This window comes from Coregonus clupeaformis, chromosome 23 (assembly GCF_020615455.1).
Source record: "Coregonus clupeaformis isolate EN_2021a chromosome 23, ASM2061545v1, whole genome shotgun sequence".
Lineage (NCBI taxonomy): Eukaryota > Metazoa > Chordata > Actinopteri > Salmoniformes > Salmonidae > Coregonus > Coregonus clupeaformis.
Genome location: NC_059214.1, coordinates 30571092 through 30715270, shown reverse-complemented (window position 1 = coordinate 30715270; position 144179 = coordinate 30571092). Strand labels below are relative to the sequence as shown.

The 144179-nt window shown below is 44.7% G+C and overlaps 2 protein-coding genes and 3 long non-coding RNA genes across 5 annotated transcripts; 4 read left to right on the top strand and 1 right to left on the bottom strand.

Moving 5' to 3' along the window:
* The first annotated feature begins 2305 nt into the window (after positions 1-2305).
* Positions 2306-2793, top strand: LOC123481692. The gene is made up of 2 exons (XR_006657233.1): positions 2306-2641; positions 2720-2793. It is a non-coding gene; the product is annotated as an uncharacterized LOC123481692 (long non-coding RNA).
* A 264-nt stretch (positions 2794-3057) lies between these two features.
* On the bottom strand, positions 3058-4198 carry LOC123481691 (nuclear apoptosis-inducing factor 1-like). Its single transcript, XM_045206423.1, has 2 exons — positions 3531-4198; positions 3058-3338 (listed from the first exon to the last, which is right to left on the bottom strand). The coding sequence occupies exons 1-2, from the start codon at positions 3934-3936 to the stop codon at positions 3205-3207; spliced, it is 540 nt and encodes a 179-aa protein (XP_045062358.1). The 5' UTR covers positions 3937-4198; the 3' UTR covers positions 3058-3204.
* A 30822-nt stretch (positions 4199-35020) lies between these two features.
* Positions 35021-90555, top strand: LOC121536860 (sialidase). Its single transcript, XM_041844464.2, has 11 exons — positions 35021-35627; positions 84172-84465; positions 84880-85134; positions 85489-85593; positions 86019-86081; positions 86225-86287; positions 86377-86535; positions 86689-87573; positions 87717-87779; positions 87869-88003; positions 88152-90555. Exons 1-11 carry the CDS (start codon positions 35573-35575, stop codon positions 89183-89185), a joined length of 3111 nt encoding a protein of 1036 aa, XP_041700398.1. The 5' UTR covers positions 35021-35572; the 3' UTR covers positions 89186-90555.
* Positions 35928-37513, top strand: LOC123481074. The gene is made up of 3 exons (XR_005994911.2): positions 35928-36298; positions 36737-36898; positions 37091-37513. It is a non-coding gene; the product is annotated as an uncharacterized LOC123481074 (long non-coding RNA).
* LOC123481744 lies at positions 37533-38685 on the top strand. The gene is made up of 2 exons (XR_006657253.1): positions 37533-38085; positions 38294-38685. It is a non-coding gene; the product is annotated as an uncharacterized LOC123481744 (long non-coding RNA).
* Positions 90556-144179: the final 53624 nt, after the last annotated feature.

The window sequence follows — 144179 nt, the reverse complement described above, 5'->3', positions numbered from 1 at the left end:
GCAGGAACGGGCCCGACTGGGCTGACGACGCGCACCACTGGCCTGGTGCGGGGAGCAGGAACGGGCCCGACTGGGCTGACGACGCGCACCACTGGCCTGGTGCGGGGAGCAGGAACGGGCCCGACTGGGCTGACGACGCGCACCACTGGCTTGGTGCGGGGAGCAGGAACGGGCCGGACTGGGCTGGGAGCACCCACCACTGGCTTAGTGCGGGAATCAGGAACGGGCCGGACCGGACTGGCGACACGCACCACTTGATTGGTGCGAGGAGCGGGACTGGGTTCCTTCATTAACCCCCGCTCCTTCTGCTGCCTAACCAGCTCCTCTCGCCGTGCCTCTACACCTTCCTTCTGCTCCCTCTGCACCAATGACCCCCTTAATCTGGCGGCCTCCTCTGCTAACCGGCTGAACCGCTCTATTGCGGCCTCCTGCTGCCTCGTCGTCCACGGCGTGAGCCCCCCCCTAAAAATGTTTTGGGCTTGTCTCTCCCCCGTGCTCATGGCCTCCAACCCTCTTGCCAGACTCTCGCTCATCTCCTCCCAAGTCCATCCTCTCTCCTCATCACGCTGCTTGATCCAGGATTGGTGGGATCTTCTGTCACGATCGTTTAATGACGAGAAGGACCAAGGCGCAGCGTGATATGTATTCATATTTATTTCCGTACTGAACACACGACAAAACAACAAACGAAACGTGAAGTCCGAGGTAGACAAAATAACATACCTCACATGGAACAAGATCCCACAACTGACTGGTGCCAAAAGGCTGCCTAAGTATGGTCCCCAATCAGAGACAACGAGCTACAGCTGCCTCTGATTGGGAACCACCCTGGCCAACATAGATCTAAACGATCTAGAAACTAAACATAGAACTAAACACAACACAAAATATACACACCCTGACTCAACAAATAACCGTCCCCTGAGTCAGGGCGTGACAGTTAGGCTATTTGGAGTCTTTATCTGACCAAAAAATTAATATATATATATATATATATATATATATATATATATATATATATATATATATAAATAAAATAAAAAGTTATGTCCCCCCCACTTCTAAAACCAAAGTTGCGCCCCTGATTTAGGCATGTTTTTCTAGATTTAGAACATAAAACAACATGTATAAAGCGTACATTATCCCTCAGGTCTAGCACAGCAAATACTTCAATTGTTTAAGCATATGTTGCAGAACAGTGATGAAAATATTTTTTACGAATATTGCCAAAAAAATCTAAAATATATTTCAGCACTCTGACAGAGTTCGTGTTAGATGGAGATGAAGTGGTAAACACAGTAGCAATTTTGTTTTTTCTCAGTTGCTTTATGACTATAAAACCTAATTAAATGTAACATATTTGAACCAAAATTCATATTCTATCTCACTTTGCTGTGTGTGCCCGTGCTCGTGTGGGCATGTGTGTAGATGATGTGGCACAGCCCACCATAACCTGTGTGGTCAACAACACAACCCCAGAGAACATGGACAGAACCCTGCTGTGCTCAGCTGACCTCCAGCCCCTGACCCAGTTCATCTGGAGGAGTCCTGGGAAGTCAGAGAGTCCTGGACCTGAGCTGTTCATAAGTGGGGGGAGAACCAGGGGCCTCATGTATCAATCTTGCGTACGCACGAAAACACGGCGTACGCCAGCTTTCACGTTCACGGTCAGATGTACTAACAGTGAAATTAACGTAAGAATGTGCGTTCTTCCACGTAAACTTCAGGCCTGGCGTACGTACATTTTTGTGATGTTTGTCCGTTGGCGACTCATAGAGGCAATAAAGTGAAGTGGCAAACATTACACTACGAACTGTTCTATCGCACCTGCCAGATATTGCTTATAATTTGTAATTGATAAATGATTTGCCATATTATTGTCACACGAGTCTTATTAGAATATTCTATTAATTATGCAATTAAGTAAGAACATATATAAAGGATGTGAAAATTGATACAACCCGTCTAGCAATGGCAGCTTTGGCTTTATTAGAAGACATTTTCAATGGACAAATCCGGAGAGAACGAGTTTTTAGGGACCACGGTGATTTTCTGGCCCACGACGATGACTGGCTCATCAGCCGTTTCAGATTTCCAAGGGCTATACTCTTGGAGCTCTGCGCTGAGTTGGGTCCGAATTTGGAAAGAGAGACAGTGAGGAGCCACGCATTACCCGTTCCTTTACAGGTGCTTACTACACTTGGTTTCCTAGCAACCGGTTCTTTCCAAAGAGAACTGGCACACCGCTCAGGAATAAGCCAGTCGTGTTTGAGCCGTGCAATGCCACCTGTATGGGATGGCATCATCCGCTTGTCTACCAGGTATATAACGTTCCCATACGATGCAGGTGACCAGCCAAACATCAAAGCGCAATTTGCAGCGATAGCCGGTTTTCCTAATGTAATCGGAGCGATCGACTGCACACATATTGCTATAAAGGCGCCATCTGAAGACGAATTTGCATATGTGAATCGGAAACATTTCCATTCAATAAATGTGCAGATTATATGTGATGCACAAATGCGCCTAACAAATATTGTGGCAAGGTGGCCTGGGTCAACCCATGATTCATATATCCTTACAAACAGCATGGTTGGGATGAGACTCCAAGCTGGCAGGGTGCGCGATGGGTGGCTACTTGGTAAGTTATGCATTTAAATGTATGGTTCTATCTAAAAGTAAAATGTTTGTGTCTGTAATTATTATTACTGCCCATCAGGAGACAGTGGTTATCCACTAAAGACGTGGCTGTTAACCCCCCTCACCAACCCACAAACTGACCGAGAGCGCAGATACAATGATGCCCATTCCCGCACTCGGTCAGTTGTGGAGCGGGCGATTGGGCAGCTGAAATGTCGGTGGCGCTGTTATACCGCCCTGACAAGGTTTGCCGCATCATACTGGCCTGTGGAGTGCTGCACAATGTCGCGCACAGGCATGGCATACCCCTTGGTGAGGTGGGGGCACCGCCAGATGACCCTGACCCAGGACCAGTATATGTGCAGCACAATCAACAAGCCATTCAGGCCCGTCAACGTGTAATTGCGACAATATAAATGGTACTCAGACACAAAGTTCATTTTTTTACCAATTCTTTTAATGAATGGCTTATTTCTGTGAGTGCGTCAGTGACATTTTTAAGGTGACTGTTCATTTCTTCAATGGCCCTAACAATTTGTTGTTGTGACTCCAGAACAGCATGCGTCAAGACACGGCCAGATGGACGGGCTTCAGCACTGGGGGAACATTAGAGACACGGGAGACGCTGGACTGAATGGGCTCTGGCTGCTCAGGTGGTGCGGACTCTGAGTGCGTGCCAGTGGACGTTCCTGCGGTTCCTAAGTCCAATTAAACACAGGCACATCTTAACAGTAATTTGAGTCTGTTCCTTATTAATGGGTACACGCATTTGCAATAAAAGCAGTGGATACGTGAAATCTCTGGTGTACCTTTTGCTATATTGCATGCATTTTAAAATTAAACGGTGGCTGGCTATGTATATCAAAGTTAAGGAAATAAATCTGAGTCACCTTGCTGGCAGTCCTGTAGTATATCCGAGTCTCCTACATCAGCGGATACGATTCCAGAGATTAACGTGTCTCCTACAATAGAGGCAACTCTCTGATCAAAGGGTGCAAGTTCATCGGTCCCTGTACCACCGCCTGTTCTGCCCACACTTTGTCGGTGCGCAGCAGTTCTCCGCTTAACTTCCACCTTTATGTCTGACCATTTCTTCTTCAGTTCATTTACGGTGCGACTCTCAGATCCCACCGCGTTGACGGCATCAGACAAACTCGCCCACTCTTTTTTCTTTCTTTTGTTATTAATTCCAGAGGACAGATTTCCAAATAAAATATTTTTTCTTGTTTCTACCAATGATAGTAGCACCTCTAATTCGTTTTCAGTGAAATTTCGTTTCTTGCTTGCTTTAGCCATGTTCTTGCAGGTTTCTTTTGCCAAATTGGACTAATTACCATATTTAAATTGATTTAATTGAGGGAGGAGACAGGGTGTGGTGTGGTGCTCGTGCATGTGCGCTCAATTTCGCGTTGATTGGGATGTACAAAGAGAATGTATGTGGAATGCTGCGTACGCAGAGATTCATACATCAGATTTTTTTGGTGCGTACGCACATTTATGGCTTTGTCCGTACGCAATGTTTTAGTATGAATTCAACGCAAGTCTTTGTACATGAGGCCCCAGGAGTCTGAGAACCAGGAGTCTGTCTACACATGTGTGGTGAAAAACCCTGTGAGTGAGAAAACTGCAGAGTTTACCCTGAAAGACTGCTACACTGGTAAGACAACACTGCTATAGTGATGTTACTGTACACTCTACACTCTACACTCACTTTCATCCCAACTCATGTGTTATTAAGTGTGGAAATGCTGCTGATCCAAGTTGTTTTAATGGTGTTTCTGTGCAGAGGAAGGCTCATCCAGTGTCCTGGCTGTGATCCTGTCCATCCTCATCCTCAACCTTCTCATCTTAGTTGCCGTTCTGGTATTATTGTGGTGCTGGAGGAAAGGCAAGAAACGTAAGACCATAGTATGTCCTATGACAAAGAAAGGCCAGAACGTCACCATATAGATGTAGCCTAGTAGAGTCACATTGACTAGATAGCTAACTAACTTAGCTGGTTCATAGTTGCCCATGCGAGGAAGTCAGGCTTGCAAGCATTTTAGCTAGGTAGCCTGTGACAACAAAAACTAAAAGTGTACTGTATTACAGAGCCATAGACCGTTTTGCCAACATGAAGGAGAGGAGGATAGCATTGGCGTTCAACTAGACTATAAGACTTCCGTGCACACACACACACACACACACACACACAGACAGACAGAGAGAAATCACTACCATGGACAGCCACATTAGCAACATTGATTGGACTAAATTGTTTTTGGTATCTTTAAGTTTGTTTTCATCAACCTGGAAATTGCAGAGCGATTCCTGCATAGTGCATCTTTAAGTTCATGGCCCCGCCCGTTTTATAATTATGCAGCTTGAGGAATGAGTGACTAAGACAACTGCCAACTTTCACTTTCACTTTCAACAAGCAGAGAAGGCTGTTCATATGCAATGGCATCTCGCATTTTCTTCACAATTGTTTTTGGGAGTTAATGTTTCCGACATTTTCCGTCCACTAAACAACTATTGATTTAGAACCACAGAGAATTACCGCAAGTCGCAAAGAAAACAGGAGCTGTTGACTCACCCTACTTGTAGAGAAACGCCAATGCCATCCTCCTCCCTTTCATGTTGACGAATCAGTCTATCATACAGCACACGCTTAAATGTTTTGTTGTCCTAGGCTACCTGGCTAAAATGCTTGCTCACTAGCCTAACTTCATTTAATGGGCAACGTTAGCTAGTTAACATTAGCCTTCTCTTGGCAGGTTTGTTGTGGTGCCATATTCTTTCCGTTTTATAATAATGGATTTAATGGTGCTCCGTGGGATGTTCAAAGTTTCGGATATTTTTTTATAACCCAACTCTGATCTGTACTTCTCCACGACTTTGTCCCTGACCTGTTTGGAGAGCTCCTTGGTCTTCATGGTGGTGCCCATTGCTTAGTGGTGTTGCAGACATCTGATCCTCTTAAAATGAGGCATGACAAATAATTAATTTTGGTGTACATTGACACATTATATTATCCAAGAATAGAATCAATGATTAAATATTTGAAATGACCATTATTCCCAGATCCCAGACTGTAGCTTTAAGCTTAAGCTGCTGTCCTGTAGCTACTGTAGGTCTACCCATTAATTCAAGATGGAACTTTGTATCATTCACTGATATTGTTAATAAACTGCAAAATTCACCTGAGCTCTGTAGACTTGTCTTCCCTGGCTGATCCTGCTAAAACATGATGAGCATAGAGTTGTGTACTGACTGCACTAGAGGGCTGCATTACGGGAGCGGGTGGTCAGACAAGACGACTTTGGGATGAAAATATTTTTGTTGTCCCACAGATTATTTGGAAACGGTCCTCTTTCTGCTTTGTATGCGTTAGCCTACCTATTGTATTAAAAACACATATTTTTTGCATTATTCACACACTCAGAATTCGCTGCTTCAACTTCAGCAGCCTACCTCTCCTAGTGAGAGTTCAAGTGCGCCTCGTATGGTTGGTCCCATTGAAAGAAAGTAGGCTGACTACATGGGCAGAGAATCTTGTGTCAGTTAACTTGAATATTAACTTAACTTAAATATGATTAGACTGTAGTTTACTACAGTGTCTGTAAATAAATATTGATAATGGAAAGAAGTGGAGGGCGCTCAGTCAACGTGAGTCGAAGTACAATAAAAAACAAAAATCATAATTGAAAAGGCACAACGCGCACATAGGTTAGGCTACTATGGTGAGCGAGCGTGGCGCCTTTTCATTTTCAAGAAGTATTGATTACCCATTTATTTGTCTCTGCCTGCAAATCGTCCTCCTAAAAGGTAGGCAATATCCTATAGACATATGCAAAATGTAGCAAGTGTCGCTGTCATCATTCTTGCTGCTTCCAGTTCAGTAGCCATACCTGCGAGATCAGGTGCGCGTGTGGTCTCAATTAAATAGAGTAGGCTATAGCCTATGCATGGGCGGAGAAGCACGGGGCAGTTATCTTTCCAAGGAAATGTACTTTCTAAATAGGCCTATGATTAGGCTATAGTTTACTACATTGCCTAGAAATAGGCCTAAATATTGATCACCCAACTCTGCTCTCTCCATGCAGTCCAACTCTGCTCTCTCCAACTACATCTAGCATATTGGCTGATATAGCCCAGTAATACAATATAAGGGCCATGTGAGAATCTCAGGTAATTTAACCTATTTCTGAAGTTCTTTTTGCACATTTGATATTGCCTATAGGTCGCAACATTGCTGGGACCATGGCTGGCAAGTGAGCTGCATCACATACAGTGTATTTGGAAAGTATTCAGACCCCTTGACTCTTTCCACATTTTGTTACGTTACAGCCTTATTCTAAAATGGATTAAATTATTATTTTTATCAATCTACACACAATACCCCATAATGACAAAGCGAAAACAGGTTTTTTATTTACATAAGTATTCTGACCCTTTGCTATGAGACTCAAAATTGAGCTCAGGTGCATCCTAATTTCATTGATCATCCTTGACATGTTTCTACAACTTGGTTGGAGTCTACCTGTGATAAATTCAATTGATTGGACATGATTTGGAAAGGTACACACCTGTCTATATAAGATCCCACAGTTGACAGTGCATGTCAGAGCAAAAACCAAGCCATGAGGTCAAAGGAATTGTCCGGAGAGCTCCGAGACAGAATTGTGTCGAGGCACAGAAGGGTACCAAAATATTTCGGCAGCATTGAAGGTCCCCAAGAACACAGTGGCCTCCATCATTCTTAAATGGAAGAAGTTTGGAACCACCAAGACTCTTCCTAGAGCTGCCCCCCTGGCCAAACTGAGCAATCGGGGGAGAAGGGCCTTGGTCAGGGAGATGACCAAGAACCCAATGGTCACTTTGACAGAGTTCCAGAGTTCCTCTGTGGAGATGGGTGAATCTTCCAGAAGGACAACCATCTCTGCAGCACTCCACCAATCAGGCCTTTATGTTAGAGTGGCCAGACAGAAGCCACTCCTCAGTAAAAGGCATATGACAGCCCGCTTGGAGTTTGCCAAAAAGGCACCTAAAAGACTCTCAGACCATGAGAAACAAGAGTCTCTGGTCTGATGAAACCAAGATTGAACTATTTGGCCTGAATGCCAAGCGTCACATCTGGAGGAAACCTGGCGCCATCCCTACGGTGAACCATGGTGGTGGCAGCATCATCCTGTGGGGATGTTTTTCAGTGGCAGTTACTGGGAGACTAGTCAGGATCGAGGGAAAGATGAACGGAGCAAAGCACAGAGAAATCCTTGATGAAAACCTGCTGCAGTGCGCTCAGGACCTCAGACTGGGGTGAAGGTTCACCTTCCAACAGGACAACGACCCTAAGCACACAGCCAAGACAACGCAGGAGTGGCTTCGGGACAAGTCTCTGAATGTCCTTGAGTGGCCCAGCCAGAGACTGGACTTGAATCCGATCAAACATCTCTAAACAGACCTGAAAATAGCTGTGCAGCGACGCTCCCCATCCAACCTGACAGAGCTTGAGAGGATCTCCCTAAATACAGGTGTGCCAAGCTTGTAGCGTCATGCCCAAGGAAACTCTAGGCTGTAATCGCTGCCAAAGGTGTGTTGTGACGTGACTTACTTTAATGTATGACTGTTATTTATCGAATCACCTATCTATGTTTAATTGTCACTCGATTAAATTAATCATGTAACAATTAACCCATTAGGAATTTGGGGCACCACGGAAGAAGTTGTTTAACGAGTTACCATCTCCTGAATTAAACTCTTAGAAGATATATATGTTATATATCGATAACAGTCACCTCTTATCAGTCTCATTCTGAACGTCGCATAATCCTTGAACCTGCAAGAACCCTAACCTTATTGATGAATCAGCAATATACAAATTGGCTTAATTATTTACTTACTAACTAACTAAATAACACAATACAAACATACAGTGGGGGAAAAAAGTATTTAGTCAGCCACCAATTGTGCAAGTTCTCCAACTTAAAAAGATGAGAGAGGCCTGTAATTTTCATCATAGGTACATGTCAACTATGACAGACAAAATGAGAAAAGAAAATCCAGAAAATCACATTGTAGGATTTTTTATGAATTGATTTGCAAATTATGGTGGAAAATAAGTATTTGGTCAATAACAAAAGTTTCTCAATACTTTGTTATATACCCTTTGTTGGCAATGACACAGGTCAAACGTTTTCTGTAAGTCTTCACAAGGTTTTCACACATTGTTGCTGGTATTTTGGCCCATTCCTCCATGCAGATCTCCTCTAGAGCAGTGATGTTTTGGTGCTGTCGCTGGGCAACACAGACTTTCAACTCCCTCCAAAGTTTTCTATGGGGTTGAGATCTGGAGACTGGCTAGGCCACTCCAGGACCTTGAAATGCTTCTTACGAAGCCACTCCTTCGTTGCCCGGGCGGTGTGTTTGGGATCATTGTCATGCTGAAAGACCCAGCCACGTTTCATCTTCAATGCCCTTGCTGATGGAAGGAGGTTTTCATTCAAAATCTCACGATACATGGCCCCATTCATTCTTTCCTTTACACGGATCAGTCGTCCTGGTCCCTTTGCAGAAAAACAGCCCCAAAGCATGATTGTTACGGATACAGGTACCCTGTGTTTTTTTGTGTTTTTCCTCTCCTTCTGCCCTAATCACAGGTGTCCTGTATGTTCCTGATTGGTGGTCGTTGGGGTGTCTGCTGATTACTGAGGTGGACCAATCAGTGGACATTCCTCTGCATTGCACCACCTGTTTCTGGTTTTTCAATCACACATCCCATTGTTTAAAAGCCGGTCAGTTGTGTTTGTAGAGAGAGACTATTTTCCGTATGTGAGTATGGATACTGTGGTGTCCTGTGTTTTGTGTACTCACTCATTTGCTGGTTACTCTGTTTGGTAACTTTGTTGTGTGTTTCTGGGAAAAGGGGAATTTAAGCAAGTTGCCCTTGCGCATACATTACCCGTAGGAAGAAAACTGTCTAAAAACACTAGTTAGACCTGAGCGGACCACCCACTGTATTTTTGTATGATTAGCAGTAGCTTAGCGGTTCTTGAGGCAGGCAAGATCAGTTTAGGGTTTTTTTACACTATTGTTTCATTTCTTGGGTCCTGCTCAGCCCTTTTTCCCAAACCTTTACAGTGTGTTCAAAAATAAACATTTTATGTTTGACGGTAGTTTATGGTTGTCGTGTAGTTTTTGTTCTCACTGTTCCATGTCACGATTCTAATTTGCATGAATTATGTTACGGGTCTCTTGTCCATCCACCCTAGACGTTTAGAGCCACGGGGTTCGTAACATAATGTGGGGGCTCGTCCGGGATCATTCTCATTGATACCCATGCTACTCATGCAAATTAGTTAGTGTCTGGTTCAGTGTTGAGCTTGGCAGCTGTAACTAACTGGTTTTGTGTTCAGTATTCGTCGGCTCGTGTTGCTAGTTTAGGATGGCTACTTTTGAGTTGGATGCATGTTTGGAAAACCCTACGTGGGAGGTTTTTGAGAATTGCCGTAGAGTGGATCTACAGGCTTTGGCTGACCACTTTTCTGTACCCATATCAAGGGTTTTAGTGAAAGCAGAAGTTAGGAAAACAGTGTTAGAGATATTGTTGAGCGAGTGCTTGAGTTACCGCCGCCTGAGTCTGCTGCTCCTGTAAGCCCGTCGGTGTCTGAGGACGAGGCTAAGGCTCCAGCCACATTGCCCCGTTTTGACCCACTCTCCCCACTGTCCGACAGTGATGCCAGGATGGATGTCCGCTCGACACCGCTCCAAATGGAGGCGGAAGAGCGGGCACAAATCAGGCAAGACAAGCTGGAAATGCGTAAGATGGAACTGGAGACGCGTAGGCTTGATCAAGAACTGGAGACGCGTAAGATGGAACTGGAGATGTGTAAAATGGAACTGGAGGCAGAAACAGCGAGGTTAGTCTCTGCTCATACTATGCCTGCTAGTGAGCCATCCTCACCAGCTGTGTCATCTGCTACTTTTGATATTAGTAGACAGATCACCTTGGTACCTGTGTTTAGGGAGTCAGAGGTTGATTCCTATTTCAGTGTTTTTGAACGTATAGCAGTAGCATTGAAATGGCCCGAAGAGGTATGGTGCCTATTACTTCAGTGTAAATTAACAGGTAAAGCCCAAGAGGTTCTGTCAGCGCTACCTCTTGAAGACAGCTTGAATTATGACGTGGTCAAAGCTACTGTTCTTCGTGCCTATGAGCTTGTTCCTGAGGCATATCGACAGAGATTTAGGTCTCATAAAAATTATTCTACTCAGACTTATGTGGAGTTTGCTAGAGACAAAGGACATCTGGTTGACAAATGGCACAGTGCTAGTAAGGTAACTGATTTAAACTCTCTACGGGAGTTAATGTTGTTAGAAGAGTTTAAAAATTGCTTACCCGAACGCATTGTAGTTTATCTGAACGAACAGAAAGTATCCTCACTGTCGGAAGCGTCTGTATTGGCAGACGAGTTTGTGTTGACGCATAAGAGCGTGTTTTTGGCTCGTACGGAGAGCAGGGCCGCAGAGTTGCTGACTTTTAGTCCTAGTCGACCAGCAGTACATCCAGCACGCCCAAAAGATGTGCGTCACTGTTTCTATTGTCATAAGTTGGGACATATGGTTAATGATTGCTTTCTGCTTAAACGCAAACAGGGGATGCCTCAGCACGCCAGGCCGCCAACGGGTGTTGGGCTGATTCGTACGGTTGTAAGGCCGGAATCAAAGCAGATGCCTCATGGTGAATGTGGTTTGAAAGTCACATTCCCAGATCACAGTTATGAACCGTTCATTTTTGAGGGGTTTGTTTCCATATCAGATGACGAAGCGTCTCAGCGTCCAGTTAGAATCCTCAGAGATACTGGTGTGGCGCAGTCATTCATACTATCTGATGTGTTGCCCTTGTCCAATAATACATATTGTGGTTCCAGTGTGTTAGTACAAGGAATTGAAATGGGATTCGTCCCCGTGCCATTGCACTTTGTGAACGTACACTCTGAGTTAGTCAGTGGATTGTTCAGAGTTGGAGTACGTCCTATGTTGCCAGTAAAAGGTGTGACATTGATAATGGCCAACGATATTGGCGGAGGAAAGGTGATACACGTATTGGATAAAAGTGACCAGTCTCTCTCCGAGGAGCTGGCACAGGGTTATCCAGATGTGTTCCCCGCTTGTGCTGTCACATGTGCTCAAGCACGACAAGTGGGCGACGTGATAGATTTGTCGAACACGATTCTATTCAGAGAGTGTGACGCAGAGGATAGCTTGGTTGCTACCTCTGGTAAGCTGGTGCAGTCTGACCAACAGCCCAGAGAAAGGAAGAAGGAGGTGGAACTTGTTGCTGAGGCAATACAGTTACCAGTCACTCGTGAGCAGCTGATCGCTAACCAGAAGGTTGACATTAGCCTGGCTAAATGTTTTTCTAGTGTTGTCTCAGAGGAGGAGCTAAAGAAGAAAAACATGGCATACTTCATTGATGGTAATCTCCTCATGCGTAAATGGACATCCCATGTTGACGCTGGCGGAGATTGGAATGCTGTTTACCAAATAGTGATTCCTACAGCCTTTCAACAAAATGTTTTATCCCTCGCTCATGATCACCAGTGGTCCGGACATCTGGGAGTCACCGAGACTTATGATCGAGTTTTGCGACATTTCTTTTGGCGTGGTTTAAAACAAGATGTTGCTCAGTTCTGTCGGACTTGCCACACCTGTCAAGTAACTGGGAAACCGAACCAGGTTATTTCCCCCGCGCCTCTTTGTCCCATACCGGCCATAGGTGAACCATTCGAACATGTGATGGTTGATTGTGTTGGACCATTACCAAAGACAAAATCTGGTAACCAGTTTCTGTTGACGATTATGTGTGTGGCCACCAGGTACCCAGAGGCCATTCCTCTGCGAAGGATTACTGCTCCGGTGGTGAGTAAAGCGTTGATCAAATTCTTCTCAACTTTTGGGTTACCTAAGGTGGTACAAACTGATCAGGGTACACATTTCCTTTCTAAGCTTTTCAAACAAGTGTTAAAATCCTTGTCAGTTACACACTGTGTGTCAAGCGCATATCACCCAGAGTCTCAGGGTGCGCTTGAACGTTGGCATCAGACACTGAAGTCTATGCTCCGTAAATATTGCTTGGAATCTGAGAAGGATTGGGATGAGGGAGTTCCTCTAGTTTTGTTTGCTGTCCGTGAGACAGTACAGGAATCCTTAGGGTTCAGCCCAGCTGAACTGGTGTTTGGACACACCATGAGAGGACCTATGAAAGTCCTTAAGGATCAGTTTTTATCACAAGAGTTGTGTGTGAAAGGAAATGTGTTGGACTACGTTAGTCGCTTTCGTGAGCGCCTACATGGTGCCTGTGCTCTAGCAAAGGAAGCGCTGTCTTCCTCACAGAGACGGATGAAACGGCACTATGACACCCAGGCTGTTTCTCGTTCACTGCAGCCAGGTGACCAAGTTCTTGTATTGTTGCCTGTGCCAGGAGCGTCATTGTCAGCACGTTTCTCTGGTCCTTATGTCATTGAAAAGAAACTAAGTGAAACTGACTATGTGATACAGACTCCTGATAGAAAACGCCAATCTCGTGTGTGCCACGTTAACATGTTGAAGACATACCACACCAGACCCGTCACTCAGATAGACAGTCCAGAGAAACTGGCCGAGTCGGCTGTCTCTATTGCTGCTACGGCTGTAGTGGGAGGTCATGTTAATGATGTGGACGGAGATGGTTTGGAGTTGCGCAATACTCAGCAGCAGTGTGCTAGATTGCCCAATTCAGAGATGCTGCTGTCTCTCCCGTCAAGCCTGATTCATTCATTTAACAGACGGACAGTCAGATGATATTTTGAGACTATTACACAGCTTTCCATGTCTTTTTAATGATGTTCCTACATGCACAAATGTGTTAGAACATGACATTAATGTTGGAAACGCTGCACCTATCAAGCAACATGCTTATCGTGTCAACGTCTCTGAAAGAAACATAATGAGGGATGAGGTCGGTTATTTGCTGGAGAATAACCTGGCTATGCCAAGTTCAAGTCCTTGGAGTTCTCCGTGCATTCTGGTTCCTAAACCTGATGGGACATCCAGGTTATGTACGGACTATCGGAAGGTAAATGCTGTCACAGTGCCCGACTCGTTCCCATTACCCAGACTGGATGACTGTATTGATACTGTTGGTGCTGCTACTTATGTAACCAAACTAGATCTTCTAAAAGGTTACTGGCAGGTGCCGTTAACCTCACGTGCCTCCGACATCTCTGCCTTTGTGACCCCAGATCACTTCCTACAATATGCTGTCATGGCATTTGGGATGCGGAACGCACCAGCCACTTTCCAACGCCTGGTTAACACAGTATTGGCTGGAGTTCCTAATTGTAGTGCTTACCTGGATGATCTGGTAATTTATTCGACTGAGTGGTCTGATCATATTAACACTCTAAGGGTAGTGTGTGAACGTCTAGCAGCCGCTTCTCTAACCCTGAACTTAGCAAAGTGCGAGTTTGGGAAGGCCACTGTTACTTATCTCGGTAAACAGGTAGGCCATGGTCAGGTGCGCCCTGTAGATTCCAAGGTCTCAGCTATAAATGCATTTCCCGCACCTACCACCAGAAGAGAGCTACGCCGCTTTTTAGGGATGGTTGGCTACTACCGTAGTTTCTGTAAAAATGTATCTGCGGTAGTTGCTCCATTAACGGATTTGCTCAGTCCGGCGAGAAAAGTTGTATGGTCTGAAGATTGTCGTACTGCTTTCAACACTGCTAAAGCACTATTATGTAGTACTCCTGTTCTTGCTGCGCCAGATTTTGAACGACCGTTTAAACTGGAGGTAGGTGCAAGTGCCAGAGGTGTTGGTGCTGTTCTACTGCAGCCGGACCAGAGTGGAGTGGACCATCCTGTCTGTTATTTTTCACTGAAATTTAACAAATGTCAGACAAACTATTCCACCATTGAACAAGAAGCTCTAGCTTTGTTGTTAGCTCTGCAGTACTTTGAAGTTTATGTTGGTTCCAGTGCATTACCAGTGATAGTGTATACTGACCATAACCCCTTAGTTTTTCTCCACCGGATGTACAACCAGAACCAACGCCTTATGCGTTGGGCACTTGTAGTGCTAAATTATAATTTGGAGATCCGCCACAAAAAGGGGTCGGATAATGTGTTGGCAGATGCTTTGTCTCGTGTGTAAAGAACTAGTTTTTTTTTGTTATCCCGTCAGGATGCTGTTGATCTTTGAATTTTGGGTGCTGTGATGGTACATGTGTCGCAAACCATTGTGGTTTGCTCTTTTAAGGGTGGGAGTGTTACGGATACAGGTATCCTGTGTTTTTTTGTGTTTTTCCTCTCCTTCTGCCCTAATCACAGGTGTCCTGTATGTTCCTGATTGGTGGTCGTTGGGGTGTCTGCTGATTGCTGAGGTGGACCAATCAGTGGACATTCCTCTGCATTGCACCACCTGTTTCTGGTTTTTCAGTCACACATCCCATTGTTTAAAAGCCGGTCAGTTGTGTTTGTAGAGAGAGACTATTTTCCGTATGTGAGTATGGAGACTGTGGTTTTTTGTGTACTCACTCATTTGCTGGTTACTCTGTTTGGTAACTTTGTTGTGTGTTTCTGGGAAAAGCGGAATTTAAGCAAGTTGCCCTTGCACATACATTACCCGTAGGAAGAAAACTGTCTAAAAACACTAGTTAGACCTGAGCGGACCACCCACTGTATTTTTGTATGATTAGCAGTAGCTTAGCGGTTCTTGAGGCAGGCAAGATCAGTTTAGGGTTTTTTTACACTATTGTTTCATTTCTTGGGTCCTGCTCAGCCCTTTTTCCCAAACCTTTACCGTGTGTTCAAAAATAAACATTTTATGTTTGACGGTAGTTTATGGTTGTCGTGTAGTTTTTGTTCTCACTGTTCCATGTCACGATTCTAATTTGCATGAATTATGTTACGGGTCTCTTGTCCATCCACCCTAGACGTTTAAAGCCACGGGGTTCCTAACAATGATGTTTCCACCCCCATGCTTCACAGTAGGTATGGTGTTCTTTGGATGCAACTCAGCATTCTTTGTCCTCCAAACACGACGAGTTGAGTTTTTACCAAAAAGTTATATTTTGGTTTCATCTGACCATATGACATTCTCCCAATCCTCTTCTGGATCATCCAAATGCACTCTAGCAAATTTTAGACGGGCCTGGACATGTACTGACTTAAGCAGGGGGACACGTCTGGCACTGCAGGATTTGAGTCCCTGGCGGCGTAGTGTGTTACTGATGGTAGGCTTTGTTACTTTGGTCCCAGCTCTCTGCAGGTCATTCACTAGGTCCCCCCGTGTGGTTCTGGGATTTTTGCTCACCGTTCTTGTGATCATTTTGACCCCACGGGGTGAGATCTTGCGTGGAGCCCCAGATCGAGGGAGATTATCAGTGGTCTTGTATGTCTTCCATTTCCTAATAATTGCTCCCACAGTTGATTTCTTCAAACCAAGCTGCTTACCTATTGCAGATTCAGTCTTCCCAGCCTGGTGCAGGTCTACAATTTTGTTTCTGGTGTCCTTTGACAGCTCTTTGGTCTTGGCCATAGTGGAGTTTGGAGTGTGACTGTTTGAGGTTGTGGACAGGTGTCTTTTATACTGATAACAAGTTCAAACAGGTGCCATTAATACAGGTAACGAGTGGAGGACAGAGGAGCCTCTTAAAGAAGAAGTTACAGGTCTGTGAGAGCCAGAAATCGTGCTTGTTTGTAGGTGACCAAATACTTATTTTCCACCATAATTTGCAAATACATTCATTAAAATCCTACAATGTGATTTTCTGGATTTTTTTCTTCTCAATTTGTCTGTCATAGTTGACGTGTACCTATGATGAAAATTACAGGCCTCTCTCATCTTTTTAATTGGGAGAACTTGCACAATTGGTGGCTGACTAAATACTTTTTTCCCCCACTGTACATAGGTTATTGATTACTAACGTAATACAATGAAAACAGGTCCCTAGTGGACTGGACTAACATTAGCATGAATGCTTGGGTAGTGGAGGGGTCAGAATGGAAGGGAGAGACAGAGATTCAAACTATCGTAGTTACTTTGGAGACTATGCTCAGAGTAATCATAATACTTATTCACCCTAATAACGCTCATTCGGATTAGAAATGCTTTACCCTGTTAGGCTTTCTTCCAACGGAGCAGTCCACCACAAAAATGGGCAGCGGGTGTCCTGGTTGGGCATCGCCATTCCGGACCCATCGTCCGGTCGTCCAGGCTGGTAGATCTGGGCAGTAACTTAGGCAGATGTCAACAACACACACACAAACACTCACAAAATACATAATTACATTTATTTCCCAAATGAGCGGCGTTGTGGCACTAACTGATGGTTGCATGGGGAAGTTGTTTATGACTCTATCACTTCGTGTCAGAGAAAATGAAACAAAATGAATGAAAGTATAAACAAAAGAGATACAAAATATAGTTACCACACCTTAATCATCTAATTGGACTGTATACACGTTCACAGTCTTGGCTAAATGACTATCATGGCATTGTCTCTAATGTCATGTCTAGGGTTTTCCCAATTAGTGGTGTGTTGCTTAGGCACTATCCTAAGTTGATAACTACATGATAAGTCTACAGTTTGTAAGGCACTAGCTTCGGACAGTCTACAGGGATGACCTATGAACTTCTGGGGAGAAACTGGTGAGTACGGTAGCTGTAGAATCAAAGGCCTCATGGTAAATTTAACTTACCAAGGCTGGTGTTTTGCTCGGACCCTTGAGTGATCCTAGCATGAATCCTAATTTAATGTTCCGTTGTACATGTGTGTTTATGCTTACACAAGTGTGCATGCCAAGGGAAAGAAAACCAAGTATCCTGGTAGGCTGCAACCTGTTCAGAATTAGTCTGACGTAATCAGATCATTTTCATGTCAATGCCTGGAGGTCAGTAAGAATTAGTGTCGAGGGAACCTGTAGTTTTACTACAGGTCACGGTGTCTTACACAATTGTAGTGGTGATACGTATGAAGGAGTCTATTTCATAGCTATGTTATCCCCGGAGGATCTAACCTCACGACGGAAGTACTCCATAAGCCCTTAACCAGTCGTACGCAGTGTGATCATGGTTCATGACTTCTAATAACTTTCCTCCCGAATGGAGGGTTCTATTTATTAGTGGCATGTGTGTTAACCATCAGTAGAGTGTTTTGGGAGATTCCCTTCCACATGTTGCAATCTGAGTGACTACTAACTCCTCTGTCGCTGTTGTCAAGGGCAATTTCACTTGTTTGGTCTCTAAGCTTCTTATTGATTGTCTGGACTGACTGTTGCTGGCATTGTTACTGGTACTCAAGGGGACCAGCTATCCTACCGATTTATTCTGAAATGTTATCCTACCGGAATACATGGTCAGAGCATTTTACTAGTTGCATTGTAGTTGAAACTACACATGGCAAGGAATGATTATTGTTGCCATTTGGAGGTGGAAAGTCCACTGGACTTCTTTTACGACCAGTGTGGTACACCTCAGTGACGTCTCAGATGTGTTCTAAGGTTATCCCCGTCAAGGGGCTTGTCCGCTCCTTTCTGTTCTCATGGCGAAGTTTACAACTAGATTTGTTTCCTGCTCTGGCGGTCTCGTACAGTGTTGCAACACCCCACCGGCTTCGATGAGGCTCATCATGGGACTGGGCTAGTATTCCCCCCCCTTTGTGTCTTGGGACTCCCCCAACAGCGGTGGGTGTTGGTGTCTGAGGCACAAACGAAAAGGTAGGACCCTTTCTACGAGTTGTCAGCAGCAGCATATTTAGTAGATTGGTTGTAACCATTCAACCAAATCTCCTGGTGTTTGTGCTTGAAAACGCTCTGTGGCTGTCGTGGCCTGTCAGTCACCAGTACCTGCGAACTGAGACGAGGATATCGTTCTGCGATATGGCACAGTACTTCACCAGTGAGAATCATCTGGTCAGTTGCAGGACTGATGCCGTTAGTTTCATTGTAAGGGGTTTCAGTCCCCCTCAAAGCGGAAAATGTAACATCGGAAACAGAATACACTCTACGTCAATGGTTTTATTCCTGAGACGGCCGCAGTGCTTGTGGAAGTGTCCCTAGGACAAGAGAAGTTAATCTAACATACAGTATCGCATGACTCCAAGGAGGAGTGAAGTGGCTCATTCACAGAGACTGCTGGCTTGAAATCATGAAAGGACTGGTCAATCAGGTTTGCTGATTGAATGTAACGAGATATCGTAATATCTCCTTGATCAAATGTTTCACAAAGAAGTTTCTATACATCTTTTTCGAAAGGGGTTCTTTTGATAGATGCTCTTTGTGGATGACTGTGTCGCAGTCAGCGGTAGGAGACGACAGTGGTCTGTGGAGACGGCACGGTTGCCTGTGACCACACTTGGTTGGTCTTCCAATCCATCAGTGGGATCAACAATCCATCAAGTCTACTCCGAGTAGCAGGGGTTCACTTTCGAGGCTGGTAACACACACAGGGTGAACAAGCGATACGTCTTGGAAGTGTAGTTTCAGCATTAGTCGCATTGTGAGAGGCGAGGTAGTCTGGGTGAAATCTTGAAGTGAAGTATCGCATCGTTCCGTTTTCAATAAACGTTTAGCAGGGTTCAAAGCCCTTTTGAGATCATTGAACAACGTTTGAGAGATGAGCGATATTGTTGAGCCCAAATCAATTAGTGCATGACAGGTTAAGCAGTCCTCCAGGACTGTTTCCAGGTATGGGCTGTTTGAGTCGCGTTTTGTGGTCATATTCCCCACAAAGTGGAGTGGTCGTTCGTAACGACGTAATGTGTCATTTCTGTTCATGGTGAAAACAGATTGACTTATTGGGTTTTGAGTGGAATTGGCTCTTGGGATGTGTTTGACCATTTTCTTCGCAACATTTGTATCAGAGACTATAGACAAAGCTTGTAGGCGTGTGTCTTGATCGAGTGGGCCCTGGAAAGGCTCTCGAGTGAGAGCGGGAGTAATTTGACTGTTAACGCCCTTGCTAAGGGTGTTAATTCTGGCGGACCTGTTGTCTGGCAATTCCATGTCTAGTCATAGTAACTTGTCTTTTTCCTGTTTTATCAAATTCTTTCTGGTTCTTTATTTCTCTTAGCAGAGCTTTTAGCGAGTATTGGCGTATGCTTAAGTCGTCATTGAACCCTTTTTCACCTTTGTTACCCTTGTGCTCTGACACTTTGGGTGGATTGGGTGCAGGAATGTTGCGATCCGGTCGATTGTAGCGGTACTCGTTTCGCTGGCGACGCTTCACGTCTGCTGGTCTAGTGAATTTTGTCACGAGGCTGTTTATGCACTCGGGGTAAAAGGGGCGTTCCATCATGTTTGTGCTCATCTGGGAGTGGCCACTGACTGAGAACAAATCAATATGGAAAAAAATCATCTCATCTAGAATGCTAAAATCACATTTATCTTGACAAAAGTATTATTATACTTAATCATTCGTTTCATACAACAATTAGATTCAAACCTCATAACTGGGAAGTGTACCTCCCCAGAGATACAGTTATGTTGTTCCACCGTCTTTAATGACATCACAACATAGTAACGAATTTGACATGATTGTTCTTTAAGTCCCCACCAACCATTTCCCACATTATTTTAAGTAGGAATATTGTTTCATTATCGACTTTTGTATATTGGAGTCTTGGCGGGAAGACTTCCTTTGTTAACAAAGGGGTCCTTTCTCCCAATACTTCATGGCAAGGAAGAGAAAGTCTGCATGGTATTTACGACCGGTCATAAAACTGGCCCCCAGGAAAGGGGGTGTTCAAACCTTTGCCTGGCCGGTATATTTCATCCTCAGCTCATGAGGGGCTGTTTTTGCTTTGTCATTATAAATTTTAGAATAAGGCAGTTATGTAACAAAATGTGGAAAAAGTCATATGGAGTTGGTCCCACCTTTGCTGCTATAGCAGCCTTCCACTCTTCTGAGAAGGCTTTTCATTACATGTTGTAACATTGCTGCGGGGACTTTCTTCCAATCAGCCACAAGAGCATTAGTGAGGTCGGGCACTGATGTTGGGCGATTAGGCCTGACTCGCTGTCGGCGTTCAATTCATCCCAAAGGTGTTCAATGGGGTTGAAGTCAGGGCTATGTGCAGGCCAGTCAAGTTCTTCCACGACGATCTCGACAAACCATTTCTGTATGGACCTCGCTGTGTGCACGGGGGCATTGTCATGCTGAAACAGGAAAGGGCCTTCCCCAAACTGTTGCCACAAAGTTGGAAGCACAGAATCATCTAGAAAGTCATTGTATGCTGTAGCGTTAACATTTCCCTTCACTGGAACTAAGGGGCCTAGCCCGAACAATGAAAAACAGCCCCAGACCATTATTCCACCTTCACCAAACTTTACAGTTCGCATTATGCATTGGGGCAGGTAGCGTTCTCCTGACATCAGCCAAACCCATATTCGTCCATCAGACTGCCAGATGGTGAAGCGTGATTCATCACACCAGAGAACGTGTTTCCACTGCTCAAGAGTCCAATGGTGGCGAGCTTTACACCACTCCAGCTGACACTTGGCATTGCGCATGGTGATCTTAGGCTTGTATGCGGCTGCTCGGCCATGGAAACCCATTTCATGAAGCTCCCGATGAACAGGTCTTGTGCTGATGTTGCTTCCAGAGACAGCTTGGAATTCGGTAGTAAGCGTTGCAACCGAGGACAGACGATTTTTATACATTACGCGCTTCAGCAATCGACGGTCCCATTCTGTGAGCTTGTGTGGCCTACCACTTCGTGGCTGAGCCGTTGTTGCTCCTAGTTGTTTCCACTTCACAATAACAGCACTTAAAGTTGGCCTGGGCAGCTCTAGCAGGGCAGGAATTTGATGAACTGACTTGTTGGAAAGGTGGCATCCTATGATGGTGCCACGTTGAAAGTCACTGAGCTCTTCAGTAAGGCCATTCTACTGCCAATGTTTGTCAATGGAGATTGCATGGCTGTGTCCTTGATTTTATACACCTGTCAGCAACGGGTGTGGCTGAAATAGGCATTTATTTTTACTGTTCTAATTGCGTTGGTAACCAGTTTATAATAGCAATAAGGCACCTCAGGTATTTGTGGTATATAGCCTATACCACGGCTAAGGGCCACACCTCCTCTGGCCTTATTACTTAATCATAGCAGTCAACAAGTTAAATTGTCATCCATTGATAGAAGGTTATCTGGAGAGTTCAATAAGGGCAAATAATATTTTCTCTTGCGACATATTCTTATAACAAAACGGAGTCTGGTGCTCTCTAATGTCTGCGTGGCCAAGCACGCCTCCAACTCAATCATCAAGTTTGCAGACGACACAACAGTAGTAGGCTTGATTACCAACAATGACGAGACCGCCTACAGGGAGGGGTTGAGGGCTCTGGGAGTGTAGTGCGAGGAAAATAACCTCTCACTCAACGTCAACAAAACAAAGGAGAGGATCGTGGACTTCAGGAAACAGTAGAGGGTGCATCAACGGGAACGCAGTGGAGAAAGTGGAAAGCTTCAAGTTACTTGGCGTACACATCACTGACAAACTGAAATACTCCACCCACGGAGACAGTTTGGTGAAGAAGGCGCAACAGAGCCTTTTCAACCTCAGGAGGCTGATGAAATTTGGATTGGCACCTAAAACCCTCACAAACTTTTACAGATGCACAATTGAGAGCATCCTGTCATGCTGTATCACCGCCTGGTACGGCAACTGCACCGCCCGCAACCGCAGGGCTCTCCAGAGGGTGGTGCGGTCTGCCGAACGCATTACCGGGGGCAAACTACCCGCCCTACAAGACACCTACAGCACCCGATGTTACAGGAAGGCCAAAAATATCATCAAGGACATCAACCACCAGAGCCACTGCCTGTTCACCCCGCTATCATCCAGAAGGCGAGGTCAGTACAGGTGCATCCAAGCTGGGACTGAGAGAATGAAAAACAGCTTCTATCTCAAGGCCATCAGACTGTTAAATAGCCATCACTAGCACATTAGAGGCTGCTGCTGCCTATTGAAATCACTGGCCACTTTAAGAAATTGAACACTAGTCACTTTAATAATGTTTACATATCTTGCACTACTCATCTCATATGTATATACTGTATTCTATTCTATAAAATTATACTGTATCTTAGTCCATGCCGCTCTGTCATTGCTTGTCCATATATGTATATATTCTTAAATTCCATTCCTTACTAGATTTGTGTGTATTGGGTATATGTTGTGAAATTGCTAGATATTACTGCACTGTCGGAGCTAGAAGCACAAGCATTTTGCTACACCCGCAATAACATCTGCTAAACACGTGTATGTGACAAATAAAATTTGATTTGATTAAAATACTGGCAGATCAATCAAATGTCCTTGTAGATCTAATTAAATGTAGAGGATTCTAAATTAAAATCTAATGGGCTAATCTAGTGTAACTAATTCGAATTTAGTAAAAGCCTCCATCTTCCTTTCTGTGAAGGCAGGTCTGTGTCGTCTAACACGGCGGGAAGCTTCACCAATCGGGCAACTGGACGGAGGTAGATTCAACCCTTGACCTCCGCAGTCCAGATCCTTCCATCTTGGATGGGCCATGAATCTCGTGGTAGCTGAGGATCCACTATCATGGCCACTTGTCCAACCTTCGAGTCTGGAGTGTCCTTCAGCCACTTCTGCCTCTACTGAAGACTTGGCAAATAGTTCTGCATGAAGTGGGTCCAGAAATGGTCCGCCAGGACCTTACTATGCTTCCAACAGACACATGAAAGGAAACATCAAAGAGTTTAACATAATCTCTAAATGAAAATACTGGCAGATCAATAAAATGTCCAATTAAATTCTCAATTAAAATCTAAGGGGCTTTTATACAAAAAAACGATTTCTGCTTATTTTAAACCCTATTCGCATGGGACTAGTATTACCAGAATGTCCGTTATTCCAGAGGACGATTCGGACAGTTATGACGGAAGCCTGGAGTTTTTTTTTTGTAGGCGTGAAGATATTTTAACAAGTCCAGGCGATAACAGGCTACACTGATAACTCGAGCTTGGTTCCCAAGTTTCTAAACAATACCAAACCATCTTTGGTATAGTGTCGCCATAATATTTAAATTGAGGAAGTGTGATCATAATCATTAGGATATTTTAGCGATCCGCAGTAGAAGACGTCCTAAATGCTCCCCAGCCTTCAGAGCCAAACAGCACTTGCACTTGATATGCGTTTTTAGGCTATGGATGAGAAAGTGAACTTGTCTTTTCCTCAGTTGTATGCTGCTTTGCAATCTATTAACAGCAAGGGTTTAAATAAATAGGCGGAATATTTTTTATGATGCATTTACCGATGTTCAATCCATTAGCACAAAAAGTATAATCAAAAGCATTTATTGTGAAAATTGATACATGTAGGCCCTTCATATAGGCAATGGGTTATGCGCAGCACTTGGTCCAGTTTATCGAATCAATTATTATTTTCTTGCGCAAACCGCTAGCAACACCCGTCAAACTCAGACATTTCTCTCAAAACACAGGGATGTCGATTCGCACGGGACTAGTATTATCAGAGTACTTTGGAGTTTGCCAAAAAACAGTAGTTTATTCTGGATGGAATTGTTACTCTCCTGCCATGAACAAATGACTGACATGGCAGATTCGGACGGGTCTAAAATGACAGATCTGCTGTTTTGTGCTAGTGGACATAATTACATTACCCGAACTCCCCAGTAAAACTAATCCCGTCCGAATAGGGCTCCTACGTCTTCACAAATTAAGTTGATATTCCTTCTTAATTTGCTTGATGATGTTCTGGAAAAAGGGTTCATTGGATAAATGTGGAAACTCGTCTCTTGCTGCGCCAAAAACAAATGTGGCCTAGTTTTCAGGCCTTTTGGGCGGGTTTTTAGAGGTTTGGTTTAGACATTTGTTAGACTTGGCAACCCTGTCGTCTGTAGATTACTTTACCTGTGTGCAGGTTGTCATGACAAAATCTTTCCCAGCATAACATATTTCCCAATCGTTCTGATTGTGCTGTGATTGTGACGTCATGTTGTAAAATTTCTCACAGCTGAAAATGTTCCCAGTTCAATAATTGCACGTGCGTCTCTTTATGTGGATGGCTGAGCTCGTGCGGATTTTTCTCTCACACCTTCCCTCGCCCTTGATTTAGCTATCTAACTAACTAAAATATATGCACTGTCAATCGCAAAAAATATTTTCTCACATCAACCCTCAGCACTTTGATGCGCGAGTCTGGGTATTTATATGCTGACCTCACGCCTCAACAAGCTTCTGATTGGTCAGTGTCAATAGTCCTGGCCACCATTGATTGGCATATGTGTGAAGCATATGCGAGTGCCCATAGAATAGTTTTTCTGAGGTCCAAGGAAGGTTTGACCGTACATATCGTTAGGATCATAAGAAAATCCATAAGAAAAGCCATGCGTGAAACATGAAACAAACATTAAACTAGATCTATAAACGTACAAACCCTATGTTACGACTATGAATGAACATTTACACGTTCAATTCTTACTTTACGTATCCCTTTACTCGGTTACAGATCTTTTTTATGCGTACAAACTTTTGTCAGTAATGTGGCATCTGCAAAGGACATGAACAGAACGTAGCTAGTCAAAGTTAGCTTGTCAATCAAGCAACTCTAGCCCAGACTTTAGAGTTGCTTTTCAGCTTCTGGTTTCATTTCCAAAATAAAAGTCTAGAGCTTGTTTTAATAACGAGGTTATAACTGTAGATGACGTAGTATAGGCTTGGGCCTTCAGCAAATGACTTGTGTGCAAATGATAAAGACGCAGAAGAGCCTTGTCTAGAATAACCGCCTGAGCTGCAAAATAGAAAGTAAATATGATTTAGGCTAAGCCTATTCCGCTATCTACAGAGCATTCGGAAAGTATTCAGACCCCTTTACTTTTTCCACATTTTGTTACCTTACAGCCTTACTCTAAAATGTATTAAATTGTTTTTTTCTTCCTCTCATCAATGTACACCAAATACCCCATAGTGACAAAGCAAAAACGGGTTTTTATAAGAAAAATCCCCCCAGGAAATATCACATTTACATAAGTATTCAGACCCTTTACTCAGTACCTTGTTGAAACACCTTTGGCAGCGATTACAGCCTTGAGTCTTCTTAGGTATGACGCTACAAGCTTGGCACACCTGTATTTGAGGAGTTTCTCCCATTCTTCTCTGCAGATCCTCTCAAGCTCTGTCAGGTTGGATGGAGAGCATCACTGCACAGCGATTTTCAGGTCTCTCCAGAGATGTTCGATCAGGTTCAAGTACGGGGCTCTGGTTGGGCCACTCAAGGACATTCAGAGATTTGTCCCGAAGCCACTCCTGCGTTGTCTTGGCTATGTGCTTAGGGTTGTTGTCCTGTTGGAAGGTGAACTGTCGCCCCAGTCTGAGGTCTTGAGCACTCTGGAGCAGGTTTTCATCAAGGATCTCTCTGTACTTTGCTCCGTTCATCTTTGCCTCAATCCTGACTAGTCTCTCATTCCCTGCCGCTGATAATCATCCCCACAGCATGATGCTGCCACCACGCTTCACCGTAGGGATGGTGCCATGTTTCCTCCAGACGTGACACTTGGCATTCAGGCCAAACAGTTCAATCTTGGTTTCATCAGACCAGAGAATCTTGTTTCTCATGGTCTGAGTCCTTAAGGTACCTTTTGGCAAACTCCAAGTGGGCTGTCATGTGCCTTTTACTGAGGAGTGGCTTCCGTCTGGCCACTCTACCATAAAGGCCTGATTCCTGGAGTGCTGCAGAGATGATTGTCCTTCTGTAAGGTTCTCCCATCTCCGCAGGGGAACTCTGGAGCTCTGTCAGAGTGACCATCGGGTTCTTGGTCACCTCCCTGACCAAGGCCCTTCTCCCCCGATTACTCAGTTTGGCCGGGTGGCCAGCTCTAGGAAGAGTCTTGGTGGTTCCAAGCTTCTTCCATTTAAGAATGATGGAGGCCACTTTGTTCTTGGGGACCTTCAATGCTGCAGACATTTTTTGGTACCCTTCCCCAGATCTGTGCCTCGACACAATCCTGTCTCTGCGCTCTACTGACAATTCCTTCGACCTCATGGCTTGGTTTTTGCTCTGACATGCACTGTCAACTGGGGGACCTTATATAGACAGGTGTGTGCCTTTCCAAATCATGTCCAATGAATTGAATTTACCACAGGTGGACTCCAATCAAGTTGTAGAAACATCTCAAGGATGATCAATGGAAACAGGATGCACCTGAGTTCAGTCTCATAGCAAATGGTCTGAATACCAATGTAAAGAAAAAAATTCCCAAAACCTGTTTTCACTTTGTCATTATGGGGTATTGTGTGTAGATTGATGAAGAAACATTTTTATTTAATCCATTTTAGAATAAGGCTGTAATGTGGAAAAAGTCAAGGTGTCTGAATACTTTCCGAATGCACTGTAAATATGCCATGCTGTTGTGTGTTTTTTGATGGCCATGTAATTGCATAATTAATTTTTATAGCCGTGTGGGGCTATTATAGTGATCATGTAACCTAATGAATCACACTTTTTCCAGTATTTGGGAGCACGATATTTGAGTATGTACGCTTGTTATAGCCATTTGCGTTGCACAACCCCATCACACAGAGGCTATATCCATATCAATAAATGAGACAAAACAAAATATTGATGAAGTCTTGGCTATAACCTGTCCTGAGCGAAATAGCCAAGGGGTCCCAAATGGTCAAGACTATCTATAACCTATTCTTATTGCCAGATCTGTTTTATTTAGAAGCTATATTTAGAGGCCTGTGAGCTAGGGTCTCTTTGTAAGGGGAGCCCTATAATAAAAACTGTTATAAAACACAAATAGAGTTCTAAAATTATTCCGCAAGACACCAGTACCCAAAACGATAGCCTAAATTGCAATGCCTACAAGTTGAAGGCCAATTTTTTTATTTGGATAGGCCTAAATTAAACATTGAATTATTAAAGTGATAGGCTAAAGAACTTGAATACACATGGATTTCAATAAACAAATGGATAAGACTTTTCTATTCTCTTTGATTTAGTTCCTATTGCAACTCAGACAAATGACTGAATGGATGACATACTGACTGACTGAGTTGAATTAACTGCTAAAATATGTTGGAATGACGAGTTGCATGCATCATGCATGCTCTGCACTTTATTTGGCTAGTAGGCAAAGAGGCCTACATTAGGGTATAATGACTCTATGACTGCATGCCTCCAGAAGGGCATCTTCTGAGGCTGAGGGGTGCTTTTCCGAAGGCGCATGGTGCTGCATGGAGATCACAAGAGCTAGAACTGGGCTGCAGTGTCGCGATGGAGGGAATAGCCTATACTGAGACTACTTAAGACCACTGCAACATAGTTATTGTAAAGTGTGGGAATAAGCTTATGTCAGACTTAGCCTACGTTTAACCTCTCCCTTGTTCATTTCAAAGTCCATATGTTCATGACCCGATTCATATAAATCATATCAAATTATTTTACATTCATATTAACCCCTCCTACAGAATATGCTTTGGCAAGATTTTGAGTGATGAAATAAATCTCAAAATATTCTATAAAAATATATTTTGAGTGGCAAAGACTCCAGTGGTCATACATAATTAATAGATTCACCAAACATCTATTATTATTCTATGTTTCATTATTCCTGGTATATACTACTGGTTATCATTGCAGACAGAGCCCAGAGAATGGGATGGTGCAATATTGAATTAGTCATATTTTAATAAGGTGCAAGCATGGGAATGTCCATGCTGTAGAGATACACCTAGCTGACTGAAACTTCACTGTTGTAGGCATAATACAGCTATTGCTATCTAGACTTGCGCTGGCAAACAAATCCATTACATTAGATACATAAATGTGAAGTAAACTCAACTGATGACTAATAGAGAATGGAGACTTTTAACTTGAAAACGTGCAGGATTCCTCTTTCCGGTTTTCCTGACTTCCAGTAATGTGTTATGCTTGTTCTCGTAGCACTCCTCAGTCCTCACAGGGATCTGTCTTTCTTCCTTGGTGTTCCACAGAGTAGGTTGGGGGAGCGACCAGTGAAGAAGTGTAAACGTAGAACGGTAGTCAGTTTGCTGGTAAACTGTTGAAGTTGTGGTTTTGACAACATATATTGAAGGCTATTTTCAAGGGAGATATGGCATGAGTCGGATACCATGGGAGGGTAGGCAGCCCTGCGTGGTATCTGTTATGGCAGCATGGCTTCTTCAGCGAAAAGACGAGCAGTTGGAATGGGAGAAAATCCCGCTGAAAGTCAGGATAACAGCTCGGATGAGGGATCGGAAGACGATGGTGATTCAGAAGAGAAGGACAGCGGATCAGAAGAGGAAAGCAATGAAGAGGTCATTGTGGACTGTGAGGCCGAGGATAGAATAGACGCCAGAAGGGAAAGGAGGGGGGAAATGGAGTCCTTTGAGAATGCAAGAAACAGATATTGGTCAGGAGAAATGCAGTATTATCATAAGGAGACGTATACTTGGATGAATGAGGAGGAATGGAGGGAAAAAGAGAGGCAGAGGAGGTCTAAGAGAGAGAGGGAGGAAGACTGTGAGTTTGAGTCGGTAAAAACTGGCGGGAAAAAGGGAGAAGGTTTGTTAAAGAAGAGTGGTAGGAAATGTAAGCAAAGTGAGCTGAAGACAGGAGTAGAAATGGAAGAGGGTGAAGTATCGGAGGTGGTAGGTTTGGTGAAGTGCTCGGAGCCAGAGGCTTGCGCAGAGGGTCAGGATAAAGATGAGTCTGTGACAGTAGGAGTGAAGTTTGTGGAAAAAAGCGTTGGGTATAGTGGAATCGGTGAGGGTAACCAGAAGTGGTCTAGTGATAATTGTTTGTGTTTCTGTTGGGCAGAGGGAGAAGGCGCTCAGAGTTAAACAAATGGGGGAAAGAATTGTGAATTGTTTCGCTCTTAAGAAAAGGGTGCCCTTGAGAGGAGTGATTACTGGGGTAGCAGTAAATGTAAAAGTGAATCAACTGAAGGAGAAGATTCCCGATGTGTGTGATGCTCATCGTTTGGTGCGACACAAACGGGGGCGAGAGTGGGGAAACAGAAGGGTCATTGTCTGTTCTTTTGAGTTTTGAAGTTGAGTCTTTGCCTGATAAAGTGAAGTTAGGATATACAGTGGGGAGAACAAGTATTTGATACACTGCCGATTTTGCAGGTTTTCCTACTTACAAAGCATGTAGAGGTCTGTCATTTTTATCATAGGTACACTTCAAGTGTGAGAGATGGAATCTAAAACAATAATCCAGAAAATCACATTGTATGATTTTTAAGTAATTAATTTGCATTTTATTGCATGACATAAGTATTTGATACATCAGAAAAGCAGAACTTAATATTTGGTACAGAAACCTTTGTTTGCAATTACAGAGATCATACGTTTCCTGTAGGTCTTGACCAGGTTTGCACACACCGCAGCAAGGATTTTGGCCCACTCCTCCATACAGACCTTCTCCAGATCCTTCAGGTTTCGGGGCTGTCGCTGGGCAATATGGACTTTCAGCTCCCTCCAAAGATTTTATTTTGGTTCAGGTCTGGAGATCATACAATGTGATTTTCTATGATACAAATTACAGACCTCTACATGCTTTGTAAGTAGGAAAACCTGCAAAATCGGCAGTGTATCAAATACTTGTTCTCCCCACTGTATAAGTTATGCGAGCTTATGTGCCGAGTACATTACGATGTTACAGGTGTCAAACTTATGGGCATGTGGCAGCAGTATGTAGGAGGGAGATTCCAAGGTGTGAGTAGTGTGCAGAAGGGCATGAGACAAAGGAGTGTGAAGCAGTGGGGAAAGTGGTGGTTTGTGCTAATTGTAGGGGTGGCCATGGGGCTGGGGATCAGACATGTCCAGTACGAGAGAAGCAGGTTGAGGTTTCCAGGGTAAGCGTAGAGAAGAAGTTGTCCTATGCGGAGGCAGTGAAGAAAGTAGAGGAAGAGGGGTCAAGGGGGGGAGTGGTGAGAGTAGGAGATATGTACCAGTACAGTGGGATAGGACAACAAGTGATATATGTTTCAGTAAGATTGGGTTTTTAGCGTTTATAGCAATGGTTATTAATTGTACTGCAGGGATGGAACGCAAATCGAAGAAAATTGAGGATGTGGTGGCAGCTGCAGAGAGATATTTGGGTATGCGAGACTTGACAGCAGAAGAGTTACAGGGAGTATTAAGTGGTGATGTCCCATCATTTCAGGTTGAGGTCAGGAGGTAGGAGTGAGTATATTTAAATAGTGGAGAAGGGTGGGGTTAATTATTAGTAGTAGTTTTGAAGTTGTGAGTGTAGTGTTAGATGGTAGGATATTTCTTTGCTTTATTTTATTTTTCAAGGAAAGAGAAGGGAGTTGTACTCCAGTCTAGTAGGTGGCGGTAATGCAACAAATTGGATGCCAATCGCCGTTAAACTTAATTGAAGAAGAACAGTCCTCACAGGCCGTTAGATGTACGTTTTTACTTTGTTGGTGAGATGAAACTGCCACATTTCTGAAAGGTGTTATAGGCCCTTTTCACGTGACGTCAGACAACTTCCGTTCTGCCGCGATGCAGGTTATGTTTACATCCGGTGTCGCTTAGGAACGCTTAGCTAGTAGCACATCATTATGGAGTTCACCCAGTCCCTTTCACATCTGCCACCAATACGACTTAACGACGTAGAACGACTTGCTGACAAGTGGTCCCTTACTTCAAGATCGAAGCTTGATAAAGGCTACAAGTTCTTCGTTGAAGGTTACCTGTTTGATTATGAAGGTACGTGTTTATCTTTATTTAGCTTAAATTAGCCCTATGCTAGCGAAGGTTATGAGCTGACGAGTTTCTGTTTTGCAGCCTCTTTTTAATATTACTGCTGTTTGTATCGACCGTAAGATAAGAGTCAGTAATGTATTAATGGCTAATGCTGCGCCCTTTCTCCCAATCACTGTATTGAAACAGTCTCAAGTGTAGTTAACGGTGAGGTGACAGTGAGAGGGCGATGTTACAGGTCCATGAAGAAAAATGAGGAGGCTCATCGGCTTCAGGTTTCTCAGATAAACAGTTCTCTAACATTATGATAAGATAGGTTAAGATAGATAAGTTTTCTTTTTGTTGTGTTTTGCTGCGGTTGCAGATTTAATAAGAATGATTCCACAATGTTCCACTGTGGATCAGTTTGTTTCTCAGTCTGAGCTCTGATTTTGTATCATTAAACTTAATACACAACGAAATTCTAACAAACCGATGTGGGTTGTTGACGGCAATAAAGACTGGGAAAGATTCTGTGATAACTCAAAATGTTCAAATTTTCGATAAGTGTTGGCACTACTTGTCAAAGGTTTCAGAACAGCCAATTTTTCTTAATTAAAAAAAGAAATTGGGTTTTGAAAATTGTGTACAGTAGTTTATAATGAAACGCAGAAAAAATGTTTTGTAAGTACAGCACTAATTGTTATGTCTCTATGAACAGGTTACACTAGACTCTGCAGAGGTTCCTGTGGTACTCAATCACATGTCATGTTCCTGCTCTGCTGGGAAAGCACTATGTAATCACATAGTAGCACTTCTTTTTCAAAGTGCTCACTATGTTACCATGGGCTTTAAGACAGTGCCATTGCCTCTGTCATGCACCAGCGCACTGCAGACCTGGCACCGGCCTAGGACACAGGTCAGACATTATTTGTTACACTGATGCAGAACTTTGCAGTTTGTATTGACTTTTGACAATGTATTGTTCATCATTATTATATCACAGGGAATTGTACCAGAGGCCACCAATGATATGGCGGTGTGTAAACCAGCGGCTAAGAAAAAAACAAGTGTCAGAGCTGGTGTGAAGTGCACACTGTACCGAGCCTATGATGGTGAGTCTGAATGAGCCCCCGCCTGTACTAGAGCACAAAGACTTTAGTGCATTTCTAAAATAATACAAACATAAAAGTGATTATTATTTGTTACTTTTTATATAGACTTTCAGTGGATATTTTTTTATTTGTATTAGAAGCATGTACGAGACTGGATGAGTGTGGTTGTCTTTTTTTAGTGAAAAAGATAAGGTGGCATTTAATGAAATCTAAACTTGACATATCTCACTTTCATGCCAGGGCCTATTCCGGATCCTCACGTCATGGCCAGTGCTGAGAAACTGAAAGACATCCGTCCACAACCAGGGATTTGCAAATTGCTGCACGGGCTTGAGGGCCTTAATTTGGTGGACTCTAAATTTGGCCCTGTGCCATTTGGGTCTGTGCTTTCTTACCAGTGCCCTCTAGAATTAAGTAGAGATATTATTAAACACCCTGGTGCCAGTGAGTTTCCTCAGTTGCCTATTGAAGGTTACAACTTTAAATTTCCCATTGATTTTGAGCCCAACTACATACAACAATGTCATTTGGACAGCCTGATTGTGTCAGAGGAGATGTCTGCTGCTATTGAAGCAGAAACAAGAATGCAGTCAGAATGCCAGCTGTGGAGCCAGGTACGCAAACCCCGACTGACAGCCAGCAGATTCCGTGAAATATGCCATGTTCGTGGGGGAGTTGTCTGCCAAGGCTTTGGCAACCCGCATTCTGAGAGGAACTCCTCAGACAGCTGCTATGAGAAGAGGGTTGGATCTGGAACCTGAGATACTGAGGCAATATTCTGATTTTTGTGATGTCTCTCTGAAACAATGCGGGGTCATCATCCACCCTGATTCACCTCACCTTGCAGCCAGCCCGGATGCTAAAGTCTTCTGCCCAACAGAAGCACCACCATTTGGTCTTGCTGAGGTTAAGAGTTGCGATGTTGAAAATGTTACCCAAGTTAAACACCTGATCACAGTTAAAGGCCAGGCCTGCCTTAAGAAGAGCCACAAATACTACTATCAGGTTCAAGGCCAACTCGCCTTAAGCAGACTTCAGTGGTGTGACTTCATTACAGATACCCGCACTGACTTCACAGTTGAGAGAATCTTTAGGGATGAGGAGATTATCCACTCAATGCGACAGAAGCTTGATCATTTCTATTATAACATCTACATGGATGTCTTCTTAAGTTATAAAACATAAGGCAGAATTTTATGTGTAAATAGTGTTAAGGTAAATGTGGAAGGTGAACCTTTGACATTTTTTTCTTTAACTGCAAATTAACTTGTCATATACTGTATATCTCCTATGTACTGAAACACACATTTTGAAAAGGATTGTGATGTAAATGTCGACATGTTTTTCTTTAACTGCAAATGAACTTAATTGTGTTATATACTGTATATCTATGTATTGAAATACAAATTTTGAAAAGGATTGCGATGTTGTAAATGCTCTTACCAAAATCAAAAAGGATTGGAAGCAGTTGCTTGCAAACATATATTTAATAGTTCCATCAGTGCCATGACACATAACATGGTTAATAGTTGGATATTTTTACAATATATCACATTAGGTTCATTAATAGCTATGAAAAAGTTATTACCCTTAACAAAAACATACAGTATAACATTAGATCAATTAAATTACCAACAAAGTTAATTCATATTTACATTTTTTTGTACATACAATACAGTAATATAAAAGTACTTCTATTTACAGCCCATCTAGCTTACTCAGGAAATATACAACTTCCAGTTGACAAAAACATCAGACTGGTTTGTCTCCTTTAATGTCAAGAGGTCCCTGATAGTTCGACATGAGGCAGCAGATGGCCCACAGCTGATTCACTGAACCCACTGTGGAAAGAGGAACAAGCCCATCCCAGATATGGTACTCCTTCACCCTCCGTATGGCCCTCTCGACTAAAATCCTCAGCCGGGCGATGGCCTGGGTCTTAAGAGTGTCCTCCCTGCTGAGCTGAGGAGATTTTTACGGGAAGATACGGGAATTTCTGTTTGTTGTTTGAACAAAATGGTACACTGCAATAGCATCTTCTCGAAGATTGTGCCATGCTTCGGTGTTGGATGGGATACTGTTGCGATACAGACACCGGGAGAAAAGAAACAGCTAAATTAACATTCAGCTTTGACCAGGAATCAATATTTATCTAGCTATCATGCACAACAGTATTTGAATAGGTGAGTTACTATACATTCATGAATAAACTAACTGCCTAACAAAGGGTTAGATAGCTAGCTAAGTAAACTTGTTACATTACAGCCAGGCAGCAATGTAACGCTACCTTTTAACGTTATCGGTATCTGGTACTAAGTTGTTGTTAGCTAACGTTAGCCCACTTTTAAGTAACTAAGGCAGTGAACAATTATGAATTAACAATAACGTTAGCAAGTTACAAACCATTGCATATACGTAAACATTATTACTCTTAACTTTACTAATTTAACTTAAACGTACCTCAGAAGAGAAGTCTCAGGTTACGGGCGAACGGAAGTGAAGTTAACCTGCTACGCGGAAAGGCGGAAGTTAGATGACGTCATCGTGAAAAGGGCCTATTGTAGTTCAGAATTGCAACACAAGATTTGTTGAATAATAAATTGTAATCGTAACATGGTGTTTATGTTCACATATTACATTTCACCTTAACGTTTCATGCATGGCTTTTCTTACGATCCTAACAATTTAGGTATGGATTTTCTTACTATGCTAACGATACGTACGTTCAAACTTTTGCGGGTATCTCGCTTCATAGGAGGGTGAGAGAGGGAGGCATCCGCACGATTTCAGCCATCCACATAAAGAAATGCGGGTGCAGTTATTGAACTGGGATCATTTTCACGCGGGGAAAATGTTTACAGCCTGACGTCACAATCAGAACACGATCAGAACGATTGGGAACTATTTCACGCTGGGAACATTTTTACATGACACGTCGCATCGGAATCAGAGCTCTCGACTCCTTGCTTGCTTACTTAGGCTAAATGTTGTCGCCCATCATTTTGTTTCTCCTTTGAAACATTCCCAGGGCGTTCCAGAGGGAATGATAACTGGAACGTACACTTTCACTTTCACTTTCTAGCCTACAGAACTGTAAAACTCGGACCGAAGGAAATGGCATTCAGCTTTTTTTGGAAAGTTACCATACCGTTTTTGGCTTATTTTCTTGGTGAGTAGCCTTTACTAAGGTTTGCCCGGTAAATTGATTTGTAACAAAGTAATTTGTCCGCGGTTTAGCCATTGAGCACTTCGTTAAATTGCTGCGTGCCGCAATGGCAGCCCAGATTTCAGGGTGTGTTAAGTGGTTGTGTCCCATCCTTTAAAGCTGCTGGCATGAAGTAGGAATACATAGATTTAAATAGTGGAGTATGGTAGTTTTTGTGTGTGTGTGTGTGTGTGTGTGTGTGTGTGTGTGTGTGTGTGTGTGTGTGTGTGTGTGTGTGTGTGTGTGTGTGTGTGTAGTGTTAGATGGTAGATTATTTGTTGTATTTTTTATTTTTTAAAGCGAAGTATAAGGGAGTTATACTCCAGTCTTGTAGGAGGCGGTAATGTAACATTTATTGGATGGCAACCGCCGTTAAACCTCGCCGAACAAGAAGAACAGGCCAGAGTGGCTCGCTTGAGAGTGTGCAGGCAGCATATATAGCAGCATTTTTGATTGTGCGTCAAGAATTCAGCATAGCAAGTTTGTATGAAGGTCTGGTTATTAAATGGATAAATAGGTTAATCCATTCTCCATTTCATGAATTAATTCACAGCTAAATAGTAATATGCTCTTGTGACAAACAAACTCTGCTGCCCTGTTTCCAATCGTCCACATGGCTGGGAGAACCTATTCAAGTAAGTAATTACATTTCGAAAATGTAAAAAGACCCGATGTAATATGAGCTAACCAGCTACAGTGCAGGCTAACTCAAATGAGCTGCTAACGTAGCTAGCTAGCTAGCAAACTTTACATACTGTATAACTAGCTAGCTAAGTGAATTAAATATCACCAGCTACCTAACTTCATATTAGCTATCTTGATGTATTATTTATCATTGTAAAAAACAAACTCCAAATGTATTTGTAGGTAGCTAGCTAACAGCCATGGAGGAGGGCGAAACGATAGCAGCCCCAACTGTCAAAGTGAGAGAGTAGGCTATTCTGGATAGGGCAGGTACTTTTGTGTAGTTCCAGTCCCTAGAAGTGAGGACAGAAGTAATAGTAGCATAATATTCATTGCTGTCTAATTTGAGTATAATGAAGTCTGTTTCTTGTGACGTTTTCTGTCCTCAGATATAGAGAGCTGTGAAAGCCTGTCTGCAGATGAAGAGTTCCCAATGAACAGCAGTGGTTCTCAGTCCTGGTCCTGGGGACTCAAAGGGGTGCACATTTTTGTTTTTGATTTAGCACTACACAGCTGATTCAAATGATCAACTCATCATCTAGCTTCAAGGGGTATTTATGTATTCATTTGACGCTATCCTTGATATGATCCTGCTGTTGTCACATGCTACACATGCGTGTGCACATGCATCTATCTATCCAATGTTATCATGATTTGTTATAAGAGATATTATACTTTAGTAATCCACAATGACCTGGTGATGTAAATGTCTAATAATGACATTATCTTCCATATTCCTACAGATACCTTGCAACTGGAGATTCCTTCAAAACGATTGCCTACAGTTACCGTGTAGGGCACTGCACGGTTGTGTGACCAGGGCCATCTTGGACTGCCTCCTGGGGGAATTCAGGCATGTGAAGTCTACCTGTGTCTTGCATAACTTCATGAGGACAGACACGAGGACCAGGAGGGGATATGCAGTTCGCTGCCGTGTGCCAGAGGAGAGGTCTGCTGCACTGCAGGATGTTTCAAGGATGGGGGCCAACAATGCAGCGCGGGAGGCAATCCGTGTGCGGGAGATCTTCACCTCCTACTTCTTCGAAGAGGGTGCTGTTCCCTGGCAACACCATAGACTACACTATGCACAACCAAAGGCTCTTTTAAGAGCCATCCACACTGCAATAAGAGTATTCTTCCATTTACTTAGCGATGTCAACTGCAGTTATTCAATTCCCAGTTTCTCTCTCTTTGATTTCTACTTCTCAGGTGAGGGTGCTGTTCAGGTAAGGGTGATGTCTGTACAAAAACAAAACAGGCTCTTTTAAGAGTCACCCATATTGAAAACATTTAGAACAATTAGACACCCTATAACCCATACCTACACACTTGGGTATCAATCTGATTGATGGATTGTGTTGTGCAGTAAGCAGGCTCAGGTGTATAACTGGCTCCTTCCACCTTCAAAGAATAGGCAAGAGGACCAACCATGGAGAATAGTAAGACACTTCGTTATTTATATAACTACGCTATATTGTTTGTCCTTGTGTGTCTGTGCATGTTTTTCAGTATAAAGTACTCTGCAATCACTTAGTGTGGACACCAGGTGAGGCCACACACACATATTCCTGTTGAACACTGTCTCTTTAACTACCTTATTTTCTCAATAACAGTCTCTCTCCTTCACTTCATCCCTCTCCCCCCTTCTCCCTAAATCCTCTAGGTTATATCAGCTGTGTCAGTTAACCCCTCCTGCATCTGAACTGGCTGACACATAGAGGGCACAGCATGATCAGAGGTGAGCGGTCACATGGTTGGGTCAACAGGAAGTATAATTAAAGAGATGCTTTACATTGAAATACAGATAGAGATGTAGTAGTCCCAGAGTTAATGATCCAAGGTCAGTTTTGCATTTAACCTCCTGATGATTATGATAACTGAGAGTGTTAGAATAAAAAAACACAAGGCTTAATCATGCTCTCTCTTCATCTGTCTCTCGTCTGCAGGTATGTTTTGATGTGAGAGAGGATGCCAACCCTCAGTCTCGTCATTGCCACCTCACCCGCTCTTAAGATAACCTTCAGGCCAACTGGGAGGCCAAGGCTGGTTAGGAGACACAGCTAGAGACAGTTATGTAATTGTGATGACCTGAGAGAATATGAAGTTTAGTAGCACTGTAATTCATTAATCAAATGCTGTCTTCTCTGTTCTTACCTCTTTCCCTTTGTCTGTCTTTTACCCTCTCACACCTCACTCCCCACCTCCTCTTTCGTCTTCTGTTATTATAATGCACACCAGATGTGCATTGAAGTACAGATTGAACTTGTACTTATAATATTACTATGTATTTATTACACTTGGATAATTCACTTCTTTCAATAAAGTGTTTCACATTCTCTACTGGAATTGGTTCACATTCTCTACTGGTTGAAATTCAGGTCTCTTATTTGATTAAATACTACACCTATCCTGTGTCCTCAAATCAGTGCAGATGAAGAAAATTAGATATTGAGATGAAGGTGTTTTAGAGTATTTACATGATGCATAGTTTGTGTATATATGAATTACAAATCAGCCTTTAACTAGTTAAATCATGTGTTCTCATCTATTACATAGTTACAATGTGTAACCAATGATAAAGTGTATAATTGTAGTACATACATGCAGACACGGCATCATTCAAAGACTGGAGATAGATACTCCTGGTATTGGATATGACTGAAAAAGAATATCTCACAGCCATTCATACCTGAACCACACCTTTATTTGCCAAAGTAGAGTACATGGTCAGTGAATATATTAAATGTACTGGCTACAATGTGAGGAATTCATGCTTGGCAATAACTACATGTATATACGACTTGTATCCTTGGCACAATAAAGTTGTATTATAGTCTACTCAATCCATAGGCTTCATTGATGCCATTCAGACTGTTTTGAAGTCGATAGCTGAGGTTCATAGCTAGCTAATATTGAGATTATATAATATTGACATGTAACAGTCGTGTGTAACAGTAATTTTCTGCAATTTCTTGGGGATTAATGATTAACTGGTGGAAGCAATTAAAACCACTGTTCTGAACTAATATTTATACCAAATGTTTTAGGATCCATACACAGATCGGCTACATAGCTAGTTACACATCCATAGGCGTACTCCTGAGTGGCGCAGTGGTCTAAGGCACTGCTTTGCAGTGCTAACTGTGCCACTAGAGATCCTGGTTCGAATCCAGGCTCTGTCGCAGCCGGGACCGGGAGACTCATGGACGGCGCACAATTGGCCCAGCGTCGTCCAGGGTAGGGGAGGGAATGGCCGGCAGGGATGTAGCTCAGTTGATAGAGCATGGCGTTTGCAACGCCAGCGTTGTGGGTTCGATTCCCACGGGGGGCCAGTATAAAAAAATTAAATAAAAATGTATTCACTAACTGTAAGTCGCTCTGGATAAGAGCGTCTGCTAAAATGACTAAAAATGTAAATACAGGTATTTTTATCCTTCATTACACAATAAGCAAGAAAATAGTTAGCTAACTATGTTACATCAGCTGCATTTCATGGCAAATATCAGCAAAAAAAATGTCTGCAGCATTGAAGGTCCCTAAGAACACAGTGGCCTCCATCATTCTTAAATGGAAGAAGTTTGGAACCACCAAGGCTCTTCCTAGAACTGGCCGCCCGGCCAAACTGAGCAATTGGGGGAGAAGGGTCTTGGTCAGGGAGGTGACCAAGAACCCAATGGTTCCTCTGTGGAGATGGGAGAACCTTCCAGAAGGACAACCATCTCTGCAGCACTCCACCAATCAGGCCATTATGGTAGAGTGACCAGACGGAGTGAGCCACTCCTCAGTAAAAGGCACATGACAGCCCACTTGGAGTTTGCCAAAAGGCACCAAAAGGCTCTCAGACCGTGTGAAACAAGATTCTCTGGTCTGATGAAACCAAGATTGAACGCTTTGGCCTGAATGCCAAGCGTCACGTCTGGAGGAAACCTGGCACCATCCCTACGGTGAGGCATGGTGGTGGCAGCATCATGCTGTGGGGATGTTTTTCAGCGGCAGGGAATGGGAGACTAGTCAGGATCAAGGCAAAGATGAACGTAGCAAAGTACAGAGAGATCCTTTTTTTTCTTTTTTTTTGGGGGGGGGAATGGATCAGCTTAATATTGCAGATAGATTGTATCTTCTATCAATGTAATTGTCTGCATCACTTCCAATCCCCCATGTTTTTTTTATTTTTTATATATACAGTGGGGAAAAAAAGTATTTAGTCAGCCACCAATTGTGCAAGTTCTCCCACTTAAAAAGATGAGAGAGGCCTGTCATTTTCATCATAGGTACACGTCAACTATGACAGACAAATTTAGAAAAAAAAATCCAGAAAATCACATTGTAGGATTTTTTATGAATTTATTAGCAAATTATGGTGGAAAATAAGTATTTGGTCACCTACAAACGAGCAAGATTTCTGGCTCTCACAAACCTGTAACTTCTTCTTTAAGAGGCTCCTCTGTCCTCCACTCGTTACCTGTATTAATGGCACCTGTTTGAACTTGTTATCAGTATAAAAGACACCTGTCCACAACCTCAAACAGTCACACTCCAAACTCCACTATGGCCAAGACCAAAGAGCTGTCAAAGGACACCAGAAACAAAATTGTAGACCTGCACCAGGCTGGGAAGACTGAATCTGCAATAGGTAAGCAGCTTGGTTTGAAGAAATCAACTGTGGGAGCAATTATTAGGAAATGGAAGACATACAAGACCACTGATAATCTCCCTCGATCTGGGGCTCCACGCAAGATCTCATCCCGTGGGGTCAAAATGATCACAAGAACGGTGAGCAAAATCCCAGAACCACACGGGGGGACCTAGTGAATGACCTGCAGAGAGCTGGGACCAAAGTAACAAAGCCTACCATCAGTAACACACTACGCCGCCGGGGACTCAAATCCTGCAGTGCCAGACGTGTCCCCCTGCTTAAGCCAGTACATATCCAGGCCCGTCTGAAGTTTGCTAGATTGCATTTGGATGATCCAGAAGAGGATTGGGAGAATGTCATATGGTCAGATGAAACCAAAATATAACTTTTTGGTAAAAACTCAACTCGTCGTGTTTGGAGGACAAAGAATGCTGAGTTGCATCCAAAGAACACCATACCTACTGTGAAGTATGGGGGTGGAAACATCATGCTTTGGGGCTGTTTTTCTGCAAAGGGACCAGGACGACTGATCCGTGTAAAGGAAAGAATGAATGGGGCCATGTATCGTGAGATTTTGAGTGAAAACCTCCTTCCATCAGCAAGGGCATTGAAGATGAAACGTGGCTGGGTCTTTCAGCATGACAATGATCCCAAACACACCGCCCGGGCAACGAAGGAGTGGCTTCGTAAGAAGCATTTCAAGGTCCTGGAGTGGCCTAGCCAGTCTCCAGATCTCAACCCCATAGAAAATCTTTGGAGGGAGTTGAAAGTCTGTGTTGCCCAGCGACAGCCCCAAAACATCACTGCTCTAGAGGAGATCTGCATGGAGGAATGGGCCAAAATACCAGCAACAGTGTGTGAAAACCTTGTGAAGACTTACAGAAAACGTTTGACCTGTGTCATTGCCAACAAAGGGTATATAACAAAGTATTGAGAAACTTTTGTTATTGACCAAATACTTATTTTCCACCATAATTTGCAAATAAATTCATAAAAAATCCTACAATGTGATTTTCTGGATTTTTTTTCTTATTTTGTCTGTCATAGTTGACGTGTACCTATGATGAAAATTACAGGCCTCTCTCATCTTTTTAAGTGGGAGAACTTGCACAATTGGTGGCTGACTAAATACTTTTTCCCCCCACTGTATACTCCCCTTTATTACTTTTCAACCCCACCATCCTTTCCCTACTTGGAGTAAATTAGTGAACAACAATGCCCAGGCGTCTACTTCCGGTCTATACTTACTATCTACACCTTATGGACAGAGTTCATTTTACAATAATTCTATTATATATATATATATATATATATGTGTATTTTTATTTTTATTTTTTGCTCCTGAACTTCTTCTACTCTCAACCTCTCCGATCATTTTCATGGTGTCCATCCGGTTTGCCATATCTTTCTAACTGTGCTCCTTCCCAAAAGCTCCCAACATACAACCTATATACTTATTATGGACACAGTATGCTTACATTATTAGCTATCTTTGTTATTATTTGTTGTTATTTGTTATTAGTCCCATCCTTCAACTCTATTCAATACCTCCCATCTATCTCTTAACACCATCCATATAGGATTTCTATTTGCCATATATATTTCGACCGTACTGTGATGTTTTACAAAAATTCTGAACCTTTCTATTCTCATTGCTTCTACAGATTGTGAATTAAAAATAAACATTTTTGCTAAAAGTATTATTATATTATTGATTGATTGACTATGACTTTTCAGATCACCCAGTAATGCTATCTGCAAGGTTAGTTCCAGGTAAATATTGCAATCCTTTAGCCATTCCTGGACCTGTGTCCAAAAACAAGCTACAAATGGACAGAACCAAAACAAATGATCTAATGATTCTGTCTCTTCACAGCAAAACCTGCAGAGCTGGGAAGATTGTATCCCCCATATAAATAACATTCTATTGGTAGCAATAATTTTATATAATAATTTAAATTGAAAGATTCAAATTTTTGAATCCGGTGTCGTTTTGCGTGTCAGTTCATAAACACTATGCCATGGGATCGGTACGTCAAAGATCTCTTCCCAACTATTTTGTAATCTATATGGGACGGCTGTCAATCCTTTGGTCCTTAAGTAAAACTGATATACTTTTTTATTTATCACAGTTTTCCTTAACCAATTATGTTCTTTAATGCAAGGCCGACAGACAAGTTCCTTACTTTCTCCCCCTTCCACTTTCCTCTTCCACTTTTGCGGTAAGGCTGCAATTATTTGGTTGTAATTTTGGGTAGAGCAGACATTTCCATATGTTTTTATTAGCTGCATGTGCGACATAACTCCACCAGTCCTACCGATGATATCATTTTCGAAGATTATACCTTTTTTAAACATTCTGTCAAAAAATAAAGGTTTTTTGTCAATTAGTATATTTGAATTTAACCACAATATTTGTTGCATTATTTGTTCTGTCGTTTCTGGAGGATTAAATTGAAATTGCAACCAACTTTCTATGGCTTGTTTTAGAAATAGTGACATTTGGGAGATTATTTCCTTTTCAAATAACTGAAAGTGAGAGGTTGTAATCTGAATAAAGGGAAAAAGGCCTTTCTTGAACATTGGGTGAGACAATCTTACTAATTTGCTTGAGAACCAGTTCGGATTTAAGTATAACTTTTGTATGACTGAAGCTTTTAGTGATAGGTCTAATGCTTTAATATTTAATAATTTCTGTCCTCCGAATTCATATTCATTATATAAATATGCTCTTTTAATTTTGTCTGGCTTGCCGTTCCAAATAAAATTGAATATTTTTTTCTCATATAATTTAAAAAACTGTTCGCTAGGCGTAGGCAAGACCATAAGCAAATAGGTAAACTGGGATAATACTTAATCAGGGTGATTTTTCCACAAATTGACAGGTATTTTCCTTTCCATGGTAGTAAGATCTTATTTATTTTTGCTAACTTTCTATTAAAATTTATTGAAGTGAGATCATTTATTTCCTTTGGGATATGTATTCCGAGTATATCCACATCACCATCAGACCATTTTATTGGTAAACTACATGGTAATGTAAAAAATGTATTTTTTAGTGATCCAATACGTAATATAGTACATTTGTCATAATTTGGTTGTAATCCAGAGAGGTTAGAAAATGTATCTAGATCCTCTATGAGGCTGTGGAGGGATTCTAGTTGTGGATTTAAAAGAAAACATGAATCATCAGCGTACAATGACACCTTTGTTTTTAAGCCCTGTATTTCTAATCCTCTGATATTATTATTGGATCTGATTTTAATAGCTAACATCTCGATGGCCACAATAAATAGATATGCCAATAGTGGACATCCTTGTTTCACTCCTCTTGACAGTTTAAAACTTTCTGAGAAATAGCCATTATTTACTATTTTACACCTAGGGTTACTATACATGATTTTGACCCATTTTATAAGAGATTCTCCAAAATTGAAATGCTCCAGGCATTTATATATAAACCCCAGTCGAACTTTATCAAATGCCTTTTCGAAGTCTGCTATGAATAGCAGGCCTGGTTTCCCATATTTTCCATAGTGTTCTATTGTTTCCAATACTTGCCTTATATTATCTCCAATGTATCTTCCATGTAAAAAACCTGTCTGATTAGAATGAATAATATCCGACAATACCTTTTTAATTCTATGCGCTATACATTTTGCTAGGATTTTTGCATCACAACACTGAAGTGTAAGGGGCCTCCAATTTTGTAAATGGACTGGATCTTTATATTTTCCACTTGTATCCTGTTTCAGTAATAATGAGATCAGACCTTCTTCTTGAGTGTCAGATAATCTACCATTTACATAGGAGTGGTTAAAGCATGCTAATAACGGTCCGCTTAGTATATCAAAAAAGGTTTGGTATACCTCGACTGGTATGCCATCCAACCCTGAAGTTTTCCCGGACTTAAAGTCTTTAATTGCATCCAGAAGTTCCTCCTCTGTAATTTCACCTTCACATGAGTCTTTCTGTGTGGCTGTTAATTTGACATTATCAATAGAAAAAAAATCTCTACAATTAGCTTCAGTTAGAGGAGATGGAGGTGACTGAAAAGAAAACATATGCTTAAAGTACTTTGTTTCTTCCTTCAAAATATCATTTGGTGAATTATGGGTGACTCCGTCAATTGTAACCAGTTTCATTAAGTTCTTTTTGGTAGCATTCCTATGTTGAAGATTAAAAAAGAATTTTGTGCATTTTTCCCCATATTCCATCCAGTTTATTTTATTTTTATAATATATTACACTTGATCTTTCTTGAATAAGTTTCTCCATTTCTTTTTGTTTTTCCTCTAATTTATTCTGAGCCTCTATGTTACAGTTTTTATTGCCATCTATCTGTTCTGTTAGATTTTCTATTTCCTTTCTTAGTATAAACTCTTTTGACCTAAATTGCTTTTGTTTTCGAGATGAGTACTGAATTGCATGGTCTCTAAAGGCACATTTAAAGGTGTCCCATACAATAAGGGGATTCGCTGTACCTATGTTATGTTGGAAAAAGTCAGTTATAAATTCCTTTGTTCTAATTATGAATAAATTATCATCCAATAGGCTTTGATTAAATTTCCAATATCCTCGCCCACGTGGAAATTCAGTAAGAGTAATGTATATGCCTATTATATGATGGTCCGACCGCATTCTGTACCCTATCAACACTTTTTTTACTTTTGGTGCCAACGAGAATGAGATAAGAAAGAAGTCAAGACGACTAGCTTGATTCAGTCTCCGCCATGTATATCTCACTAGATCAGTATGATTGTTTGTGGTGTGATTTCCTTTACGGTCCATTGAGGTATTTAAAACCGTATTATAATCTCCCACCATAATAATATAGTCTTGTATTGCTTGTAGGCTTGATAAATTATTATATATATTTTAAAAGAAGCATGGATCATCATTATTTGGACCGTATAGATTAATGAGCCAAATCTGTTTATGGTTCAATAACATATTTTAAATAATCCATCTACCTTGCGGATCTGTTTGAAGAATTTGCAGATTCGGATTAAAATGATTGTTAATTAATATCAGCACCCCTTTGCCCATGGGAGAAGTATTTCCCCTCCCCCAGTCCTTTTTCCACACAACTTCATGTAAAATAGTTGAATGAGTTTCCTGTAAACAATAGATATTATATTCTTTTAGCAGGTAAATACTGATAGTCTTTTCTTATTATCTGCTAAACAATTACAATTATAACTGGCTGTACTTATTTCACCATTTACCATAATGAGATACATGTTTCAATTCTATTTACCATAATATCTGCTTGTAAATTTACCATTAGAAAGTACCATAATGATTTATTGTCTATACAGCTATACCATGCACTGCTACTGAATAAACCTCCAATTGTTCTCCACTATTCCACCCACTAAAACCTCCCCCCATCCCAAGTTGGATTGTCGTTCCAGTGACTGGCAGACCACCCCTGTCCACCTGTATCCCAGGGCCTTTGAGAGATTGGGACCCATCCTTTAAAAAGAGCACACAGTGCCACCCACAGAACAGAAGCAGATTAACTGCCAAAAGCATTTCCAACGCACTCATCTCGATTGTATTATATACAGGTATACAAAAAAGTGTGTGTGTGTATATATATATATATATATATATATATATATATATATATATATAACAAATCTTGTATATCTTTATTTATTTCCACAATTAACTAATACTATGCGTAATAATGTTGGTAGTGTTGTTTCTAAAGAATAATGCTAATTATGCTGTTAGAACAAGGAGTCCGCTTACACTGCACTTTGATTATAAAGGTTTATTTATATCACAAGATTTCAACGTAAGTTTACAGACATCTGCAGGCATCTGGAGAACAATGACCCAAAATAATATGTTGTTCTGTCCTCCTTTGTCTCAACCAAGTATTTATAATCTTTAACATGATATGGGTGGTTTTCCCTAGAGACCAATCCCATGACTCCACACAACAGACTTCCTCTGTTTTATGGGGTGCCCCTATAAAACTGCTCCCCAGATGCTTCCCTAAGCTGAATCAACATCCTCCAAGATACCATTTGCAAACGTTAGCAAAGTCATAAATTCCTTGGACACCACAGTAGTTCATACAAATAATTGTTGCCTATAACCAGGATTGGCATTACAAAAATTACATTTTTGGCAAGCAATCATTATTTTGGCAAACAATTATTGTGATTCATCCTGTATTGTCCCTAACATAATTTCCCCAAAGCAACAGATGTGGGATACACACACACACACACACACTCCCCACCCGTCCCCCATAAACAACCACAAGCTCAGATGTTCAACAGTTGTTCCATCCCCGAGCCCAACTCAAGAGAATACTTAATGTGCGAATGCATATACAGTTGTAGCTGTTTGAGAAGGAATGCAAAATTGAGCAAGACTGGGGAGATTTGATTAACCAATGTCAAGTCCTAGCTGATGGCGCTCAGATACACCCCCCTACCCTGAAACACACACACACACTGGTCCACCATTGTGACCATTATCCCAAGCATCTCTGTGCAGTCAGACCACCAGGGCCACAATAATTTGCCCTCTCTCTGATTGTCCGAGTGTGACCCCCTCCCCATGGGTTACTGCAGCTAGTGTTGCCAACACTGCCACTACCTGGGTGGGGGCACCCCACCGGCTAGGTAGAAGGTTATCAAGGTTCTCATTAGCAGCTTTGAGAAATTCCTTGTATATTATGTTCACCCATCCAGGGGCTGTGGCTTTGTTGGACCAACCCTGCCAGGCAGGCTCTTGAGAGGGCAGTGCTGCTTTAGTGGGTCTCTGACCGCGTTTATCTTTCTTTCTTGGCTGCATATAGGCTACTTGCAGTAGGCCTATAAAAACAGATAAGGATTTCTCCTTATTGTTTGGGTTGCTCAGGTGGGTGTCTAGGGCACAGGGTTGGGGACTGCTCCATCATGATAAGACAATAAATAAATAAATAAATAAATAATATTTATAATCTATTTTAAAATGTATATCCCATATCTGAACAAAATGTAAAGCTCTCTGTCACAACTCCTGCTTGCAGACACACATGGGCTCTGGCATTTGAAACCATTTTCCTTTTTCACTCACTTAACTTCAGACTTTTCCAAACACAAAAACACACACCCCACCTTCCATCACAATACACCCACACTGTGCCTTCTATGGCCTCTGTTTGCTGTGTTTTTATCCCTACCATGTTGATTCCTATCTAATTTTGGGCTTTTAAGTTATTTTGTGTTCCAGTTCCTTATATTTGAAGATGTATTATTTCAATAATTATCCTTTCTTCTAATGCTGTCTTTTATCTATTTATAAATAATAGAAACAGAAAGTTGAATACTAATTGTTTTACAACATTCCCTATCTTGAATGATAAAGTGTATTTGTAGTTTATTTCTTTATGAATTGTTGTATTTGATTGTTTTCCTGTTGTTGTTTTATTACAATCCCTACCATGGATAGTATTGGGTGTTCCATTATTAAACTAATCTATGGGAACTTTGCATGATTTAGAATAGCATGGAGTATTCTTGGTGTCTCGGAATAGTTGGTTATCAATGTACAATTTATCGACTACAAGAGCTACACATTTCCCTTTAAGTCTATTCACCTTGAAGAGTGGGTACAGAACTGCAATTTCCTTCAGGAACTGATCGTTCATGCCAGCGAGTCTTTTGCCCAGGCTTTTAACCATTATTTTATCTTTAAAGAATGCAAATTTGGCAACGATTGGGCACTCGTATCGCTGTCGAATTTGATTTTGTTGACAGTATCGCCTGGGATCTGTAGCGCTTTAAGGAGGAATTCTTTCACCACGCTTTCAGGCTATTCACCCTCATTTTATTTTATACCAGTAAGTACCAGACTTTCTCGCATGGATCTAGTCTGTATTCCAAGTAAGGCTTCTCTCAGATACATGTTCACCTTTTTAAGTTAATTAACCTCCGTTTCAATAGTATTGACTGTGATGCGAAAAAAGAAGAAACCTGCACACTGCTCTTGCTAGTAGCACTACTCTTTATTAAGCGTTACGTATCGGCTTCAAGGCCTTGGTCAGAGCTAGTATTGACTGTGCCTTTTAGCTTGTTTGTTTCTTTCTCCGTTGTCGCAGCTTTTTCATCACTCATTTTGAGGCTGGCCTTTATATCCTTCATTTCTTTACTGACAAGTTCAAGTACGGCCAATTTATCATTTATTGATTTTAGCAGGTCGGTTTCCACTCTTACCATGCTAGGTGGTGAAAAGCATAAATCATCGGTGTCTGTCGAGGAATCTCTTAGTTTTCGCTTGGAGTTTGGTTCTCAATTTTTTCCCTGGTTCCTCTCCGACATGTTTTGACCTCGAATGCGTTCGTAATATTTATCAATTAAACTTCTCTAGCCTTATACGTTTTTTGTGGTTATTATCCAGCTTGAATGTTATTGCCCACAAGTAAATGGATCAGTGTAGTGCTACTATTTAGTCAGTTTTAGAGATGATGAATATTGCGATTTCTCATGAGGCATTCTGCACCGCCATCTTCAGTGTGCCATCACTCTCTGAAGAATGTCTTCGGTGGGGTGGGTAATTGGTAATACCAAAAATAAATACAAAAAGTTGTAGTTTCCAACATGCCATTATTCTACATAGTTTAGCGCATAAAATGTGTTAACTACAATGACCATAATCCATTGTGTGCCTACTTGTCAGGTCTGTGTTTCTTTTATGCCTGTTAGATAAAAGAGACAGAAGAATGCGTGATTGCTGATTGAGAGGTATAGAACAGTTGCTTCGCGACGTATCTCTACCTGAAAATACATGATAAGTGATTGATAGGTGAAATTCACCAGTCATAAAAGAATGCCTTATTTTCTTTGAAGAACTACTAAAATAGTGATTTTGTCAGACAGCAGCTCTATAGAGATGAGATGATGACTTGGAATGGAATAATTAAAGTAATCAAGTAAAGCAAATGTAATATACACAACTGAAATATTTGATTAAAGTAAAGTAATGTGAATACATAATGGTTAATAAGTGATAAGCAGTCATTGGCAGTCACTACCATCATGCAACTTGTATTAATTGCTTCATTCTGTGTTGTTATAGGATTCAACTCACATAATGCATAGTACATTTCATGTTTATAAAGATTATTCAAAACTGAAATTGAAAACCGTGATTATTTTTTAAATCATTGAACCTACCTTAAAAAAGCAGTAATCGCTTAGCGCTAATAAAGAAACAAGCCTAGATTGGTCAGTAATAATGGAACAAAACTGATGCATCTGTAAATGTAATAGGCCACTAACCTTTGATGAATGTAAGTTCATCTGCTGAAGTAGCCGAGACATTTATTTTTTTGTGCTGGCAGCATAATTTCCTACTGCTACTGTAGGAAAATGCTTATTCAGTAATCCACAGCAGCTATAGCAATATGAGTTGGGTGGATCATGGATGAGACTCCACCATGAGCAGACTCCTGCCTTTTTGCAGAATATGGTCAGACTGGGCCAGGCAGGGAGGAACCACGCAGGGAAAACCTACCCCTCTTTCAATTGGCTCCTGGATGCTTCATTTTCTATTGGCTCCTGGCTACTTCCTCTGTTATAGGCGTCAGTCACTGAGGTATAATCAGATACTTTTGATGATTGATAAAGTTTGGTCACATTTAATTTGCTCTGTTAAACCTACCCTTTGGAATGACTTTGATAGTAACAGTGAATCTGTTTAGTTTTTAAGTGGAGATCTCTCAACAATCATTCTCATGGTAGCATATTGGTAATAGTCAGTGACAAATATCATCGCTAAGCAAGGCAGGGTTTGGTTAAAACCTTGGATTGAAAACCAAAGGGTAGCTGTAGATGGATTCATTCTCCAGTAGGAGGTACAGCCCAGCCTATAGTTTATTGTTTTTATAATGGATATAACATTGACAATCTGACATTGTTTTAAAAGGTACAAATTCACAGAGGTGGGACCAAGTCACTATTATTCGAGTCACAAGCAAGTCTCAAGTCACAAGGTCCAAGTCTTAAGTCGAGTTACAAGTAGAAAGGGTCAAGACTCCAGTCAAGTCCAAGTCCTGCATTCTAAAAGAAGTCAAGTTGAGTCAAGTGTCAAGTCAAGTAAAAAAATCTATGCATGCAATGACTTGTTCAACTACAAATCTTTGTCTATTTATTGAAGCTACCAGACAGCCCTTATTGTTTTGTCTACAACACATTTTGATGTAGGCTAATTGTAAAATAGGGACCTTGTAGCAGTCGTAAGGGCATGAAATCAGCAGAAGGCAAGGCAGGTTGAAATGCTCAGTGTAAATGTATTTACAGATATTGGTGATCCAATGGTGAAAGCACCATATCATACAAAATATACAAGTAGATTTCCTGTTGCAACACAATCTCACGCTCAGTTCGTGCAAATACCTATTATGCACAACAAAAATGACAGAGACATACGACATAGACACACGGAACTCCGACATAACTCGGAAATATGAACAAAGGAAACTATACATTGAATAAACAGAACTTCTACTTCATGTGCACAATTAACATGGCACCCGATCAGAGCAGGGATAGAAATGGTTGGCTAAATGAAAATGTATCGTAGGCCTACTACACATGAAACAGATAACAGAAATGTCTAAGTGTTGCAATAAACGGTACGGGGATGGAATGATGAAACGCTAGCAATTATTGTAGTATTTTATGGAATATAGATTTACCAAATATGCATTTAAACGTGTGAAAGCAACAGGAAACATTTCATCAAGAGAAAAAAAACACTCCACTGTAGTTTGGAGAGCGCAAGTGGAAAGCCGCGCCTATGGTATGTCTTCGCCACAGTAATAATACATTTTAACAACAAATTCCAAATGCAAGATTCATAAGTAAATGATCAATTGCAAGCCATTTTTACATAGCCTACCAAAAGACCAGTAGGCCTATGCTAGTAATTGTTGCCCCATTGCTGGTGACCTTGCAAATTATAGTTAATATTCTTGATCACCAAACAATTTTTGGAACTGCATATTTATTTATGGCAATCCTCTCTCCCTACAATTTAATTTTGGGCTGAATCCGATCCTATAGAGCCCCACAGTGGACGTGTCATAATACCCACAAAACCTAGCGGTCAAACGGGGAAATGGTTCCAATCGTTTTTTCCACCATTCATTTTTCCAATAGGGGATTATAGAAACACTTAAAATAAGAGCTGTGTTTCGTGTAGGCTTACCCTAGCGTGACATTTTGATAACCGTGTAAATCCCCTATGGGACAAATGAATGGTGGAAAAACAATTGGAACCATTTCCCTGTTTGATCGCCAGGTTTTATGGGTATTATGACTCATACTGTGGTACTCTATAGCTGTACTGCAAATCAGCAATCTGTAGGATAGCTCACTCAACCTGTGTTGATTGACAGTTTGCTTGTCCAGAGGGCAGAGTGTGCGTTTCACTTGCCAATCTGTTGCAGGTTTTTTTGCAAGGGCGATGCTGCGGCTACTGTCTCTGGTTGCGTGTAGACTAATCCACATAGGCTCTGTGCCACACAACGGGTGACAAAACATTACAAAACCTGGCCAGATAATTTCAAGTCAACACTCTCAAGTCAAAGTCGAGTCCCGAGTTTTGAGGTGCCAAGTCAAGTTATTTTATTTTCTATCAAGTCGAGTCTCAAGTCATCAAATTTGTGACTTGTCAGATGAGTCCAAACTGGAAATTCAACATATTTTATACAAGGTCTGTCTATGTTATGTGGTTACCATGATGACATTATCCTGTGGTTGAAATGTCACCCTCAAAACAGTTGATTACTTTTTTTCAACCCCAATGTATTTTCCATATCACAATACATTGACAAATGATGTTGATTCAACCAGTTTGTGCCCAGTGGGAACTCTTTTAGTAGGCTGTGTGCTGCCTCATTGAAAGCCTTTACCGCCATCTACTGGTGATGAAACCAGTAGGCCTCAAAACAAACAAGAATGATGGGACAAAGTTCTTTCTTTTCTTTAAGAAAAACTAAGTTAAAGACAACAGGCCAGAATCTGTATGACTTGGGACCCCTCTCTCTGATGATATTTCACCAATGCATTAAATACACTCCACTGTTGACAAGGGTGGAATATATTAAACTACTGCTTATATCTTCGACAAGTTGTGTTGAGAGTGTTGAGAGATGACTGTCTGCAACACTGTTCTACACTTTCTTGACATATAAAACCACCAATGAGTGACAATGTTTTAATGCGTGAAAGTATATTAAATCATAAGAAAGACAATAACCAGGTTTCCATCCAATCTCTTTATGCAAGTAAAGTACATGTTGGATAAAACATTTCATGACAGGCCTGATGGAAACATTTACAAATGTCAACAAAACAAGGAATGCAAGACAAGCTGGGATCTTTTTGTGTCGGTATAATTAATTATGAAAGAAATGGCGGTGGAAACACCTTTAATAACAAATATTGATATAATAACCATCATATCAAAGTAAACTTGGAGTCACGTGATGTGTTGTGTGGTATTAGTACTACGACTTGCATGCAGTTTATTAGGCTACAGATGAAATAAGTTATGATAACTTCACAGGGTGGTGAAAGTGCACGGTAATGATCTTGATGCGCTTTTCCAATAAATATCAAGGGTCTTATTCTGGTGCTTGGCTGCTATTTGATGCAACATTGTTTGTGACAAAACCATCAGTAGAGTTGAAAATGTGATGGAAACCCATTTAAATTGTAATTTTTTATTCGGTACATGGAATTTAACCGCAAAAGTAATTTTTATGTGCACTACATCACAGCCTTTTATCCTCAACAAGTGAATTTGATGGAAACACGTCTCTGGTGGGAAAATGCGCATATTGTTATGCAGATTTTAGAATATTCGCATGAGAATCTGTCCCCAATTGGATGGAAACCCAGCTAGTGTTTGGTTTTATTTTAGTCCGTTCTGGAGAAGATGTTTAAAGTAGTCAACGTCATTAGAAATGGTCCAAAATCCATCAAAAGCATAATGCATGATCTGTTTGATTTTGAGTTCTGATATATAGCAGGCATGTTAAGTGGTACAGACGTAGCTCCTCCAAGGGCAATGAGTAAATTTTGTCCTGATAGTGGCGCTGTGGGGCCATACGGCTTGAACCCCGCCATGGATGCTTGCAGCTATTTTTTGTTTTATGGTTTTATTCTTATTGTCAGTTTGAGTCTGATTCCATGGAGGAGAGAGTAGGTTTACACCCATACTCATAATTTATATCCATAAAGTAAGGTCTATATGAGGTAGGTGAATTTACATGGTTAGTCATTGCTAGGTAACATCATTATTATAATACTGGCAATCCCATGGAGTAACCTGTTCAGTTCTGATAGCAAACCTGGCTCAGAAGTCATCCAATGCACACAACCACATTTCTAAATCAAGGACATGTAATTTCCCTGTACCCAGGACATGCTGTGCAAATCAAACTCACGTCTTAAAGCACTATCCCTTGAACACTTGAACCCTGTCCTGTTATTAACCACAGAAATACAGCGAAAAAATTAACCAAGGTAAATACAATGAAGTGTAAATGTTGTGGTACTGTTGTAACACATTTAATAAGAAAACAAAGTTAAAATGTGGTGTTTTATTGCTTTCTTTCACAATAATTGGCTCGTGGCATGTTAAATACTAACTGCTTTGGATTACGTTGTGTGATTAGTACTGGCAATAGCCTGAGTTGAGTCTTTCAAAGTATTGATTTCGCTGGCGTTGTGCTCTTCGGGCAGCGTGAACATTAGACTGGGCATTGCTCTCCTGTAGGAGAGAGAAGAGAGGAGGAAAAAAGAAGAGGAAAAAAGAGGAGGAAAAAAGAGGAGGAAAAAATAAAAACATGTGAGACAAAAGGAGAGTAGAAGAGAGAGTTGAAGAGAGGAGAGTAGAAGAGAGAGTTGAAGAGAGGAGAGTTGAAGAGAGTAGAGTTGAAGAGAGGAGAGTTGAAGAGAGTAGAGTTGAAGAGAGGAGAGTTGAAGAGAGTAGAGTTGAAGAGAGGAGAGTTGAAGAGAGTAGAGTTGAAGAGAGGAGAGTTGAAGAGAGGAGAGTTGAAGAGAGGAGAGTTGAAGAGAGTAGAGTTGAAGAGAGGAGAGTTGCTGATTAAGAGAAGACAATGGTGACTAAGAAAAGCCCCCCAGACGCCTTTTACCCTTTTCTACAACTCCTTACGTGTTAGGCTACTTTACTTTTATCAAGACAACATAAACAGGAGGTTGTGTGTGTGTGTATGTAAGGTGCATTTGTCAGGTGCTTCTCACCAGAGGATGTGTGTACATAGAGGGAGCCAGTTGCTTGTCCGTAGGGGTTGGAGGCCTCACAGACATAGAGACTATTCAGCTCAGAGCTGAGACTGAGGAGGTGCAGTGTGTCTCCCTCTGCTCTCACTGAAGACACAGGCCATGGCTGGCCCACTCTGGGGAGGGAGTGGAGGAGAATGTCTGAGTGTGCGCGCACATGCACATGTGAGTTCGGTATGGTTGTGTGCATGAATGATAATGTGTATGGATGTGTTCATACTACTACCTCTAACTTCAACACCTACAAGGCCAGTGAAACCAGTTAAGCATATAGGCAAAGGCATGATATGCCAGCATAATTCAACAACTGTTTTTCAGATATGAACATACTGAAGCTTCAAAACTCATTTATGTCGCATGTCTTAACAAGTACAGCTAACATTTGCATTTAAACTGGCTTAAGGGGAAATCCATTTGAATTCAATCATTTTTTGACAGCATCCCTTTGATTCAAACAACACTTTTCATACATGTTTGCCCATGGTAGAAGTGGTCAGAAAGTGACTTTTTGGAACTGAGTGTATTCAAGAGCATGTTGTCTCAACCGATGGCAGACACAACACAAAACCCTCACATTATGTTAAATAAGGTCTAAACTACAACAAGTTTAGAAAATTGACGTTTAAGGTTTTCAAGAAATTATGAAATAGTTATATCAATGTCAACTGTTTATATTTTCCAGTGGATGTCTCATGGTATGGTGGTATGCAAAATAGGGCTACTTTGAGCACCTTTATCTCCTGAATGTTTTTTTTTTTTACCCCTTTTTCGTCATATCCAAATTGGTAGTTACAGTCTTGTCCCATCGCTGCAACTCCCATACGGACTCCGAAACACAACCTCAAACTCACTTTCTGAGAACTTCTACAATGGGCAAATACTGTATGTATGGAAGGTTTCGTTCAAACAAAAGTGGTGCTGTCAAAGTGATTGAATTCAAATGGATTTACCCTTGAACTAGTTTACATAGGAGTGTATACCTGCTCCAGGTGTAGTTGGGTTGTCATATGCTACACATAGGAAGACAGAGGTTTGAGAGGCTTCACTAAGGGTAATGTTCACTGCCTGAGGTGGATCAGAGAGAGAGAGACAGTACAATGAAAGCCTTGTAAAGGTCCATACAACTATATATCTCAGGACTATATTTAAGCTAAAGACAATAACAGTTGTTACAAGCTAAATCAAAGGGACAGGCGTAACAGTGGACAGGGACGAAGCCGCAGAACAGGTTCCACAGGTAGAGTAGGGGTCTACTATAGACATACAGAGACTGGTTAGAGGGACTATTAGTCTACAGGCAGTGAAGGCAGTGAGACTCTATACTTACAGTGGATGTCTATGGTCTGTGACAGTGATAGTGGAATATACTTACAGTGGATGTCTTGGGCAGCCATAGTCAGGAGAGAGTGATCTGGGTCCAGTCTAGTCTGAAACGACTTAGTGAATATGTTATTAGAATAATAAGCCAAAAGCCCTGACACTATTATTACACTTATTATAGAGTAAGATATTCAAGACATTCCCAGATTATTGTGCATGCTCAGCATGTCTCAAAACATACTGAGTTAAAAACATAGTAAACATACTGAGTTAAACACATAGTAAACATACTGAGTTAAAAACATAGTAAACATACTGAGTTAAAAACATAGTAAACATACTGAGTTAAACACATAGTAAACATACTGAGTTAAACACATAGTAAACATACTGGGTTAAAAACATAGTAAACATACTGAGTTAAAAACATAGTAAACATACTGGGTTAAAAACATAGTAAACATACTGAGTTAAAAACATAGTAAACATACTGAGTTAAAAACATAGTAAACATACTGAGTTAAAAACATAGTAAACACACTGAGTTAAACACATAGTAAACATACTGAGTTAAAAACATAGTAAACATACTGAGTTAAAAACATAGTAAACATACTGAGTTAAAAACATAGTAAACATACTGAGTTAAAAACATAGTAAACATACTGAGTTAAAAACATAGTAAACATACTGAGTTAAACACATAGTAAACATACTGAGTTAAAAACATAGTAAACATACTGAGTTAAAAACATAGTAAACATACTGAGATGATGTGTGTGCCTTATTGTACCCTAAAAGGACCAGGACTACAATTGAATGGTGGGATTGTGTGTTTGGTGGGTGTTATTGTCCTTGCCTTGTGTTAATAAGAAAAAAAGAGAAAAAAACATGAGCTCAATAGTATGACATTTTATGAGATCAATTGGAAACCTACTTTCTGTGTCCCTCTGGATGATGAGTAGAATCACACAGCAAAGGTTCTGTAACATGCTTTGCTCTTCTCATTGCTAGGGTCATAGGGGAAATGTAATTATACAACATTTTGAGATTGGCATTTTGTAATAATGAGGACCTACAGTGAGGGAAAAAAGTATTTGATCCCCTGCTGATTTTGTACGTTTGCCCACTGACAAAGACATGATCAGTCTATAATTTTAATGGTAGGTTTATTTGAACAGTGAGAGACAGAATAACAACAACAAAAAATCCAGAAAAACGCATGTCAACAATGTTATAAATTGATTTGCATTTTAATGAGGGAAATAAGTATTTGACCCCCTCTCAATCAGAAAGATTTCTGGCTCCCAGGTTTCTTTTATACAGGTAACAAACTGAGATTAGGAGCACACTCTTAAAGGGAGTGCTCCTAATCTTAGCTTGTTACCTCTATAAAAGACACCTGTCCACAGAAGCAATCAATCAATCAGATTCCAAACTCTCCACCATGGCCAAGACCAAAGAGCTCTCCAAGGATGTCAGGGACAAGATTGTAGACCTACACAAGGCTGGAATGGGCTACAAGACCATCGCCAAGCAGCTTGGTGAGAAGGTGACAACAGTTGGTGCGATTATTCGCAAATGGAAGAAACACAAAAGACCTGTCAATCTCCCTCGGCATGGGGCTCCATGCAAGATCTCACCTCGTGGAGTTGCAATGATCATGAGAACGGTGAGGAATCAGCCCAGAACTACACGGGAGGATCTTGTCAATGATCTCAAGGCAGCTGGGACCATAGTCACCAAGAAAACAATTGGTAACACACTACGCCGTCAAGGACTGAAATTCTGCAGCGCCCGCAAGGTCCCCCTGCTCAAGAAAGCACATATACAGGCCCGTCTGAAGTTTGCCAATGAACATCTGAATGATTCAGGGGAGAACTCGGTGAAAGTGTTGTGGTCAGATGAGACCAAAATCGAGCTCTTTGGCATCAACTCAACTCGCCGTGTTTGGAGGAGGAAGAATGCTGCCTATGACCCCAAGAACACCATCCCCACCGTCAAACATGGAGGTGGAAACATTATGCTTTGGGGGTGTTTTTCTGCTAAGGGGACAGGACAACTTCACCGCATCAAAGGGACGATGGACGGGGCCATGTACCGTCCAATCTTGGGTGAGAACCTCCTTCCCTCAGCCAGGGCATTGAAAATGGGTTGTGGATGGGTATTCCAGCATGACAATGACCAAAAACACACGGCCAAGGCAACAAAGGAGTGGCTCAAGAAGAAGCACATTAAGGTCCTGGAGTGGCCTAGCCAGTCTACAGACCTTAATCCCATAGAAAATCTGTGGAGGGAGCTGAAGGTTCGAGTTGCCAAATGTCAGCCTCGAAACCTTAATGACTTGGAGAAGATCTGCAAAGAGGAGTGGGACAAAATCCCTCCTGAGATGTGTGCAAACCTGGTGGCCAACTACAAGAAACGTCTGACCTCTGTGATTGCCAACAAGGGTTTTGCCTTGTTTTGCAGAGGGGTCAAATACTTATTTCCCTCATTAAAATGCAAATCAATTTATAACATTGTTGACATGCATTTTTCTGGATTTCTTTGTTGTTATTCTGTCTCTCACTGTTCAAATAAACCTACCATTAAAATTATAGACTGATCATGTCTTTGTCAGTGGGTAAACGAACAAAATCAGCAGGGGATCAAATACTTTTTTCCCTCACTGTATTTATTGTTTATGTAAGACAGTTATGTAGGCTAAGCTATATCAACTGTTAAGTAATGGTGAATGCAATGCAATTTATTCGAGCAATGGTCTGCAATCATGTCAGGCGTCAGTGTGTAGCGGTAGGACGGAGTCAGGCGCAGGACACAGAGCTAGTAGACAACGTACTTTACTCGTAAATATAAATGAACATAATCTCCATGCAGGGAGGACAATCCCGCTCACCAGTCGATGACACCAAACATAGAACAAACATGCACACAACACAGTGGGAGCCAGAGGGTTAAATAGGGAACAAATCATGGACATAATGTGAACCAGGTGTGTACAATAAAGACAAAACAAGTAGAATACAGAAACATAGATCGGTGGCAGCTAGTACTCCGGTGACGACGAACGCCGAAGCCTACCCGAGCAAGGAGGAGGGGCAGCCTCGGCTGAATCCGTGACAGTACCCCCCCCTTGACGCGCGGCCCCAGCTGTGCGCCGACACCGGCCTTGGGGACGGCCAGGAGGACGCGGAGCAGGGCGAGTCGGATGACGACGGTGGAAATCCCTCAACATGGAGGGATCGAGGATGTCCCTCCTAGGGACACAGCACCTTCCTCCGGACCGTACCCCTCCCACTCCACGAGATACTGCAGGCCCCCCACCCGACGCCTCGAATCCAGGATGGAACGGACCGAGTACGCCGGTGCCCCCTCGATGTCCAGTCGGGGCGGAGGAACCTCCCGTACCTCAGACTCCTGGAGTGGACCAGCTACTACCGGCCTGAGGAGAGACACATGGAACGATGGGTTAATACGGTAATCAGGAGGAAGCTGTAACCTATAACAAACCTCGTTCAATCTCCTCAGGACTTTAAATGGCCCCACAAACCGCCGACCCAGCTTCCGGCAGGGCAGGCGAAGGGGCAGGTTTCAGGTCGAGAGCCAGACCCGTCCCCTGGTGCATACACTGGGGCCTCACTGCGGTGGCGGTCGGTGCTCGCCTTCTGTCGCCTGATGGCCCGTTGCAGGCATACATGGGCAGCGTTCCAGGTCTCCTCCGAGTGCCGAAACCATTCCTCCACCACAGGTGCCTTGATCTGGCTCTGATGCCATGGTGCCAGGACCGGCTGATAACCTAATACACACTGAAATGGAGAAAGGTTAGTGGAGGAGTGGCGGAGAGAGTTCTGGGCCATCTCTGCCCAGGGGATGAAAACCGACCACTCTCCTGCCGGTCCTGGCAATAGGACCGCAGAAACCTACCCACATCCTGGTTTACTCTTTCCACCTGCCCATTACTCTCAGGGTGAAACCCTGAGGTCAGACTGACCGAGACCCCCAGACGTTCCATGAACGCCCTCCAGACCCTTGAGGTGAACTGGGAACCCCGATCAGACACTATATCCTCAGGTACCCCGTAGTGCCGGAAGACTTGTGTAAATAGGGCCTCCGCAGTCTGTAGGGCCGTAGGGAGACCGGGCAAAGGAATGAGACGGCAGGACTTAGAAAACCGATCCACAACGACCAGGATCGTGGCGTTCCCTTGCGAAATCCACCGATAGGTGGGACCACGGCCGTTGTGGAACGGGTAGGGGTTGTAATTTCCCTCTGGGCAGGTGTCTAGGTGCCTTACACTGGGCGCACACTGAGCAGGAGGAAACATAAACCCTCACGTCCTTAGCTAAAGTGGACCACCAGTACTTCCCACTAAGACAGTGAACTGTCCGACCGATGCCAGGATGACCAGAGGAGGGTGACGTGTGAGCCCAATAGATCAATCGATCGCGGACATCTAACGGAACGTACATACGACCCTCTGGACACTGGGGGGGAGTGGGCTCCGTACGTAACGCCCACTCGATGTCCGCGTCAACCTCCCACACCACCGGTGCCACCAGACACGAAGCCGGAAGTATGGGAGTGGGCTCCATGGACCTCTCCTCTGTGTCATACAGCCGGGACAGAGCGTCTGCCTTAGCGCTCTGGGAACCTGGTCTGTAAGAAAGGGTGAACACAAAACGGGTGAAAAACATGGCCCACCTTGCCTGGCTAGGGTTCAGTCTCCTCGCCGCCCGGATGTACTCCAGATTGCGGTGGTCAGTCAAAATGAGGAAAGGGTGTTTAGCCCCCTCAAGCCAATGCCTCCACGTTTTCAGAGCCTGGACAACAGCTATCAGCTCCCGGTCCCCCACATCATAGTTGCGCTCAGCCGGGCTGAGCTTCTTCGAAAAGAAAGCACAGGGGCGGAGCTTTGGTGGCGTACCCGAGCGCTGAGACAGTACAGCTCCCATCCCAGCCTCGGACGCGTCCAACTCTACTGTGAATGCCAAGGAGGGATCCGGATGAGCCAGCACAGGAGCCGAGGTAAACAGGTCCTTCAGGTGACCAAAAGCCCTGTCCGCCTCAGCTGACCACTGCAGTCGCACCGGTCCCCCCTTCAGCAAGGAGGTAGTGGGAGCCGCTACCTGACCAAAGCCCCGGATAAACCTCCGGTAGTAGTTGGCAAACCATAAGAATCGTTGCACCCCCTTAACCGTGGTTGGAGTCGGCCAATTACCCACGGCCGAAATGCGGTCAATCTCCATCTCTACCCCTGACACGGACAGGTGGTGCCCTAGGAAGGAGACGGACTGTTGAAAGAACAGACATTTCTCCGCCTTCACCTACAGGTCATGTTCCAACAGTCGACCAAGCACCTTGCGCACCAGGGACACATGCTCGGCTCGTGTAGCGGAGTATATGAGAATGTCATCTATATACACCACTACACCCTGTCCGTGCAGGTCCCTGAAAATCTCATCAACAAAGGATTGGAAGACTGATGGAGCATTCATCAACCCGTACGGCATGACGAGGTACTCATAGTGCCCAGATGTGGTACTAAATGCCGTCTTCCACTCATCCCCCTCCCGGATACGCACCAGGTTGTACGCGCTCCTGAGATCCAATTTGGTGAAGAAGCGCGCCCCGTGCAATGACTCCGTCACACGATGAGAGGTAGTGGATAACTGTACTTAACAGTGATCTGATTGAGACCACGGTAGTCAATGCACGGGCGTAAACCTCCATTCATCTTCTTCACAAAAAAGAAACTCGAGGAGGCAGGTGAAGTGGAAGGCCGAATGTATCCCTGTCCCAGAGATTCGGAGACATATATTTCCATAGCAGCCGTCTCTTCCTGTGACAGAGGATACACATGACTCCGGGGAAGTGTAGGCCAGCTCCCGACGAACGTAGACTGCATCGGTAGTGGTCAATCAGGGCCCTCTCATTCCATCCCGTGCTGGCTGCCAGGGCCCTGAAGTCCAGTGCGAAGTCCTGAGCGCTCCTCTTCCCCTATCTGAGGTGGAACAGACGTTCCCCCGCCACTCTCCCCTCCGGTGGATGATCGAATACCGCCCGGAAGCAGCGGGTGAAATCTTCATAGCGCACCGACGCTGCGTCTATTCCTCCCCACTCAGCGTTGGCCCACTCGAGCACTCTCCCCGACAGACAGGAGATGAGGGCGGACACGCTCTCTTATCCCGAGGGAGCCGGGTGGATGGTCGCCAGGTAGAGTGCCACCTGGAGCAGAAAACCCTGGCACCCGGCAGCTGTACCATCATATGCCCTCGGGAGCGAGAGCCGAATCCCACTGGACCCAGGTGACAAAGGGGTGGACAGCGGTGTGGGTTGCAGTGTAGTTGAAGGAGGTGTAGGAAAACCCCCTCTCTCCCATCGCTCCATAGTGTTCAACACGCGATCCATGGCTGTGCCGAGAGTCTGTATCATGGTCGCTTGCTGTTGGACGCGTTCCTCCACTGATCCGGAAGGAATGAATGTACCTGCTGACTCCATTTGAGGTGCGTGTTTCTGTCAGGCGTCAGTGTGTAGCGGTAGGACGGAGTCAGGTGCAGGACACAGAGCTAGTAGACAACGTACTTTACTCGTAAATATAAATGAACATAATCTCCACGCAGGGAGGACAATCCCGCTCACCAGTCGATGACACCAAACATAGAACAAACACGCACACAACACAGTGGGAGCCAGAGGGTTAAATAGGGAACAAATCATGGACATAATGTGAACCAGGTGTGTACAATAAAGACAAAACAAGTAGAACACAGAAACATAGATCGGTGGCAGCTAGTACTCCGGTGACGAAGAACGCCGAGCCTGCCCGAACAAGGAGGAGGGGCAGCCTCGGCTGAATCCGTGACAAATCATAACTCTTTGATGGAGACTATGCACATCTTGCAATGTAGCCCAAACCCTTTAGCAAAAATAAACAAACAGGCTTATATTGGTCAGTAATAATGGAACAAAACAGATGCATCTGTACATTTAATATTCCACTAACCTTATATTAATGAAAGTTCCTCTGCTGAAGTAACCTAGACATTTGTTTTTTGCCCTTTGTGCTGACAGAAAAATGTCCTGCCACTGTAGGAAAACACTTATTCAGTAATCCACAGCAGCAATAGCACCATGGGGTGGATCATGGACGAAACCGTCTAATCTCCACCCCACTCGCAGACTCCGGGCTTTTCTAGGCTGTGTGCTACCTCTTTGAAAGCCTGTACCACCATCTACTGGTTATGAAACATACCCATATGTCACCTCCACTCCGCTCCCCCTCTCCGGGGCTTGACATCGCCGGTCTACTTACCGCCGGTCCTGGCAACCCATATTAAGCACACCTGGATTTCAACACCTCCCTGATTATGTAACGTAGACGCTGGGAGTCGAGAAGCAGGTGGTAAATTGAATATAACAAAGAACGATACAACACAGGAGTAGCGTCTTGACATGAAACACAGAAACAATACTGTCTGGGGAAAGAACCTACGGGAGTGCCAGATAAAGGGGAGGGAATGAGTGAGGTAATGGAGTCCTCATGATGAAGCGCAGGTGCGCGTAATAATGGTTACCGGTTAGTAAACTGGCGACGTCGAATGCCGGAGGGGAGGAGTCGGACTAGACGTGACAGATTACTTCCCCTTCATATAGCACTCCGTTGTTATCACCCACCAGGCAATATTGTTTATGTTTCCATGTTTAGACGCGTTTCTTGTTTTGTATCGTTCAATGTTCTTCGTCATTAAACTCACTAACTGCACTTGCTTCCTGACTCCCTGCATCTACGTTACACCATAGGCCTTATTACAAACAAATAAGAATGATGGGACAAAGTTATTTATTTTCTTTAAGAAAAACAAAGTTAAATACAACAACAGGCCAGAATCTGTATGACTAGGGACCCTTCTCTCTGATGATACACTATATATACAAAAGTATGTGGAATTTGTATGTGGACACCCCTTCAATTTGTGGATTTGGCTATTTCAGCCACACCCATTGCTGACAGGTGTATAAAATTGAGCACACAACCATGCAATCTCCATAGACACACATTGACAGTAGAATGGCCTTACTGAAGAGCTCAGTGACTTGCAACGTAACACCTTCATAGGATGCCACCTTTCCAACAAGTCAGTTTGTCAAATTTCTGCCCTGCTAGAGCTGCCCCGGTCAACTGTAAGTGCTGTTATTGTGAAGTGGAAACATCTAGGAGCAACAACGGCTCAGCCGCGAAGTGGTAGGCCACACAAGCACACAGAATGGGACCGCCGAGAGCTGAAGCGAGTAGCGTGTACAAATTGTCTGTCCTCAGTTGAAACACTCACTATCGAGTTCCAAACTGCCTCTGGAAGCAACGTCAGCACAAGAACTGTTCGTCGGGAGCTTCATGAAATGGGTTTCCATGGCAGAGCAGACGCACACAAGCCTAAGATCACAATGCGCAATGCCAAGTGTTGGCTGGTGTGGTAAAAAGCTCGCCGCCATTGGACTCTGGAGCAGTGGAAATGCATTCTCTGGAGTGATTAATCATGCTTCACCATCTGGCAGTCCGATGGACAAATCTGGGTTTGAACACTACCTGCCCCAATGCGTAGTGCCAACTGTAATGTTTGGTGGAGGAGGAATAATGGTCTGGGGCTGTTTTTCATTGTTCGGGCTAGGCCCGTTAGTTCAAGTGAAGGGAAATCTTAACGCTACAGCATAATGCCAGAGAAGCTGGTGTTTGGAGGATATATTGGCAGAGAATCCTGAATGCTGATTGGTTAAAACCGCATTCCAGCCGGTGTCTATTCCACAAGTTACCACTGGCTTAATCTATGATGTTAAAATGCCTATTTACTCTGTTCCATCTGACTGCGCAATCCACTGTTTCACCAGCCCAACCAGTCAATGTATAAACTTGATCTCCACTATAAAAAAAACATCTCACATTTATTTTAGACTAACGTTTACTTTTCTGTCTGTCACTCCGACATTTGCAACATTGTTTCAATATTCAAATTCAATCTCCAGCTGTTGCATAGTAATGAAAGTGTCGGGACGAGACAGACAGAAAGGCAGCTTTTCTTAGCCAGTCGAAATCATGAATCAGCTGGCATCATTTCTATGGATATATACAAATAAATGTCAATGAACAACAGTGTCCTGATGAGAGAGCACATGTTCAAATCAAATCAAATGTTATTTGTCACATGCGCCGAATACAACCTTACAGTGAAATGCTTACTTACAAGCCCTTAACCAACAATGCAGTTTTAAGAAAAATAAGTGTTAAGTAAAAAAATAGATAAGTACAAAAATAAGATAATAATAATAATAATAATAATATATACAAATAATTAAAGAAAAGCAGTAAATTAACAGTAGCGAGGCTATATACAGGGGGTACTGGTACAGAGTCAATGTGTGGGGGCACAGGCTAGTCAAGGTAATTGAGGTAATATGTACATGTAGGTAGAGGTAGAGGTAAAGTGACTATGCATAGGTAATAAACAGAAAGTAGCAGCAGCGTAAAAGAGGGGGTTGGGACAATGCAAATAGTCTGGGTAGCCATTTGATTAGCTGTTCAGGAGTCTTATGGCTTGGGGGTAGAAGCTGTTAAGAACCATTTTGGACCTAGACTTGACGCTCCGGTACCGCTTGCCGTGCGGTAGCAGAGAGAACAGTCTATGACTTGGGTGGCTGGAGTATTTGACAATTATTAGGGCCTTCCTCTGACACCGCCTGGTATAGGGGTCCTGCATGGCAGGAAGCTTGGCCCCAGTGATGTACTGGGCCGTACGCAGTACCCTCTGTATTGCCTTGCGATCGGAGGCCGAGCAGTTGCCATACCAGGCGGTGATGCAACCAGTCAGGATGCTCTCGATGGTGCAGCTGTAGATCATTTTGAGGATATGAGGACCCATGCCAAATCTTTTTAGTCTTCTGAAGGGGAATAGGCTTTGTCGTGCCCTCTTCACGACTGTCTTGGTGTGTTTGGACCATGATAGTTGGACCATGATAGTTTGTTGGTGATGTGAACACCAAGGAACTTGAAACTCTCAACCTGCTCCACTACAGCCCCGTTGATGAGAATTGCGGTGTGCTCGGTCCTTCTTTCCTGTAGTCCACAATCATCTCCTTTGTCTTGGTCACGTTGAGGGAGAGGTTGTTATCTTGGCACCACACGGCCAGGTCTCTGACCTCCTCCCTATAGGCTGTCTCATCGTTGTCGATGATCAGGCCTATCACTGTTGTGTCGTCTGCAAACTTAATGATGCTGTTGGAGTCGTGCTTGGCCATGCAGTCATGGGTGAACAGGGAGTACAGGAGGGGACTGAGCATGCACACCTGATGGGCCCTCGTGTTGAGGATCAGCGTGGCAGATGTGTTGTTACCTACCCTTACCACCTGGGGGCGGCCCATCAGGAAGTCCAGGATCCAGTTGCAGAGGGAGGTGTTTAGTCCCAGGGTCCTTAGCTTAGTGATGAGCTTTGAGGGCACTATGGTGTTGAACGCTGAGCTGTAGTCAATGAATAGCATTCTCACGTAGGTGTTCCTTTTGTCCAGGTGGGAAAGGGCAGTGTGGAGTGCAATAGAGATTGCATCATCTGTGGATCTGTTGGAGCGATATGCAAATTAGGGTGGGTCTAGGGTTTCTGGGATAATGGTGTTGATGTGAGCCATGACCAGCTTTTCAAAGCACTTCATGGCTACAGGCGTGAGTGCTACGGATCGATAATCATTTAGGCAGTTTACCTTAGTGTTCTTGGGCACAGGGACTATGGTGGTCTGCTTGAAACATGTTGGTATTACAGACTCAGTCAGGGACAGGTTGAAAATGTCAGTGAAGACACTTGCCAGTTGGTCAGCGCATGCTCGTAGTACACGTCCTGGCAATACGTCTGGCCCTGTGGCCTTGTGAATGTTGACCTGTTTAAAGGTCTTACTCACATCGGCTACGGAGAGCGTGATCACACAGTCGTCCAGAACAGCTGATGCTCTTATGTATGCTTCAGTCTTGCTTGCCTCGAAGCGAGCATAGAAAGCATTTAGCTCGTCTGGTAGGCTCGCGTCACTGGGCAGCTCGCAGCTGTGCTTCCCTTTATAGTCCGTGATAGTTTGCAAGTCATGCCACATCTGACGAGAGTTGGAGCCAGTGTAGTACGATTCAATCTTAGTCCTGTATTGACACTATGCCTGTTTGACAGTTCGTCGTAGGGCATAGCAGGATTTCTTCTAAGCTTCCGGATTAGTGTCCCGCTCCTTGAAAGCGGCAGCTCTAGCCTTTAGCTCAGTGTGGATGTTGGCAGTAATCCATGGCTTCTGGTTGGAATATGTACATACGGTCACTTTGGGGACGACGTCGTCAATGCACTTATTAATGAAGCCGGTGAATGATGTGGTATACTCCTCAATGCCATCAGATGAATGCCAGAACATATTCCAGTCTGTGCTAGTCAAACAGTCCTGTAGCTTAGCATCCACTTCATAGGACCACTTCCATATTGTGCACATCGCTGATACTTCCTGTTTGAGTTTTTGCTTGTAAGCAGGAATCAGAATGATAGTTATGGTCAGATTTGCCAAATGGAGGGCGAGGGAGATCTTTGTACGTGTCTCTATGTGTGGACTGAAGGTGATCTATCATTTTTTTAATAGATCACCTTTAGTAGAAATGAGATAGAAATGAGGTAAAACGGATTTCAGTTTTCCTGCATTAAAGTTCCCGGCCACTAGGAGCGCCACCTCTAGATGAACATTTTCTTGTTTGCTTATGGCCTTATACAGCTCGTTGAGTCTGGTCTTAGTCCCAGAATTGGATCGTGGTTTTAAATAGACATCTACGAAGAATGTAGATTAAAACTATCTTGGTAAATAGTGTGGTCTACAGCTTATTATGAGTTACTCTAACTCAGGTGAGCAATACCTAGAGACTTTAATATTTCAAGGAGACACACACCACCTCCCCAATCTTTACCGGAGGCTGCTGTTCTGTCTTGCCGATGCACAGAAAACCCAGATAACTATATATTATCCATGTCTTTGTTTAGCCACGACACGGTGAAACATAGGATATTACAGTTTTTATTGTCCCGTTAATAGTCTCAAATCTCATCCATTTTATTCTTGAGTGATTGCACGTTCTCCAGAACGTAGGGTAAAGGCAGATTATCCACTCGCCAAATGCAGTTTCGCCAGGCATCTGGTTCTCCAACCTCTGTAACGGCATCTCCTTTTCACACGAATGATGGGGATTTGGGCCTGGTCCATGAGGAGCAGTATATCCTTCATGTCCGACTCATTAAAGGAAAAATCCTCATCCAGTTTGAGTTGAGTAATCGCTGTTCCGATGCCAAAAGCTCTTTTCGCTCTTTAGAAACAATGGCGGAAACATTATGTACCATTTCAAAAGTTTTAGAACACCTACTCATTCAAGGGTTTTTCTTTATTTTTACTATTTTCTACATTGTAGAATAATTTTATATTTGAGATTCTTCAAATAGCCACCCTTTGCCTTGATGACAGATTTGCACACTGTTGGCATTATCTCAACGAGCTTCACCTGGAATGCTTTTCAAACAGTCTTGAAGGAGTTCCCACATTTGCTGAGCACTTGTTGGCTGCTCTTCCTTCACTCTGCGGCCGGCAGGGATGTAGAGCATGGTGTTTGCAAGCCAGGGTTGTGGGTTCAATTCCCACAGGGGGGCAGTATAAAAAAATACACTGCTCAAAAAAATAAAGGGAACACTAAAATAACACATCCTAGATCTGAATGAATGAAATAATCTTATTAAATACTTTTTTCTTTACATAGTTGAATGTGCTGACAACAAAATCACAAAAAAATTATCAATGGAAATCAAATTTATCAACCCATGGAGGTCTGGATTTGGAGTCACCCTCAAAATTAAAGTGGAAAACCACACTACAGGCTGATCCAACTTTGATGTAATGTCCTTAAAACAAGTCAAAATGAGGCTCAGTAGTGTGTGTGGCCTCCACGTGCCTGTATGACCTCCCCTACAACGCCTGGGCATGCTCCTGATGAGGTGGCGGATGGTCTCCTGAGGATCTCCTCCCAGACCTGGACTAAAGCATCCGCCAACTCCTGGACAGTCTGTGGTGCAACGTGGCGTTGGTGGATGGAGCGAGACATGATGTCCCAGATGTGCTCAATTGGATTCAGGTCTGGGGAACGGGCGGGCCAGCCCATAGCATCAATGCCTTCCTCTTGCAGGAACTGCTGACACACTCCAGCCACATGAGATCTAGCATTGTCTTGCATTAGGAGGAACCCAGGGCCAACCGCACCAGCATATGGTCTCACAAGGGGGTCTGAGGATCTCATCTCGGTACCTAATGGCAGTCAGGCTACCTCTGGCGAGCACATGGAGGGCTGTGCGGCCCCCAAAGAAATGCCACCCCACACCATGACTGACCCACCGCCAAACCGGTCATGCTGGAGGATGTTGCAGGCAGCAGAACGTTCTCCACGGCATCTCCAGACTCTGTCACGTCTGTCACATGTGCTCAGTGTGAACCTGCTTTCATCTGTGAAGAGCACAGGGCGCCAGTGGCGAATTTGCCAATCTTGGTGTTATCTGGCAAATGCCAAACGTCCTGCACGGTGTTGGGCTGTAAGCACAACCCCCACCTGTGGACGTCGGGCCCTCATACCACCCTCATGGAATCTGTTTCTGACCGTTTGATCAGACACATGCACATTTGTGGCCTGCTGGAGGTCATTTTGCAGGGCTCTGGCAGTGCTCCTCCTGCTCCTCCTTGCACAAAGGCGGAGGTAGCAGTCCTGCTGCTGGGTTGTTGCCCTCCCTACGGCCTCCTCCACGTCTCCTGATGTACTGGCCTGTCTCCCTGGTAGCGCCTCCATGCTCTGGACACTACGCTGACAGACACAGCAAACCTTCTTGCCACAGCTCGCATTGATGTGCCATCCTGGATGAGCTGCACTACCTGAGCTACTTGTGTGGGTTGTAGACTCCGTCTCATGCTACCACTAGAGTGAAAGCACCGCCAGCATTCAAAAGTGACCAAAACATCAGCCAGGAAGCATAGGAACTGAGAAGTGGTCTGTGGTCACCACCTGCAAAACCAGTCCTTTATTGGGGGTGTCTTGTTAATTGCCTATAATTTCCACCTGTTGTCTATTCCATTTGCACAACAGCATGTGAAATGTAGTGTCAATCAGTGTTGCTTCCTAAGTGGACAGTTTGATTTCACAGAAGTGTGATTGACTTGGAGTTACATTGTGTTGTTTAAGTGTTCCCTTTATTTTTTTGAGCAGTGTATATAAATAATGTATGCACTCACTAACTGTAAGTCGCTCTGGATAAGAGTGTCTGCTAAATGACAAAAAAAAAATCACCATAACACCTCCTCCTCCATGCTTTACGGTGGGAAATAAACATGCAGAGATCATCAGTTCACCTACACTGCGTCACACAAAGACACAGCGGTTGGAACCAAAAATCTCCTGATGATTATGATGACTGACAGTGTTAGCATGATTAAGCCTTGTGTTTTTTAAATTCTATCTCTCTTCATCTGTCTCTCAATTGCAGGTATGTTTATTCCCCGTGTACACTAGTATGTGGTGCAGAGCGGTGAAACACCGCTTCCCATTAATTTTCAATGGAAGGAAAGCGGAGAGGGCGGGGCACCTTTGGGAGGCGCGAAGGTGGCGTGGGAGGCGTTGGAAAAAGTTCAAAATTTCCGAACTTTATGCAAATCACCAGCAGCGATGAATAATCATATCGAGTGGTTCCCATGACGAATTTGACTATAGGGACCCAACACTATAGACCTTCTTCAGCAAAGATGGCTGACAAAAATACATTTTAGTCATTTAGCAGACGCTCTTATCCAGAGCAACTTACAGTTAGTGAGTTCATACATGTTTTTTTGTATTTTTTTCATACTGGTCCCCCGTGGGAAACGAACCCACAACCCTGGCGTTGCAAACGCCATGCTCTACCAACTGGACAAATACTAGGATTTAAGTAAATGTAAGTAGTGATAATGTCATAACGAATCATGTAAAAAAAAACATACAGTTGAGAGGAATATGTTAGTTAATGTAGAGACAAACGATTATGTATTTTTTTTAATCATGAAGTAAATTTACGAAAATCGCTATTTAGCAAGCTAGCTGACTAGCAAACATTAGCCAGCTAGCTAGCTAGCTTTTGGGGCGTTGTGACATGAGTATGAAATTGTAATTCGTGTTGTTTCATGTTTTAGGGACTCCTGAGAGAACCAGCAAACCAGGATGTCGTCTTGTGAAACAGTGGTTGTAAAGAATCTAGCGTAGAATCCCGTATTATCGGCATATTCAACAGCGTTTAAGAAATATATTACCTTCAACAGTGTTATCTTGTGATCAAGCCTTCAATGTTTTGTGATTATTGGTGTCGTAAAAATGTTAGCTAACGGTTTAGCAATTAGCAAGTTTGACATTTCATTTGAAATATTACTGTTATCTGCTTTTGATAAGCGGTTTAGCAAAAAAATACGTCCCGTATTATCTGTATACGGCCCCCAGTTATTGGGCACCTTACTATTTTGTTCAATTACAAGATATATCCGTTTAATTTTGTTGAAAAAAGAGACACCAACCACGTACCCGAAGTGTTTACTAGATAGTTGACTAGTTGGCTAGTCTTCCGGTAATAAAATAATGATTTGCCTGTCAACTTTTCATTGCGTAGCCCGGTGCGCCCTCTTGTGGACTCTTAAAAAATGGTTTTTCACCAACATATTCAGTGTTGTAACCAAATGAAATATGAGTATTAATAATTTACATCAAATACACTTTAATTTCAGTTATGTGCATTAACATAAAACAATGAAAACACTGTTGGAGTTTGTGTTGCAGAGGTGCACTTGGAAAGTAAAGGAAGAAATACACAAGATGGGTTCAATAAATATATATATTATATTTTAGACATTTATTTTTTTGAACAAATAAATAATTTCATATGAACACAAACAAAACAAACAATTAAATCTCGACCTCCATCCCTATATTGTCACAAAAATCACAATAAAAATCCAGCTCCACCGCTACCTCTTGATCCCACTGCACACACCTGCAGTGGAACCAGTGCTGGCAAAAGTCACAGCACACCCATGGCACCTCGGATCTACACTCCTGAGAGGAGCTTGCAGGCGGATCACGCTCCCCGCAGCGAGCACAGCAGGTGGTGTCTTCTTTTATAAAAAATTAAATAATAATACAAATTGATTAATATGGTTTTGCAAAATGTAGAAGTTCTTCAACAACAATAGTAATTGATACAACTGAGAGAGCGAGAAAAACAGATTATGAAGTACCTGAGAGTGGTGCCATGGGTGGTGTGAAAGATGTGACCGGTGTAGCTTTTCTCTTCCTTTTCTGTGCTGCAGTTTGAGAAAAAGTAGTGTTAGACAGAGCATGTTGCATGAAAACCCTTTTCAACTTTTTTACATCAATACCTCTGCAGCTTCCTCGGAGATGACTTGAGGGCTGGTGCTATGTACTGTAGATATATAAAGATATATATATACTTGTTTCACATTGCTGTTTTATAAAACAGATAACAAACAGTCATTTTTTTCGTAATTTAACATGTGTTTACCTGTGGAGGTGGTGGTATTCAAATTGCAGGGGGCAGGGACACCAGACGAGGCTGCTATGGTGGTGTGACCAGGGGAGACGGAGGAGGCAGTTGGTCCAGAGGAGGCCGTGTTGGTGGTGACAGACATGGGGGTTGGTGTGCATTGGGGTGGTGGTGGACAAAACCGCTGACGATGGCTTGGAGGAGCTGGTGTTTGTAATGGTGGGGTTGAGGGGCCGACGATGGTGTGGCCGGGAGAGTAGGCATGTGGCCTTCTTCTGCAGCTGGGGACTCCGGCGGCTCCTACAGGTGTTGCACACTGGGAGGCGCTGGCAGTGGTGATGCAGCTGTCAGGAGTGGTTCCAGCAGGGGGTCCAGCAGAGGCGATGGCGTCAATGGTCTCATCCATGGCAGCCCTCTCCTGTGCCCTCTGTGTTCTGAGGGCTGCCCGACGCTCTTTCTCCTCTGCCCCGGCCCTCTCCTTCTCACCCCTCTCCTACCACTGGCGCGTGTATTGCTCCCCGGTGAGGCATGTGGCGACCACAGGGAGTCTTCTGTATCGGTCCAGCCGATACTTCAGGACAGTAAGGATGTGCCCCAGGTCCTTCGCTATCAGCCCCCCCTCTATTAGGGGGTGCTCTTCTAGAGCTAGGGATAGGACTGGAGCAGCGGCTGGGACTGGGGCAGGGTCCTCCTGTGGTCGCTGGGGAGGAAGTGCTGATGGATGGCACAGTGCTGCTGGTTCCAGTAGAGGCGGTGTTGGGACCCGGTAGGGTGTGAGACGGCATTAAACGGGACCCTTCAATGGCTGAAGGGTCAAAAGGGAAGAGGCCACACTTCTTAAACCCTTCCACCACATAGCGCATGTCCTTGCATCGCTGGTACGGGTAGCGGAATACTCTGGCAAATTCTGATTTGTTTACCATGTAGGAGTGGTCAAAATGGCTAAGGTCTCCAGCTACCTTGGAGAACTCAGCCTTTAAAGGGCCAAAGTATGCCACGTCCAGCGGCTGCAGGACATGGGTGCAGTGTGGTGGAAGACAAAGAAGTATAACCCCTTCCCTTAGCGCCACCGCGAGCACTTCCGGGTCCATGTGGCTCTTGTGCCCATCGAAGAGGAGAAGGAGAGGGCGCTCTTTCACTGCATACTTAATGAAGTGTTGAAACCACTTCCTGAACAGGTCCCCGTCAATGTAGCCACTGCTTGACCGTCCATACAAGGCTTGGGGGGGGCCTCCCAGTGTGTAGTGGCCACCGGGGAAACACTTGGGGTAGATGATAAACGGGGGGACGTCCTCCCCAGTTGCGTTGAAGCAGGCCAGCACTGTGATGTGCTCCTTGGTCCCCGGAGCCTGCTGGTACACGGGTTTTGCGCCCCGGGGAGCCAGCACTTTGTGCCTGCTCTGGTCGCTACGAAACCCAGACTCATCGCAGTTATAGATTTGTCTGGGTTTCTCCCTCAACACACTCTCCTCCAAGTGCTTCTCATAAGAAGTGAAGAAGGTGTTCATCGTCGGACGTGTGGCACACTCAGCTCTCCCCCTATCCAGGGTGTCCGGCCTCCTCATGCTTAGGTTCTTGTGCCTCCTCCTGAACATTTCCCACCACCTCTTCCCCAGTGGTGGGATTGTTTCCCTTGGGTGCCGAAACCTACAATAGAATAGAATATATAATTGTCCATCCAGGATGAAAATGTTTGTTTTGGCATCACCATACACATCCACATTTACATCACACTCATTGAGAACAGTCAGTCCACCAATCTACATACATAAACACATAGAACACCAAATACCTGCGTATTTTGTCGGCGTATTTCATCAGCCTCTGTCTGGTGAAGGGGAACCCATGGCTGGAGCAGTAGATACAGTACTGCACCAGAGACTTTTCATCCTCTGGTGCAAGCAATGTGGGTGGTCCACTGCGACAACCATGGGTCACCCGGCCGCTCAGCCTGTCCGCCAGGGTCTGCCGAGGTACACCATGCACCTTGGTAGATAAGAAAATAAAACTGTTACTAGCAGATAAAATTCACATACACATGGTAATCTCCTAAAAACAAAAGATGCCTGACCTTGGCAGCCTGGCGGATAGCCATCCCTGCCCCGCAGTCCTCCATGGCATGGAACATGTCCACCTCACTCCACTGCTTCCTCTTGACTTTCTCCATGCTGCAGTGGTAAATACATGTAGCTAAATAACTTGGCATACTATACACATTTTAGAAAGATAACTCAATCTGAATATGTATAAACATTTACATTTCAAAGCTAAGGCATTGAAAGGTGATGAAAGTTTTCACAATAACTGAAAGTGTACCCACGTTTTTTGTTTGATGTTATCTGTAATGAAAATTAGTGTCCCAATTTGTGTAATATTGATGCATACATTGTACCATTTAACTAAATACTGCCTCTATGTAGCTGTTGTAAGATGAAACATAGCCAACAGTGATAGGTGTCAAAAAGTTGATGGTTCAAAGTTCCAAATAAATTTTTGCAGATTGTGCAAAACGCCTCCGTCAGAGGACTCCAATTTTGATACGGTAAAGCTTGACAACATGCAGCTGTTTTCGTGATATGTATTATCTAACACTTACAATTTCTTTCCTTTTTGCTTACTTAGCAGTTCTATCAACATTTAGCAACTAAGATAGCAACATTAGAAAATCCGTTAGAAATATTTCAGAGGTAAAAAGTTGGATATTGAATTAGGTGTGGTCTGTCGCGCAGTCGAATTTTACAATATGCAGCGTGTTCCACAAAATGTGTACATATAACTTTTTTGAAAACTCTCAAAACCTAACTTAACTTACATAAATTGCACTGAAAATCGGTGGTCAGCTAGCTAAAAGGGTGTCGTTAGTCACAAATTTACCGTTATTTTTCAGTCCATTTAAATGGAGCTCGAGATGATTCAGTCCTCCAACCGCTAGAGAGTGTCCGAGGTCAGGGGGTGTCTGATGTTTGGGGAAAATTAGCTAGCTAGCTAAAGCATTTACTGTAAATTGAATGTACAATTTTGTAAGCTTTCCTTGCTGATATTTGCCATGCAATGCAGCTGAAGTAACGTAGCTAGCCAACTATGTTATTGCTTATTGTGTAGTGAAGGATAAAAATACCTGTATGCCTATGGATGTGTAACTAGCTATGTAGCCGATCTGTGTATGGATCCTAAAACGTTTGGTTTAAATATTAGTTCTGAACCTGTCACGGTTCAGACAGACGACAAGAGGACCACAATTGCGTCACACCAGAAAGTTTATTTAAACTTAAGGGGAAAGGGATGTAGGGAGTGAGTGAAGGCTCCAGGGGTTATCCTGTCCGATGTGCTGGGTCTGTGCCTCCCCCCAGTGGCAGCGATGCGTCCGATGACGCCGGTGGTTGGTGGTCCAGAAGTCCTGGGGGGGGGGAGGAAACACAGACACAACGGGGCGGAATGAAACCAGGCAGCAGTACAGTTCAAGGGAAATCCAAAATACGTAGTAGCAAGGCAGAAGGCTGGTCAGAGTTACCGGGATTGAAGAGTAGTCAGGAGTCGTAATGGCAGAAGCAGGTCTGGATCTCCTGAGGCAGAAGAGTATCCCAAAAACAGCCAGGTCCGGGGTCACAAAACCAGGGTGAGCCAGAAGCGCGAGCAAACAGGTTCCGGGTGTGAGCTTTGCAGACGATCTGACACCGGAGAGCTGAAAGACAGGGCCTTAAATACTGGGAGAGGTTAGTGGGTAATGCAGCGCAGCTGGCAGAGTAATTAGAGCCGAGCAGAGCAGGGACAGGTGGAGCTAGTTAGGCTGAGTAGAGAGAGGGAGGTGAGCAGAGTGGAAGATAGTGGAAACCAATTAAGGTGGTAACCCGGTGGAGTGAGAGGGCTCATGACAGAACCCCCCAAGGGACGGCCCCAGAAGTCCCAAGAGCAACACCACGCCGGGCGGGAGGAGGGGAGCCGGAGGAGGGCTAGAACTCCTCCGAACGGTCCGAGTGAACGTCCTCATCCTCGGAGGAAGCCGGAGGGCTGTGGTCAGGAGATGGGACAGGTCCCGAGACAGGATCAGGCACAGGACAGGAAGCCGAGCGGGCCGGACGGTTAGGGACCCCTCTGGGGCGGCCCCTACGGATTGCAGGTTGATCAGGATGCCGTTGGTGGAAAGCGGTGATGAGAGTCCTATCCACAATCCGACTAGCTGGCACCCAGGTCCTTTCCTCAGGTCCGTAGCCCTCCCAGTCAATGAGGTACTGGAGACCCCCTACCCCTCCGTCTGGACCGAAGCAGGCGGCGGACGGTGTAAACCAGACCACCATCGACTGAGCCGTGGAGGAGGAGGACCAGGCGCAGCAGGGACCAGCGGACTCCTGGGCACAGGCAGGGGCTGCAGCAATCCGGCTGGGGGCTGGCAGGACGACTTGTGTTGGTTGCAGATGGGGCAGGCTTGGACGAATTCCCGTACATCCTTCCTCAGAGAGGGCCACCAGAACCTCTGGGCGAGCAGGTTGTAAGTGCGGGTGGAGCCAGGGTGACAAGCTAGGCGGGAGTCATGTCCCCACTGAACGACCTGGGACCTCAGGTCTTCGGGGACAAAAAGGCGGTCAGCTGGGCAAGTGCTGGGACCTGGCTGGTTACGGAGAGCCTCCAGCACCTGTTCCTCAACAGCCCAGGTCAGAGCTGCAACGATGCAGGGACTAGGCAGAATCGACACAGGGTCCTTGGAGGGGTCAGGAGCGGAGTTAGTAGGTACTGGCCGAGGGTGTAGTGCGGCAGCAAGCAGGCAGGTTCGGTGGCAGTCCTCTCCCCACTCCCTGATCACCCCGGTCACCCAGTCGAGCTGAGGGTTGTGCCGGGCGGAGCCATGGGTAACCCAGGATGAGGGGTTGGCCTGGAGAGGGGGAGCAGGTGAAACTGGATAGTTTCTTGATGGTTTCCGGACAGACCCATCGAGACCGGGGCCGTGACATGAGTGACCGATCCGAGTAAGTGTCCGTCCAGTGCCCGGGCAGGAATAGGAGGTGTCAAACGGAGGTTCTCCAGTCCCAGTTGGCGTGCCAGCTTGATGTCCATTATGTTGGCTTCGGCGCCAGAATCCACCAGAGCAGCCAGGGTGTGAGTTGAGTCAGAGAGGCGGAGGTGAACTTGCAGCAGGGGTTTGCGGTCGGAGGACTGGATGGTCATTGAACTCAACCGGACTCCCCTATGCCCGGTGAGCTTCGGCCCTTTAAAGGGCAGGTTACCACACGATGTCCATCACCTCCACAATAGAGGCAGAGGTTTGAGGTGAAGCGTCGCTGGCGCTCTGCAGGAGTGAGAGAGGCTCGCCCAATCTCCATAGGCTCAGACTGATCAAGCTGACCTGGGTGAGTGGCAGTAGATGACAGGAGCCCAGTCGGATCTCTCCGAATGCCGGTAGTAGGTGGACCTTGGCGCCCCCTCTCACGACGACGGGTCTGTATCCCTCTGTCGATCCTGACAGTCAGTGCGATGGCTTCATCAAGAGTGGAAGGCAGTTCATGGGAGACCAACTCGTCCCTGATATAGTCAGCCAAACTATGGAAGAACGCGTCCACCAACGATGGTGTGTTCCAAGAACTTCGATCTAGCCAGGGTTGGAAGTCGATGGAATGGTCTGCGACTGTACGTCTGCCTTGTCGAATACTGAACAGTTCACGAGACGCCTCTGCGGTAGGTGAATCCAGGTCAAACACCTTCAGCATCTCCTCAGCAAACAGGTCGAAGGTTGCACATGCGGGGGTTTGACGTTCGAACTCTGCTGTTCCCCAGAGTCGAGCTCGGCCCGTCAGGTGAGTGATGGCATACCCAACTCTAGCCCCTCCGTGGCGAAGGTCCTTGGCTGCAAGGAGAACTGAAGTCGGCAGCTAGTCAGGAATGGCCGGACCTGGGTTGAATCGCCCGTTGAACCGCTCGGGGTTTCCAATCTTGGGTTCCGGAGCAAGCGGCTGCAATGACCGGGCAGGTAACTCGGGGGCAGGGCTGGTGGGCAGACTGGCTGGGGTCAGGTTGGTGAGGAGTTGAATGATCATGGCGAGTTGTTGTTGCTGCTGCTGGGACTGCTGCTGGTGCTGCTGGAACTGCTGATGCTGTTGGTGGCCGACCTGAAGCAGAGAGGGAGATGACGCCGCTCATGCGGCCTAGCTCTCTCTCAGTGTGTTCCAGGCGAGCATAGCGGTGGGTTGCTCAGGCTCTTCGGTTTCCATGTCGGGGGGAAGTGTGCGCTGAGTCCATGATGGTCAGATCGTACTGTCACGGTTCAGACAGACGACAAGAGGACCACAATTGCGTCACACCAGAAAGTTTATTTAAACTTAAGGGGAAAGGGATGTAGGGAGTGAGTGAAGGCTCCAGGGGTTATCCTGTCCGATGTGCTGGGTCTGTGCCTCCCCCAGTGGCAGCGATGCGTCCGATGACGCCCGGTGGTTGGTGGTCCAGAAGTCCTGGGGGAGGAAACACAGACACAACGGGCGGAATGAAACCAGGCAGCAGTACAGTTCAAGGGAAATCCAAAATACGTAGTAGCAAGGCAGAAGGCTGGTCAGAGTTACCGGGATTGAAGAGTAGTCAGGAGTCGTAATGGCAGAAGCAGGTCTGGATCTCCTGAGGCAGAAGAGTATCCCAAAAACAGCCAGGTCCGGGGTCACAAAACCAGGGTGAGCCAGAAGCGCGAGCAAACAGGTTCCGGGTGTGAGCTTTGCAGACGATCTGACACCGGAGAGCTGAAAGACAGGGCCTTAAATACTGGGAGAGGTTAGTGGGTAATGCAGCGCAGCTGGCAGAGTAATTAGAGCCGAGCAGAGCAGGGACAGGTGGAGCTAGTTAGGCTGAGTAGAGAGAGGGAGGTGAGCAGAGTGGAAGATAGTGGAAACCAATTAAGGTGGTAACCCGGTGGAGTGAGAGGGCTCATGACAGAACCTAGCTATGAACTTCAGCTATCATAGCCGGTTGTATCGACTTCAAAACAGTCTGAATGGCATCAATGAAGCCTATGGATTGAGTAGACTATAATACAACTTTATTGTGCCAAGGATACAAGTTGGATATACATATAGTTATTACCAAGCATGAGATCTCCACATTGTAGCCTGTACATTGACTATATTCACTGATCATGTACTCTACCTTGGCAAATAAAGGTGTAGTTCAGGTATACATGTCTGTGAGATTCTTTTTCAGTCATATCCAATACCAGGAGTGTCTATCTCCAGTCTTTGAATGATGCTGTGTCTGCATGTATGTATTACAATTATACACTTCAACAATATTTACCAATCCTGGTCCTGGGACATCAATGGCTACATGTTGTAACTATGCAATAGACTAGAAACATGATTTAACTTGTTAAAGGCTGATTTGTAATTCATATATAGAGAAACAGAATTTAAAAAACACTACACTACACTTCCTATGTGTCATGTAAATACTCTAAAACCGGTTCATCTCAATTTCTAATTTCCTTCATCTGCACTGATCAGACACAGGATAGTTGTAGTATTTCATCAAATGAGATCTAATTTCAACCTGTAGAGAATGTGAAACGCTTTATTGAAGTAAGTTAATTGTACAAGTGTTATAAATACATAATACATGCATTATAAATATCATTATAATATATTGTAAATACAAGTTCAATCTGTACTTCAATGCACATCTGGTGTGCATTATAAAAACAGAGGAAGAAAGAGGAGGTGGGGAGAGAGGTGTGAGAAAGAGGAGATGGGGAGAGAGGTGTGAGAAAGAGGAGGTGGGGAGAGAGGTGTGAGAAAGAGGAGGTGGGGAGAGAGGTGTGAGAGGGTAAAAGACAAGGGGAAAGAGGTAAGAACAGAGGAGCAGGGAAGACGGCATATGATTAATGAATTACAGTGCTACTAGATGTCATGTTCTCTCAGTTCATCACAATTACATAATAGTGTCTCTAGCGGTCTCTCCTAACCAGCCTTGGGCCCCCAGTTAGACTGAAGGTTATCCTAAGAGCGGGTGAGGTGGCGATGATGGGACTGGGGGTTGGCATCCTATCTCACATCAAAACATACCTGCAGACGAGTGACAGCTGGAGAGAGAGAGCGCGTGATTAAGCCTTATGTTTTTTTTTTTATAACACTACTACATCTCTATCTGTATTTCAATGGAAAGCATCTGGGGGGGTTCACCGACACAGCTGATATAACCTAGAGGATTTAGGGAGAAGGGGGGAGAGGGATGAAGTGAAGGAGAGGGACTGTTATTTAGAAAATAAGGTAGTTATAGAGACAGTGTTCAACAGGAATCTGTTGTGGCCTCACTTGGTGTTCACACTAAGTGGCTGCAGAGTACTTCATACTGAAAAACATGCACAGACACACAAGGACAAACAATATAGCGTAGTTATATAAATAATGAAGTGTCTTACTATTCTCCATGGTTGGTACTCTTGCCTATTCTTTGAAGGTGGAAGGAGCCAGTTATACACCTGAGCCTCCTTACTGCACAACACAATCCATCAATCAGATTGACACACAAGTGTGTATGTATGGGTTATAGGGTGTCTAATTGTTCATTTATTTTTCAATGTGGGTGACTCTTAAAAGAGCCTGTTTTGTTTTTGTACAGACATCACCCTTACCTGAACAGCACCCTCACCTGAGAAGTAGAAATCAAAGAGAGAGAAACTGGGAATTGAATAACTGCAGTTGACATCGCTAAGTAAACAGAATAATTATCTTATTGCAATGTGGATGGCTCTTAAAATAGCCTTTGGTTGTGCGTAGTGTAGTCTATGGTGTGGCCAGGGAACAGCACCCTCTTCGAAGAAGTAGGAGGTGAAGATCTCCCGCACACGGATTGCCTCCCGCGCTGCATTGTTGGCCCCCATCCTTGAAACATCCTGCAGAGCAGCAGACCTCTCCTCTGGCACACGGCAGCCAACCACATATCCCCTCCTGGTCGTTGTGTTTGTCCTCATGAAGTTATGCAAGACACAGGTAGCCTTCACATGCCTGAATTCCCCCAGGAGGCAGTCCAAGATGGCCCTGGTGCAGTGCCCTACACGGTAACTGTAGGAAATCGTTTTTAAGGAATCTCCAGTTGCAAGGTATCTGTCCATTGGAAATGTATGTACTTCTGGTGTACCAAAATGCAATAACCATGTCGGTGTGATCGAGGCGTTAGAGTTTCGATCAATGATGTGTATAAACGTGCAGCCATCTTGGCACTCTTGAATTGTACAAAATATTTTCAAAGCTATATAAATGCATTTATTAATGTCTACATTCGTTTTTGACATGTTTAATCTATTACAGATACCTTAATGCATACTTTTACATTATGTGCTCTGAACATAAAAAATAAATAAAAAAAATCAAATCAAGCTTTATTTAATACAGCACATTTCAGACATGGAATGCAACGCAATGTGCTTCACAGGGAAAATAATAAAACCAATGAAATATTTACTACACAACAAACATAAGAGGATAAAATACAAAAGAATAACAATAAAAACAAAATGACTAAAAAGCACCCTAAGGAAAAGCAAAGCTAAAAAGATTTGTTTTATGATCTATTTTAAATATGTCCACAGTTTCGGCCCCACTCAGGTTCTCTGGTAGGCTATTCCAGAGGCTGGGGGCATAATAACTAAAGGCTGCCTCTCCGTGTTTCTTGGTCCTAGGCTTTGGGATAGTTAAAAGGCCAGTGCCAGAGGACCAGAGGGACCTACTGGGTACATAACTTAAAAGCATGTCTGACATGTATTGTGGTGCACAATTGTGGATTGATTTAAAAACCAATAGATGAATTTTCAAATGAATTCTACAACTCACAGGCAGCCAGTGCAGAGACCTTAAAACCGGTGTAATGTGCGCTCTCCATCTGGTTTTGGTCAGTATCCGTGCAGCAGCATTCTGTATGTTTTGCAGTTGACCAATGGCGTTCTTGGGTAGACCAGACAGGAGAGCATTATAGTAGTCAAGCCTGCTTGTAGTAAAACATGAATGAGTCTCTCTGTATCAGCCTGAGAGAGAAACATTTTCCTTAAAGTGTTTTACTTTAGAGAGTACTAATGTTACTATCCCCATTACAATGGCCTCTCAAAGGCCAATACATAGCATCAGCATTCCAGGGTTTATACACGTAATTGGTTTCGATTGCCAAGTACCTCAACTCCATGGTGATTTCAACCACGGAGTTGAGCGCAGACTTTCGTTTTTTTAATGAGCCTCTGACTCCTTCGAGTCGCTATTAAGTCGATACTTTAAAAAATAACTTTCTTAAACCCTTACCGTGTACCTATGTTTGTCCTCTTTTTTTGCGTGCCTTTCTTTCTTTGCTGAAATCAGTACTTTTTAATAAAACGTTAATCAAATACAACCACAGACTGTTTTCTCGTTGCTGTTGCTCCAAGGTGGCAACTCAGCGTGAATGTGCATGTGCCAATTGAATCTCAACAAGGAAAAAGTTGGGGGTTGTATTTGAAAAAACGTTTTATTAAAAAGTATGGATTTCAGGAAACAAAGAAAGGCACGCAACAACAGAGGACAAAAATAGGTACACAGTAAGTTAAACATTTTTAAGGATAGATTGCATAGCGACTTGAAGGAATCGGAGGTTCATTTCAAAAACTCTAGTTTGCGCTCAACTCCGTGGATGAAATTATCATGGAGTTGAAGTACCCGGCTAGAGTTTCGATAGAGTTGACGATATGTCTCTCCATGCATGGCCAAGTTAATATATCAAGATACAAGGTCTACAATCCTTCCCTGGCCAATCATTGATTTGACAGCAGAGGAGAGCAGTATTATGGGAGATTGCCAACAAGGTTGAATAGGTGGGATGTCTGACTGACACTGCTGATACCTGAACTGTCCTTAGTGTTCTCAAAGAAGACCACTAGTCTAAATTACATTATAGCCACAGAAGTTAGGGGGTTTTCAACGTGTTTTCACCTGATCCTCCTGTTTCTGTGCTCAGTGGAGGTGACAGGAGAACAGCAGTATGGTGGCCTGGGAGGAGAGATCACCCTGACCCCCAAGGTCTCAGGACAGCCTGAGGACATCCTGTGGAAACACAATGGGAACAAGGTGGTGGAGTTTGATGGGAGTCAGAATGTGGAGTATGGCAGGTATAAAGGCAGGACCGTCCTGGACTGGGACTCTGGAGAGCTATCTATCAAAGGTCTCACTGATGCAGACAGTGGGCCCTATGAGTTAGAGGCTGCCGTCAAGGGCAAGCTGCAGTACTCACAACATGAGGTGGACGTTATTGGTAAGTGTGTAATGTTACTGTCTAGAGGCCTGCAAGTCAGGTTTGTGTGTATACAGTATGTTGATTTACAGTATCAGTACGGGCGTTTAAAAAAATAATCATTAGGCCTAGACAACGGCTGATTAAGTGATGCCAGAATTGTAAAAAAAAAAAAAAAAAGGAATTGTATACCTTGGGTACTGTAACTAATGAGTCAGGACCCACATATTCTCACCTAGCTCTTGAACTCTTGTTCCAGTGTGATATTGAAACTGCCCCCTTATCATCATTACATCTTTATTACAAATGTTCAAAGTTGCTGGACAGGTTTTCACCCACACCAAGACACACCTCTCCTCAGATCAGTTGAGCTGAAAACAGCTTCTCTCTTTGCTGTGTGTGTGTGTGTGTGTGCTCGTGTGTGCACGTGTGTAGATGATGTGGCACAGCCCAGCGTTACCTGTGTGGTCAACATCACAACCCCAGAGAAAAGCGACCGAACCCTGCTGTGCTCAGCTGACCTTCAGCCCCTCACCAAGTTCATCTGGAGGAGTCCTGGAGGGTCAGTAAGTCCAGGACCTGAACTGTTCATAGCTGGGGGGGAGAACCAGGAGTCTGTCTACACATGTGTGGTGAAAAACCCTGTTAGTGAGAAAACTGCAGAGTTCACCCTGAAGGACTGCTACGCTGGTAAGATAACACTTCTAAACTGCAGTTATAGTAATATATCGTACTCTCACTTTCATTCTCTCTCGTGTTCACAATTTGGATGTATTATTTAATGCTGCCAAGACATTTGCATGCAATGTACATGCTGTACATTTATTGCGAGTGAGAACATGGTTCAGAGAGACATGGAATGAGATTTTTGTGAATACAATGTTATAGTGAGCATGCTAAACATCTTTTTTGAATATCCAGGATATTCATATATTAGTCACTTGCATTACTATATAATTCATAGTGTTATGACTGCTTAATTAATGTGTTATTAAGTGTGAAAATGCTGCCGATCCAAGTTGTTTTAATGGTGTTTCTGTGCAGAGGAAGGCTCATCCAGTGTCCTGGCTGTGATCCTGTCCATCCTCATCCTCCTTGTCTTAGTTGCCGTTCTGGTATTATTGTGGCGCTGGAGGAAAGGCAAGAAACGTAAGACCATCCTATGTCCTATGACAAAATCAGGCCTGAAGGCCAACCTTTAGTTCCAGACTCAGGAAATATAAGGGGCATAGTTCAGTATTAAGGGAGGAAAAGCCCCTCATTCTAATGATCTGGCTAGACCAGAGTCAATCCATTTCCTCCCTACTCCCCTGGCATGTGCTGAGCTTTCAGATGATCACGGTCCCAGTGACGCCAGCTGACTTGTTACAAGGTCGTTGACCTTGGATCTGAGATTAGAGATTAGAGTAGAGAAGAGGAGAGAAAAGAGTACAACCAGCAAACACAGCAAAGTACATACATAGTCTTTCTGGTTAGACATATAAATGATACAGGATGTTTATCCACATCTCTTCCCTATGTCTAATTCTGTCCTTTATCCCTCTTGTCTTTTCCACTCTGTGGTGGATGACCAGCGGCTGAAGCTGCACTGAGAAAATCTGAAGAGGAGGCGGTGCTGATGAAAGTTACAGTACAAGGTTGTTTAGCTGTAAAAATGCTATTTTGAACTTGAGGTGTATTGCTATAGACTTCGTTTGGCCATCACATATATTTTAAGACAACACTAATACCTTACCACTTTGCTGTTTCTAAATAAAACTATTTTGTTTTAATTTAATAGGAAACCAAGATCCTGAAGATGACCATTCTGAGAACACTGGAAATACAACTTATACACAAAAAGGTTCTCCTTATATGGTGTTTATTACCTTGGGCATAAGGAACTTTGAATACATATGGTAATAATGGGAATGAATGTTTTTGTGTGTACAGGACATGTGAAGGAGGTGATAGAGCTGTTTAACAAGCAGGATGCAGATGCAAACAGTAAACAGCACACCGCACCAACTGGAAGGATTTTGTCTCCAACAAAAAGTGGGGGTCACATCCCATTGGACAGACAGAATGACAGGCTCTCAGACAAACAGACAGGTGATTTTTTTCTCCCATGGCAGATAGCTTAAACAAAATAGTCAATATTGAGACTGACAATGACATAAGTCATGTTATCATTAAGACAAATGTGTCTATATAATAGTGTTTGTGTAGTCATGTATCAACCCATTTTCTCAATCTGTGTTTCAGAGACAGAGCCAGTACAGGACAAACCCACCCCGGCCCAACCAGACCTAGTCACACCAGACCCCACCCTGGCCCAACCAGACCCAGTCACACCAGACCCCACTCTGGCCCAACCAGACCCAGTCACACCAGTGCCCACTCTGGCCCAACCAGACCCAGTCACACCAGTGCCCACTCTGGCCCAACCAGACCCAGTCACACCAGACCCCACCCCGGCCCAACCAGACCTAATCACACTAGACCCCACCCTGGCCCAACCAGACACAACAGTTACCATTCTGGGCCAACCAGACCCAGGCACATCAGAGTCTACCCTAGCCCAACCAGACCCAAGCATACCAGAACCCAAAGAAGCCCAGCTAGGTCCGGACACACCAGAACCCAACCAGGAAACAGGAGTGTCGGAGACAAAGCCAGTCCAGGACAGGCCTGGGAACAAGGACAGCACTCCACTCTTGAACAACTCAGACGCCATGTTCCTCCTCAGCACAGACACACATGTTGCTCTGGACCACAATGGTGGGAAATCAAACATCCATGAGCCTCAAGCTGCACTGAGAAAATCTGAAGAGGAGGCGGTGCTGATGAAAGTTACAGTACAAGCCCAACCAGACCCAAGCATACCAGAACCCAAAGAAGCCCAGCTAGGTCCGGACACACCAGAACCCAACCAGGAAACAGGAGTGTCAGAGACAAAGCCAGTCCAGGACAGGCCTGGGAACAAGAACAGCACTCCACTCTTGAATAACTCAGACGCCATGTTCCTCCTCAGCACAGACACACATGTTGCTCTGGACCACAATGGTGGGAAATCAAACATCCATGAGCCTCAAGCTGCACTGAGAAAATCTGAAGAGGAGGCAGTGCTGATGAAAGTTACAGTACAAGGTTGTTTAGCTGTAAAAATGCTATTTTGAACTTGAGGTGTATTGCTATAGACTTCGTTTGGCCATCACATATATTTTAAGACAACACTAATACCTTAACACTTTGCTGTTTCTAAATAAAACTATTTCGTTTTAATTTAATAGGAAACCAAGATCCTGAAGATGACCATTCTGAGAACACTGGAAATACAACTTCTACACAAAAAGGTTCTCCTTATATGGTGTGCATTACCTTGGGCATAAGGAACTTTGAATACATATGGTAATAATGGGGATGAATGTTTTTGTGTGTACAGGACATGTGAAGGAGGTGATAGAGCTGTTTAACAAGCAGGATGCAGATGCAAACAGGAAACAGCACACCGCACCAACTGGAAGGATTTTGTCTCCAACAAAAAGTGGGGGTCACATCCCTCTGGACAGACAGACAGGTGATCTCCCATGGCAGATAGCTTAAACAAAATAGTCAATATTGAGACTGACAAACATAATAAGTCATGTTATCATTAAGACAAATGTGTCTATATAATAGTGTTTGTGTAGTCATGTATCAACCCATTTTCTCATTCTGCGTTTCAGACACAGAGCCAGTACAGGACAAGCCCACCCCGGCCCAATCAGACCTAGTCACACCAGACCCCACCCTGGCCCAACCAGACCCAGTCACACCAGTGCCCACCCCGGCCCAACCAGACCTAATCACACCAGACCCCACCCTGGCCCAACCAGACCCAGTCACACCAGTGCCCACCCCGGCCCAACCAGACCCAGTCACACCTGTGGCCACCCTGGCCCAGCCAGACTTAATCACACCAGACCCCACCCTGGCTCAACCAGACCTAGTCACACCAGAACCCGCCCTGGCCCAACCAGACTTAGTCACAACAGAGCCTGTGCCAGCCCAACCGGGTCCAATCACAACAGAGACAGCTCCAGGCCAAACAGACCCAAGAACAAGAGAGACAGCTCCAGGCAAAACAGACCCAAGAACAAGAGAGACGGCTCCAGGCAAAACAGACCCAAGAACAAGAGAGACGGCTCCAGGCAAAACAGACCCAAGAACAAGAGAGATGGCTCCAGGCAAAACAGACCCAAGAACAAGAGAGACGGCTCCAGGCAAAACAGACCCAAGAACAAGAAAGACGGCTCCAGGCCAAACAGACCCAAGAACAAGAGAGACGGCTCCAGGCAAACCAGACCCAAGAACAAGAAAGACCGTTCCAGGCAAAACAGACCCAAGAACAAGAGAGACGGCTCGAGGCCAAACAGACTCAGCAGACACAACAGAGACAGCTCCAGGCAAAACAGAACCAATAACAAGAGAGACGGCTCCAGGCAAAACAGACCCAATAACAAGAGAGACGGCTCCACGCAAAACAGACTCAAGAACAAGAGAGATGGCTCCAGGCAAAACAGACCCAAGAACAAGAAAGACGGCTCCAGGCCAAACAGACACAGCAGACACGACAGAGACAGCTCCAGGCAAAACAGACCCAATAACAAGAGAGACGGCTCCAGGCCAAACAGACCCAAGAACAAGAAAGACAGCTCCAGGAAAAACAGACCCAATAACAAGAGAGATGGCTCCAGGCAAAACAGACCCAAGAACATAAGAGACGGCTCCAGGCAAAACAGACCCAATAACAAGAGGGACGGCTCCAAGGCAAACAGACCCAAGAACAAAAGAGACGGCTCCAGGCAAAATAGACCCAAGAACAAGAAAGACGGCTCCAGGCAAAACAGACCCATGAACAAGAGGGACGGCTCCAGGCAAAACAGACCCAAGAACAAGAGAGATGGCTCCAGGCAAAACAGACCCAAGAACAAGAGAGACAGCTCCAGTCCAAACAGACTCAGTACACACAACATAGACAGCTCCAGGCAAAACAGACCCAATAACAAGAGAGACGGCTCCAGGCCAAACAGACCCAATAACAAGAGAGACGGCTCCAGGCAAAACAGACCCAAGAACAAGAGAGACGGCTCCAGGCCAAACAGACTCAGCAGACACGACAGAGACAGCTCCAGGCAAAACAGACCCACTAACAAGAGAGACAGCTCCAGGTCAAACAGACTCAGCAGGCACAACAGATCCCGCCACGGCCCAAAAAGACCCAGGCACAACAAGACCTGAAGAAGTTAATCTAGGCACAAACACACCAACACCCAAAGGGGCTCCACTAAATGCAGAAACAGAAAAACAGGGTAGACAGGTGGATGCAAAGAACAAGGTGGACGTTGGGAAGGATGGAAAGACAAACCACAACCAAAGGGATTGGAAAGAGGGAAAGCAGAAGGTGGAACTGGAAAAAAAAAAAAGAATAAGGGAGAGGAGCTGGGGGCAATTGTTGGAGAGATGGACAAACAGATAGAAGAAAAAGATAAAGATGTGGGAAAAGACCTCAGACAGAAGCAAGGTGGAGAAGATACAGAGCTGGATAGAGAGAATAGAGGAGAGGGGGAATGATGCAAACCCAAAGATAAAGAACGAAGGAGAAAGGACAGTACACAGCAGACCACAAAGACAAGAACCAGACAAATCAACACACAGGAGGACAACCAGGATACCCAGTCAGGGGAACCAGCCAGGGGAGTAGAGACAGAATAATGATGTGGAAGAATAAGGGAAAGGGCAAAGAGGAAGTAATAAAGAGACTGAGAGGAGAAAGATGAGAAGAGAAAAGAGAACAGAGATGGAAAAATGACCACAATAGAGGTATTGGTGCAAACACAGAGGATGAGAGGGGAAATGAAGGAGAGATGGAGGAGGAAGGGGAAGAGGAGAAGGAACCAGACACAGAGAAAGAAGGAGATGATACCAACCAGACATCCACCCAGAGTGATGAGGAGATGGATGAGACACCCACCCCAGACCCCAATGAGCAGCACATTACCCAGACTACACTACAGGGGCAGTCCAGTGACTCCACAGGAGCCCTAGAGAACCAAGAAGAGATGGAACATGAGACACCCACCCCAGAACCCAAGGCAGCACATTACCCAGACTACACTACAGGGGCAGTCCAGTGACTCCACAGGAGCCCTAGAGAACCAAGAAGAGATGGAACATGAGACACCCACCCCAGACCCCAATGAGCAGCACATTACCCAGACTACACTACAGGGGCAGTCCAGTGACTCCACAGGAGCCCTAGAGAACCAAGAAGAGATGGAACATGAGACACCCACCCCAGAACCCAATGAGCAGCACATTACCCAGACTTCACTACAGAGGCTGTCCAGTGACTCACAAGAATCCCTAATGGAAACAACCCAGTAGAATTCTGGGACAGCTGTATGACTTTAAATGCACTGTTTTTGAGATGACACTAGTTTGGATAACAGGTCTCCGCGTTATTTTCTAGTGGAGTTAGAAGTGCTGTCCTCATACTGTTAGAAGAAAGACCGTAGTGAAGAAAATGCTGGATGCTACATATTTATTGATTGACTTTCACTGTGAAAATAAAAGGGAATAAAGTGCTCAGTGTAATAGAAGCATTGGAATTACTTGATTTGGTTTCATAATTTGCAAACTGCATTTTATTCTCTAGTTATGTTTCAGTTCTATGCACCAGTGGTAGCTAGCATAATACATAATATACTACAAGTTAATAAACTACTGATTGCTGTCAGAATAAAAGACTGAAGTGACAAATAAGTATTTTCTAAAAGTTTACAATCAGCATTTTCCTCAAGTTACGTTTCAGTGATACGTACCTGTGGTAGCTAACATAATACATGATTTACTACAAGTTAATACACTATTTGTTATTTTAGCTCAATTTAAAGATATGTTTTAATTAACCTTAACATACTGTCATTGCTAAAGCACTTACTTAGGCTACTAATATGCCATTTTGATGGGTTGTCAGAGGTTCTCAATGATCACTTTAAATATATAAATGTTTAAAAAATTATGTGAAAATGTGACTGTAACCAGACCAGAACAAGCGGCGAACACACTAAATGTATTCGGTAAAGTGTTATGAAATGTAATGTCATATAATATTTTAAACTGTATAACTGTCTTAATGTTACTGGACCCCATGAAGAGTAGCTACTGCCTTGGCAGCAGCTAATGGGGATCCTTAATAAAAACAACAACAACAAAATACTCTGCAGGTTGATGTTTGTCATGAGTCTTGTCCTGGAGGCAGAACTGAGTGCTTTCCGCTAGATGGGCCAGCTGCAGTCACGTTGGCTATATTGTAAAAACAAGCGGGTGTCTCTCCGCATCATGTGGGACTAAACAGCCCCCCCAGAGTAATGAAGATGGGGCAGAACTGGGAACTTTAAATCAAGTGAACCTTCACATGCCCTTTCCTTCATAATATCATATTTTTACAAGTCATATTATGTGAAACGCATCACAAGAAGTATCTGAATTTGACTGGAATTCCTACACAGCTAAACAATTTAGGCCTATTGGACTATATTCTATACTGTATAAAACAAAAACTGGTATGGTCAATATTGCATGACCAAATCAACTCAATAACTAATAACAGCGAAGATAACCTTTGGTTATGGAGAAGATATTTCACAGTGGCAGGTCTGTAATGAAATAGGGAGACAGGCAAATGCTAGAAACAGTGGAAAGGTTGGAAGCAGGGATTGAACCCTGTTCTCAGGTGGAAAGTTGAATGCAACACGTGCCGGGGAGCATTACCAGTACACCAAGGCTCTGCACAGGAAATATGAATGGTTGATGGCAGTGGATAACCAAATCATAGGTTGCGGTCTCCTTGTCCATAGACACGGTAAGGACACAAACATTTTATATTTTGTAATTTAGGTGAATTATCTCTTTAAAATAGCTCTGGAAGAAAATCCTGCTTGCTCTCCAGGAGGGTTGGTCACCCGATCTATGTTTCCCAAGTGCTGGGTGTTTGAAAAATCTAATAAATATTCATGTTCAGGTGGTTTATGCCTACTAATTGAAGACCCTTGACATCATCTCTACTTAGACAAAATATGATGTGTTTATGAGTTGCTTAGCGTGTGCACAATACTAAAATGACAAAAAGTATATTTGATTCCTGGAGTATTAAATATGCTTATTTGTATGACTTATTCAAAACTGTCCTTAAATGGCTGCAAAAATACATTGCCTCATATAATTCATTTTCAAAGACACAAGTAGGCATATAAGATTTAAAATATGTGATTACACTGGCAAAATTTGGAGGAAGTAGAATAATAAAAATAAGTGGGGAACAACAGTGGTCCTCTGTAGCTCAATTGGTAGAGCATGGCGCTTGTAACGCCGGGGTAGTGGGTTCGATCCCCGGGACCACCCATACGTGAAAATGTATGCACACATGACTGTAAGTCGCTTTGGATAAAAGCGTCTGCTTAATGTCATATTATTATTATATTATAACGATTAGTTACCGGAGTGTAACTCCAGTTCTATGAGTGGAGCGGAGCCCCATGGGGGAGCTCTGCTCCTATTGGTTTACCCACTGCCCTAAGGCAGCATCAGCCTGAGACAAAATTATGCACACACCTGCAGCCAATAGGAGTACAGGTGTCCCTATAAGAGGGGATGCCTCCCCTCAATCAGCCTCCCGAGATATTTATCTTCAGCGAGACGAGAGAGGGTCGGCAGGGCCTTAAGACCAATGGGGCTCCGCTCCACTCATAGAACTGGAGTTACACTCCGGTAACTAATCGTTCTATATCGTGGAGCTCCGCCCCATAGGGGAGCTCTGCTCCTATTGGTTTAAGGCGGAGCGTAGCGCTCCAAAATGTACTCCCTGCCGAGCCCAACACTTCCCATCAAAATGAAAAGGTCAGGCCTAGCAATGGCTGCAACCAATTCCCGCAGTACTGTTACCACTGTCACCCTACAAGTGTCACAATATACTGCGTCATCGGTTAAAAACCCGCCCCACCTAGTCCAATGGCAATACCAATGACTAGTGGGCAGATCACCAGAATACAGGCCATACTAATCTGTACTAGCAGATAGATGGTACCTCAATATCCTGTTACAATACTACCGACCACTAATGGAATGACACAAAGTGTCACTCTACATTGTGTACACGGTAGGCCGCCTCACTCAATCAATGGAACCCCAGAGATTAGTGGGCAGATCCCAGAACATGATTCATACTAATCTGAACAAGCAGATAGATGACGTCACATTCCGTCAAATTGTCATGACCGGTCTAATAGTATCGTAACCAAGTTACTACTATTATCCCCCATCATTCCGCCTCACTCCAGTGAATCACTGGTGGGCAGATCAATACATGCCCTCTACTGTACTGAACCTGTCAGTCAGGAGTCATGCAAACAATATGTCCTTCTATCAGAAGCGGACCTGATAGAGACCCTGTCTCCACAGTCCTGCATTCCTCTCCTCCTAGCTCAAAGTCTCCCTTCAGCCACGCTGAGTACAGACTGAGCCAAAGAGTTAGAAGACATATCCAAGAGATAGAAACGGATAAATGGAGACGGTGTTGACCATGACGCCGCTCTACATATATCCTCTACCCCTGTTCCTCTGAAAAGGGCAGTAGAAGCTGCTACTCCACGAGTGGAGTGAGCTCTGATACCCTGAGGCAATTGTCGCCCCGCTGCCTCATAAGCTGTCTCAATGCCCTCACAGAGCCAATGAGACAGACGCTGTTTCGAAAGTGGTCTACCTAGTGCAGCAGCACCATGACACACAAACAGCTGAGGCGATGACCTAATCGCTGCTGTGCGCTCGACGTAACACGCCAAGGCGCGTACTGGGCACAGGCGATGGAGCCTTTCCTCACTCCTCTCTCTATGAGGAGGATGAGAAAAAGCCCACAGCTCCACGGTCTGTGATCTATATGAACTCCTAATAACCTTCGGCACAAATGCCGGGTTAGGACGTAACACCGCTCTGCTCAGATCGCCATTAATGGCCAGGCAGTCGGGTCTCATCGAAAGAGCACACAAATCACTAACACGCTTAGCCGTAGTCAAAGCGAGCAACAGTGCTGTCTTCAAAGACAGCATCTTGAGGGGTATTTGATTCAATGGCTAGAACGGCGACTTACATAGCGCTTCGAGTACCAAAGCCAAATCCCACTGAGGAAGCGTGGCTCTAGGTGTTGGCCTATGCCGCCGCGTTCCTAATAGGAAATGTTTCACTAGAGGGTGGCTAAAGACATTGTCTCTGCCAAACCCCTCGTGACAAGCTGAAATCGCCGCTGCAAACACCTTAATGGTGGCGGGCGATCTCTGCTTGTCAAACATAAGCTGTAGGAAAGAGAGAATACTCTCAACCTGACAGCTCATGGGGTCTACACCTTGTGTGACACACCATTGTGAAAACACGTTCCATCTACTGGCATACATCTTAGAAGTGGAACTGGCACGTGAACCCTGTATGGTCCTGATCACCGCATCAGATAACCCACGGCGCTCTAGCCTGTCCCTCTCAGCAGCCAGGCCTTCAGTGGTTGGCCAATTATGGGCAACTGCCCTATCGTGCCCCCCGCCTGAGACAACGCGTCCCGTCGATGTAGAATTGGCCAAGGTGGCGCAATCAACATCTGACTCATCTCCGCAAACCAAGGAGCCCCTGGGCGATCGGGGGCTACCAGTATCACTGACAGCCCTCCTGACCTCACCCAGGCTAACAGTGGGAGAATGCAGGACAGCGGAGGGAATGCATACAGAAGAACTCTCGGCCGCGGGTGGTGCGCAAAGGCGTCTCTTCCTAGTGGCGGTTCTTCCTGTTCCCTCAGAGAGAACCATAGGGGACATTGCGCGTTCACACGTGACGCGAATAGATCCACCTCGGCTCTCCCGAACTGTTCCCAAATTTGTAGAACAATGTCCGGATGCAGACACCACTCGTCGTCTCGAGGACCCCCTCTTGACATGAGGTCTGCTCCTATGTTCAAGTAGCCCGGAATGTGTGCTGCTCTCAATGAGCGAAGGTGCTCGTGAGCCCACAGCCACAATTCCTCTGCCGCCCGATGGAGAGCAGGAGACCTGACTCCTCCCTGGCGATTTATGTGGGCTACTGTGGTCCGGTTGTCTGACCAGACCAGCACATCGCGACCCTGAAGGGTAGACGCGAAGTGGGTCAAAACCAGTCGAACCGTTTCCAACTCCAAGAGGTTGATGTGGCCACTCGAAAGAGGCCACACACCTCCTATCGCTTGGGTCTGACATGTCACTCCCCATTCCGTCAGAGACGCATCTGTGAACACTGGGATGTAAGAGGACACTCTGCCTATCGGGACTCCGTGCGTGAGAACGCGCGGGTTTCTCCAATAGTTCAGATCTGCACTGAGCGAGAGGGGAACCACCACCAACCGATGACGTTGACGCAATGGTTCTAGTCTTAGTTGGGCGAACCATCGCTGCATCCTGCGCATGTGCAGGAGTCCCAGCGGAACCACAGAGTGGGCTGACGACATGAGACCCAAGAGTGACATGATCGACAGCGCCGTCACCGTGTGATTCGGACGACACTTCCTCAGGGCTAGTAATAAGGCTACCCTTCGGGGGTCCGTAATTCGAGCCCTCATCATTACAGTGTCTAGCTGTATCCCCAGGTAGACAATCTGATGACTGGGCCAGGGCGCGCTCTTTTTCAAATTCACAGCGAACCCCAGACGTGTGAGATGAATCACTGTCTGTGTTGTGTGAGTGATCGCCAGCTCTGCTGACGGGGCGAGAACCAGTAGGTTGTCTAGGTAGGCTAGTAGCCGTATTCCCTGATGACGCAACGGTTCCAATGCTGCCTCCACACACTTGGAAAACGTGCGAGGTGCCAGGGAGCACCCAAATGGCATCCTCGTGTATTCTTCCGCCACCCCTTGAAAGGCGAATCGCAGAAACTTCCTGTGATGCGGCTGTACCGGCACATGAAAGTACGCGTCCTTTAGGTCTATGCTCGTACAAAAGTCTCCTTTCTGGACACATTCCAGCAGACGTTTTGTCGTTAGCATTCGAAAGGGCCGTTTGGTTACGCTCTCGTTGAGAATGTGTAAATCCAATATCGGCCTCATTCCCCCCGTCTTTTTGGGCACCAGGAAGTAGGGCGAATATAGCCCTTTGTTCCTTTGCTCCTGGGGAACCACTGTGACCGCCTCCTTCGCCAAAAGTTCCGTAATCTCTGAAACCAGAGCGGCCACTTTTTCTGGCGTTTTCATCACCGTCTCCACCACTCCCCTGAATCGGGGTGGGGTCCGATGGAATTGGATGGCATAACCCTTCTGCAACATCTGTTCTAGCCAGCGTGAGAGGGTGCAGCTTCGCTGCCACTGCCAGCAATACAGAGAAAGCGGGCGAGCGCGAAGCTGTGGTACATTCAGTAGGAAGGACCTGTATTCCTCTATGGCCCTTGCCGCCGCTGTTCTCCAACACTGAGGTGGTGGAACAGCCCAAGGTGGGCCTCCCTGTCACGATTTAACTGGATATGAACCCAAATGCAGACAACTACACCGAGCCAGAGAAGGTTTAACAGGTTTATTACAAAGTAAAAATTGTCCAGGTTTCCCAAAAATAGGGGGAGGAGCAAGTCCAGGTCTACAGGGAGGGTAACAGGTCCAGGTCTACAGGGAGGGTAACAGATCCAGGTTCAGAGCAGGAGTGGTACCGTAACGTCCTAGTGTGCGGGGTGAGTCCAAAAGGGAAGTCCAGTAGTGGTATGCGGGATGGTGGTGGCAGGAGTGAAGCGGAGGCAGGAGTCAGGTTCCAATAATCTGTGGCACAGGAGAAATGTAAATAGAACAGGCCAAAAACACAAAGAGCGAAAACAAGCAGGTTGAGTCAGCAGCGAGACTAACATGGTCGTCTTGACTATGATCTGACGATGAGTGGCAAGTTTGACCGGGTCTTTAAGGCTGAGGTGATTATTGTGAATGAGCTGCAGCTGGAACCCTGACTCCCGCACACCAGACTTCACTCCTGCAATCAAGAACAGACAGAGGGGAGGGGGAGAGCAGAGAGAGAGCTACCTAGCAGCAGTAGGCCTAACAGTACCCCCCCCCCTCTACGGACGCCACCCGGCGGCCGACAGGGTTATCAGGATGTAACCTATGAAAATCACGGACCAGAGCAGGATCCACAATGAAGCTCCTGGGAACCCAGGAACGTTCCTCAGGACCATAACCCTCCCAATCCACCAGGTACTGGAAACCACGACCCCGGCGGCGAACATCCAGAAGTCGCCGGACAGTGTAGACAGGACCCCCACCCACGATCCTGGGCGGAGGAGGGGGACGAGAGGGCGGGCACAGAGGGCTAACAGACACAGGCTTAATCTGGGACACATGAAAAGTGGAATGAACCCGTAGGGAGGCAGGAAGCTGTAGTTTAACCGCGCAGGGGTTAACAATAGACAGTATTTTGAACGGTCCTATAAAACGCGGCGCCATCTTCTTAGATTCCACTTTCAATGGAAGATAACGTGACTTAAGCCATACCTCTTGACCAGGAGAGTAACCGGGAGCCTGGGACCGGTGACGGTTGGCTTGCCTCTGCATGTACGACGAAGCTCGGGACAGAGCTACCCTGGCCTTCCTCCAGACCTTGAAGCAGCGGCGCATGTGGGACTGCACCGAGGGTACCGCCAGTTCCCTCTCTTGAGAAGGGAACAGGGAAGGTTGATAACCAAGAGCACACAGAAAGGGAGACAAACCAGAGCAAGCGTTAGTCAAGGTGTTATGAGCATATTCCACCCAGGGGAGCATGGAGCTCCATGACCCAGGGTTAGACCCTGTGACACAGCGGAGAGCGGTCTCCATCTCCTGGTTCGCTCTCGGCTTGCCCGTTGGTCTGGGGGTGATATCCAGAGGACAGGCTGGATGTGATGCCCAAAGCTTTACAGAAAGCTTTCCATACCTGGGAGACAAACTGGGGACCCCTGTCAGAGACAATATCAGTGGGTAGACCATGAGAGCGGAACACATGTTCAACCAAAATATCAGCAGTTTCTCTGGCAGTGGGCAGTTTAGGTAGGGCCAAAAAATGAGCAAACTTAGAAAAACGATCAATTACAGTAAGAATGACAGTCTTTCCAGACGAGGGGGGAAGTCCAGTGACAAAATCCAATGCAATGTGGGACCAGGGCCGGCTGGGTATTGGCAGAGGTCGTAGATGACCAGCGCTGGCCTGGGTGGAGTTCTTACTTCGTGCACATACCGTACAAGCAGCAATGAAGGCTCGAGTGTCCGCCTCCATCCTGGGCCAGCAGAACTTCCATCGCAAAAAGTCAAGGGTCCGAGTAACTCCAGGGTGACAGGTAAGGGGAGACGAGTGAGCCCACTGAAGTACCTGGGAGCGAACAGACTCAGGGACAAACAACCGGTTAGGAGGACCGCTCCCAGGGTCAGCTTGTAGATGTTGAGCCTGTCTAACAATCCCTTCGATGTCACATGTAATGGCAGCAACACTGCAGGTAGGAGGCAAGATGGGTTCAGGGTTACTACCAGTATCAACAGCAGAATGAACACGAGACAGGGCGTCAGGCTTGACGTTGCGTGACCCAGGACGGTAAGACAGGGAAAAATTTAATCTACCAAAAAATAGTGCCCACCTGGCTTGACCGGGATTGAGCTGCTTTGCTGACTGGATGTATGCAAGATTTTTATGATCCGTCCAAACGTTGAAGGGTTGTTCCGCCCCCTCCAACCAATGCCGCCACTCCTCGAGAGCCAGCTTAACGGCGAGCAGTTCACGATTGCCAACATCATAATTCCTCTCTGCCTGAGAAAGTTTTCGTGAAAGAAAAGCACAGGGATGCAGTTTGTTATCTTCAGGTGAACGTTGTGACAACACCGCACCTACCCCAGTGTCGGATGCATCCACCTCCACGACAAACTGGCGGTCGGGGTCAGGCTGCATCAGAATGGGAGCTGAGGCAAAGCGATGTTTCAGCTCTTCGAACGCTGATTCGGACCCTTCATTCCAAGCGAACGGTTGTGAGATGGAGGTGAGAGCGGTGAGTGGTGCAGCAATGCGGCTGTAGTCCTTGATGAACCTCCTGTAGAAGTTCGCAAACCCCAGGAATCGTTGAAGTTGTTTGCGGGTGGAGGGGGCTGGCCAGTCCGTGACAGCAGAGATCTTAGCTGGGTCCATCCGCAACTCCCCCTGAGCTATTATGTAACCCAAAAAAAGAGGTTTCAGACACATGAAATTCACATTTCTCCATCTTCACAAATAGTTTGTTCTCCAACAACCTTTGCAACACCTGGCGCACATGCAGTTCATGTTCCTGGGAGGACTCTGAGTAAATCAGGATATCATCCAGAGAGACAAAAACAAAACGATTCAACATGTCCCGAAGGACATCATTCACTAGTGCCTGAAAAACAGCAGGGGCATTAGACAAACCAAAAGGCATAACCAGATACTCAAAATGTCCCAAGGGTGTGTTGAAGGCATTACATTTACATTTTAGTCATTTAGCAGACGCTCTTATCCAGAGCGACTTACAGGAGCAATTAGGGTTAAGTGCCTTGCTCAAGGGCACATCGACAGACTTTTCACCTAGTCGGCTCGGGGATTAGAACCAGCGACCTTTCGGTTACTGGCACAACGCTCTTAACCTACAATCCAAGCTAGATGCCCTCAACCTCACGCAAATTATCAACGAACCTACCAGGTACAACCCTAAATCCGTAAACATGGGTACCCTCATAGATATCATCCTGACTAACATACCCTCTAAATACACCTCAGCTGTCTTCAACCAGGATCTCAGCGATCACTGCCTTATTGCCTGCGTCCGTAACGGGTCCGCGGTCAAACGACCACCCCTCATCACTGTCAAACGCTCCCTAAAACACTTTAGCGAGGAGGCCTTCCTAATTGACCTGGCCCAGGTATCCTGGATGGATATAGATCTCATTCCGTCAGTAGAGGATGCCTGGTTGTTCCTTAAAAGTAATTTCCTCTCAATCTTAAATAAACATGCCCCATTCAAAAATACAGAACTAAGAACCGATATAGCCCCTGGTTCTCCTCAGACTTGACTGCCCTTGACCAGCACAAAACATCCTGTGGCGTACAGCATTAGCATCAAATAGCCCCCGCGATATGCAACTTTTCAGGGAAGTTAGGAACCAATATACACAAGCAGTCAGGAAAGCAAAGGCTAACTTTTTCAAACAGAAATTTGCATCCTGTAGCACTAACTCCAAAAAGTTTTGGGACACTGTAAAGTCCATGGAGAATAAGAGCACTTCCTCCCAGCTGCCCACTGCACTGAGGCTAGGAAACACTATCACCACCGATAAATCTACAATAATCGAGAATTTCAACAAGCATTTTGCTACAGCTGGCCATGCTTTCCATCTGGCTACCACTAACCCGGCCACCAACTCTGCACCCTCTGCTGCAACTTGCCCATGCCCCCCGCTTCTCCTTCACACAAATTCAGACAGCTGATGTTTTGAAAGCGCTGCAAAATCTGGACCCCTACAAATCAGCTGGGCTAGACAATCTGGACCCTTTCTTTCTAAAACTAGCCGCCGAAATTGTCGCTACCCCTATTACTAGTCTGTTCAACCTCTCTTTCATAACGCCTGAGATCCCCAGAGATTGGAAAGCTGCCGCGGTCATCCCCCTCTTCAAAGGGGTGACACTCTAGATCCAAATTGCTACAGACCTATATCCATCCTGCCCTGCCTTTCGAAAGTATTCGAAAGCCAAGTTAACAAACAGATCATCGACCATTTCGAATACCACCGTACCTTCTCCGCTATGCAATCCGGTTTCCGAGCTGGTCACGGGTGCACTTCAGCCACGCTCAAGGTCCTAAACGATATTATAACCGCGATTGATAATAGACAGTACTGTGCAGCCGTCTTCATCGACCTGGCCAAGGCTTTCGACTCTGTCAACCACCGCATTCTTATTGGCAGACTAAATAGCCTTGGTTTCTCAAATGACTGCCTCGCCTGGTTCACCAACTACTTCTCAGATAGAGTTCAGTGTGTCAAATCGAGGGCCTGTTGTCTGGACCTATGGCAGTCTCTATGGGGGTGCCACAGGGTTCAATTCTTGGGCCGACACTTTTCTCCGTGTTTATCAATGATGTCGCTCTTGCTGCTGGTGACTCTCAGATCCACCTCTACGCAGACGACACCATTTTGTATACATCTGGCCCTTCATTGGACACTGTGTTAACAAACCTCCAAACGAGCTTCAATGCCATACAACAATCCTTCAGTAGCCTCCAACTGCTCTTAAACACTAGTAAAACTAAATGCATGCTTTTCAATCGAACGCTGCTGGCACCCGCCCACCCGACTAGAATCACCACTCTCGACGGGTCTGACCTAGAGTATGTGGACAACTACAAATACCTAGGTGTCTGGTTAGACTGTAAACTCAACTTCCAGACTCACATAAAGAATCTCCAATCCAAAGTTAAATCTAGAATCGGCTTCCTATTTCGCAACAAAGCCTCCTTCACTCATGCTGCCAAACATGCCCTCGTAAAACTGACTATCCTACCGATCCTTGACTTCGGCGATGTCATTTACAAAATAGCCTCCAACACTCTACTCAGCAAATTGGATGTAGTCTATCACAGTGCCATCCGTTTTGTCTCCAAAGCCCCATACACTACCCACCACTGTGACCTGTACGCTCTTGTTGGCTGGTCCTCACTACATGTTCGTCGTCAAACCCACTGGCTCCAGGCCATCTATAAATCACTGCTAGGCAAATCCCCGCCTTATCTTAGCTCATTGGTCACCATAGCAGCACCCACCCGTAGTCTGCGCTCCAGCAGGTATATCTCACTGGTCATTCCCAAAGCCAACACCTCCTTTGGCCGCCATTCCTTCCAGTTCTCTGCTGCCAATGACTGGAACGAATTGCAAAAATCTCTGAAGCTGGAGACTCTTATCTCCCTCAATAACTTTAAGCATCAGTTGTCAGAGCACCTTACCGATCACTGCACCTGTACACAGCCCATCTGAAATTAGCCCACCCAACTACCTCATCCCTATATTGTTATTTATTTTGCTCTTTTGCACCCCAGTATCTCTATTTGCACATAATATCTTGCACATCTAGCATTCCAGTGTTAATACTATTGTAATTATTCTGCACTATAGCCTATTTATTGCCTTACCTCCATAACTTGCTGTTAGGCCTACTGCTGCTAGGTAGCTCTCTCTCTGCTCTCTCCCTCCCCTCTGTCTGTCCTTGATTGCAGGAGTGAAGTCTGGTGTGCGGGAGTCAGGGTTCCAGCTGCAGCTCATTCACCATAATCACCTCAGCCTTTAAGACCCGGTCAAACTTACCACTCATCGTCAGATCATAGTCAAGACGACCATGTTAGTCTCGCTGCCGACTCAACCTGTTTATTTTTGCTCTTTGTGTTTTGGCCTGTTCTATTTACTTTTTCTCCTGTGCCACAGATATTTGGAACCTGACTCCTGCCTCCGCTTCACTCCTGCCACCACCATCCTGCTCTCCACTACCGGACCTCTCGTTTGGACTCACCACGGACACTAGGACATTACGGTACCACACCTGCCCTGACCTGGATCTGTTACCCTCCCTGTAACCTGGACTTGCTCTTCCCCTATTATTGGAAACCTGGACTATTGAACATTTTAAATAAACCTGTTAAACCTTCTCTGGCTTGGTGTACTTGTCTGCATTTGGGTTCTAATACTGGTAAATCATAACAGTATGATCTGACCATCATGAACCCAGCAGACAGTAGCTTGGATACCACCCCAGAGTGCACTCAAATTTGGACTGCCATAGCCAATCAGGGCTTTTTACTTGGCCAACATGATACCCTGTTTAAGACGATTGCTGAGGACAGTCAGGTGCTGCTTAATCAGGTTCAATTACTCACCAATCAAGTGTCTGCCCTTACTACCCCTTCAGCCCAGATCAGAGAGCCTTTTGTTCCTGCTCCAGAGCGCTATGACGGGAACATGGGAACCTGTGGCGATTTTTTGACTCAATGCTCGTTAGTGTTTGAACAACAGCCCCTCACCTACGCCTCAGAAAGAGCCCGTATTGCCTACCTTATCAACTCTACTAGCGGTTCCGCTTGTGCCTGGGGATCCGCGGTCTGGGAGAGTCAGTCGGACATTTGCAACGCTTACGTTGCCTTCACCACTGAGATGAGGAAGGTTTTTGACCACCCCGTACGAGGCAAGGAGGCTGCGAAACGGTTGTTTTCTCTTCGGCAGGGGGCTCGCAGTGTGGCGGAGATGGCAGTGGAGTTTCGGACTTTAGCAGCAGTGAGTGGTTGGAATGACGAGGCATTACAAGGAGTGTTCATCAATGCTTTGTCTGAGACTTTAAAAGATGAATTGGTGTCATATGATGAATCGCCTACGCTGGATAATCTTATTTCACTCACCATCAGGTTGGATAATCGGATTCGGGAGCGCCGCCGGGAGAGGAGTGTTAGTTCCAAGCAACCTGTCTGTCATCAACAAACTCCTCCCCGCATCTTCCCTACGGAGAAAGCCGTGTCTTCCCCGAGTCGATACGAGGAGCACTGAACCCGGGCCATGGAGGTGGGTCGTGCACGGTTGTCCTCAGAGGAGCGTGCACGTCGCATTCAGGCTCGGGTCTGCCTGTATTGTGGAGAAGCTGGTCATTTCGTTCCTTCCTGCCCAGTTCGTCCGGGAAAAGGGGCCGGCTCATCATTAATGGGAGAAGTTTTGGTGAGCCGAGCAGCGGATTCTTCCTCTTCTCCCCGCATTCTGCTCCAGGCATCCCTCCAGTGGCAGTTCCAGAATCTCTCTGTTAGTGCGCTGATTGACTCTGGTGCAGACGAAAGCTTTTGGATAGAGAGTGGGCTCAACAAATGGATTTGGAGACTGTTCCTATGGACTGTCCGCTGCAGGCTAAGGGTCTGAATGGACAATTGTTGACCCATATTACCCATCAGACTGTTCCTGTTTGTCTTAGAGTGTCGGGAAATCATCAGGAGAACATTCAATTCCATATTATCGACTGCCCACAGACCCCTCTGGTCCTTGGTATCCCCTGGCTCATAAGACACAATCCACACATTGATTGGGTGACAGGTAGAATTGTTTCATGGAGCACATTTTGTCATGTGAATTGTTTGTGTTCTGCTCTGACTCCTGCCAGTACTGTGCCTCGACCTCCACTGGAGTCCATGGATCTTTCTAATGTTCCTGACGTGTATCATGACCTGGCATCCGTTTTCTGCAAACACAGAGCTACTTCTCTTCCTCCTCACCGGCCTTACGACTGTGCCATTGACCTCCAGCCAGGAGCCCCGCTCCCAGCAGTCGCCTGTACAATCTCCCCGGCCGGAGACGGAGGCTATGGAGAACTACATTCGGGACTCCTTGGCGGCAGGTATTATGCGTCCTTCCTCGTCACCTGTAGGAGCGGGATTCTTTTTGTTGCTAAGAAGGATAAGACCCTCAGACCCTGTATTGATTACCGTGGACTTAACAACATCACCATTAAGAACAAGTATTCTCTGCCTTTGATTAATTCTGCTTTTCCCCTCCTTCATGGTGCTACCATCTTTACGAAACTGGATCTACGAAATGCGTATCACCTGGTGCGCATTCGTAAAGGTGATGAATGGAAGACTGCCTTCAACACACCCTTGGGACATTTTGAGTATCTGGTTATGCCTTTTGGGTTGTCTAATGCCCCTGCTGTTTTTCAGGCACTAGTCAATGATGTCCTTCGGGACATGTTGAATCGGTTTGTTTTTGTCTATCTGGATGATATCTTGATTTTCTCAGAGTCCTCCCAGGAACATGAACTGCATGTGCGCCAGGTGTTGCAAAGGTTGTTGGAGAACAAACTGTTTGTGAAGATGGAGAAATGTGAATTTCATGTGTCTGAGACTCTTTTTGGGTTACATCATCGCTCAGGGGGAGTTGCGGATGGACCCAGCTAAGATCTCTGCTGTCACGGACTGGCCAGCCCCTCTACCCGCAAAACAACTTCAACGATTTCTGGGGTTTGCGAACTTCTATAGGAGGTTCATCAAGGACTACAGCCGCATTGCGGCGCCACTCACCGCTCTCACCTCCATCTCACGACCGCTCGCTTGGAATGAAGGGGCCGAATCAGCGTTCGAAGAACTGAAACATCGCTTCGCCTCGGCTCCCATTCTGATGCAGCCGGACCCCCGACCGCCAGTTTGTCGTGGAGGTGGATGCATCCGACACTGGGGTAGGTGCGGTGTTGTCACAGCGTTCTCCTGAAGATAACAAACTGCATCCCTGTGCTTTTCTCTCAAGGAAACTTTCTCAGGCAGAGAGGAATTATGATGTTGGCAATCGTGAACTGCTCGCCGTTAAGCTGGCTCTCGAGGAGTGGCGACATTGGTTGAGGGGGGCGGAACAACCCTTTATCGTTTGGACGGATCATAAGAATCTGGCTTACCTCCAGTCAGCGAAGCAGCTCAACCCCCCGTCAAGCCAGGTGGGCACTATTTTTTGGGAGATTCAATTTTTCTCTGTCTTACCGTCCTGGGTCACGCAACGTCAAGCCTGACGCCCTGTCTCGTGTTCATTCGGCTGTTGATACTGGTAGTAACCCTGAACCCATTTTGCCTCCTACCTGCAGTATTGCGGTCGTCACATGTGACATCGAGGGGATTGTTAGACAGGCTCAACATCATCAAGCTGACCCTGGGAGGGGTCCTCCTAACCGGATGTTTGTCCCTGAGTCTGCGCGCTCCCAGGTACTTCAGTGGGCTCACTCGTCTCCCCCTTACCTGTCACCCTGGAGTTTCGCGGACCCTTGACTTTGTGCGACGGAAGTTCTGGTGGGCCACGATGGAGGCGGACACTCGAGCCTTCATTGCTGCTTGTACGGTATGTGCACGAAGTAAGAACTCCACCCAGGCCAGCGCTGGTCATCTACGACCTCTACCTATACCCAGCCGGCCCTGGTCGCATATCGCTATGGATTTTGTCACTGGACTTCCCCCTCGTCTGGAAAGACTGTAATTCTTACGGTGATTGATCGCTTTTTCTAAGTTCGCTCATTTTTTGGCCCTACCTAAACTGCCCACTGCCAGAGAGACGGCTGATATTTTGGTTGAACATGTGTTCCGCTCTCATGGTCTACCCACGGATATTGTCTCTGACAGGGGTCCCCAGTTTGTCTCCCAGGTGTGGAAAGCTTTCTGTAAAGCTTTGGGCATTACATCCAGCCTGTCCTCTGGATATCACCCCCAGACCAACGGGCAAGCCGAGAGAGCGAACCAGGAGATGGAGACCGCTCTTCGCTGTGTCACAGGGTCTAACCCTGGGTCATGGAGCTCCATGCTCCCCTGGGTGGAATATGCTCATAACACCTTGACTAACGCTTCCTCTGGTTTGTCTCCTTTTCTGTGTGCTCTGGGTTATCAACCTCCCCTGTTCCCTTCTCAAGAGAGGGAACTGGCGGTACCCTCGGTGCAGTCCCACATGCGCCGCTGCTTCAAGGTTTGGAGGAAGGCCAGGGTAGCTCTGTCCCGAGCTTCGGCGTACATGCAGAGGCAAGCCAACCGTCACCGGTCCCAGGCTCCCGGTTACTCTCCTGGTCAAGAGGTATGGCTGAAGTCACGGGACCTTCCATTGAAGGTGGAGTCTAAGAAGATGGCGCCTCGTTTTATAGGACCGTTCAAGATACTGTCTATTGTTAACCCCCTGCGCGGTTAAGCTACAGCTTCCTGCCTCCCTACGGGTTCATTCCACCTTTCATGTTTCCCAGATTAAGCCTGTGTCGGTTAGCCCTCTGTGCCCGCCCTCTCGTCCCCCTCCTCCGCCCAGGATCGTGGGTGGGGGTCCGGTCTACACTGTCCGGCGACTTCTGGATGTTCGCCGCCGGGGTCGTGGGTTTCCAGTACCTGGTGGATTGGGAGGGTTATGGTCCTGAGGAACGTTCCTGGGTGCCCAGGAGCTTCATTGTGGATCCTGCTCTGGTCCGAGAGTTTCATAGGTTACATCCCGATAAACCCCTGGCGGCCGCCAGGTGGCGTCCCGTAGAGGGGGTACTGTTAGGCCTACTGCTGCTAGGTAGCTCTTTCTCTGCTCTCTCCCTCCCTCTGTCTGTCCTTGATTGCAGGAGTGAAGTCTGGTGTGCGGGAGTCAGGGTTCCAGCTGCAGCTCATTCACCATAATCACCTCAGCCTTTAAGACCCGGTCAAACTTACCACTCATCGTCAGATCATAGTCAAGACGACCATGTTAGTCTCGCTGCCGACTCAACCTGTTTATTTTTGCTCTTTGTGTTTTGGCCTGTTCTATTTACTTTTTCTCCTGTGCCACAGATATTTGGAACCTGACTCCTGCCTCCGCTTCACTCCTGCCACCACCATCCTGCTCTCCACTACCGGACCTCTCTTTTGGACTCACCACGGACACTAGGACATTACGGTACCACACCTGCCCTGACCTGGATCTGTTACCCTCCCTGTAACCTGGACTTGCTCTTCCCCTATTATTGGAAACCTGGACTATTGAACATTTTAAATAAACCTGTTAAACCTTCTCTGGCTTGGTGTACTTGTCTGCATTTGGGTTCTAATACTGGTAAATCATAACACTTGCTACATTTGCACACACTGTATATATATTTTCTGTTGTATTTCTGACTTTATGTTTTTTACCCCATATGTAACTCTGTGTTGTTTTTTTATTGCACTACTATGCTTTATCTTGGCCAGGTCGCAGTTGTAAATGAGAACCTGTTCTCAACTGGCTTACCTGGTTAAATAAAGGTGAAATAAAAAATAAAAAAACAAATAAACCACTAAGCTACCTGCCTCCCCACAGGCAGTCTTCCATTCATCACCTTTACGAATGCGCACCAGGTGATACGCATTTCGTAGATCCAGTTTCGTAAAGATAGTTGCACCATGAAGGAGGGGAAAAGCAGAATTAATTAAAGGCAGAGAATATTTGTTCTTAATGGTGATGTTGTTAAGTCCACGGAAATCAATACAGGGTCTGAGGGTCTTATCCTTCTTTCCAACAAAAAATAATCCCGCTCCTACAGGTGACGAGGAAGGACGAATAATACTTGCCGCCAAGGAGTCCCGAATGTAGTTCTCCATAGCCTCCGTCTCCGGGCGGGAGAGATTGTACAGGCGACTGTTAGGGAGAGGGGCTCCTGGCTGGAGGTCAATGGCGCAGTCGTATGGCCGGTGAGGAGGAAGAGAAGTAGCTCTGTGTTTGCAGAAAACGGATGCCAGGTCATGATACACGTCAGGGACAGCAGAGAGATCCATGGACTCCAGTGGAGGTTGAGGCACAGTGCTGGCAGGGGTCTGAGCAGAACACAAACAGTTCACATGACAAAATGTGCTACATGAAACAATTCTACCTGTCATCCAATCAATGTGTGGATTGTGTCTTATGAGCCAGGGGATACCAAGGACCAGGGGGGTCTGTGGGCAGTCAATTATGTGAAATTGAATGTTCTCCTGATGATTACCCGACACTCTGAGACAAACAGGAACAGTCTGATGAGTAATACGGGTCAACAATTGTCCATTTAGACCCTTAGCCTGCAGCGGACGGTCCATAGAAACAGTCTCTAAATCCATTTGTTGAGCCAACTCTCGATCCAAAAAGCTTTCATCGGCACCAGAGTCAACCAGCGCACTAACAGGGAAATTCTGGGACTGCCACTGGAGGGATGCCTGGAGCAGAATGCGGGGAGAAGAGGAAGAATCCGCTGCTCGGCTCACCAGAACTTCTCCCATTAATGATGAGCCGGCCCTTTTCCCGGACGAACTGGGCAGGAAGGAACGAAATGACCAGCTTCTCCACAATACAGGCAGACACGAGCCTGAATACGACGTGCACGCTCCTCTGAGGACAACCGTGCACGACCCACCTCCATAGCTTCGAGTTCAGTGCTCCTAGTATTGACTCGGGAAGAATCGGCCTTCTCCGTAGGGAAGAGGCGGGGAGGAGTTGGTTGACGACAGACAGGTTGCTTGGAACTAACACTCCTCTCCCGGCGGCACTCCCGAATCCGATTATCCAACCTGATGGTGAGTGAAATAAGATTATCCAGCGTAGGCGATTCATCATATGACACCAATTCATCTTTCAAAGTCTCAGACAAAGCATTAATGAACACTCCTTGTAATGCCTCGTCATTCCAACCACTCACTGCCGCTAAAGTCCGAAACTCCACTGCCATCTCCGCCACACTGCGAGACCCCTGCCGAAGAGAAAACAACCGTTTAGCAGCCTCCTTGCCCCGTACGGGGTGGTCGAAAACCTTCCTCATCTCAGTGGTGAAGGCAACGTAAGCGTTGCAAATGTCCGACTGACTCTCCCAGACCGCGGATCCCCAGGAACGAGCGGAACCGCTGGTAGAGTTGATAAGGTAGGCACACGGGCTCTTTCTGAGGCGTAGGTGAGGGGCTGTTGTTCAAACACTAACGAGCATTGAGTCAAAAAATCACCACAGGTTCCCATGTTCCCGTCATAGCGCTCTGGAGCAGAAACAAAAGGCTCTCTGATCTGGGCTGGAGGAGCAGGAAAAACAGGCGGAGCAGGAGAAGGAGCAGTTTGTATGCCATGAACGAGGGGTGCATTATTAACTTGGGTAGTAAGGGCAGACACTTGATTGGTGAGTAATTGAACCTGATTAAGCAGCATCTGACTGTTCTCAGAAATAGTCTTAAACAAAGTATCATGTTGGCCAAGTAAAATGCCCTGATTGGCTATGGCAGTCCAAATGTGAGTGCACTCTGGGGTGCAGGGACGGCCTGTTCAATAGGGCGATATGGGCGACGCACTGCCAAATGGGAAAAGGAAGGGATTTTTTTTCTAATCAATTATATCACGGCAACAGTAGTTATCAGTGTTGTAATCTGATCTGACTGCCACTAAATGTCAAATCAGGCTAAAGTCGTGCTTCAAATGGCCCCGCCCGTTTTTGGGCGATTTCAGTCAGGTTGAAAATCACCCAGAAGTCTCTCATAGCCTGTCATGTAAAATCTATTTTTTTCAAATTTCAAAGCTTTCAATACATTCTCTATGGGTGTCTGTGGGCTTGCACTTACGCGCTTTCGTCATACGTGACGTAACCATGAACGTAACTAAGCAAATAGCGGCTAGCAGCGTCTCTGTTGCGACCTGCAGTGTGGCGTTATTTTATGTTTTTAATTTGTACACTTAGTGGCGTTATTTTATGTTTTTAATTTGTACACTTAGTTTACAAACATTCTGCCAACCATGGATTTCCAGTGGTGGGTTTTGGACTGATCTTGTTGATCGTGTACATACCCGCTACGAACGGACTAAATAATGAAAACGTTGCTGGCAGCGGAATCCAATACAGCTGGGAGACTTGGCTGGATGACAGAGTCCCGGACAGAGAAGTGGAGCCGGCCGGCTTCACCCTGGTCGGAGCGGACCTCGATCTGACAGTCACAGGGAAAATCGATCCTGGTAAGAGAGCGACTCTGTACCCCCGAGCCCCGACATTGAACTGCTTTCTGTGTCACTGCGACCTTACTATCTGCCCCGTGAGTTCCCCCAATTGTTTGTTACCGTTGTGTACTGTTGATAATCACAAGTTTACTGGAGAACTGAGACCAAGTAGAGACTTTGGACAGGGTGGATATGGTATAATAAAGGCAGTTTATTCAGAGGTAAAGATATCTGGAATCGCGTGCACGGACTCGTCGTCAAACTCTTAGGGAGCTATCTGAAGAGAGCCCCGAAAACATTGTGTGCTGACATTTTATACAATAAATGATGTAGGTTGAATCTAGTAGTTCTGATCTTCTGATTGGTCCTGATGAGTTGGGCGAGGTCCCCTCCACTGTTGCATTGGCTCTGAGTCGGGTTCTCTGTCTTCAAATGTTCAGCCTAAAGAGAGGGGATTTGTGTGTGTGTGTGTGTGTGTGTGTTTAACAGTGATGATGTGTGTGTGTGTGTGTGTTTAACAGTGATGATGTGTGTGTGTGTGTGTGTTTAACAGTGATGATGTGTGTGTGTGTGTGTGTTATCAGTGATGATGTGTGTGTGTGTGTGTGTGTGTGTCCTCAGAGCAAGAACTCGTGAGTTGGAAGAACTGAGAGACCTATGGCGTGGGTGTTGTCCTTGGCCACCTGCTGACAAGGCTGACAAGATAGGACTCTTTTGTCCATTGTTATAGGATAGGAACAGCATTGATTGAAAACAAACGCCCAACACAAAATGGGTCATGCACAAGATTTTAGTCAGACCAAGCTATAACATTATATATTTACTACGACAGTACATTCAACCAAAAGCTAATATAACAAAGGCATCAGAGATTATTTATAATCTGTCACAGAAACTGGAATCCATCTCCCCAGATCAGTCAATAAATGCTTCTGGTATTGACTTATATGCTGCCCCTGTCTTCATGTTGTTGCTGGACATATCTTTTTTAAAATGTGTGTAGGTCACCTAAATCATCAGAAAAATTGCCCCTCCTGAGAATTTTTTCAGGAGCCGCCACTGCTGGGGTGGTATCCGAGCTACTGTCTGCTGGGTTCATGTTGGTCAGATCATACTGTCACGATTTAACTGGATATGAACCCAAATGCAGACAACTACACCGAGCCAGAGAAGGTTTAACAGGTTTATTACAAAGTAAAAATTGTCCAGGTTTCCCAAAAATAGGGGGAGGAGCAAGTCCAGGTCTACAGGGAGGGTAACAGATCCAGGTTCAGAGCAGGAGTGGTACCGTAACGTCCTAGTGTCCGGGGTGAGTCCAAAAGGGAAGTCCAGTAGTGGTACGCGGGATGGTGGTGGCAGGAGTGAAGCGGAGGCAGGAGTCAGGTTCCAATAATCTGTGGCACAGGAGAAATGCAAATAGAACAGGCCAAAAACACAAAGAGCGAAAACAAGCAGGTTGAGTCAGCAGCGAGACTAACTTGGTCGTCTTGACTATGATCTGACGATGAGTGGCAAGTTTGACCGGGTCTTTAAGGCTGAGGTGATTATGGTGAATGAGCTGCAGCTGGAACCCTGACTCCCGCACACCAGACTTCACTCCTGCAATCAAGAACAGACAGAGGGGAGGGGGAGAGCAGAGAGAGAGCTACCTAGCAGCAGTAGACCTAACACTCCCATGAAAGGGAGAGGAAACATTAGTGCGTTCTGAACCAGAAGGAGGGGCAGAGACGTCAGTTAAACCCGTAACCGTCGTATTTCTGCCCTCCGTGAACGCAGCGCGGGTCTGAATTGCACTGACCGAGGCCACAGCCTGCAACAGGGCACCATCCCCAGCAAGCGATTGCGTCATCGTAGATGACTGCAATTCGCTATTAGAGCCCCTCACTACAATACTCCTAGGAGTCTGTAATATGAGGTCTCTATGAGGTAACACAAGGCGGCGCCTTGATACCTTCTTAACCTTCACCTTCTGTGTGTGTTCAACTCTGCACCTCTGGTGGGTTGAGTCACGCTCAGTGTGGTGAGTATTAGCGCGTTCTGTGAGAGGTGGGCGCGCCGATACGTTGGTTATTCCCGTAACCTTAGTAATCCGGCCCTCCGTGAACGCAGCATGGGTCTGAATCGCACTAACCGAGACCTTAGTCTGCGATAGTGCGCCATCCCCAAATAGCGGCTGCGTCATCATGTCTCCTGACTGAGACTGCAGCCTGCTATGAGAGGCACTCACTACAGTACTCCTTGGAGTCTGTAATGTGAGGTCTCTTTGAGATAAACCAAGACGGCGTCTTGGTATCTTTCCTCTTTTCACCTCCTGTGTGCGTTCAGCTCTGCACCTCTGGTGGGCTGAACTACACTCAGTGTGGTGAGCATTGGCGCGTTCAGAAAGAAGTGGGGACGCCGAAACACTGGGCACCTTCGTGACCGTGGTAACCGGGCCCTCCGTGGACGCAGCATGGGTCTGAATCGCACTAACCGAGACCTTAGTCTGCGATAGTGCGCCATCCCCAAATAGCGGCTGCATCATCATGTCTCCTGACTGAGACTGCAGTCTGCTATGAGAGGCACTCACTACAGTACTCCTTGGAGTCTGTAATTTTTTACATTGACATTTTAGTCATTTAGCAGACGCTCTTATCCAGAGCGACTTACATGAGCAATTAGGGTTAAGTGCCTTGCTTAAGGGCACATCGACAGATTTTTCACCTAGTCGTAATGTGAGGTCTCTTTGAGATAACCGAAGACGGTGCCTTGGTATCTTTTTCCCTTTCACCTCCTGTGTGTGCTCAGCTCTGCACCTTTGGTGGGCTGAATTACACTCAGTGTGGTGAGCATTGGCGCGTTCTAAGAGAGGTGGGGGCGCCGATACGTTGGTTACTTTCGTGACCGTGGTAATCGGGCCCTCCGTGAACGCAGCATGGGTCTGAATCGCACTAACAGAGACCTTAGTCTGCGATAGTGCGCCATCCCCAAATAGCGGCTGTGTCATCCTGTCAGTGTCTGACCGAGACTGCAGCCTGCTATGTGAGACACTCACTACAGCACTCCTAGGAGTCTGTAATGTGAGGTTTCTATGAGGTAACACAAGGCGTCGCCTTGATACCTTATTAACATTCACCTCCTGTGTGTGCTCAGCTCTGCACCCCTGGTGGGCTGAGCTACACTCAGTGTGGTGAGCATCAGCGCATTCTGAGAGAAACGGGGCCGCCGATATGTTGGTTAAACCCGTAACCGTAGTATTCCGGCCCTCCTTGAATGCAGCACGGGTCTGAACTCCACTGACAGAAGCCTTAGCTTGAGACAGTGCGCCATCCCCGAATAGCGGTTGCATCATCCTGTCACTATTTGACTGAGACTGCAGCCTGCTATGTGAGACACTCACTACAGCACTCCTAGGAGTCTGTAATGTGAGGTCTCTATGAGGTAACACAAGGCGGCGCCTTGATACTCTTTTTTAACATTCACCTCCTGTGTGTGCTCAGCTCTGCACACCTGGTGGGCTGAGCTACACTCAGTGTGGTGAGCATCAGCGCGTTCTGAGAGAAACGGGGGCGCCGATACGTTGGTTAAACTCGTAACCACAGTATTCCGGCCCTCCAGGAACGCAGCACGGGTCTGAACTGCACTGACTGAGACCTTGGCCTGAGACAGAGCGCCGTCCCGAATAGCGGTCGCGTCATCATGCCATTATCCGGCTGAGACTGCAGCCTGCTATGTGAGACACTCACTACAGCACTCCTAGGAGTCTGTAAAGTGAGGTCTTCATAAGGTAACATCTTAAAATTAATATCCTTTTTATACCTACCTTATGTGTGCGCTCAGCAACGCACCGTGGTGGGCTGAGCTGCACTCGAGTGGTAAGAGAGAGAGCGAGAGTGAGGAAGGTCGAACGCTCTCGGATGTATTATGGAAAAGGGCTCTTTTTTGACAAAGTCAGGTAGAGCCAACTCTTTATTACACACATCAACAAAATACATTCTCCTCCATACACTCAACGGTAGGGTGGGGGGGGAACAGTGGGCTCAGTCACACCAGGCGCTGCGCCGTCTTCCGTTCTCTCCCCCTCGCCATGTCATAAACGGCGTCTCTTCTGGCCGCCTTTCGGGTGATGCCAGGATGACGCTTTAATGACCTCTCTCGCCGGCGGAATGGTAGGCACCTCTGGCGCTGCAGGTGGGGGGCGAGGCCCGCTCCCTTGCTGCTGGAGGCCGCCGTCTGACGCCAAGCTGTAGCGAGAGTAACGGCCGCCCTCCATCATGTCCACTTCCGGGTTGGAGGGAATGGGGGGCAGCTTAATCTCCCGCTGTTTAGCAGCCCACTCAATGAGACCTGAAAATTCAGAGCACAGAGAGGCTGTGGCGTCATCACCCAGGGATGTAAATGACCTCACACTTTCCTGAGGGAAAAGGGGTGTTAAACATCTGGGTCAGTGTATTGAATTGTTCCAATAGAATATTTATTTCTTCCCCAATAGCCCTGTCATCTCCTGAGTCAGCGCCTTCAGATGATGCCTAAGAAGCTGAGGCTAACACTTATAGCACATCCTCAAGAGGAATATCCTCCCTAAAAATGCCCAACGCTGCTTCCTCTCCTTCAAAAAAGGAGGGCGCAGCTGGCGCATAGTGGGGGATTAATGAGGCCGTCCCTGGCGTGCTGTGTCCCTCAACCCACGAAACATAAGTCGGGGGGTGGGGTTGACAGCCACCAAGGGGAACAGCGACATTGAGCTCTGAAAAGAGCTTTTGTTAAATACTTACCCTATGGATAAGCTTGGTGTGCTCATTGTGGGACGACGTCGATGATCTGGAAAATCGACGGCGTTTTCTTCGTCCTGAGTCTTCTCTTCGTCTCTTCTTGGCTTCTTCAGTCTAGTCCAGTCGCTGAAGATAAAGGGAGGCTGATTGAGGGGAGGCATCCCCTCTTATAGGGACACCTGTACTCCTATTGGCTGCAGGTGTGTGCATAATTTTGTCTCAGGCTGATGCTGCCTTAGGGCAGTGGGTAAACCAATAGGAGCAGAGCTCCCCTATGGGGCGGAGCTCCACGATATAGAACAGTAGTGTTCTTGCTGACAGGCACAGTAATTACCCAATACTTTAGCCCATTGTTAAAAATTAGAATTGTTCCACTGATCAGTCTAAATTAAGTAAATAGATAAAATCTCCTGAAGACAAGTTTACATAAATCTACCCATACACCCTAACCAGATTATTTGTATATTTATTGTCCCCCCTCTAGAATCAAATTACACCATTTTGCTTCACAATCTGTTTGACAAAATTATTTTCATAGTTACAAATCAGGTAACTTTACCAAACTTCCCTGCTTAAACATACTGTAGGTCTGTCTTCTGCCTTTAAATTGTCACAGCCTAAATGACAATCACCAAACGAGGGGACTAAACGACTTTAGTACATGCTGTCAAAAGGCTGCATTCTGCAATAGGGACGGGAGTAAATCAACCTAATTTTGTTGACAACATTGTACATAACACAGCACTACCATACTACACTGTCTTTTCACAGTTTTTTAGACTCAGTGGAGAACGTTTTCTCTCCATTCAGCTTCACTCCAATCTTGAGGGGTGTTTCTTTAAAACGTGCATCCAATCCCCTTGCTCGCTTATATAACTAGACCAATCATATGCTTCAATGTGCCGCGGTTCACAGTGCTGTGGCAACGGAGCAAGCACAGTTGATCTGAGCGGATTCCGGCTGCGAGTCGGGCACTACGCTGAGTCAGACTCGGCCGAAGTCATGTGGCCCGAGTCTGGCCCGCCTTCAGCAGTAGAATTGATACTGAAGACAAACAAAATTTAGATTTCAGCTTTGAAAGTCATTTTGCGCCGACATATTCAGTATGGCTACTCGTTGAGTTTAAACATCCACCGTGGACCACCACCTGCGCTCGAGCAGATCTACTTCTTGTCTACCAGCGCACGAGTTAATGAGGCGCTTGCTATTCCAACTGTCATAAACTGTCACTAGAGCTCGACCATCAACACCGTAGGTAGACCCGTTTTGTTAAGATGGAAACAAAATAGCTAGCCAGCTAATTATTGTTATTTTGTGACAGTTCTAACGTTAAAGGTAATCTATTTATGATATTCTGTTTGTGGTATCATTTGCTAAATGGTCTGGTAAAATGATCGGGAAATCAGAGTAGGTTCACGTTATGTGTTTCTGTGATTGTGTTTACAACATAACGTTAAACTTCAACGGTAAATAATATTTATTATCCAATTTGGACATTAAGTAACTGGATAATTTTAGTAATAATATTCTGCAGAAAAGTGTGTTCAAAAGTAATTTTACTGCTGCTAAATTACCAGTGTGAAAAGGCAGGTTGCAGTAGCCTAACGTTAATTAAAGGACTGAGTAGGATATCAACACATATAACGACTAACGTTAACGTTAAAGGACTTCTAGCGTAGAATCCCGTATTATCGGCATATTCAACAGCTTTTAAGAAATATATTACCTTCAACAGTGTTATCTTGTGATCAAGCCTTCAATGTTTTGTGATTATTGGCCACCTTACTATTTTGTTCAATTACAAGATATATCCGTTTAAATTTGTTGAAAAAAGAGACACCAACCACGTACCCGAAGTGTTTACTAGATAGTTGACTAGTTGGCTAGTCTTCCGGTAAGAAATAATGATTTGCCTGTCAACTTTTCATTGCGTAGCCCGGTGCGCCCTCCTGTGGACTCTTAAAAAATGGTTCTTCACCAACATATTCAGTGTTGTAACCAAATAAAATATGAGTATTAATAATTTACATCAAATACACTTTAATTTCAGTTATGTGCATTAACATAAACAATGAAAACACTGTTGGAGTTTGTGTTGCAGAGGTCCACTTGGAAAGTAAAGGAAGAAATACACAAGATGGGTTCAATAAATATATATATTATATTTTAGAAATTTTTATTTTTGAACAAATAAATAATTTCATATGAACACAAACAAAACAAACATATAAATCTCGACCTCCATCCCTATATTGTCACAAAAATCACAATAAAAATCCAGCTCCACCGCTACCTCTTGATCCCACTGCACACACCTGCAGTGGAACCAGTGCTGGTAGAAGTCACAGCACAACCATGGCACCTCGGATCTACACTCCTGAGAGGAGCTTGCAGGCGGATCACGCTCCCCGCAGCGAGCACAGCAGGTGGTGTCTTCTTTTATAAAAAATAAAATAATAATACAAATTGATTAATATGGTTTTGCAAAATGTAGAAGTTCTTCAACAACAATAGTAATTGATACAACTGAGAGAGCGAGAAAAACAGATTATGAAGTACCTGAGAGTGGTGCCATGGGTGGTGTGACCGACGTGACCGGTGGAGCTTTTCTCTTCCTTTTCTGTGCTGCAGTTTGAGAAAAAGTAGTGTTAGACAGAGCATGTTGCATGAAAACCCTTTTCAACTTTTTTACATCAATACCTCTGGAGGAAGCTGCAGAGGTTTTGGAGGAGGTGGAGATGACTTGAGGGCTGGTGCTATGTACTGTAGATATGTAAAGATATACAGTGGGGAAAAAATGTATTTAGTCAGCCACCAATTGTGCAAGTTCTCCCACTTAAAAAGATGAGAGAGGCCTGTAATTTTCATCATAGGTACACGTCAACTATGACAGACAAAATGAGAAACAAAAATCCAGAAAATCACATTGTAGGATTTTTAATGAATAAATTTGCAAATTATGGTGGAAAATAAGTATTTGGTCAATAACAAAAGTTTCTCAATATTTTGTTATATACCCTTTGTTGGCAATGACACAGGTCAAACGTTTTCTGTAAGTCTTCACAAGGTTTACATACACTGTTGCTGGTATTTTGGACCATTCCTCCATGCAGATCTCCTCTAGAGCAGTGATGTTTTGGGGCTGTCGCTGGGCAACACGGACTTTCAACTCCCTCCAAAGATTTTCTATGGGGTTGAGATCTGGAGACTGGCTAGGCCACTCCAGGACCTTGAAATGCTTCTTACGAAGCCACTCCTTCGTTGCCCGGGCGGTGTGTTTGGGATCATTGTCATGCGGAAAGACCCAGCCACGTTTCATCTTCAATGCCCTTGCTGATGGAAGGAGGTTTTCACTCAAAATCTCACGATACATGGCCCCATTCATTCTTTCCTTTACACGGATCAGTCGTCCTGGTCCCTTTGCAGAAAAACAGCCCCAAAGCATGATGTTTCCACCCCCCATGCTTCACAGTAGGTATGGTGTTCTTTGGATGCAACTCAGCATTCTTTGTCCTCCAAACACGACGAGTTGAGTTTTTACCAAAAAGTTATATTTTGGTTTCATCTGACCATAAGACATTCTCCCAATCCTCTTCTGGATCATCCAAATGCACTCTAGCAAACTTCAGACGGGCCTGGACATGTACTGGCTTAAGCAGGGGGACACGTCTCACACTGCAGGATTTGAGTCCTGGCGGCGTAGTGTGTTACTGATGGTAGGCTTTGTTTATTTGGTCCCAGCTCTCTGCAGGTCATTCACTAGGTCCCCCTGTGTGGTTCTGGGATTTTTGCTCACCGTTCTTGTGATCATTTTGACCCCACGGGGTGAGATCTTGTGTGGAGCCGCAGATCGAGGGAGATTATCAGTGGTCTTGTATGTCTTCCATTTCCTAATAATTGCTCCCACAGTTGATTTCTTCTAACCAAGCTGCTTACCTATTGCAGATTCAGTCTTCCCAGCCTGGTGCAGGTCTACAATTTTGTTTCTGGTGTCCTTTGACAGCTCTTTGGTCTTGGCCATAGTGGAGTTTGAAGTGTGACTGTTTGAGGTTGTGGACAGGTGTCTTTTATACTGATAACAAGTTCAAACAGGTTCCATTAATACAGGTAACGAGTGGAGGACAGAGGAGCCTCTTAAAGAAGAAGTTACAGGTCTGTGAGAGCCAGAAATCTTGCTTTTTTGTAGGTGACCAAATACTTATTTTCCACCATAATTTGCAAATAAATTCATTAAAAATCCTACAATGTGATTTTCTGGATTTTTTTCCCTCAATTTGTCTGTCAGAGTTGACGTGTACCTATGATGGAAATTACAGGCCTCTCTCATCTTTTTAAGTGGGAGAACTTGCACAATTGGTGTCTGACTAAATACTTTTTTCCCCCACTGTATATATATATTTTTTACATTGCTGTTTTATAAAACAGATAACAAACAGTCATTTTTTCGTAATTTAACATGTGTTTACCTGTGGAGGTGGTGGTATTCAAATTGCAGGAGGCAGGGACACCAGACGAGGCTACTATGGTGGTGTGACCAGGGGAGACGGAGGAGGCAGTTGGTCCAGAGGAGGCCGTGTTGCTGGTGTAGTGTTTAAACAGTTTATGACTTTGCTAATGGTTTCAAATGGTTTTAGAGGATGTTGACTCAGCTTAAGGGAGCATCTGGGGAGTAGTTCTATAGGGGCACCATAAAGCCGAGGAAGTCTGTTAGGTGGAGTCCTGGGATTGGTCTGTAGGGGAAAACACCCATATTATGTTACATAGGGCATAGGATATAAATACCACGGTTAAAACAAAGGAGGACAGAACAACATATTATTTTGAGTCCGTTGTTCTCCAGATGCCTGCAGATGTCTGTCAATTTACGCTGAAATCTTGTGATATAAATAAACCTTTATAATCAAAGTACAGTGTAAGCGGACTCCTTGGTCTCACAGCATAATTAGCATCATATTATTTAGATACAACAGAATGGCGACGAGGAACGTTTGGGGCGTGATGCGTCTCTCCAGTGTTCCATTCATGAGCTGCGAAGTGACTCCCGCTCAAGACACCGGCTCATAAGGTGAGATTTCTCACAATTTTGTGCGCTGGTTGGTTCGCTTGCTTATGGGTGTGTGCGCTGGAGAAATGTACCGTTTAAAAGACTTATGTGTGCAAGTTTTGCTGTTATTTGCTGTGGGATAGGAGTCCGTTCTAAAATTCTAAATTTGTTTGCGCTGGTAACTACGCAAACGGGGGGAGTGTCTATAACTATTGAAGAATGGAATGAAGGAATAAGGCCAAGGAAAATGTATACAAATTAGGACATTGCGAATCTATGGAAGCCCTCTAACGAGGCGATCATTAGGATGGGCCGAAAAATCCTAAAAGTACGTTAGGTGAATTTAGGTGAGTCCAGGGGACTTTGGGTTGTGGTATATATATTCAGTTGCAAGTTACCGCTCAACTTATAGTTGACGAAGTATATGATTGATGTAACCGCTCATCGGATGTCCGCGAACTCGTGGTCGCAGAAATGTAGGAACAATGGAAATATACGGCGCAATGGAGGTAGCATACTGCCTTAGGGGTCCATAGGAATGGGAAAAGCCTCTTAAACTGTGTATGTGTGTGTGTGTGTGGGAGAGAGAAAAATAATAAAATAAAGACGTCTCTGTTGTGTTTAAACTGTGTGTCGACTCATGTTAGGATAAGATTTATGTTAGAGATATATACATATAAATGTTTTGGTTGAGGATAGGGGTTTTTGTTTTTATAAGGAAATATGTAAGTTAAGGTTAAAAAATCTTATGAGTCTCCGTTGGTGAGAACGTTAATAATTGTTAACTATATATGAGTCTCTATAAAAAGAGAATGTTTACTAACTATTAGAATATCATGAGCCTACAGGGAGGAGTTTTAGCAGTGTATAGAGATGTTTTGTAATGGATAAAAAAAATCACTCTAAATCTGCAGATTAGGATAAATGACGTTAAGCAACTTCAAAGTAGGATTTGTGTTTTATGTTTTATGTTGGTTTGTGAGTTCTGTTAAGTGTTACTGTTTGTTTATGAGGGGAAAGAGAGGAAGTACAGCGGGACTGTCTACTTTCTGTTGTCTAGCTGGGAGAGAGCTGGGAGAGAGCTCCCTCCACTCTGAAATCGCACTGGTGAATGTACTACGCATGCATGTGATTTTATGACTTTAGAGTTACGTAGAGCAAATATGCCACTCCCCTGCCTGCACTGAGCTGCTGGGAGATGCAGACTCAGAGCAGACAGAGAAGAAATAAGAGATTTAGACACTAATAGTGTAGTCTGTTTGTTAAATAGACTGTTGTTTAACGATGAAACTATTTGCTTGAGACCTATCGAATTGATAAACTAGAGATATGTTGACGGATTAAAAATAAATAAAATAAAATGTTATTGAGCTATTTATACTATTCCTGAGTTAAGTTGTTTGCTTATTTCTTAGAGCGAATGTGACTGGAGGAATATTGAATGGTTGAAATAACTCAGTGAGTGCATAAACTACTATATTCTTGTCTGTTTATTTGTTCTTCTGTGATATGAGAGACGATAAGAAGGAGGAGACAGAGAGAGAGAGGAAGTGCTGACGAGTGCATCATGCGACAGAGTGTGCTGCAACGGATCAAGTCAAATTAAGGCTAGTACTGTTCTATTCACAAAACGTACCTTCCCATAGAGGATATTTTGGGTGCCTAGCATATTTGATGTTATGACAATTTGACAAGGACCTGTCAACAGACTGATCAATTGATGTAATTAAGAATTGCATTTTGGAGTTTTTGTGCATGAGTGGGTTTGATTAGAGTTGAGTGGGGAAATCGAGCACTGACATTATTCTGTAAAATTAAGGTAATTGGGTGCTTATTAAGCAATGGGTTTGTGAGTACTGTAGTGTTGCAGGATTAGAGGTCTTACATTTTTTGGGTTGCTCTGAAGTTGACTACTTTCATTTATTTTCTGATGGGATGTGGTAAGATTGCCACTAATCAATAATTTGGTAAAATAAAATAAAATAACATAAATTGATACAAATAAATAAATTGATGAATAAATTAATTGATTAATTAATTAATTTGGGGAAGAAAAAAAATGGAAAAAAAAGAAAAGGGAACTATAGGCTATATAGTCTAAAATAATAAAATAATTCACAATAAAGGAATATAAAAGAGTTGTTACAATGGGGAAAAAGGACATCAAAACTATGAAAGTAATTACTCCTGTTGATGTAGTACAAAATAGTAATCCTCTAGTTAATGGTATTGCAAGGTTATCTGGAAAATTGAATAAACGTTGGCCTGACATTGAACAACCATGGCTAGTGGAAGGGATTCTTAACCCAGACGTCATCAACATGATGAAAGTGATTGAATAATAGAGAGAGGAAAAGCAGAAACGACCATAAAGATGAATCCAAAACTCCAAAAGTGAGAAGAAAACGAGATGTCTGGAAACTAAGGGTGGAGTGAGGTTCAGGAGGATGGAACTTGAAGATGAAGATGATGATGATGATCAGAGTGATTGAGAGGAGATCATGGGTGGATATGACTCTGTGATCAGAAGGAAGTTGGCAAGAGAGGAAAGAAGGGGTGATGGAAGTTGAAGGAAGAAGAAGGATACTAGAGATTCGATCTCTGATGAAAGTGAAGATGGAGAAAGCAATGGAGATTTGGAGATTAAAGGTGCTTTATGTTCAGGAGGATTTTATCCTACAATGATTAGCACAGAAGAAATAGAAAGAGATGTAGACCGATGCGTATTATGCCTGGATAGGGGGAATAATTTAGAAGAAGTAAAAGAACTGGAAGAACAACTCAAGAAGCTGAAGATACAGAAGAGAAGAAAAAACTGCTGAGAAAAGGATCCCAAGAATTGGAGAAAAAGTATACATTGAGGCCAAGGAAATAGGGCACCAGTAAGAAGATGATGCCAGTGATCATTCGAGGACAAAACCTAGAATATAAGCCTTTGAAAAATACCGATATGTCAGATATATGTGAGAAGCTGTCTACTCTTCAAGATGGAGCATATCCTTGGATTTCAAAATTGGAAGAAATTACGGTGGGAACACAGTCAGCCATAGGAGACATTAAGAGACTTTTGGCTAATCTCCTTGGGATTCCAGATATGGAAGAAATATTTCAGAGAGCTGGACTTAATAGATATGTGGGGACTGAAGTGAATTACCTGAATTGTTGGCTGCAAGTATAAATAGGCTGTGGAGAGCACTGAAATATACGTTTCCAACAAATGTGCATTCTGACAACATTCTGATTGACCCATTAGGACAACAAGAAAATCCGAGAGCCTATGTGTCAAGAGTTCATCAAGTGTGGAGAAATATTACCGGAAATGATCCAGATGTGAGTCAAATTGAGAAGTCAATTTTGAGAGCTAAACTGCAGATGGGACTGCCCTCACCAGTAAGGAGCAAACTGGCAGAGGTGGTTGGACTTGGAAGCATGACAAAAGGTGTCTATAGAGATGATATAGCCCATCAAGTGGATCTGTACAGGAAAAAGGAACACAACCAGAAAGAACAGGACCAAGAAACTCTCAGAAAACTTGATGAAATACAACTGGGGGAGAATAAGAAGGAGAAGAAAAGCTTTGGTTATGAAGAATCAGTGTGCACCAAATCAACAATCACTGCCACAGCTTCAACCGGACCAGTTCCAACCGCAATTGTACCAGCCACCAATAGCGGTACCAGTTGTTTCATATCCATAGCCAGTTTCTGGACAGACACAGAATTGCAGAAGAAGAGGACGAGAAGGCTTAGAAAGAGGAAGAGGAGGAAGATTTAAGCCATACTTCCAGCAATCTCCAGAAGTGTGCTATAGTTGTGGACAGGTTGGTCACTTTGCCCGTGAGTGCAATGGGCCAGGAGGAAACATCAGAGGAAATTTCAGAGGAAGATACAGGGGTCAGTTAAGATCATCTGGAGGACCGGTGAACCCCTATAGGGGCCCGGAGCAAGGATTCTAGGGGTGCCCAGAAGATCCGAAAGGGGGGTGTCAGCTGGTAGCATCAGGACCGGAAAAAGATCCAACAATTGAAGTGAAAATAAACAACGGACCATGGGAAGTGATGGTGGATAGCGGAACTGTTTTTATCTGTGTTCAGCCTGAAGAGGCTACACATCTCACTATGTCAAATTAACTAATTAGGATAGGGATTTAAGGGAGTGAAACAGTTGATTACTCTTACGGAACCAATTGAGCTCTGCTATAAAAATCTGAAAATTACAATACCCATACTGGTATCAGAACATATACCTATTGCATTGTTGGGAAGAGATGCATTGTGGAAGTTGAATTGTAAAATAAGATGTACACCAGACGGCTGTCTGGTAGAAGTGCCAAAGGAAAAGGTTTACCAATTGTTGATGATGACAGAGATGGATTTGTCTACAGTATTCTGGATGGGAAATCTCAGTGAAGATTTTTAGGAGCCAGACCTCCTTGGTAGAATCAGTATCCATTGAAAGATGAAGCAATCCAAGGGATTGAACCAGGAATTGAAGGACTTTCAAAAGCAGGTGTTTTGAAGACAAAAGAAAAAATCCTTAGAGTAGGAATCAATTGTTGTTTTGGGAGAAACCATGAGGGGTTGATAGTAGCGCCTCTGGACCTATTAGGTCTGATGATTTAGGAAGCTAGGGGTTAGCTAATGTTGCAAGGGGGGAGATTAGGAGAAAGATCACAAGGGAGTAGGGTTTTTGGGAATCATATTTGCTTGACAAGATTGACTATGTCATAGGCAGGTGGACAATATGTCTGAAAAATAATATTTACAGGGGGTGACTGTTATTCTTGGTTACATTCCTACACCAAGAGGTGAATAAGATGTGAAACTAAGCTAAAAGATGCTCAATCGTTCGCCAAGTTTTTGTGTAAAGAAGTCATAAGCAGGTGGGGACTTCCCGATCACATATTGTGCTGCCATCTTGTTAGAAGGTAACAGATTATTTTATTATAGTGATTAAGAGTGACTTTCATTGTGTTCCATGGTGTTTAGCGCCCCCTAGTGGAGCTTTCTGGTACTTAGAATTATGTACAAAAACCCGGAAGTAAAGTTGTCATTATGCACGCAGACAAGCAGCTAGAAACAACGTTACTGTACAGTTCTTTCAGTGCAACTATTTCTTGTTACGCTTCAGCCTCGGAAAATATTTGTTTGTAAGTTCAATTCAAGCATATTGCAAGTGATGATAATATTGTTATTGACAGAATTGCTTACTTATCAATGTTAATTGGTTACATTTACTCACGCAAATTGCATTGACTTTCATGGATGCCGTTAGCTGTATTAGTTTGCTCGTGCGTCATGTAAAAGAAGTGTAAAACATACTATAGTTTGTTACTGTTTCTAGTGTAATATGCTTTGTTATTGTACAGAGGTGTTTGTACATTATTAGAGTAATGAAAGGAGTTGGCTAGTTGTTACTCATAGAGTAATTATCTATTTGGTTTGTCGTCATGCCAGATACATGGTAACTTGGCACTTGCTTTGTATTTATGCAACTTCAACTTGAAATGTATAATGTACAGCTACAGTATGTCAATGTGAATTGAATACTAAAGTATATTATTTTCTGTATTTACAGTTTCACAACATAAACGTTTTCAATACATTCGTTCAAGAAAAGTCACGCCTTGGAAGTTTTATTGAAGACTCAGTTGTTAGCTATCTGTCTAGTTTTGCACGGGAACGCAATTCAAGGGCAGAATAGTGAAAAAACATCATCACGGCGGGCTCAAGCACAAGAATAATCGCACGTGGTGGTTATGATTCTACGTTCATTAGTCAACAAAGCCTCTGATCCTAGGGATGACCAGCAGTCTACGATGCAGCAACCAGAGGCAAGTGTTCGACAGAAAGAGGAAGAGGAGCGAGTAAGAGAGATGGAGGAGCCTCTTCAGCACATTGAGACCAAGTCTCAGTCTACAAGATCAAGGTCATCAAAACAGTCAAGCAGATCCTCAACTGTGAGTTGTGCAGCCATCAAAGCACGTGCCAAGGCGGATGCAGCGCGTGCTCGAGTCTCCTATGCTGAAAAGGAAGCTTCTGTGATGAAACAAAAAGCGGAACTGGATGCAAGTTTATATGTTCTCCAAGTTGAGAGAACAGCTGCTGCTGCGTTGGCTGAAGCTGTAGCCTTTGAAGAAGCTGTAGAGTCTGAACGCAGAGAGCTCCACAGAGAACTCAACACAGGGACACAGCCCTTAAGTCCAGTCCAACGTACTTGTGAGTATGTGCAACAACATGCTAGGCCCTACTTTGCTGAAATGCCATTTGAAGTAGAGACACAAGAGCTTAGTGTTGACCCAGCTACAGGCCACAATCCAGAAAGTAGCAAACAACGGAGCATGAGCAGAGACTCTCTGTACAAAAGAAATGAAAAGAAGCATGGTGGAAAGGGAAAACAGACCCATTTCCAGTCACCGACACAAAGCTTCCCTGAGTCACAAGTGGCACCAGAACTCACCAAGTACCTCCTGCGCCGCGAGATGGTGAGTTCCGGACTCCTGAAGTTTGATGATCGTCCTGAAAATTATTGGGCATGGAAAGCATATTTTCTCAATGCGATCAGAGACTTGAATCTATCAGCCAGGGAAGAGTTAGATCTAATTACCAAGTGGCTAGGGGCAGAGTCGTCTGAGCAAGCAAAGAGAATTAGATCTGTCTATATTCTCAATGCAACAGCAGGGCTTAACATGGTCTGGCAACGACTAGAAGAGTGCTATGGTACACCCGAAGTGATCGAGAATGCACTGTTGAAGAAAATTGATGAATTTCCAAAACTGTCTAACAAAGACAATCACAAACTAAGAGAACTGGGTGACATTCTTCTCGAACTGGAGTGTGCTAAAGAAGAAGGGTACCTTCCAGGCCTCGCTTATCTGGACACATCTCGTGGGGTAAACCCTATAGTAGAGAAACTTCCATTCAGTTTACAAGAGAAATGGATAGCACAGGGATCCAAATACAAGGAGGACTATCGGGTAGCATTCCCACCATTCTCGTTTTTCTCGAGATTCATCAGGAACCAGGCGAAAATTAGAAACGACCCCAGCTTCACCCTCTACACCTCAACTACCCAGGTGTCTGTGAAAAGTGAGAAACCTGTCAGGTACAGCAGCAAGACACCTGTGACTGAACACAAAACAGATGTGTCATCTGAGCCCTCAGACCACCAAACCAAACCCAGTAAGACAAAGGTTGAAAGCCCTGACCATCACTGTCCAATACATAACAAGCCTCATCCTCTTAAAAAGTGTCGCGGGTTTAGATACAAAACTCTAGATGAGCGCAAATCATATCTCAAAGAGAATGGCATTTGTTTCCGATGTTGTGGGTCAACTCAGCACAGAGCTAAAGACTGTAAGGTGTCAATCAAGTGCTCCGAGTGTGACAGCGACAGACATCTTGCTGCTCTGCATCCAGGTCCAGCTCCTTCAACGATAGACACCGCTACAGCAGAGAAAGAGCATGGCGGGGAGCAAGGTGAAGATGCTCTTCTATCAGTCACCTCAAAGTGTACCGAGATCTGTGGTGAGGCAGCCAATCCAAGATCATGTTCAAAAATATGCCTAGTCAAAGCTTATCCAGCTGGGAAAAGAGAGAAAGCTGTCAAAATGTATGCAGTGCTTGATGAACAGAGCAACAAATCTCTGGCCAAGACAGAGTTTTTCAATCTCTTCAACATCAATGACAACTCTGCTCCATACACCATGAAGACCTGTTCTGGGGTAACAGAGACTTCAGGCAGGAGAGCCGTCAACTTCATGGTGGAGTCTATAGACGGACACAAGCAGCTCACTCTCCCTACTCTGATAGAGTGTGACATGATGCCAGACGATAGAATGGAGATTCCCTCCCCAGACATTGCGCATCATCATCCCCATCTGCAACCAGTGGCGGACAAAATTCCAGCTGTGGACCCAGACGCTCCCATCCTCCTGCTCTTAGGACGAGACATCTTAAGGGTACACAAGGTACGAGAACAAATCAATGGGCCCCACGACACTCCTTATGCACAGCGACTCGACCTCGGGTGGGTCATCGTGGGTGAAGTTTGTCTGGGAACGGCTCACCGACCAGCCAGTGTTAACGTGTTCAGGACAAACATACTTCAAAATGGTCGCACGTCCTATCTGAGCCCTTGCCCTGACATCATCCAGGTGAAAGAGAACTACAGCAGCGTAGCTCAGCAACACATTTCTCTCTCTACGGGGCACTCGAGAGATCCAAGCACAACTGTGAACACAGACAGCCTGGGATGTTCCGTGTTCAACAAAACACAAGACGATGATAAACCAGCACCATCTGTGGAAGACAAAGCTTTCTTGGACATTATGGACAAACAGGTTTTCCAGGATGATGGAAACAACTGGGTGGCTCCACTACCCTTTCGCCCCACTAGACGTCGTCTTCCTAATAACAGGGAGCAGGCCATGAAGCGTCTCACATCACTTCGTAGGACTTTAGACAAAAAGCCTGACATGAAACTTCAATTTATTGACTTCATGCAAAATATGCTGGATAACGACCAAGCTGAACATTCTCCGACACTAGAGGGAGACAAAGAACGCTGGTATCTGCCAATATTTGGTGTTTACCATCCACAAAAGCCTGAACAAATAAGAGTGGTGTTTGACTCCAGCGCTGAGTGTCATGGCGTGTCACTGAACGACGTCCTGCTCAGGGGTCCAGACTTAAACAACACACTTTTGGGCGTCTTAATGCGCTTCCGCAAGGATGGCATTGCACTAACGACAGATGTGCAACAAATGTTTTACTGTTTTGGTGTACGTGAGGATCACAGAGATTACTTAAGGTTTCTCTGGTATGAAGACAACAACCCAAATAGAAACATAACTGAGTACAGGATGAAAGTCCATGTATTTGGGAACAGCCCCTCACCAGCCGTAGCCATCTACTGCATGAGACGAGCAGCTCTACAGGGTGAGAAGGAATACGGGTCGGAACCCAAGCAGTTTGTAGTGAGGAACTTTTATGTCGATGATGGGCTGATATCAGTAGCTACTCCAGAAGAAGCTATCAACATTATGAGAAAAACACAAGCAATGTTAGCGGAGTCCAACATGAAACTACACAAGATTGCATCCAATAGCAAAACAGTTATGGAAGCCTTCCCCATGGAGGACCGTGCCAAGGACTTAAAAGACTTGGAACTCGGAGTAGATCCTCTCCCTTTTCAACGGAGCCTAGGACTTTCCTGGAACCTGGAAACAGACAGCTTCACATTCCAGGTGTCCCACAATGAGAAGCCTTTTACACGGAGAGGCATCCTGTCCACAGTGAATAGTCTTTATGACCCCCTTGGATTTGTGGCTCCAATAACGATGCAAGGTAAAGCCTTAATCAGAGAACTCTCTTCTGATCAGAGTGAGTGGGATGCCCCCCTTCCCACAGAAAAAGAAGAGGAATGGAAAACGTGGAAGGAATCTTTGATGGAGTTGGAACATCTGTATATTCAGCGGCCCTACATCCTAGTCACAAAAGGTGACCTGGGACCTCCCAGGGTATTAGAGATACAGTACAGGGAGATAGCTGGAGGTAAGCAGGAGGTAAGCTTCTCATATGGTGTTGAGTAAAGCTTAACCATGTATTAGATCGTAGGTAGGTAGTTAGCTGTAGTTAGGTATTGTATTTATTATAGGTTAGTATTGTTGTTATTGTAGGTTTCCGTAGGTAATTGTAGGTTAGTATCGAAGCACGAGGCTAGCTAGCTAGCGGGTAGCTACTGGTAACGATTAGCAACGCTGGAGAGCTGTTTCCAATGTTAATGTAGTCCTAGCCAACGTTTAATTTTTTGCTTAACCATGTATAAGATCGTAGTTAGGTAGTTAGCTGTAGTTAGGTATTGTATTTATTATAGGTTAGTATTGTTGTTATTGTAGGTTTCCGTAGGTAATTGTAGGTTAGTATCGAAGCACGAGGCTAGCTAGCTAGCGGGTAGCTACTGGTAACGATTAGCAACGCTGGAGAGCTGTTTCCAATGTTAATGTAGTCCTAGCCAACGTTTAATTTTTTGCTTAACCATGTATTAGATCGTAGGTAGGTAGTTAGCTGTAGTTAGGTATTGTATTTATTATAGGTTAGTATTGTTGTTATTGTAGGTTTCCGTAGGTAATTGTAGGTTAGTATCGAAGCACGAGGGTAGCTAGCTAGCGGGTAGCTACTGGTAACGATTAGCAACGCTGGAGAGCTGGTTCCAATGTTAATGTAGTCCTAGCCAACGTTTAATTTTTTGCTTAACCATGTATTAGATCGTAGGTAGGTAGTTAGCTGTAGTTAGGTATTGTATTTATTATAGGTTAGTATTGTTGTTATTGTAGGTTTCCGTGAGGTAATTGTAGGTTAGTATCGAAGCACGAGGCTAGCTAGCTAGCGGGTAGCTACTGGTAACGATTAGCAACGCTGGAGAGCTGTTTCCAATGTTAATGTAGTCCTAGCCAACGTTAATTTTTGCTGCGTTATGCGTTATGAAAGGAACTAGACACGGACTTGAATTATCTGTTTAGTGTGCTAACACACTCTTGGCAGTTTGTTGTAACCAAGTATTGATGCTAAATTGTGTGTTAATGGATGCTAGCTTGCAAGTTAGCTACGGCGTCATAGCTAGGCTTCGTGGGTTGTTGTGGGTAGTTACTGTGTCTTGGCAGTGTCCTCGGCTGTGCCGGCTGTAGCACGAAGCTAGCTAGCTAGCCGTTCTTCAAACAAAGTCAACACAGTGGCCATTGCTAGCTCCCCAACACGACCAGCTAGCTGTACTGTAGTAGCTAACTACAATATACTTGTCCTAGCTAGCCAACGTCTAATCATTGCTGCGTCATGAAAGGAACTTGACACAGACACGAATGATCTGTTTAGTGTGTTATCACATTATTGGTGGTTTGTTGTGACCAAGTGTTGGTGCTAAACGGTGTGTTATTGTTATTGGATGCTAGCTTGCTAGTTGGCTATGGTGTCATAGTTGGCTAGCTGAATAAAGTGGGTTGAGTCTATTCCTTTAAACATTGAACCGCTGTGGTTCACAACAATTCTGATTTCTAAAGGCGGAAGTTGGGAGAGTTTTTGTTCGGGTGGTTCAGTGAAACAATTTTAGTTTCTGAGGTAGAAGTTTTTGGTGAGGGAGGCCCTGCTCTCTCCGCTCCCAGATGCTTAGCCCATTTCATTCCGATCTCCTCTGCATTTTTGTAGCCATTTGCTACAGCCTGTCAACTATGCCTCTGCCTATCCCTGTTCTCTCCTCTCTGCACAGGCTACACAAACGCACCACACCGCGTGGCTGCTGCCTCTCTAACCTGGTGGTCCCTGCACGCACCACCCACGCGGAGTTCCAGGTCGCAGGCAGCCTCTGGAACTGCCGTTCTGCTGCCAACAAAGCTGACTTCATCCCAGCCTATGCCAACCTCCAGTCCCTCGATTTCCTGGCGCTGACGGAAACATGGATCACCACTGAAAACACTGCTACTCCTACTGCTCTCTCCTCGTCTGACCATGTGTTCTCGCATACCCCGAGAGCATCTGGTCAGAGGGGTGGTGGTACAGGAATCCTCATCTCTCCCAAGTGGACATTCTCAATTTTTCCCCTAACCCATCTGTCTATCTCCTCATTTGAATTCCATGCTGTCACAGTCACTAGCCCATTTAAGCTTAATATCCTTGTCATCTATCGCCCTCCAGGTTCCCTTGGAGAGTTCATCAATGAGCTTGACGCCTTGATAAGTTCCTTCCCTGAGGATGGCTCACCCCTCACAGTTTTGGGGGATTTCAACCTCCCTATGTCCACATTTGACTCATTTCTCTCTGCCTCCTTCTTTCCACCCCCCCTACTCACAAGGCAGGCAATACGCTTGACCTCATCTTCACTAGATGCTGCTCCTCTACTAATCTCACTGCAACTCCCCTCCATGTCTCCGACCACTACTTTGTTTCCTTTTCTCTCTCACTCTCCTCCCACACTACTCACTCTGCCCCTACACAGATGGTAATGCGCCGCCGCAACCTTCGCTCTCTCTCTCCCACTACTCTCTCCTCTTCCATCCTATCATCTCTTCCCTCTGCTCAATCCTTCTCCCTCCAATCTCCTGATTCTGCCTCCTCAACCCTCCTCTCCTCCCTTTCTGCATCCTTTGACTCTCTGTGTCCCCTATCCTCCCGGCCGGCTCGGTCCTCCCCTCCAGCTCCGTGGCTTGATGACTCATTGCGAGCTCACAGAACAGAGCTCCGGGCAGCGGAGCGGAAATGGAAGAAAACTAAACTCCCTGCCGACCTGGCATCTTTTCACTCCCTCCTCTCTACATTTTCTTCATCTGTTTCTGCTGCTAAGGCCACCTTCTACCACTCTAAATTCCAAGCATCTGCCTCTAACCCTAGGAAGCTCTTTGCCACATTTTCCTCCCTCCTGAATCCTCCCCCCCTCCTCTCTCTCTGTGGATGACTTCGTCAACCACTTTGAAAAGAAGGTTGACGACATCCGATCCTCGTTTGTTAAGTCTAATGACACTGCTGGTCCTGCTCACACTGCCCTACCCTATGCTTTGACTTCTTTCTCCCCTCTCTCTCCAGATAAAATCCTGCGACTTGTGACTGCAGGCCGCCCAACAACCTGCCCGCTTGACCCCATCCCCTCCTCCCTTCTCCAGACCATCTCCGGTGACCTTCTCCCCCTACCTCACCTCGCTGATCAACTCATCCTTGACCGCTGGCCATGTCCCTTCCGTCTTCAAGAGAGCGAGAGTTGCTCCCCTTCTCAAAAAACCAACACTCGACCCCACTGATGTCAACAACTACAGACCAGTATCCCTTCTTTCTTTTCTTTCCAAAACTATTGAGCGTGCCGTCTTTAGCCAACTCTCTTGCTATCTCTCTCAGAATGACCTTCTTGATCCAAACCAGTCAGGTTTCAGGACTGGTCATTCAACTGAGACTGCTCTTCTCTGTGTCACGGAGACTCTCCGCACTGCTAAAGCTAACTCTCTCTCCTCTGCTCTTGTCCTTCTAGACCTGTCTGCTGCCTTTGATACTGTGAACCATCAGATCCTCCTCTCCACCCTCTCCGAGCTGGGCATCTCCGGCGCGGCTCACTCCTGGATTGCGTCCTACCTGACCGGTCGCTCCTACCAAGTGGCGTGGCGGGAAGCTGTCTCCCGCACCATGTGCTCTCACCACTGGTGTCCCCCAGGGCTCGGTTCTAGGCCCTCTCCTTTTCTCCCTATACACCAAGTCACTTGGCTCTGTCATATCCTCACATGGCCTTTCCTATCATTGCTACGCTGACGATACACAACTAATCTTCTCCTTTCCCCCTTCTGATAACCAGGTGGCGAATCGCATCTCTGCATGTCTGGCAGACATATCAGTATGGATGACGGATCACCACCTCAAGCTGAACCCTGGCAAGACGGAGCTGCTCTTCCTCCCGGGGAAGGACTGCCCGTTCCATGATCTCGCCATCACGGTTGACAACTCCGCTGTGTCCTCCTCCCAGAGTGCGAAGAGCCTAGGCGTGACCCTGGACAACACCCTGTCGTTCTCCGCCAACATCAAGGCGGTGACCCGCTCCTGCAGGTTCATGCTCTACAACATTCGGAGAGTGCGACCCTGCCTTACACAGGAAGCGGCGCAGGTCCTGGTCCAGGCACTTGTCATCTCCCCGTCTGGACTACTGCAACTCGCTGTTGGCTGGCCTCCCTGCCTGTGCCATTAAACCCCTACAACTCATCCAGAATGCCGCAGCCCGTCTGGTGTTCAACCTTCCCAAGTTCTCTCACGTCACCCCCCTCCTCCGCACACTCCACTGGCTTCCAGTTGAAGCTCGCATCCGCTACAAGACCATGGTGCTTGCCTATGGAGCAGTGAGGGGAACGGCACCTCTGTACCTTCAGGCTCTGATCAGTCCCTACACCCAAACGAGGGCATTGCGTTCATCCACCTCTGGCCTGCTGGCTCCCTTCCTCTGCGGAAGCATAGCTCCCGCTCAGCCCAGTCAAAACTGTTCGCTGCTCTGGCACCCCAATGGTGGAACAAGCTCCCTCACGACGCCAGGACAGCGGAGTCACTCACCACCTTCCGGAGACATTTGAAACCCCACCTCTTTAAGGAATACCTGGGATAGGATAAAGTATTCCTTCTAACCCCCCCAAATTGTAAAGTGGTTATCCCACTGGCTATAGGGTGAACGCACCAATTTGTGAGTCGCTCTGGCTAAGAGCGTCTGCTAAATGACGTTAATGTGCCCTTGAGCAAGGCACTTAACCCTAATTGCTCCTGTAAGTCGCTCTGGATAAGAGCGTCTGCTAAATGACTAAAATGTAAATGTAAAAATGTAGTCTCCTTGTCTACCACTCAAAGAAGAGAGCTGCACATCTTCTCGGATGCCTCTACAGTAGTCATAGGAGCGGTAGCCTATCTGAGAGTTATTGACTCGGAAGGTCAATGCCATGTTGGATTTGTCATGGGGAAATCTAAATTGGCCCCTCGACCGGCCCACACTATCCCACGCCTAGAACTGTGTGCGGCTGTGCTAGCTGTTGAGATGTATGAACTGATCAGAGACGAAATAGACATTGATGTAAATGCAGCCAAGTTCTACACAGACAGTAAGATAGTTCTCAGTTACATCCACAATGTCACCAAAAGATGTTATGTGTATGTTGCCAATAGGGTAACTCGTATCAGGAAGTCTACCCATCCAGACCAGTGGTGTTACGTAAACACTGACAGCAATCCAGCAGACCATGCAACCAGGCCCATACGAGCTGCACTCTTAAAGCACACCAGTTGGTTCTCAGGTCCCCCTTTTCTGGCTCAAGCAAACTCAAGTGAGTCTGAGACCATCAATTTTGACCTTGTAGAGCCTGACGCAGACACAGAGATTCGGCCAGACGTCACTGCCTTCGTCACTAAGGTTTCTGGAGCTCAATTCGGCTCTCATCGCTTTGAGAGGTTCTCGAACTGGAAAGCTCTCAATCGAGCCACAGCACGACTCATTCATGTTGCCAGATCCTTTCACGAAAGTGCGGACGACAACAACTGCAGAGGCTGGCATCAGTGTAAAAAACCATGCAGTACAAGTGAGTTGTCACAAGCCAAAACAGCAATCATTCGCTGTGTACAACATGAAGCCTTCAAAGAGGAATTCAAATGCCTTGAGAAAGGAAAAGAGTTACCAAAACAAAGTACACTCAAAAAGCTGAACCCAGTGATTGATGAGGATGGGTTGCTGAGGGTGGGAGGCCGATTATCCTCTGCCGACCTGTCACAAGACGAAAAACATCCTCTCATCATCCCACGGACGCATCATGTCGCCACTCTGCTGGTAAGACATTATCACGAGCAAGTGGCTCACCAGGGCCGTCATTTTTCAGATGGAGCTATTCGAGCAGCAGGCTTCTGGATTATTGGGAGCAAACATCTGGTCTCTGGTATCATCCACAAGTGTGTCACCTGCCGTAAGGTTAGAGGAAAGTCAGTTGACCAAAAGATGGCGGACTTACCTGCAGACAGACTCACATCAGAGCCACCATTCACCAGTGTTGGACTTGATGTGTTTGGACCATGGAATGTCATAACTCGTCGCACTAGAGGTGGTAGTGCAGACTCCAAGCGCTGGGTGGTACTCTTTACATGTATGTCTACTAGAGCAGTCCATATTGAGCTCATCGAATCCATGTCCACATCCAGCTTCATCAACGCGCTGAGGCGTTTTTTCTCTATCCGTGGTCCAGCAAAAGTGCTACGCTCTGATCGAGGTACAAACTTTATAGGTGCCTGCAGGGAACTGGGAATCGACACAAATGACTCAGAGTTGACTAAATACCTCTCAGACAAGGGATGTACTTGGATATTTAATCCCCCACACTCGTCTCATATGGGTGGTTCTTGGGAGAGACTCATTGGGGTTGCCAGACGTATCCTTGATGCTATGCTGTTTCAGACGGGCTCCACTGCCTCACACATGAGGTCTTGAGCACTCTTATGTCTGAAGTTATGGCAATAATCAATGCGAGACCCCTAGTGTCAGTGTCAACCGATCCTGACATGTCTGCCGTTCTTACACCCTCAATGTTACTGACACAAAAGACCAACGCTACCTCAGCCCCTTCTGGATATTTCCACATGAACGATCTTCATGGAAAACAGTGGAAGCAAGTCCAGTGTCTCGCTGACACTTTTTGGAAAAGGTGGAGACAGGAGTACCTGACAACACTGCAGAGACGCAGAAAATGGACAGCAGAAAAGCCAAATGTGAAAGTGGGAGATGTTGTCTTATTGAAAGACAGTCAGACGCACAGAAATGACTGGCCAGTGGGACTTGTGGTCAAAACCTTTCCCAGTACTGACGGAAAGGTCAGGAAAGTAGAACTAAAGGTTGTCAAGCAAGGGATTGCTAAGGTGTTTCTGAGACCAATCTCAGAGATTGTTGTTCTTCTTTCTGAAGCATCCTAGAGGCAAAATATTTTTATTTCATAGTGGCACAATTTCATTATACCAGGCGGAGAGTGTGCTGCCATCTTGTTAGAAGGTAACAGATTATTTTATTATAGTGATTAAGAGTGACTTTCATTGTGTTCCATGGTGTTTAGCGCCCCCTAGTGGAGCTTTCTGGTACTTAGAATTATGTACAAAAACCCGGAAGTAAAGTTGTCATTATGCACGCAGACAAGCAGCTAGAAACAACGTTACTGTACAGTTCTTTCAGTGCAACTATTTCTTGTTACGCTTCAGCCTCGGAAAATATTTGTTTGTAAGTTCAATTCAAGCATATTGCAAGTGATGATAATATTGTTATTGACAGAATTGCTTACTTATCAATGTTAATTGGTTACATTTACTCACGCAAATTGCATTGACTTTCATGGATGCCGTTAGCTGTATTAGTTTGCTCGTAGGCGTCATGTAAAAGAAGTGTAAAACATACTATAGTTTGTTACTGTTTCTAGTGTAATATGCTTTGTTATTGTACAGAGGTGTTTGTACATTATTAGAGTAATGAAAGGAGTTGGCTAGTTGTTACTCATAGAGTAATTATCTATTTGGTTTGTCGTCATGCCAGATACATGGTAACTTGGCACTTGCTTTGTATTTATGCAACTTCAACTTGAAATGTATAATGTACAGCTACAGTATGTCAATGTGAATTGAATACTAAAGTATATTATTTTCTGTATTTGCAGTTTCACAACATAAACGTTTTCAATACATTCGTTCAAGAAAAGTCACGCCTTGGAAGTTTTATTGAAGACTCAGTTGTTAGCTATCTGTCTAGTTTTGCACGGGAACGCAATTCAAGGGCAGAATACATATCCTAAAATTAGAGGGAAAGGAATTTGTGGATAAATCAGTGAAATGGTCTTTGGGAATAATTAGGGAAAGAGTCAGACTAAAAAGTTAGGAAAACTAGGGTTGAAGGAACTCTAGGACAGTCAGCTAAGCTTCAATGTTAGTAGTAGGAGAGAGAGAACAGTGGTGAAGGGAAATTTAGAGTTCAGTGGGAAGATAGATATGGCAGGAGTTTAGATCTGTTAGGAGCAGTTGCATTGAGAAAGTATGCGTTGCTGAATGATAAGAGAAGAATGAAGATTGAGGGTGATTGTAGTCTCTATATTTACAATTCCCAGCAGGAAGATCAAGGTGATTATAAATTTATTTTTTATAATCAACAGTTTGAATGTGAGGGATTAGAGTTGGGACTGAGAGTTAATGTAGTGACACTAGTGGTGATAGATGGAAATACAAGTAAAGAGTTCAAAGCTTTAGGGAGAATGGATGAATCAACAACAATGCCATCAACACTTCAGCCTATTATAGCAACAGTGAGAAGCAATCCAACTCTTTCAACATTGACAGTTATTAAAGCTATAAATGTATCACATTTGATTACAAGGGAGCCAATCGCTCCAGCACCAATTTTAGAGGAAAAGACTGTCAATAGGGTTATTATGGGTGGTACAGCTCATCTTCCTTGTAGATGTGAGAGATGGAGTGGGGGTGGTGACGTTCCTCCCACATGGAGAGATAATTATGGAGAAGAAGTGTTGTTATCAGGACCAGAAGTAGAAGCTGTGCCCCCTAGTCAAATGAAGTATATTTTGTACAACGATATGAAGTGGAAGAGGGTTATGAGTGATTGCTCACTTATTTTGCGTAATGTTACATGGAAAGATCAGGGAGAACATATGTGTACTTATTTAGTGCAAGCATTAAAGTTTGTTCCGGCTAATAATTATTGGTTAAAAGGCTATGTAACTCGTAAGGTGACGCTTATGATGGAAGATTTGAAGTCTGTTGAAGCTTCCACAGTCACCAAAGGAGTTCAGGAGAAGTATATTACAGTAGCCACTCCAACAGTAAATAATACACAGAGGATATCTGTAACTTTCCCACTGGAAATAGTTAAGAGTGTTAATACATCAACTAAAGCAACTATTTTAATAGCAACTTTGAAAGAGATTAATGGTACGACGGCAATAACAAATTTAGGAAATATGACACCGATACCAACAACAACTTTTCTGAAACTAAAGGATGTAGCAAGAGTGACTCAGGAGTTTATGATACAGATGGAGAGTGCTGTCAATGGTAGTAAGGATAGTGTTGAAATAGGAGAGCAGATGGTAGTAGAGAATGATGTAGATTCATCTGAAATAGTGCAGAATACTATCATGGAGGTACAGGATGAGTTCTTTGATTTTAATGGAAGACAAGAAGATATATCTGATCAATACAGCTCGTTAGGGAAGAGAGAAACTAAATGGAAGGCATATGGATTTGATTCTTGTTTTGCAAATTAAAGATGGATGGGCAGGTAGGAATCTTTGGTTCCAGCAGTTAACTCATTCTGTCAGTGAGGAATCTTGAGGGTCCATGCCTGTTGAGAATTCCAGCACCAGGCACATGGGGTTCTATCTTAGAGACGGTGGCTAAACCTCTATCAAGTACGTGTCAATCTTATGCTTTATAATGGCTGTTGTATCAGCAACAATCATTAACAGAGATAAAATAATGTCGTTGTGGAAGCATTTGTTTAGGCCTAGGTTTAATTGTTCTTGGTTAAATGAATTACCCTATGTAAATTTGTTAGATGGGAAGGAAAATCAGTTAACAGCGCTTCATGGAGCATTGGAGGTGAAACCAGTGAGGGCTAAAAGCTGTTTTTGTTGAAATAAAACATATGATGGAAAGGGGATGTTTAGGGGAATATCAGATGGTGATGATTATATGATGACTTTGGGGTAAGCAGGAACATAAGGTTAGTAATGAGAAATATAATGTAACTTTTGAGGTTTAATTTAGTAAGAAGAGAAGTACTTTGATGGGGAGAGAGAAGTTTTTGCATGGTAATGTGGCTATTGGGAATTTTAGAAACATCTGGGGTTTGTGGTGAGAAAGAATATATATTCTTACCCTATGGATGGAAAGGATGTTGTTACATGTTGAAGTTGAAGCTTCCATATGAAGTTTTAAAATTAAAAGAAGGGAAGCTCGGGGAAAGAGATAAATCTGATTCTGAAAGAGAGAAGTTTCATAGTCTGGGAAGCCTACCATTGGAGGATAAGTCTAGTAGAGAAGTGGGGACTTTTTCCATGTTATGGTGTAACATTTTTGGCAGATCACATTGATAATATTACCTATACTTTGCAGGGTTTTGCAAGTGAAACGATAAGAGGGTTTAACCTTCTGTCAAGACTCAAAGGAGTATTGATGGATAGATATCAATTTTGAATTTTTCACATGGGTTTAAATATTATGGTGATAGTTAGTATTTTGTGATGAATCAAAGGGGGGAAATGGAATGTGATTCATTTTATATGTCATTTTATATATCATTTTTAGTGGATATTGATGTTTTAATTTACATTTACATTTACATTTTAGTCATTTAGCAGACGCTCTTATCCAGAGCGACTTACAGGAGCAATTAGGGTTAAGTGCCTTGCTCAAGGGCACATTTACGTCATTTAGCAGACGCTCTTAACCAGAGCGACTCACAAAATGGTGCATTCACCCTATAGCCAGTGGGATAACCACTTTACAATTTGAATGTGTTGTTTTGCAAAAGATACTGTTTGGTCTTTTATTTTCTTCCAGAAGCATATGGGGGAATGTGTAGAGGGGATTCAAATACTCAAACATGGACAATATGAAGGGACAATATGAATGGACTGGAGGAAGTGGAACAAGGAAGGTGTGGATATGTTCAGATTCCATCATCGACGTTGTATTGGAAGTCGACACTGCTGAGGAGATGAAGTGTAGTGGACTACATTCCAGTGTCTGCAATGATATATAGACATATTTGCATGTGTAATACATAATTTGTGTCATATTCTTTCTGTATTAATTTTTGTAGAATGATATTTGCTGTTATTGGGTACATGTGGGGATCTCAGATGTTTTTGTTTATTTCGTGGATTCTTAGGGATATTGGGTCTAGGCAGGGATAGAGAGAATCCACAGGAGGATCCGATGGGTCGACCAGGCTGAATGTGGACATTTTTGATTGTATTTTGTTTGCTGAGGCTTTCATGTGTATTCAAATTGCATCATAGTTTAAAATGCATTGATAAAGATTTATGAATTGATCTGGAGTACATAGGTGGTTGCCTGGGGCAGAGGGGCCGTGAGAGAATTTTACTGTCTTGATTGATTGATGGATATTTGGAAAGAAAGCTACCAGACAGGTTTTTCGCTCTCACACTCCATAAAGATTTGTTCATATTTCATAGAAATTTATTTGCACTCCATAGAAAAATGTGTTTTTGGTTTATTGTTAAAGATACTCAATAAGAGAAATTGTTATTTGTCATAATCCTATTCTTTTTGTTTTCGAGACTTAATTAGTCTCGAAGGGGGGAAATATGTAGTGTTTAAACAGTTTATGACTTTGCTAATGGTTTCAAATGGTTTTAGAGGATGTTGACTCAGCTTAAGGGAGCATCTGGGGAGTAGTTCTATAGGGGCACCCTAAAGCCGAGGAAGTCTGTTAGGTGGAGTCCTGGGATTGGTCTGTAGGGGAAAACACCCATATTATGTTACATAGGGCATAGGATATAAATACCACGGTTAAAACAAAGGGGAACAGAACAACATATTATTTTGAGTCCGTTGTTCTCCAGATGCCTGCAGATGTCTGTCAATTTACGCTGAAATCTTGTGATATAAATAAACCTTTATAATCAAAGTACAGTGTAAGCGGACTCCTTGGTCTCACAGCATAATTAGCATCATATTATTTAGATACAACACTGGTGACAGACATGGGGGGTGGTGTGCATTGGGGTGGTGGTGGACAAAACCGCCGACGATGGCTTGGAGGAGCTGGTGTTTGTAATGGTGGGGTTGAGGGGCCGACGATGGTGTGGCCGGGAGAGTAGGCATGTGGCCTTCTTCTGCAGCTGGGGACTCCAGCGGCTCCTACAGTTGTTGCACACTGGGAGGCACTGGCAGTGGTGATGCAGCTGTCAGGAGTGGTTCCAGCAGGGGGTCCAGCAGAGGCGATGGCGTCAATGGTCTCATCCATGGCAGCCCTCTCCTGTGCCCTCTGTGTTCTGAGGGCTGCCCGACGCTCTTTCTCCTCTGCCTTGGCCCTCTCCTTCTCACCCCTCTCCTGCCACTGGCGCGTGTATTCCTCCCGGGTGAGGCATTTGGCGACCACAGGGAGTCTTCTGTATCGGTCCAGCCGATACTTCAGGACAGTAAGGATGTGCCCCAGGTCCTTCGCTATCAGCCCCCCCTCTATTAGGGGGTGCTCTTCTAGAGCTAGGGATGGGACTGGAGCAGCGGCTGGGACTGTAGCAGGGGCTGAGGGTCCTCCTGTCGCTGGGGAGGAGGTGCTGATGGATGGCACAGTGCTGCTGGTTCCAGTAGAGGCGGTGTTGGGACCCGGTAGGGTCCGAGACGGCATTAAACGGGACCCTTCAATGGCTGAAGGGTCAAAAGGGAAGAGGCCACACTTCTTAAACCCTTCCACCACATAGCGCATGTCCTTGCATCGCTGGTACGGGTAGCGGAATACTCTGGCAAATTCTGATTTGTTTACCATGTAGGAGTGGTCAAAATGGCTAAGGTCTCCAGCTACCTTGGAGAACTCAGCCTTTAAAGGGCCAAAGTATGCCACATCCAGCGGCTGCAGGACATGGGTGCAGTGTGGTGGAAGACAAAGAAGTATAACCCCTTCCCTTAGTGCCGCCGCGAGCACTTCCGGGTCCATGTGGCTCTTGTGCCCATCGAAGAGGAGAAGGAGAGGGCGCTCTTTCACTGCATGCTTAATGAAGTGCTGAAACCACTTCCTGAACAAGTCCCCGTCAATGTAGCCACTGCTTGACCGCCCATACAAGGCTTGGGGGGGGGCCTCCCAGTGTGTAGTGGCCACCGGGGAAACACTTGGGGTAGATGATAAACGGGGGGACGTCCTCCCCAGTTGCGTTGAAGCAGGCCAGCACTGTGATGTGCTCCTAGGTCCCCGGAGCCTGCTGGTACACGTGTTTTGCGCCCCGGGGAGCCAGCACTTTGTGCCTGCTCTGGTTGCTACGAAACCCAGACTCATCGCAGTTATAGATTTGTCTGGGTTTCTCCCTCAACCCACTCTCCTCCAAGTGCTTCTCATAAGAAGTGAAGAAGGTGTCCATCGTCGGACGTGTGGCACACTCAGCTCTCCCCCTATCCAGGGTGTCCGGCCTCCTCATGCTTAGGTTCTTGTGCCTCCTCCTGAACATTTCCCACCACCTCTTCCCCAGTGGTGGGATTATTTCCCCTGGGTGCCGAAACCTACAATAGAATATAATATATAATTGTCCATCCAGGATGAAAATGTTTGTTTTGGCATCACCATACACATCCACATTTACATCACACACATTGAGAACAGTCAGTCCACCAATCTACATACATAAACACATAGAACACCAAATACCTGCATATTTTGTCGGCGTATTTCATCAGCCTCTGTCTGGTGAAGGGGAACCCATGGCTGGCGCAGTAGATACAGTACTGCACCAGATACTTTTCATCCTCTGGTGCAAGCAATGTGGGTGGTCCACTGCGACAACCATGGGTCACCCGGCAGCTCAGCCTGTCCGCCAGGGTCTGCCGAGGTACACCATGCACTTTGGTAGATAAGAAAATAAAACTGTTACTAGCAGATAAAATTCACATACACATGGTAATCTCCTAAAAACAAAAGATGCCTAACCTTGGCAGCCTGGCGGATAGCCATCCCTGCTCCGCAGTCCTCCATGGCATGGAACATGTCCACCTCACTCCACTGCTTCCTCTTGACTTTCTCCATGCTGCAGTGGTAAATAAATGTAGCTAAATAACTTGGCATACTATACACATTTTAGAAAGATAACTCAATCTGAATATGTATAAACATTTACATTTCAAAGGCATTGAAAGGTGATGAAAGTTTTCACAATAACTGAAAGTGTACCCACG

What these genes read in the sequence shown, in the direction of transcription:
- LOC121536860 (XM_041844464.2), top strand. Translation starts at nt 35,573, where the DNA reads ATGGCATTCAGCTTTTTTTGGAAAGTTACCATACCGTTTTTGGCTTAT. An exon ending in CCTGAAGGACTGCTACGCTG is followed by an intron (nt 85,135 to 85,488) that starts GTAAGATAACAC and finishes GTTTCTGTGCAG; the next exon opens with AGGAAGGCTCATCCAGTGTC. An exon ending in CTGGAGGAAAGGCAAGAAAC is followed by an intron (nt 85,594 to 86,018) that starts GTAAGACCATCC and finishes GTGGATGACCAG; the next exon opens with CGGCTGAAGCTGCACTGAGA.
- LOC123481691 (XM_045206423.1), bottom strand. Translation starts at nt 3,936, where the DNA reads ATGGCTAAAGCAAGCAAGAAACGAAATTTCACTGAAAACGAATTAGAG. An exon ending in ACTACAGGACTGCCAGCAAG is followed by an intron (nt 3,339 to 3,530) that starts GTGACTCAGATT and finishes AATTGGACTTAG; the next exon opens with GAACCGCAGGAACGTCCACT.